The sequence below is a fragment of the Hemiscyllium ocellatum genome, chromosome 1 (assembly GCF_020745735.1).
Source record: "Hemiscyllium ocellatum isolate sHemOce1 chromosome 1, sHemOce1.pat.X.cur, whole genome shotgun sequence".
Lineage (NCBI taxonomy): Eukaryota > Metazoa > Chordata > Chondrichthyes > Orectolobiformes > Hemiscylliidae > Hemiscyllium > Hemiscyllium ocellatum.
The window spans coordinates 22,825,680-22,969,858 of NC_083401.1; the positions used below are offsets into that span (position 1 = coordinate 22,825,680).

The 144,179-nt window shown below is 43.4% G+C and overlaps 3 protein-coding genes across 3 annotated transcripts; all 3 read right to left on the reverse strand.

Annotated features, from left to right (window-relative positions):
* Window positions 1–6,399: 6,399 nt before the first annotated feature.
* ap5s1 (adaptor related protein complex 5 subunit sigma 1) lies at window positions 6,400–10,773 on the reverse strand. Its single transcript, XM_060828293.1, has 2 exons — window positions 10,558–10,773; window positions 6,400–9,111 (listed from the first exon to the last, which is right to left on the reverse strand). The coding sequence occupies exons 1-2, from the start codon at window positions 10,737–10,739 to the stop codon at window positions 8,685–8,687; spliced, it is 609 nt and encodes a 202-aa protein (XP_060684276.1). The 5' UTR covers window positions 10,740–10,773; the 3' UTR covers window positions 6,400–8,684.
* Window positions 10,774–30,376: 19,603 nt separating this feature from the next.
* cdc25b (cell division cycle 25B) lies at window positions 30,377–66,061 on the reverse strand. The gene is made up of 16 exons (XM_060840225.1): window positions 65,531–66,061; window positions 64,926–64,999; window positions 60,934–60,985; window positions 56,833–56,874; window positions 55,996–56,029; window positions 51,700–51,813; window positions 48,756–48,866; window positions 46,082–46,210; window positions 41,183–41,269; window positions 40,924–41,094; window positions 39,909–40,010; window positions 36,995–37,057; window positions 36,256–36,354; window positions 35,523–35,656; window positions 34,271–34,388; window positions 30,377–32,675 (listed from the first exon to the last, which is right to left on the reverse strand). Exons 1-16 carry the CDS (start codon window positions 65,728–65,730, stop codon window positions 32,535–32,537), a joined length of 1,671 nt encoding a protein of 556 aa, XP_060696208.1. The 5' UTR covers window positions 65,731–66,061; the 3' UTR covers window positions 30,377–32,534.
* Window positions 66,062–113,555: 47,494 nt separating this feature from the next.
* On the reverse strand, window positions 113,556–114,713 carry LOC132820901 (N-acetyllactosaminide beta-1,3-N-acetylglucosaminyltransferase 4-like). The gene has a single exon (XM_060833261.1). The coding sequence runs from the start codon at window positions 114,711–114,713 to the stop codon at window positions 113,556–113,558; it is 1,158 nt and encodes a 385-aa protein (XP_060689244.1).
* Window positions 114,714–144,179: the final 29,466 nt, after the last annotated feature.

A 144,179-nucleotide genomic window follows, 5' to 3' on the forward strand; every position in this document is an offset into this window, starting at 1 on the left:
CGCCACATGTGCCACCGGTAGTGTCGTCAGTGAACTTGTAAATGGCATTAGTCTGGTATATGGCAAGGCAGTCATGAGTATACAGTGAGTACAGTAGGGGGCTGAGTACACATCCCTGGGGAGCTCCAGTGTTGAGTGTTAGTGAGGATGAAATATTGTCCCCAATCTTCACTGATAGTGGCCTGTGGGTCAGGAGACTGAGAATCCAGTTACAGAGAAGGGGGCTTAGTCCGAGATCACTAAATGTAATAATCAGTCTCGAGGGGATAATAGTGTTTAAGGCTGAACTGTAGTCAATGCATAGGATTCTTATGTAGCTGTTTTTGGTGTCAAGATGTTCTAGGGAGGTGTGATGGGCAAGTGGTATGGCATCTGACATGGATCGTTTGGTCCGATGGGCAAATTAGAGTGGGTCAAGAGTAGTGGGGAGGCTGGAGTTGATTAATGTCATGACCAGCCTTTCAAAGCACTTCATGACCACCGAAGTTAGGGCCACTGGGCGGTAGTCATTGAGACATGCTGCATGAGCCACCGTAGGCACAGGGATGATGTTGGCCCTCCTGAAACAGGCAGGGACAGCGGCCTGCTGCAGGGAGAGGTTGAAGATGTCCGAGAAGTCCTCTGCCAGTTGATCTGTGCATGCTCTGAGTGCACAGCCTGGTACTCCATCTGGTCCCATCGCGTTCCTTGGATTCACACAGAGGAAAACTGATCTGACCTCTGATGCAGTGACTGTTGGGACAGGTTCGTCAATCACACAGTTGTTGGTAGGCATCGATAGCTGGTCATCACATCACAGACCAATCAGCTACCTGTTGGCAACTGAAACATTTTGCACACATACTATAGCCCCGGCTCATCCATAGAAATCTCCCCAACTGCTTGAACACAACAGTAGTGTAAACAGCACTTACAAGATTGGGGGTCGGTTAGCGCAATTCATTGGACCCCTGGCGTGTGATGTAGAGCAAAACCAACAACATGGCTACAATTCCCACACTAGTTGAAGTTACCATGAAAGACTTTCCTACTCAATCCCTCTCCTCACCTGAGAGGGGCGGTTTCAGATTATACTACCACCCCTTCCTAATCTCTCCCTATGAGAGCGCGGTCTTATCATCTGGTATGATTACAGAGACTTTACATTTACAGGTAACTTGCTTTTAAATGGTGCAATAATCCTTTTCACAATCCATGGTTTTTAAAACAGTCCATCTAAAATCAACAATATGAAAAACACCATTAAGGGACGGTGGCTCAGTGGTCAGCACTGCTAGCTCCTAGTACTCCTGACCTGGGTTCAATTTCACCCAAGGGTGACAGTCTGTGTGGAGTTTGCACATTCTTCCTGTGTCCACATGAGTTTCCTCCCACAATTCAAAGATGTGCAGGTTAGGTGGATTGGCCATGCTAAGTTGCCTGGTAGTATGCAGGACAGGTGGATTGGCCATGGGAAATGTGTGGAGTTATGGGGATAAAGTACAGGACTGGGTGTTTGGAGGGTCAGTGCAGACTCAATGGGTTGAATGGCCTTTTTCTGCAAGGTAAGGATTCTAATTTTTAAAATGCAGTCTTTACATGAGGAATTATCGATCACAACAGCAGGGAGAACTCCCCATTCTGCAGAATAACACCCGGACAGCATATGGGACCCAAGTTTAACATACCATCTGAAAGGTGGAGCATCTGACAGTGCAGCATATACTCAGCACAGGACTGAATTATCAACCTGGACATTATGCTCAAGTGCCTTAAAGTGGGGCTCATCAAGTACTCAATATGGAAGTACTGAACTAAGTGTTCTCACTTCACTCCTATCAGTTTTTGCCTGTTTCCTTCCTTTCAAACTCAGCCTTTCCTTTCGTAGGTCACAACAGTCTTGGAAACAGGGAATGAAATATCACAGCGCCTACTCAGTTACCGCAGTCCTGTTTGTCTACCAGCAGATGGCCACGTTTCACTGCACTATACCATCAGTCTCTCCTTTAAGTAGCAGCACCAAGTTCAACTTTACTGATTATAAACCCCCTCAAGGACATTGATTCTCTATAGTACTCCCAGTAGAATTTATTACAAGTCAAACTTTACTAATACTAATGAAACCTTATACATTTTCTGGGCTTCAGAAGATAAGAGAACAAAATACTCGCACCTGTTTCCCTGTGAAGTCACATTTTATTCTTATTTCCTTCATTTAATTAGTTTCAGCAGCCCCTTATTCTCGATTCTCCTGACATAGGAAACAGTTTCTCTGTTTCTAACTGATCAATTTTGTTTAAATATTTTAAGTACCTTGTAAAATAATCCTTCAACAGTAACCTTACTCAGTGCCTTTACGGTCATACTCTGATTGGCCAGATGAATGAATATCCCCCCTAACTATGAACAGCAAAACTCGAAGAGATATCTGACAGACTGTCCAACCTAATTACTTAATTTTATTTCTCAAATTAGACCTACAGTTCTAACTAGATATTGTTAAAACTGAAAACAAAGAACTATGGATGCTGGAAATCTGAAACAAAAACAGAAATTGTGGAGGAACTTAGCAGATCTAGCATCGTAAGATTTAAGATATAGGAGCAGAATTAGGCCATTTCGCTTCCATTCAATTATGGCTGATATGTTTCTCAACCCCATTCTTCTCCCTTCTCCCCCTGTCTTAAATACACTCAATGGCTTTGCCTCCACTGTCTTCTGCAGCAATGAGTTCCACAGATTCACCACCAACTGGCTGAAGAAATTCCTTCTCTCTCTCTCTGCTCTAAAGGATCATCCCTTCACCCTGAGACTGGTCTCTCCTACTAGTGGAAACATTGTTTCCATGTCCACTCTATCCAGGCTTCTCAATATTCTGTAAGTTTCTATGAGATTTCCCCTTATCCTTCTAAACTCTATTAAGTACAATTGAATCTTCAACTGCTCCTCATATGACAAGCCCTTCATCCACAGGATCGTTCTTGTAAAACTCCTCTGGGCTCCCTCCAAGGCTAGCATATACTCCCTTAGATTCAGGACCTGAAACTGCAGTCTGACCAGAGCCTTGTTAGCCTCAGCAGTACATCACTGCTGTTGTATTCCAGCCCTCTGGAAACGAATGGTAACATCGTATTTGGCATCTTACCTGCCAAGTGAACTAGGATGTTAACTTTAAGTGAATCCTGAACCAGGACTCCCAAGTCACTTTGTTCTTCAGATTTCCAAAGCTTTTTCCCACTTGGAAAATAGTCTACACTTCTATTCCTCCTACCAAAGTGCACAGCCTCATACTTTCCCACATTTTATTCCATCTGCCACTACTTTACCCACTTTCCCGGCCTATTAGATTACTTACAGTGTGGATTAGATTACTTACAGTGTGGAAACAGGCCCTTCGGCCCAACAAGTCTCCCGCGTCTTCAACACTGCGTGTCCCTCCACCCATTCTGTGTCATTTGCAAACTTAGCAAAAGTGCCCTCAGTTCCTTTGTCCATATCATCCATGTTTGATGTGAATAGTTGTTGTCCCAATACAGATCCCTGCGGAACTCCAATAGTCACCCACAGGCTGCAATGCTGAAAAAGACACCTTTATCCTGACTTTTTAATCATCTGCCAGTTATCCAATCCTCTATCTGTGCCAGTACTTTGCTCCTAACACCATGGATTCTTATATTCTTAGTGACACCTTGTCAAAGGCCTTCTGGAAATCCACATAGAATATGTTCTCTGGTACTCCTTAATCTAACTTGCTCATTATATCCTCAAACAGTTTTGTCAGGCATCACCTCCCCTTGATGAAGCCATGCTGACTCAGCCCTATTTTACCATGAACTGCCATAATCTCATCCTTCATAACGGTCTCTAAAATCCTACCAACAGCCGAGCTCAGGCTGACCACCTCATAGTTTCCTGTCTTCTGCCTCAGTGCTTCTTACACGGGGCTGTTTCATTAGCCATTTTCCAGTCCTCTGGGACCCTCCCAGAAACCATTGATTCATGACAGATTATCACCAATGCCTCCACAATCTCCTTGGCTATCTCCTTCAGAACCCTGGGGGTTAGTGCCTCTGGTCCAGTGATTTTCAGCTTCTCCTTGTCCCTGAGTCACTTGAAGTTCTTGCTGTTGTCTTAATTCAGCTCCTCATTACAGGGGAACCTTGATTATCTGAACGTGATGGGCGAGTACTATTTCGTTCAGATAATCAATTATTCGATTAATCAATTAAATGCCTTTCCTCTGGGGCTCGGAGTTTTTAAAGTCTGCTCCCCATTCAGGAGACTGCAGCAGCACACTGCATGCGAGGCCCTGCCCCTGACCCCGTGCAACACCTGTCCCCGCCCCCAACACCACACCCCCGCCCCCAACCCAGTGCAACACCGCCGCCGTTCCCATCACAACCAACCCAGTGCAACACAGCGCCCCCCCCTCACCTCCAATATTGCCCCCATCCTCGACACCGCCCCTTTCCCACAACCCCATACAACACTGCCCCCTCCCCCACCCGGTACACCCCAGCCCTTCTCCAGGGCATCCGGACTGTACACCAACATCAAGAATGCTGCTGCTTTTGTGGGGTAAGACTCCAAATAGCGTGCGCGCGTACACACATGCGCACGCACGCGCACAGCCACAGCCACCCACACAAATTTTTACTGCAACCTTTTGATAGGTTCCATATTTTCCCAGTTCAAGACAATGTTGGAGAGATTACTGGGGGGGGGGGGGGGGGGGGGGGGCAGGGCGGGTTAGGGTACACTCCTCTGTAGAATTCCAGGGAAAGTGTGGGGAGAGAGAGAGGGCAGGAGGTCAGTCATTTCAAGACGGTGCCTGTTTAATCACTGTAAACAAAAGATGCAATCACTGTTGGAAACATGCCTTTGATGTAATGTTTCCATTGGGACCTGGAGACCTCCTTCGGATAATCCGATTTTCGAATAATTGATATTCGGATAATCGAGGTTCCCCTGTACTATTTCAGGTGACCAATGTTTACTCTTGCATCTCTCTTATCTCTTACATATCTTTTCAAAAAAATCTTACAATTTTCTATTACCACCAACCTAAACTTCACATTTCATCAGCTCCCCCATTCCTTGCGTTCTTTTAAATTTATCCTCTGCTGGATTTTGAAGACTTCTCATTAACCTTCACCAGTGTATACCTTTTCTTTTGTTTTTATGTCCTCGCTGATTTTCCTTGTCAGCCATGGTTGCCTCGTTCTCCCCTTAGTATGTTTCTCCTTCCTTGGGATGACTTCCTGCTGTGCCTCCCAAATACCCCCAGGAACTCCTGCCATTGCTGTTCCACCATCCTCCCTGCTAGGCTCCCCTTGCAACCCACTCTGGCCAGCTCCTCCCTCACGCCTGCATAGTTCCCTTTAGTCAACTGTAATACCATTCCATCTGATTCTAGCTTCTCCCTCCCATACTGCAGGTTGGATTATTTTGTTATATGGTCACTATTCCCAAGGAGGTTCCTTTACCTTAAGCTCCCTAATTAAGTCTTCCTCATTTCACATCAAATCCAGAATTTCTTTCTTCCCTCTTCTGGGTTCTACTGCAAACTGATGCAAAAGATATGCCACAAATTCCTTTCCTTGGGATGGGAGAGTTCTTACCCTGTATAGTCACCTTCAATGTGCTTCCAAACAAATAAGGAACATAAGTAGGACACTTGGCCTTTTGAGCCTGATCTGCCATTGAATAAAATCATGGCTGATCTGATTTTAACCTCAACTGTAACCTCAAGGGTGGCAGTAGTTAGCCCTGCTGTCTCACAGCACCAGGCACTTGTGTTCGATTCCAATCTCAGGCAACCAGCTGTGTGGAGTTTGCAATGTTCGCATGGTTTCCATTGGGTGCTCTGGTTTCCTCCCATAGTCTAAAGATGCGCAGGTTAGTGGATTGGCCATGGAAATTGGGGGTGGAATTGCAGGGGCTGGGTCTGGGTCAGGATGGAATGCTCTTCAGAGAGCTGGTACAGACATGATGGGTTGAATGGCCTCTTTCTGCACTGTAGCGATTTCATGATTATTGGTTGTGAACATCTGTAACCCCCTTTAATTGTTATTTGAGAAATCCTTTGTTAGTTTTGGTTGCACTTCAGCCCCATGCTCCTGATCTTTAGACACTCGACGAGGAGGAGAGTGGGCAAGTCTGAGGGTCTTTTTGTGCGTCTGCCCCTCAACCTGGCTGGGCTGGCTATAAACAATAGGCCATGGAGGGGGTCATCTTAGCTGACTGCCTGGCCTTTTTCCATGGTTACCTTCATGCCCGGGTGACCTTGGAGAAGGAGCAGGTGGTGTCCACCAGTGCTTTTCCAGAGAAAGGTGGGCAGTGGTTTATTCTGCCTCAAACTCCATTTTGATTTAGCCCTTCTCCTTTCTTCATTACTCCCTTCCCCATCACCTTTGATAGTTTGCATTGCCCATAATGGGTTTTATTTGTAAATATTCAAATAGTTACATGGGTGTTTCACTGGAGGTGGTTGAGTAGCTTTAAAAAAAAAGGCAAGTGATTTTGGTGGAAGGTTGCTCAGTTGTGTGTGAATTCACTGCTGGGTAGAAAGATTTCAGAAAAAGCAGTAGTATAGGCACAATAGTAGCTGAAGACAGATCAGAGACATAGTGGTGTACTGGCAATAGTCATAGAGACATAGAGATGTACAGCATGGGAACAGACCCTTCGGCCCAACCCATCCACGCCGACCAGATATCCCAACCCAATCTAGTCCCACCTGCCAGCACCCAGCCCATTTCCCTCCAAACCCTTCCTATTCATATACACATCCAAATGCCTCTTAAATGTTGCAATTGTACCAGCCTCCACCACTTCCTTTGGCAGCTCATTCCATATATGTACCACCTGTGTGTGAAAAAGTTGCCCCTTAGGTCTCTTTTATATCTATCCCCTCTCACCCTAAACCTCTAGTTCTGGACTCCCCAACCCCAGGGAAAAGACTTTGCCTATTTATCCTATCCATGCTCCTCATAATTTTGTAAACCTCTATAAGGTCACCCCTCAGCCTCCGACGCTCCAGGGAAAACAGCCCCAGCCTGTTCAGCCTCTCGCTGTAGCTCAAATCCTCCAACCCTGGCAACAACTTTGAAATCTTTTCTGAACCCTTTCAAGTTTCACAACATCTTTCCGATAGAAAGGAGAACCAAAGTTAACGTTCTGTGGACATGGGTTCAAATGCCAATAAGTAGCTGATGGGATTGTAAAAATTTCTGAATTGTGAACCTCGGTTGTATATTATTGAAACTATCACTGAAGGTTATCCTATGGTCACCCCAGAGTTAGAACACCTGGGTTCAAATCCCATCTGCTCCATTCACCAGTATGTAACAATCTCGCTGAAAAGGTTGACTAAAAAAACATCTGGGAAGGAAACAAGTTGATCCTGACTTCTAAAAGGGGTGGGGGCTGGTTCTCTTGAGGTACAGTGGCAGTGTCCCTACCTCTGAGCCAGGAAGCCCAAGTTCAAGTGCTATGGAGGTGTGTCTGAGCATCTGTGATTGGCTTGATTAGAAAATATCTCATGATGGAGGGTAGACGAGTCAATAATGGCAGGCTGTTTGATAGTATGGAACTGAAGATGTGATTGTACAGAGAGTAGCACACCAGCATATGATTAGACTGGTGCTGGAAAAGCACAGCAGGTCAGGCAGCATATGAGGAGCAGGAAAATCAACGTCAAGCAAAAGCCCTTCTTCAGGAATGAGTCTCTATTATTAATTGTTGTCATTTTTACTTTTCAAGCATTTGAATTGCAATCTTTATTGGATAAAAACAACACCATACTGTGACCAGTAAATAATTCCATGTTTTTAGTTACAGTGATTAGCACTGTGTTACCTAGTTGAAGTCTGATATTTCTAACACTGTCCGCACAGAGCACACCTGCTGGCCAATTCGTTTCGAGAGCTCCCAGGTTGCTTTGCACTGACCATTAAATGGATATGAGACCACACTCTCCTTCCTGCATCACCTTCCTTTCTTGCCCTCCTGGACAGGCAGCAGGCCCTTCAACACACCCCAGCCTGAAATCAGGAATGTGCAGCTCGCGATAAACAGTGAACCGTTGTTATCCAATGCCCTAACATGTCACCGTAATACTTCTATTATAGGCACTCCTCAAAACATCCAGGGTCATACTGCACAACAATCAGAACAGCTACCTAAGTGAGCAATCGGGTAAAGGAAGAATGTTAAAGCCAGGAAAGCCGTAACTATCACTCTTAAGCCCAAAACAACCCAGTTTGAAAACTCCTGAAATTTGCCCAATAATCCTCAAACCTTCCTAATGCCTGTCCGTGTTCAGGTTATTAACTTGTTCTGCTTCTGATATCTGGAAATCCAACTAGCTTGACCTTGACCCTGAAGTCTTACATCATGCAGTATACAACGTTGTAAAGTTCATTTAATTCTTCCTTCACAGATGCTGCTTTAATTTGCCAAATATTTATAGCACTTTGTATTATTTTCAAATTTCTAGTATTTTGCTTTGATGTGTGTTAGTATCTGCTGCTGAACACAAGTGTGAACAGAAACACAGAGGCTCTTCCCCCACATCACTCCAAACTGAGCAAAGGCCCACCTGGCAAAAGCACGGAACCTTCAGCGAACTGGGAGAGCAAAGCTGAGAGAGAAAAGGAGCTGGCAGGAGAGTGAGGGGATGGCAGAAACAAAAGCAAGGGGCATTATTTGGATATTGAAGCATTCAGTTCCTTCTCTAGGCTCTGAATGAAGCAACAGTTCAGAAACATCAGCTGTCCGTGTGGCAAAAACGTGTTCAGGATTGCCTCGATTCTGTCGGTCTTCAGGACAACATCATTGCCTTGAACCAACAGGTTCAAATGCTGCATGAAGTACTTCACTATCATTTTCAGGGTATTTTCTGCCAGCATTAGGTTCTCATGGGGGTCGCAGATCAGGGCAAAGCCCAGGGAAAGGACTGCCGCCCACACCACGGTGGTCTCCTCCGCATAAATGTCACCAGCTGGGAGGCGGAACACGCCCAAATCCAAATCCTGAGAGCCAGCGAGTTCCTCGGTGATCACAGACCCAAAATCAGGAAGGGGTTTCTCTGCAACTTGGCGAGACAGGATACAAGACGACTTCACCTGCCTGGAAGAGCAAACAGTGAAGCAGGCTCACTGATTGTGTAATGTTATCCTAATCAGGTCACACATGCAGATAATCTCAGGAAACCCCACAGTGTTTTTACAGCCAATACCTTTGAAATATAGTCACTGGTCTACCAAGATACGAGGGATAACTCCTCTGCAAGTAATACCACGGGATCTTTTAACACCTCATCTGACAGGGCAAACAGATCCTCAGGTTAAAACTCATCCAAACACTGCACACTGACAGGACAGACTGAGTATTCGCTCAGTACTGTATTGGGAGTGCCAGGCTAGATTTCTTTTCGACTCCAGTGGCTCTTGGTCCCACGGTTTCCTCACTCGAGAATTGAATATTGCTACCAAGCCACAGCTGCCTAGAGAACTTTTCCACATCTCGAAGACTGGACAGGATTTTACACATTCTAACTTTATCACCCAGAAAGATTTATGCATTTTGAATACCATCATCATTGATTTCCCGCCATGCCCTTTTCATCTATCTGCCAGCTGTCAGCATCATCCCACATCCCTCGTTACACCTTCTCCCACATCTCCCTCACTCTAACCCCCTTTAGTTCTCCACCGTCAGAATCCCACACAACTCCTCTTTAACCACTTTCCATTCCAGTTAAGTATCCCTCCGTAACAGGACCATTCAGCCTGCTGTACCAATCAGTAAGATCATAGCTGATCCAACATTCCTCACGATACCCTCCCTCTGTTCTCACCTCCACACAGTTCTGCTCTTTCCCTCCATCTCATCTCCCCTCACCCCTTCTCCTGAACTCTACAAACCCTCCTAACACCCCTCACCACATCCCCTCACTTCAACCCCCCATCCCCTCCTCCCCATAGATCCTTCTCTCTTCACCTCACACTCTTTCCCATTTAACCCTCTCTTCCCTCCACCTTTAATCCTCTCTCCCCCTTTTAACCACCAATTTCCCCTTTAACCTACACTCCTTTAACCATCATTCCCCTTTCACCCCCTCTCCACTCCTCAAACACTCTTTCTCCCCCTTAACTCCATCTTTCCCCTTTAACCACTGTTCCCCTTTAACCCCCCTCTCCTCCCCTTTAATCCTCTTTACCCCCAAACCCTCTTTCTCCCCTTCACTCCATCTTTCCTCTTTATCCCACTCCCCTAACCCCCCTCCCCCCTTAACCTTGTCTCCCTTTAACCCCCTCTTTCCCCTGTAACCTTCTCTCCTCCCTATAACCCATTCCCTTTCTACTTTAAGGTGAAAGACAGGGTTGGGGTGACAGGGGGTTAAAGGGGAGAGAGAGGGTTAAGGGGGAGAGAGGGGGTTAAAGGGGAAAGGGGTTAAGGGGGAAAGAAGGGGTTAAAGGGGAGAGAGGAGAGCAAAGGGGTTAACTCTCTCCCTCCCCTTTAACTCCCTCTTTGCCCTTTAACCCCTTTCCCCCAGACCCCCTCCACTTTTACCTGGCCACGGCTGCCAGCTGCTCCTTACTCCGCAGTCTCTGCTGCTGATGGCGGAGTTCGGCCTCGGCGGGGGTCTCCCTACCTGCCGGGCCCGGCTGCCGCTCGGCCGCCCAGCTGCGGGAGTAGATGAGGCGACAGAGCTCCCCAGGCCCGAGGGACAGCAGCACCATGCCCCGCACCATGATGGCGGCCGGAGCAGGGTGCACCCTGGGAACTGTAGTGCTCTCCCGCCCAGGGCAACCAGGACTACAAATCCCAGAGTGCCGCGCCCCGTGGACCGTTGTCACCGTATACCACGTGACAACTCAGCAGCACTCCCAGTGGAAGGGTTAGGAACAGGCAGGCTGAGGATTGGGAGACTTATCAATGGAACCATCAAACTGATTAGATAACCCTAGACTAGAAGCACAATGATTAGATTAGATTAGATTACTTACAGTGTGGAAACAGGCCCTTCGGCCCAACAAGTCCACACCGACTCGCCGAAGCGCAACCCACCCATACCCCTACCCCAACATTTACCCCTTGCCTAACACTACGGGCAATTTAGAATGGCCAATTCACCTGACCCGCACATCTTTGGACTGTGGGAGGAAACCGGAGCACCTGGAGGAAACCCACGCAGACACGGGGAGAACGTGCAAACTCCACACAGTCAGTCGCCTGAGTCGGGAATTGAACCCGGGTCTCTGGAGCTGTGAGGCAGTACTGCCCCTACCTCTGAGCCAGGAAATCCAAAGCCAAGCCCCACCAACTGCAGAATAATAAGTCTGAATAGAAAATGTTTAGAAGAGAGGCAAAGAATTATAGGGTTGAAAAGAATATAAGGAAACATGAAATATTGGGAAGCATGCCCATTGGGTTAAGTTACACCTATTTCAATGCAAGAAGGCTGATATTAGGGCCAGTGAACTCAGGATGTGGATGGGCACATGGGCATGGGATATTATAGCTATTATAGAAACATGGCTAAGGGAGGGACAGGAGTGGCAACTTTATGTTACAGAATACAGATGCTTTAGGCAGGACAGAGTGGTGGAAAGAAGGGAGGGGGTCGCTGCATTTTTGATTATTGTGAGTATCACAGCAGTAACCAGAGATGAAATTACTGAAGGATCATCCAGTGAGGCTTTGTAGGTGGAGCAAAGAAATAAGAAGGGGCTGGTGATGTTACTACAGTTGTACTCCAGGCCACCAAATAGTCAACGGGAATTAGAGGAACAAATATGCAGGGAGATTGAGGAGAGCTGCAAGAGTAATAGGGTTGTCAAAGTAGGGGATTTTAAATTTTGTAACATAAACTGGGACTGCCAGAGCCTTAAGGGCTTAGATGGAATGGAATTTGTTAAGTGCATTCAGCAAAGTTTCCTCAAGCATTATACAGAGGGTCCTACTCAGGAAGGAGCAAAAATCAACCTACTCTTGGGAAATAGGGCAGGACAGGTGAGGGCTTTGGAACCAGTTACCATAGTTCTATTAATTTAAAAATAGTAAAGAACTGGAACCATATTTGTTAATTGTTTCATCACTATCCTCTCTGAATCCTTACCACTTTGGTAATAAAATTAGGAAGGCAGATGATTATTTAAATGGCTGTAAATTGAGAGAAGGGAATGTGCAGTGAGATCTGAGTGTCATTGTGCACCAGTCAATGAAGGTAAGCATGCAGGTACAGCAGGTAGTGAAGAAGGCTAATAGCATGCTGGCCTTCAAACAAGAGGGATTGAGTATAGAAGCAAAGAGGTTCTTCTGCAGCTGTACAGGGTCCTGGTGAGACCACACCTGGAGTAATGTGTGCAGTTCTGGTCTCCAAATTTGAGGAAAGATATTCTGGCTATTGAGGGAATGTAGCGTAGGTTCACGAGGTCAATTCCTGGAATGACGGGATTACCTTAGACTGAAAGACCAGAGCGACTGGGCTTGTATACCCTTGAGTTTAGAAGACTGAGAGGGGATCTGATTGAGACATATAAGATTATTAAAGGATTGGACACTCTGGAGACAGGAAATATGTTTCCGCTGATGGGTGAGTGATAAACCAGAGGATACAGCTTAATTAGTGTGGTTCTGTTCACCGAGCTGGGAATTTGTGTTGCAGACATTTCTTCCCCTGTCTAGATGTCATCCTCAGTGCTTGGAAGCCTCCTGTAAAGCGCTTCTGTGATCTTTCCTCTGGCATTTGTAGTGTTTTGAATCTGCCACTTCCAGTTGTCAGTTCCAGCTGTCCGCTGCAATGACCGGTATATTGAGTCCAGGTCGATGTGCTTATTGATTGAATCTGTGGATGAGTGCCATGCCTCGAGGAATTCCCTGGCTATTCTCTGTATGGCTTGTCCTATAATAGTAGTGTTGTCCCAGTCGAATTCATGATAAGCAACATGAATTCGACTGGGACAACACTACTATTATAGGACAAGCCAAACAGAGAACAGCCAAGGAATTCCTAAAGGCATGGCACTCATCCACAGATTCAATCAATAAGCACATCGACCTGGACCCAATATACCAGCCACTGCAGCAGACAGCTGGAACTGACAACCGGAAGCGGCAGATTCAAACCACTACAAATGCAGGAGGAAAGATCACAGAAGCGCTTTACAGGAGGCTCCCAAGCACTGAGGATGTCATCTAGACAGGGGATGAAACGTCTGCAACACAAATTCTCAGCTCGGCGAACAGAACCACAACAACAAGCACCTGAGCTACAAATCTTCTCACAAACTTTGGACACAGCTTAAAAATACAGGGTAGACCATTTAGGACAGAGATGAGGAGAAACTTCTTCACCCAGAGAGTGGTGGCTGTGTGGAATGCTCTGCCCTAGAGGGTAGTGTAGGCCCAGTCTCTGGATTCATTTAAGAAAGAGTTGGATAGAGCTCTCAAGGATTGTGGAATCAAGGGTTATGGAGATAAGGCAGGAACAGGATACTGATTAAGGATGATCAGCCATGATCATATTGAATGGTGGTGCAGGTTGAAGGGCAGAATGGCCTACTCCTGCACCTGTTGTCTATTGTCTATTGTCAGTTACATCAAGAAATTTGCAGAAGCAGCAGACAGTAACAAGGGCAAACTATGTTGGCTTTCATAGAGGATTTGAGTGTAGAAACAAAGATGTCTTACTTCAATTATACAGGGCATTGGTGAGCCCACATTTGGAATAGTATATGCAGTTTTAGTCTCCTTATCTGAGGAAGGATATTCTTGTTATAGAAGGAGGGCAGCAAAGGTTTGCCAAATTGATTACTGGTGTGGCAGGACTGACATATGAAGAGAGATTGAGTCGGTTAGAACTGCATTCACTGGAGCTTAGAAGAATGAGGAGAGTGTCTCAAAAAATGCCAAGAAAATTCATGAGAGGCATGGATAGGATAAATAGACAAAGTCTCTGGGGTGGGGGAGTCCAGAACTAGAGGGCATAGGTTTATGGTGTGAAGGGAAAGATATAAAAGGGGAAACATTTGGACACAGAGGATGGTACGTGCATGGAATGAGCAGCCAGGGGAAGTGGTGGAGGCTGGTACAACTGCAACATTTAAAAGGCATCTGGATGGGTATATGAATAGGAAGGGTTGAAGGGATATGGGCCGGGTGCTGCCATGTGGGACTATATTGGGTTGGGATATCTGGTTGGCATGGATGTGTTGGACCGAAGGGTCTGTTTCCATGGTGTACATCTCTATGACTGTATGCCTTGACAAGTTAGACGCAGGAAGGATGTTCCTGATGGTGGGAGAGTCTAGAAACAGGGGTCATAGTTTAAGGATAAAGGATGAACATTTAGGGACTGAGGTGAGAAATTTCTTCACCCAGAGAGTGAAGATAAAGATATTAGAAACTGGAGCTGTGCTCTGAGCTAACATTTAGAACAGTGATCTCCCAGAAAAGAAATAATAAAACAAGGACTAAGTAGACTGCTTCAGAGTGCAAAGACTATCAGGCAATAAAATCTAGGAACAGAATTGGCCATTCAGCCCATCAAGTCTGTTCCACCATTCAATCATGGCTGATGGTTCTCAACCCCATTCTCCTGTTTTCCCTCCCTAACTCTTGATCCCCTTACTGATCAAGAATGTATCTACCTCTGTCTTAAATACACTCAATGACTTGGCCTCCTCAGCCTTCTATGGCAATGTGTTCCACAGATTCCCCACTCTCTGGCTGAAGAAATTCCTCCTCATTTCAATTTGAAAGATTGTCCCTTCACACTGAGGTTGTACCCTAGGGTCCTAGTCTCTCCACCAGCGGAAACATCTTCGTCAGATCCACTCTATCCAAGTCTCTCAGTATTCTGTAAATTTCAATCAGATTCCCTTTATCCTTCTAAACTCCATCAAGTACAGACCTCAATCACTCCTCTTATGACAAGCCCTTCATCCCAGCAATCAATAGTGAATGTGAAAATTAATCTCCACTTAGAGAGGCAAAGTTTGATCAGGGATAGTCAGCAGGGATTTGTTAGAGAGAGCCTAACAAATCTCATGGAATTGTTCAAAGAGGTGATCAGTGTTTTTACGAGGGTAGAATGTTGTTTATGTGAATTCCAGCAAGACTTTTGACAAGATCCTACACAGGATACTAATGAAGAAGGTAAAAGCTCATGGTATCCAGGGTCATTTGGGGTAGGTTAGATCTAAAATTGGCTTAGTCATAGAGTCGTAGAGTTGTACGGCATGGAAACAGGCCCTTCGGTCCAACCCGTCCATGCCGAGCAGATATCCCAACCCAATCTAATCCCAGCTGCCAGCACCCAGCCCATATCCCTCCAAACCCTTCCTATTCATATACCCATCCAAATGCCTCTTAAATTGGAGACAGAGGGTGGTGGTAGAAGGTTGTGTGTCTGGAAACTCTGTATCTAGTGGTATACTGTAGGGATCTGTTCTGGGTCCCTTACTGCTTCTGATATTCATGAATGATGTAGATGAGAATGTGGGGAGCAGGGAAGGTGGGGGTGGGTGGGGGGGGGGGTTTGGTGGCGGTGATGATAACTATGTTTACAGATGACACAAAGATTGGCAGGATGGTTGACAGTAATTCACCTGACATTCCTGGGAAGGTGCATTTCAGCTATGAAGAGAAGTTGGATAAACTTGGATTGTTTTCTTTGGAGCAGAGGAAGCTGAGGGGGGAGCCTGATAGAGGTGTATAAGATTGAGGGGCACAGACAGGATGAATGGAAAGCAGCTGTTCCCCTTAGTCAAAGGGTCAGCAACAAGGAGGCATCATTTTAAGGTGATAAGCAGCAAGTTTAAAGGGGATTTAAGGAAAGCTTTATCAGTCATGAGGATGGTAGGTATATGGAATTCACTCCTGGGCGGGTAGTTGAGGTGGGAAACCTCACAACCTTTAAAAAGTACTTGGATGAATACTTAAAGTGTCATGACATTCAAGGCTATGGGTCTAGTGCAGGAAAGAGGGACTACTGTAGGTCGTAGTGTACCTTTGGTGGGACAGACCCAATGGGCCGAATGGCCTCTCTGTACTGTACAGTATGTTTCTATGAATCTATAAAAACCTGCTCCTATTTCTAATCATCTTAGTTTCATCAGCGAATTTAGCTGCAGTGCAGTCATCCCTTCCTGTTAGTCATTGATAGTTTTTAAGTATTCATTCAGGGATGTAGGCTTCATTGGAATGACACCTTTTTATGTCATTTTCCGGTCATTTTCCGGTTAGTGTGAGTGCCACTGCATCCAACACTGACTTTTTAAGCAAAAGAGCGATAGCAGTGAAGGAAGAGAACTATCAACGAACCTTCGCAGAGAGGGCTAGTTACATGGGAAATGACGGTGGATGGAATGCCTGTGGGAGAATCAATCCTGGGATAATGAATCCCAGCTTCCCTTGCAACTTCCCTGCGACCTGCTTCAATTTTAACCTTTTCATTTATAACATAACAATAAGAAATGTTTGGAGCGACATTAGCCAAGCACAGGCAAGGTGGGACTAGGTTAGTTTGGGATTATGGCCAACATGAACTGGTTGAACCAAAGGGTCTGTTTCTGTGCTATATGACTCTGTGGCTCTATGTGACCAACTACCCACAAAAGCACAAGAACTGTCTGCAAGGTAAACCGATTTTTGATCAGTAAAGGAATCAAAGGGTATAGGAAAAAGGCAGGAAAATGGTGTTGAGGATTATCAGGTCAGTCTAATTAATTGGTTGAGTAGACTCAACAGGTTGAATGGCCTAAATCCTCTCAATATGGTCTCAATAAATCCTCTCTCTTATGGTCTTATGTAAGTGGAATATGAACCTGAAAACATCTATTTGTAACACTTTAGTTCAAAACCTTCACTTGCATGCATGACCTTTCTCTGTCCATTGTTTTAGTAAAATCATTCGTACTTACAAATGTACAAATTAAGAGCAGGAGTAGTCCATTTAGTCACTTTAACCTGCTACTCAATAAATCAAGGCCACAACTTCACATTACAGTGTACCCACAATAACCTTTGCCTCCATTTCTAGTCAAGGATCAGTCTAGCTGAGCCTTCAAAGTATTCAATAGCCCAGTCTCCACCACTCTTTGGAGAAACAAATTCCACAGACTCATAGCCCTCTGAGTGAAAAAAAATTCTTATCCTCATCTTAAATGGAAGAGTCTTTACTTTGAAACTAAGTCAACTGGTTTGGATATAGAAGCAGAGAATGCTGGAGAAACTCAGCTGGTTTGGCAGCATCAGTGGAGAGAGAAACAGAATTAACATGTCAAATCTGAAATGACTTCTTCAGAACGGATCTCTTTCAGAAGAGGAAACTGTCTATCAGGATCCACACTGCCAATTCCCCTCAGGACCACAGATTTTGTTTCAGCTTATCATCTTGCTGTCATTAGGACAACTCATAAGAATGTCAATGTCAGGATTTAATGACAGGAAAGGGCTTTTTGGGTGGCAAGTGGACTTTGATTGGTAAAGGCATGCAGGATGAATGGACCTAAGACATTGATCCTGAAAAATGTAGTCTTCCTCAAAGTGTAGGTATCCCAAATTTTGAGTAACACCATTTCAGTGCTGCAATCCAGGCCAAAAGAGCAATGTCGCATCACACAAATGAGTAATGTGGTATATAAATTGTAGTGCTGATGTGATGTCAAGTATATAGGCTGTCCATCCCAAAGACTGGGGAATTATATCAAACAGCATATCACTTCAGCTGTTCAAGCAAAGCAAAATACTGATCATTCCCAACTTGGGAAAACTCAAAACCAGGTGCCCAATGTTTAATGTGATCTGCTATTAGACAATATTTGCTGGATAATCCTGTGTATGTGAAAAATTACACTATGGGCAGAATAACTGATATTGTCCACAATAGTGACTACCAGTAGTTTGCGTGCAGCACTTAGGGACATGAAGGTGGTAGAATTATATTGGAGGAGGAAGGACAAAACAGTCAGAAGGAACAAGAGTAGATGCTGGACATCTGAAATCAAAATGGAGAACAACTGACCTTCTTAGTATTTTCAAGTTTGTTTTCAGTCATAAGTGATGTTGTTCATGGCGAGACCACCAATTGTTGCTCATCCCTAAGTGCCTTTGAACAGGGCAGTACTGTGGCTTAGGGGTTAGCACTGTTCCCTCACAACGTCAGGGTCCTGGATTTGATTCCACCGTCAGGTGACTGTGTGGAGTTTGCACATTCACCCCGTGTCTGTATGGGTTTCCTCCCACAGTCCAAATATGTGCACGTCATGTGGATTAGCTGTGCTAAATATAGGGTTATCGGGTAGGCAGGGCTAGGTGTGGGTGGGATGTTCTTTGGAGGGCCATTGTGAACCTGATGGGCTGAATGGTCTGCTTCCACACTGTAGGGAGTCTATGATAATCTGGTGTGCTAAATAATTCTAGCAGGATAGTCAAGTGTCCACCACATTAAACGGTGTCACATGTTAGCCAGAGCTAATGAGGAAGATAGATTTTCTTCTGTAAAGGAGGTGAAAGAATCAAATGGCTTTTTACAGCAATCATTGATTGTTATCATGGTCACAATTACAGAGATTATCTTTCAATTACAGATTTTAATTCAATTCAAATTCCACCAGTTGCTGGATGGAATTTGAACCCTTGACCCTGCAGCATTAACCTGGTTCTGTGGATTATTAGCTGCTAATGTATGCCATTGACTTTGGTTAATTTGTAACCTGATAGCACTGAAAATACTCAGCAGGCCTGGTAGGATTTGTGGAGAGAGATGAAACCACAAACTTTTAAGGCAATTTGATCGGAATGAAATCTGGTGAAAGCTCACTGGGCTGGAACATGAACACTGTTTCTTCCTTCATGGATGCTGCCTGACCTGAGTAATTCCAGCATTTCCTGTTTTGCAAAGAAAAAAGAACTGTAGCTGCAACAGAAATTAAAACAAAAATTGTTGAAAAGAAACCTCAGCAGGTCTGGCACCACGTGTAGAGAGAAAGCAGAGTACACACTTTGGGTGCAAGGGACCCTTCTTCAGGAGTTTTTCCAGCAGTTTTTGTCTTTATTTCCTGTTTTGACTTCTGTCAAAGGAAATGTGGTTTGTGACTTTGATCAGGGCTGTGGTTATGTGTTTTTTTTTGTTTGTGTGTTATTTAAACATGAGACAAAGTCACATTGGAAAGGAACAGGGAAAGGGTAAGAAGGTACAATACACTTGTGTTGCTCAGAGACAGAACAAAGAATTTGAAATTGGACTGTTAGGTGATAAGGATGGGACTTCCTGGATTTTGAGCTCTTACAGAAATTAATTCACGGATGTGGGTGTCACTGGCCACTTATATCATGTTTTCTTTTAAATTCACAGGATGTGGGTGTCACTTATTGTCTATCTCGAGTTGACTTGAGCATGTGGTGGTGAGCTATCTTTTTGAACCACTGTGGCAGTAGAACCACAACATTTTTCAGGGAGAGGAATTCAAGATTTTTACTTGCAGCTGTATTCTGGAAATTAATTTTTACGTTGCTAGAGTTGTCCAGACAATCCTAAAGAACTGGCAATTCTGCTCTGCTCAGATTGGAAATAGGCTGTTCCGCTGCTAGGTTATCAACTGAAAGATTAGCCTTAACGCTCACCAATTTCTATCCCATTATCTTAAAACAGTTTTCAAAATAAATGGAAAGTTTGGAGCCTGCTACTAATTACTTAAATGAGTATAATCCCGCAGACATCAATACAAGCTGTGAGACAGCTGGTGGAGAAATGAAACATACAAATGCATTCTGAAAAATCTCAAGAAAATCTCAGCACAGCAGGGCTGCCAGGAATTCACTGCAGAAATGTGGCTCGTATCCCAGAGATCCAGCGGCTGGAGGGAGCAGCAGAACAGCTGAGAATGCACTGAGTTAATAAACGTGTTCTCAACTCATGCAAGTGGGGAGCAGCATCCTCAGCAGATAATTACGTTAATAACAATCTGGGGAGATGCAGCGTCTGGGGCACAGGGACAAGCAAGTTTTCGTCAAAGAGCCCGTGGCCTCTAACAGTTAAGGTTAATGAAGAAGTACCTTTAGACAGCACGTTTAAAGTAGTAAATTATGCCAAGATGCTTTACAGAAACATTTTTAGATGGGATGTGACTGTTGCTGGTTGTCCAGTGTGTATCGCCCATCCCTAGTTGCCCTTGAGAAGGTGGGGGTGAGCTGCCTTCTTGAACCGCTGCAGTCGCCCTGCTCTGGGTTGACCCACAATGCCATTAGGGAGGAAATTCAGGATTTTGGTCCAGCAACACTGAAGGAAAGGTGATATATTTCCAAGTCAGGATGGTGAATAGCTTGGAGGGGCGCTCGCAGGTTCCTATGTATCCACTGCCCGTGTCCTTCTAGATGGTAGTGGCTATGGCTTTGTAAAGTGCTGCTTAAGGACCCTTGGTGAATTTATGCAATGCATCTCGGAGATCATACACACTGCTGCTACTGAGCATCATGTTACATGATGCTGCTCCTTTAATAAGGTTAGGTTAGATTGTCCTTGGGTTTTTTTTCAGATGGCTCGTAAACAAATAGATTCCGATGTGTCTGGTTTGTATGGGATTTAGGGCCAATTTTATGATAGCAAACAGATCAGGGAAAAGGCTTTCACGTTTGTAAAAAAATCACTTATACAATGAAAGGAGAGTGGCCAATTCTCCCAGCTCAGCTTTACTTTGGTTTGGTTTTAGCAAGCAGTCAGTTTTTTGACACAGCTGGTCAGGTGTTTTTCTCTCTCTCTCTCTCTCTCTCTCTCTCACACCTCTCCTTAAGAACCTATATTTGACTTTACCTTTTTTGTCAAGGGGAAGTTTATGGGGATGCTGCAGGTATTTGAAACAGCATCCTTACATTGTGGTAGAGTCAATCGGGCTTTTAAATAGTTGTTATTTTATATTCTGTTCTCCTTTGTCGGTGTTTCATTCGGTAATCTTGCAGATAAATTCTGTTTTGTTTAAAACTCAGTGGTTGGGTCAGCTGCATTCCTCCTGGAATATCCACACTGCACCTGCTTAAAACAACTGGCAAAGTTAGGGTCCAAGCTACTTCCCTGAAATGTTTTGAGGGGATCTGGCCTGGACCATGACAACCAGTGGTGGTGGGAGTGGATGCTTGTCAATTTAGTGCTAATCAAAATGGTGTCAAGCTTCTTGAATGTTGTTGAAGCTGCATTCATCCAGCAACTGGGAAGTGTTCCATCACACTCCTGATTTACACCATAACACAGATATAGAGTTCGGCCCATCATGTAATTCCTGCCATTAATCTTTGATACCCTTTTTGACCAAGGATCAATCTTAGCCTTGAAATTATTTAACACTCCAACTTCCACAACCCTCGGCGATAACGAATTCTATAGATTCACCACCATCTGAGAGAAACTTCCAGGAGGGGGAAGAGTTACATGGACGCTTTGTTTCAGGAGACAGTCATACCCGTCAGATTAAGTAATTCAAATTCAGTTTGTGATCAGAGACAACAGGGTGTGACTGTAAGAGAGGTGGGTAGGGGGATTCTGAGTTCAGGAGTGGAGGAGCCTCAGTCCTTGATCCTGTCCAACAGGTATGAGATTATTGCTCCCTGTATGGTTGAGGAAAAGGGCTGTGGACAGGATGAGCCAGCTGACCACAGCACCATGGTGCAGAAGACCATTCAAGAGGGAGGACCAAAAAGACAAGTTGTTATCGGGAATTCTATAATTAGGGGGACAGATAGTATCCTTTGTGAGTCAGATCAGGAGTCCCGCATGATGTATTGCCTGTCCGGTGCCGGGGTGCAGGACATCTCCGACCGGCTTGAAAGAATATTGGAGTGGGAGTTAGAGGATCCAGTTTTGTGTTCCATGTTGGCACTAAAAACATAGACAAGGCTGGGCTCACAGACCTGTATGGGGATTATCAAGTACTAGAAGGAAATTGAAGTACAGGTCCTCGTGGGTCATAATCTCTGGATTACTGCCTGAGCCATGTGCTAATTGGCATAGGGGTAAGAAAATTACAGAAATAAACACGTGGCTAAGAGATTGGTGTGGGAAAGAGGATTTCCATTTCATGGGACATTGGCATCAGTTTTGGAACCGGGGGAAAAGTACCGATGGGGCGGTCTCACCTGAACCGAAGTGTTCTGGTGAAAAGGATAAATAGGGTGGTCAGTAGGTTTTTAAACTTGTGAGGCGGGAGGAAGGGTAAAGAAAAGCAACAGGGAGCATGGGGTCAAGTAGAAAGATAAGCAGCAGGAGAGCATGTGTGCAGGGCTTACGTTCAAGGCAGACTAGCAATGAAGCAAAAAAGGAAGAATAACTTAGGACATATCCTCGTGATTTCCATCACCTCTAGTAATAAGAAAAGTAGCATTAAGGTGCTTTGCCTGAATGTTCGCATATTCGTAACAAAGTAGATGAATTAACAGCAGAAATCATCATGAATGCTATGGTAGGCATCACAGATGTGGTTGCAGGGGTTCAGGACTGGCAGTTAAACGTCCAAGGATTGACAACTTATCGAAAAGACAGGGAGGTGGGCAGGTGGGATGGGGTTGCCTGGTTAGTTTAGAATGAAATTAAATCTATGGCACTGAATGACATAGGGGAACCACAAAGGCAAAAAAACCATAATGGGAGTTATGCACAGACCTCTCAGCGTGGTCAGGACCAGGGGCGCAAAATGTACCAGAAAATAGATAGGGTATGTCAGAAAGTCAAGGTCACACTGATCATGGGACACTTCAATATGCAGGTGGATTGGGTGAATAATGCTGCCAGTGGATCTAAAGAAAGGGAATTCATGGAATGCTTACAGGGTGGCTTTTTGTAACAGTTTGTGATGGAGCCCACAAAGGAGCAAACTATTCAGGACTTAGTGCTATGTAATGAGCCAGACTTTATGATTACTGCCTCCTAAGTGCTCCCTTTAAGTGGTAGAGCTCAGTCTGAATTTGAAAGAGAGATGGCAAAATTGGATGTAAGGGTGTTACTGTTAAACAAAAGGTAATTACAAGGGCATAAGAGAGGAACTGATAAAAATCGACTGGAAGCAAAGCCTAGCGGGGAGGACAGCAGAGGAACAATGGCAGGAGTTTCTGGGTGTAATTGAGGACACAATATAGAGGTTCATTCCAAAACAAAAAGAAAGATTACTGGGGGGGGGGGGGGGGTGCTGGAATTAGACAGCCATGGCTGACAAAGGAAGTCAGGAAATACATCACAGAGAAAGAGTCGATAAAGTGGCCAAGAGCACTGGGAAATCAAAAAATTACAAAGACTACAAAAACAAACAGAGGACGACAAAGAGAAATAAGGAAAAGATCAAATATGAAGGTAAACTGGCCAATAATATTAGAAATGATAGTAAAAGTTTCTTTCAATACATAAGAAACAAGCAAGAAGCAAGAGTAGAAATTGGGACACTCCAAATTGATGCAGGAAGGCTAATAATGATGGGAGATAAGGAAAAAACCCTGAAGAACTTAATAAATACTTTGGATCAGTCTTCACAGTGGAACATGAATAATATCCCAACAATTAAGGAGAGTCGAGGTGCAGAATTGAGTGTGATGGCCTTTACAAAAGAGAAAGTGCTAGAAAAGCTAAAAGGTCTAAAAATTGATAAATCTCCTGGCCTCGATGGACTACATCCTAAAGTTCTGAGGGAGGTGGCTGAAGAAATAGCAGAGGCATTGGTTGTAATCTTTCAAATATCACAGGAGTCAGGGAAAGTCCCAGATGATTTGAAAATCACTGTTGGAAGCCCTTTGTTCAAGAAAGGATCAAGACAAAAGATGGAAAATTATACGCTGATTAGCCTAACCTGTTCCTTGGATGCTGCCTGACCTGCTGCGCTTTAACCAGCAACACATTTTCAGCTCTGATCTCCAGTATCTGCAGACCTCACTTTTTACACTAACCTCATTTTTAGATAAAATTCTAAAATCCATCATTAAAGATGAGATTTCTGAATTCTTGGAAGTGCAGGATTGGATTAGAACAAGTCAGCATGGATTTAGTAAGGGGAGGTTGTGCCTGACAAGCCTGTTAGAATCCTCTGAAGAGGTAGTAGGTAGGTTAGACCAGGGAAACCCAGTGGATGTTACCTACATAGACTTTCAAAAGGCCTTTGATAAGGTGTCTCACATTTGGCTGCTGAGTAAGGCCCATGGTGTTCAAGGTGAGCTACTAGCATGGATTGAGGATTAGCCATCTGAAATGGCTGATGAAATTCATTGTGAGCAAATGCAAGGTTTTGCACTTTGGAAAAAAAATACAGGGATGGACTATTTTCCGAAGGGCCTATTTCCTCATTGTAAGTAATCTAATCTAATCTAAACAGTGAGAAAATTCCTAAAGCCAAAGTACAAAGAGATCTGGGAGTGCTAGCTCAGGATTCTCTAAAGGCTGGCTTGCAGGTTTAATCCATGGTTAAGAAAGCAAATATAATGTCATTTATCTCAAGAGGGTTGGAATGTGAAAGCAGTGATGTGTTACTGAGGCTTTATAAAGTTCTGGTTAGGCCCCATTTAGAATACTGTGTCCAGTTTTGGGCCTCACACCTCAGGAAGGACATACTAGCCCTGGAGCTTATCCAGCGTAGAGTTACACAGATGATCCCTGGAATGGTTGGCCTAACATACGATGAATGGCTGAGGATCCTGGGATTGTATTCATTAAAGTTTAGAAGGATGAGGGGAGGCCTAATGGGAAGTTACAGGATAGTGCATGACTTAGAAAGGGTGGAGGCTGGGAGCTTGTTTCTGTCAGGCAGGGATACCAGGAGCTGTGGGCACAGCCTTGGAATTAGAGGGGGGCAATTTAGAACAGAAATGAGACGACATTTTGGCAGCCAGAGAGTGGTGGGCCTGTGAAATTCATTGTCACAAAGCGACGGGAGGCCAGGCTGTTAAATGTCTTCAAGGCAGAGATTGATAAATTCTTAATCTTGCAAGGAATTAAGGGCTATAGAGAGAGTGCGGATAAGTGGTGTTGAGATGCTCATCAGCCATGATTGAATGGTGGAGTGGACTCAATGGGCTGAATGACCTTACTTCCACTCCTATGTTTTATGGTCTTATAAACAATTCCACCTCCTATCTGACTTAAATAGGTGACCCCTTATTCTGAGATTTATGCTCTCTGGTCCGAGACTGCCCCACAACAAAAACAATCTCTCCCCATACACCCTGTCAAAACACCCATAAGAATCTTGGATATCATTCAGGACAGTGTCCTCTCATTCTTCTAACCTTCAATGGAGTACAAGTCCAATCTACTCAACCTTTCCTCATAAGATGGTTCCTCCCTACCATTCCTGAAGGGCTCATGCCCAAAACGTCAATTCTCCTGCTCCTTGGATGGTGCCTGACCTACTGCGCTTTTCCAGCAACACATTTTCACCTCCCTACCTGGCATCAACCTTGTGAACTTGCTCTGGAATGATACCAATGCCACCATATCTTTGCTTAGAAAAGGGACCCAAACTGTTTACAGTATTTCAGCTGTGGTCTGCCTTGTATAGTTTTACAAAGACCTTCCCATACATTAATACTCCAGTCCCTTTGAAATAAAGGCCTACATTCTATTACTTTTCCTGTTATCCAGTGATCTGGTCAAAATCACACTGAAACATCTCTACATCCTCTTCATAGCTCACTTTCCCTGGCAGTGAACTAGGTGGTATTATATTTAGTTCCCTTATCTAAGCCATTGTAATGGAAAATAGCTTCAGGGAGGTGGTCACACTGCAAGTTCAGTCAGGTAGATAGGTGACTGTCAGGAAAGATATTGCAAATTTCCTATCACTATCCATCCCTCAAACAAAGACACCATTTTGGATACAGTTGGGGACAGAGCATCAAGAAAATAGCAGTGACTACCAGACCTTAGGCCAGCATTTCTGTTAAGCAGGGTTTCTCAAGGTTTAAACAAGCACTTTTATAGGAGACTGTCCAGTCAGGAGCATAGGCACAAGATTATGCAACTGGGAGCAAGACTTCAGGATGGGAGGGTCAATGACATCTCAGAGCAGATACAGCAAATTCTCAAAGGGGACAGTGAATATAGTAAGTTAGACAGGAGGTTAAAAAGCAGGAATTCAAGGGTAGTAATCACTGGATAATTCTTGGTGCTATGTGCAAGTGAGATTAATAGGCTGAAAAGATGGCGCAGAAGGTACTTATTCTTATCTACAGACCACTTCTTCTGAGGTAGAAATGACCTACACAAAAGGGTGACTTGCAACCAAACAGGACCAATATCCTGACAGGGAGGAGATTTGCTACAGCTTCTCAGGAAGGTTTAAAATTCGTTTGGTTTGTAGTCTTGATAGGATTGTTAGAGGCCTCCCAATAATCAGCAGGAAATGGAGGAGCTAATATGTAGGGAGATCAGAGATGCCCAAACTTCCCAAAAGGCTTACATTGGTGGTAGAATTTAAGTGCATGCAAGAAAAAAAATTCTTAATGTGTAGATGTATCTACCAGAGAAGGTGCAAAACCTGAGCTCTTGGGAAATAAGGCAGGGCAGGTGACAGACATGTCAATGGGGGAAAAACAATTTGGGACCAATCACCATAACTCTTAAGTTTTCATAACTATGAAAAGGATGGACCCAATCTAAAGAGTTAAAGTTCAAATTGCAGCAAGGCCAATTTTCATGGTATCTGACAGGAACTTACAAAAGTTGATTGGGAAAGGCTATTCACAGGTAAAAGAATGACTGGCAAGTGAGATAAGTAGGGGACACTGGATGACTAGAGGTACTGGGGCTGTGGTCAAAACAAAAATGAGGTACAAGTCAGCTAGGACAACTGGGACCAAGTGAATTGCTTGAATATAAAGGGAGTAGGGGTATAACTAAGAGGGAAAGCAGGAGGGCAAAAAGGAGCTATTGATAGCCTTGACAGACAAAAGGTTTAAAGGAAAATCCAAACACGTACTACCTTCTGTATGAAGTTACCCCTTCGGTCTCTTTTATATCTTTCCCCTCTCACCCTAAACCTATGCCCTCTAGTTTTGGACTTGCCCAACCCCACGGAAAACACATGGTCTATCCATGCCCCTCAAAATTTTACAAAACCTCTAAAGGTCACCCTTCAGCCTCTGACGCTCCAGAGAAAACAGCCCTAAGCCTATTCCGCCTCTCCCTATTGCTCCAATCTGCCAACCCTGGCAACATCCTTGTAAATCTTTTCTGAACCCTTTCAAGTTTCACAACATCTTTCCCATAGGAAGATCAGAATTGCACACAATATTCCAACAATGGCCTAACCAATGCCCTGCACAACCACAACTCCTTTATTCAATACTCTGACCAATAAAAGGAAAGCATACCAAACACCTTCTTCACTATCCTATCTACCTGCGACTCTACTTTCAAGGAGCTACGAACCTGCACTCCAAGGTCTCTTTGTTCAGCAACACTGCCGAGGACCTTACCATTAGGTGTATAAGTCCTGCTAAGATTTGCTTTCTCAAAATGCAGCACCTCATTTATCAGAGTTAAACTCCATTTGCCACATCTCAGCCCAGTGGCCCATCTGATCAAGATCCCATTGTAATCGGAGGGAACCTTCTTCACTGTCCAATGTACCTCCAATTTTGGTGTCATCTGCAAATTTACTAACTATACCCTATGTAAAACGATTTGGATACAAACAAGTGATGAAAGGTAGAGGACCCAGCACCGATCCTTGTGGCACTCCACTAGTCACAGGTGCCAGTCTGAAAGACAACCCTTCACCACCTTTTGTCTTCTACCTTTGAGCCAATTCTGTATCCAAATGGCTAGTTCTCCCTGCATTCCAGAGATCTAACCTTGCTCACCAGTCTCCCATGGGGAACCTTGTTGAACACCTTACTGAAGTCCATACAGATCACATCTACTGCTCTGCCCTCAATCCTCTTTGTTACTTTAAAAAAACCTCAATCAAGTTTTGATTCATGATTTCCCATGCACAAAGCCCTGTTGACTACCCCAAAATCAGTCCTTGCCTTTCCAAATACACATACATCCTGTCCCTCAGGATTCCCTCAATGACCTGCCACTACCAACATCAGGCTCACTAGTCTATAGTTCCCTGGCTTATCCTTACTACCTTTCTTAAAGAGTGGGACCACATCAGCCAACCTCTAGTCTTCCAGCACCTCATCTGTGACGATCGACAATACAAATATGCTGATGTCTTGAAACATATAAGAGTGGATAAATCCCCAAGACCTGATCAGGTGTACCTTGTAACTCAGGCTAGGGCAGTGATTGCTGGCCCTCATTTGTATCAGGTGGTTGTGAAACTTGACAGGGTTCAGAAGAGATTTACAAAGATAATCACCAGGGTTGGAAAGTTTGAGCTATAGAGAGGCTGAATAGGTTGGGGCTGTTTTTTGCTGGAGGCAGCTGAGGGGCAACCTTATAAATCTCCAAGATAATGAGGGGCACAGAGAGGGTAAATAGATAAGTGTGCGGCAGGGAGGACATGAGAATAATCCAGAACTATAGGACACTAGGTTAGGGTGGGCAGTGGGGCAAAAAAAAAAGGATTTAAAGGGACCAAAGGGTCAACCTTTTCACAGAGGGTGGTGCATGTATGGAATGAGATGCCAGAGGAAGTGGTGGAGGCTAATACAATTTTATTTAAAAGGCATCTGGAAGAGTATAATAGGGCTTGGCAGGATATGGGCCAAGAGTTGGCTAATGGGACTAGATTAGTTTAGAATATCTGATTGAGCTAGACCAAAATCAAGCCAAAGGATCAGTCTCCATGTTGTACATCTGACCATCTCAAATGAAAAATCAAGTAGTCAGCAGGTACTGCAGCATCTGTGGGGAAAAAGGAATTAAGGCGGATTCTGCTACCTTATTGTTTTCAATTGATAGGTTCCAAAGTTTAAATTTTTTTACTGCAAGTGCTATATTGAAACCATCTACAAATATATTCCATTTCACTTCCGTATGTAGGAATATCAGAACCCCAGTTTGGAGAAATTTTTATTAAAATATAAAAGTTAGGTAGCATGGCTGACAGTTGTACTCTTGGAAATAAACAAGGATGTTTGAAGAACAGGAAACTGGAGTACAGCCCTGATCTCACTGAATGATAAGGGACTGAACATCACTTGTGCTCTTACATGCAAGGTCAGAGATAAAGCTCTATGGCAGCACTGGTTTGGGTATTCAGTTCTCCCCCACTCAGGGAAAGCATTTAGGTTTGCAATTGCTAGGTAGGTGAGATTTGTGACAGCTAGCTGCTTTAGTGGAGCAGATCCTCAGAAGGATAAACTGGTCCTATTGGGGTTAGGTGTCAAGTGATAGAATACATTCTCAGCCATTTGATGGGGTCCCATAAAATGGAATGTAGTAGCTTTTATTTTCCATTTATACACTCAATAGGCCTAGACTCCTGTCAGGTAGCTGTGTATGTTAAGATAGCCTGATCTAGTAACATCAGTAAAGTTGACTACAGCAGGTCAGCACAATACAAGCCTTGGCACATGCACGGTGGCACAGTGGTTAGCACTGCTGCCTCACAGCGCCAGGGACCTGGGTTCAATTCCCACCTCAGGCGACTGACTGTGTGGAGTTTGCACGTTCTCCCCGTGTCTGCATGGGTTTCCTCCGGGTGCTCCAGTTTCCTCCCACAGTCCAAAGATGTGCAGGTCAGGTGAATTGGCCATGCTAAATTGCCCCTAGTGTTAGGTAAGGGGTAAATGTAGGGGTATGGGTGGGTTGCACTTCGGCGGGTCGGTGTGGACTTGTTGGGCCGAAGGGCCTGTTTCCACACTAAGTAATCTAATCTAACCTAACCAGGGCAGGCAATGCCACCTGTTTTGAAGTTGGGTCTTATGTTATCAGAGCAAAAACCTGTGGAGAAGCAACCAAACCTCATTCCCTTAACTTCTCATTCAGCCTAGGGAATGTCTAATATTGTTTGGTTGTAGGACATGTCCAAATTAAAAAAAGTTATCTTTTGGGATCAGCCCAGCTTTGGACAACCTGATTTTATCCCCTGGCTTTCAAACTTTGCTCAAGTGGCAGATGCTGCTCACATGCCAGTGGGACCAAACCACATTTCCTCAAAAGCTATTCTGGGGTTATGAGCAATCCAATTTCCACAATGTGTTGATAAGTCACACCAACAGGCAGACTTGTACATTTGGGCTTTTTGGCTTTGCTGGCAGCTGCAGTGCAGGCTGAAAATGGGAAGCAAGCGAGAGCAGAAAGGCAAACATGCCAACTATTTGCAGAAAATAGAACTTGTTAGGGACATGAATTAGGTGTATGCAGGTCAACCATTTAAAGTTTGATGGAAGGGTGTTGGCCCCTAAAATTAGAAAATGCCGATGACAATGAGACAAAGTTTGCAAATTTGTTGAAGATCAATTTGATTTTCCATCTATAGCCATTTATTTCCCTGCAGTCAAGCAGTTGGCTAAAGTACATTTCCACAGCAAAACAATTAAACCATACTTTCATTATTACAGCCACATGGCAACAAGCATTAAGACATACCAACTCCATACTTATTACCAGTCATTTCACTGTTCAATTAATCAATCTCCATGGCAGTAATGAACAATATACAAGCTTATGCAGCATTGAACATCGTGTTGATCATTTCAGGCAGTATAGAGATTGATACAGGATTTTAAATGTAATTTCCCCCACAGTTTATGTTCAAAATGGCACACTTGAGTAATTGGCCAAGTATCAAACTTATGCACATTATGGGTAAAGTAATAATTAAGTTGGTCCAAACATACTGTGTGTACTGAAATTTACAAATGATAGAACGTTCTGTCGGTTCAAATGTAGAGTATTGCAACCAGAACTTTAAAACATTAACAAGTTAGACCATGCGGCTCAACTTAAGACTGCATATACATGACTTCATTCTTGCTTAACCTTAGAATTACTCAAACTGACTTCAAAAGTGAGTGGCTAAAATGAGACCTCTTCCCATGAGCAGCAGTAGCTTCAGATGCTTGCCCGCACCCCTGTAGAGGTTATACACTGCTTATTTAAATTAAGGCAGTGAAGAAACAGCAAGGATTGCTTCGCTCACAGTACTTCACTTGTGGGAAAAAGCTCGATATTTTAGTAAGTTGCATGAACAAGGATGTTAAATACAGGAGTGTCCAGGAGCCAATCTGGAGATGGTCCACCGCAGGAATGCCATGAATAAGCCCCAAACAGCAACACACTGAATAGCCCTAATTTTAAGGCTTTCCTTCCACTCAGTCACTAGTCTCACATTACCATCCATCTTTTCATAATATGAAAAGAATGTAAACTTAAAATTCAAGATATGAAAGTGATGGAAATTTGTAAATTATGATTGAATTGTTCAGGAACAGATTAAAATCTTATAAAATAAATTCATGGTTGACCATGACATTGTTTTCACTTGCTACTCCATGTGCCATTTGAAACTTGCCAAGTGTGCACATCTATTGTTTAGCAAAACTTGCACTAAATTAGGAACTTATATGCAAAACTCCAACACATCAACTTATTCACCTGATTGAGCTAATACATCTTTGAAAAAGGAATGGCAAACAAAATGTGGATAACACAAATAGAAAAATGTTGGCAATGTTTTTAGTTCTTTATGCAAATTTTTCAAAATGCAGAATGTATAAATATGACACCATATTCATTGCAAAATGTCACAGGAGCTGAGCTCCCAAATGTTAAGTGCAGCATGAACAGAATTTTCACAGGATTAGTGGTTTCAAAATAGTTTGGCAGATCAGAAATTTAACCATGTGCTATACTCAAATTTAACTAGTCTGGAAAAAAGGGACTAGGTTTTAATATAGTAAAAAAAGGAACAGACCAGACTACTCAAACTAGTGTAGCCTCAAATGTAGTTAGACTGATTACTTCAACTTTTTCATAAGTTGACTCAAAGTTCAACTTCCAATTGTTCCACATGTAAATTGGAAGTTAGCAATGATCTTAAATCATGAGTTTAAGTCCAAGGCCAAATATTTGTTAGCACTGGCCTCACTGGGTGGATTTACATATTGGAAGATCAAGTGGATGTTAAGGAAACACATTCACTTTTTTCCTTCCTCAAATCATTATTCATATAACTGGCCTGTCTGTTGAGACAGCTCTATGAGCATCCAACATTAGAAACCCTTATTGGTACCAGAATTAACACTAACTGCATTTACAACTGTGTACACAATCAGAACAGCCAGCCATCTAGAATCCCAATAGGTTAAAATCAACCTTATATCTTCATACAGCAGTTCCATCCACTGGCTTTATACTCCAATGGATATTGAGTAAGTCATCTACTCCAAACTAGGCACAAGTTTAAAAAGTTGGATCTGTGGTCCCTGCCCACATCTTACTAGCTCAACATTGTTGAGAACAGGTAATGAAACACCAAGTGTTGAAAACTAGTTCTTGCATCCTAATTAACTGCAGTACCCGCTGACAACCAAATCTGAGGCATTATTATACAAGATGGAACCAGCCCAGGAGTTCAAAGAACTGCCCTTCCATCCATCATAAAAGGCTCACATCTTCACAACTTCTTCAGCCGGCTGTACATATCCCTCTTGCTTCGTTCACCTGCCCATGTCCTGCTCTTAAAGCGGAATTTCCTAAGATCCTCTTTGAAATCTTCATGATTCATTGGGCGGTAACTCTGCGGCTCACAGTAAAGCTAAAAAAAAGTGGAAATGCATCATGTTTGGTTAGGTTTACAAGAAACAGCACAAAGTAGTAAGACGACTAAGTGACAATAAATTGTCTGGTAACAAGTTATAGTTATTTACATATTTTCACGGAAAGGCTCAAGAGGAAAAAAGGTGTAAACCATTTTTAATATAGGCAGACAGCAACCACCTCAAGATACAAGATCATACAGATAACATTTTGTATGAACAAAATCCATAGAATCCAAGATAGATAAAATCATAAGTCATCTCTTTAAAGCTGAAGCTCTCTTACAGTCTAAATTTAAAAATCACAACACCAGGTTACATTCCAATAGGTTTAACTGGAAGCACTAGCTTTCAGAGCACTGCTCCTTCATCAGGTGGTTGTGGAGGGCAATTGTAAGATAATTTATAGCAAAAGTTTAGCGATGTAACCGAAATTATACATTGAAAAATACCTTGATTGTTTGAGTCTTTCATCTGTTCAAATACCCATTATAGCTTCACTTTGTCATTCAATTTTTTAAAAAAAGTTGCATTCAGGTTAACAATTGGTGTTAACCTGGTATGCTGTGCCATAATGTTTAGACAGATTCTAATCTTAAAAAGGGAGATAAGAGTTTTACATGAATTTGTACAGTTTTTGAGCAAAATACAATGCAACTCTGCAAGTACAAATTTACCCCACAAAACATATGTATTGCACACCTGTGTGTGCACACATCAGTCTGGGATGGAACACTTCAGCAGCCCAGGACATTCAACCTCAGACCTTCGGATGACCATCCTTCAAGGCGGATTTCGGGACAGAGAGCAGCAAAAAGTGGCCATGCAGAGGCTAATAGCTAAGTTACATCACCACAGGGAGGGCCTCAGCCTGGACCTTGGGTTCATGTCACACTACAGGTGATCACCATTGCATTATGTACACATCCTCAGTCTTAAGACACACACACAGACTCAACCTCCCCCCACCCCAGACACTCCTACGTGCAACCCCTCACAGACTTAGACACTACACTGCCATATACACTCACTCAACCCCCTGCCCCAGACATATACGTTTGTAGGGTGAATTTGTACTTGCAGAGTTACATTGCACTTTGCTCAAAAGCTGCATGAATTCATGTAAGACTTTTTTTTAAGATTAGGATCAATCTAAACATTATGGCACTGATAGAACACAGGGGACTAACACCTTCAACATATTGTCTGGCTAACACCAAGTGTTACAGCTAACATGAGAATGTAACTTTAAAAAAAGTTTTGCGATTTACATAGGAAAGTGAAACTATCATGGTACTCGAACAGATGAAAGACTCAAAACAATTGAGGCATTTTTCAATGCATAATTTCAGTTACATCACTAAAAAACTTTTGCCATAAATTCAATGTCTTACAATTGTCCTCCACAACCACCTGAAAGAGGAATGGCACTCCAAAAGCTAGTGCTTCCAATTAAATCTGTTGGACCATAACCTGGTGTTGAGATTTTTAAGCTTTGTACACCCCAGTCCAACACCAGCATCTCCAAATCATGACAGTATAAAGACAATTGTGGTCATTTGTATAGTCTGTTAAAAATAGGAAAAATCCCTACTTTAAATTTGGGGAAAAATTCCTTGTAGCCACCCTTCAGGATGTATAGCTCTGGGTAATGCAGTTTTGGGTAGTCTGTGCCATTCACCTCACGATCCTTTTCACGCAGAAAACGGCACCTGAAAAAGGGTTAGAAAATCACAGAACTTAACCAGTGCCTTCAATAAATAGTGCTAAGAACAGTTTACACAGATAGCAATTTCCCCATTTATAACCAGATGCCTAATGTAGTTTTATTAGATATCCAGTTCTACATTAAGTCATAGTAACTTCCCTGATCCAAGCACCCAACATGACCTAGCCAGTATAGTTATTTTAGGTGGTGAAGACCAATCCAATTACCTCTATTCAGAATGGGCAGACTTTCACAACATTGCCTTCTTGAGAATATAAATGCTCATCTAGAATCAATTTTACCCCTCAAATCAACTCCAGATACAACAAAATGCAATGACTAAATCACAAGGCTACTCAAGTTTCATCTTTACAAGCACATTTCTCATCTGCTAATCCCCCATGGCTAGCTCCCCTTAAGGTGCATGGTGAGCTGCTTTCTTGAAACGCTGCCATCTACATGCTTAGATAGAGCCATAATGCCCATTGAGGGAATACCTGGACTTTTGATGTGACACTGAAAAAGCCTCATAGGAAGTTAATTGTATTAAGTCAAATGATTCAAATGACTGACTCAAATGTTACTTCATAAAATAAGCTAAATTCCATCTGCCTCTTAAGTACACATTTAGTTCATTGAAATAGATTGGCTGGTATTTAGTATGTCAGGAAATTTGAATAGGTACTAATAACTTTACGAGGGCTAATTCTTACAAATTAGAACCAAGCCATTTTAGAAATTGTCAAAGCATTTGCTCCAAGGATAGTGGGAATCTAGAACAGTTCTGAGGGTAAAAATGCAGGTATACATTTTGAGACATTGAGGCAAGTAATCTGGAAACATTACAATCAACCATAAGCCAAATAGTAGCAGAAAAGCCATCTTAAATGTCAAGGTTTCAATATTTTGTTGAAAATTAAATGATTCCATTAGTTCCCATATATTCAAGCTATCAGTACACACCCCAATAAAGTAGAAAAACTATGCCACAGTCTGTAAATAGTGGCTACATTCAGACACCCATTTGTCTTTTCATTACATTTGAACATCCTGACTTCTCCCTTTAGACCCTTATCAGCAACAATGGGAAGTCATATTCAAATCACTAGATTTACTAATTGCACAGACTGCAACTTACATTCTTGGGGCTCGCTCAGACGAGAACTCGCAATGGAAAATTATAATCACTCGCTTAGCTTCATCAACTGGAACAATGGGTTTCTTTAGCAGAAAACTCTCCACCTCTTCCTCCATGTGCAAATTAAGAGAACCCTTAAGGCAAATTGACAATCAATGCTTGGATTCCTGAAGCATGCTAGATATATAGATTATATTAAGACAATGACCTTGTTCCTTCCCCTTTACTACTAAATAGTTAAGAACTCAGCCCTGAACAAGTGAGCAAAAGTGATAGTTTAAGTGGCAGTGTGGAGATTATAGTACAAAATCAAGAAACTTATTTTAAAACTAATACCTCAGATTCCAATAGATTAGCATGCAAAGACAAATGCACTTTAACAAAATGTAGATGAATATTGCTTCAATTCCCAAGTCAGCAGGAACACAAATAGAAGTCATATTTAGTTATTTGTTTAGACAGAGCACAGTAAGCAGAAATGTTTGTTGCATATGTACTGTTAAAGGCAGTGAGGATTGCAATGTGTCAGATGGGATCTAGCCTGAAGGCCATTAACAAGAATAGTGGATGCTTACGGCTCCCCACAAAACTAGGCTGAAAGTTGCAATTTACAGCACAAGTCCTTCAGTTTGAGTCAGTGGTTAAACTAAGCAAAAGCAAAGATTGTTACTGTCAATGACCGAGAGCAGGATGTGAAAGTAGTTAGCATGCAATATCCTGGCAATTCACTTACTTTAATGTGCCCGCCTTCATACTCATATGGATATCGACAGTCAAAAAGCAGGAATTGCTCGACAAATTCATCAAATTCCCCATTCACCAACTGAATTACCTGCAAGACATTAGGGAAAGCAAGCATCACTGACTAGTCATAAAATATAAGAGTACTGCAATCCAGGTATCATTCAACCCACCTTTCGCACAGTTGGACCTTTAACCTGGTCTTCTAGTCCAAAAGGAAAGGAAACAGCCACTGTGCTATGCACTATTAATGAAAACCAAATCCATTTCAGCCTTCAGTTTGGGCACTTTGGGCCCAAAGCATAAATTGAGATGAGGGAGCTAACTAGGGCCAGATGCATGGCTGAGTAGGTAAATTGATCCAGTGACAGTCTGCAAAGAAACTCTAAAAACAAAACACCATCTTCAAAAGGAATGAGAGCTTAAGTCTGAAGCTTAGAGGCTGAATAGAAATTTTGCTTTCATTAGAATCTCACTCAAGTAAGATGTCTGCACATCTCACGTCTACTTTAACAAGTATCTACAATGTTATCTATATTAAAAACAGGATTACATTTAGAGAGCAGAGCTCTCCACTGTTATACACTGGTAGAAAACAGATGCATCATTGTAGAAAGGCTAGGAGTGATTTTTTAAAACATCAATCAATGCACATAAAACAATTTGATTACATTAGTCAATCCACACTTTGGACAGCTTTTGTCACAATACTGGCATATGTAATTACTTACCATCTCTGCAGTTATATATTGTAACTCTTGGTGTCTTCCCTCCACAGTGGGCAATATATAGGGCTATAGAGAGAGTGCAAAAGATTTGCCAGTTACATAGTTCTAAATACCTAAAAAAAAATCAAACAGTCTCCAGTAATAGAAATTTCTTCGCTAACTCCTTCCAATCCTTAAAATTCCAAACAAAGGACAACTGAACTAGGAACCTGGGGTTATACATATTTGGAGCCTAAAACAAAAAAAAACTGGAAAATGCTATCATGTAAAAACAGGAGAATGAGCAACCTTGCACCAGTGCCAATTGTATCCTCAAAGAACACCAAGGCAATGTTATAACTAAGGATTTGTGTAATTCAGATACAGCTTCCTTTTGCTGCCAGAAAGACTTACCTGCAAAGTGCAATACTTAATCCAAGTAATCAAGAGGGTTAGCAGACCTTAACCATCGGTGGCCATGTGGTTTTGGAAGCTCAAAACAGATGTCAGCTTCTACAAGGCAGTGGCAAAGTCCAAACCTCACCATTGACAAACCTATTGCCAGTCATTTGTGACAGACTTGGCCTTTCCAGAATAACCTTGTTCAAATCGAAAAGAAAAGTCATCTCATTGGAGGTTGCTGTCATCACCTTAGTGATAACTGAATTATAGTATCAGAATCCCTACGTGTGGGAACAGGCCCAACAAGTCCACACAAACCCTTTGAAGAGTAACCCAAACAGACCCATTCTCCCTACCCTATGTTTACCCCTGACTAAGCTACTAACCTACACATCCCTGAACACTATGGGCAATTTAGCATGACCAATTCACCTAACCTGCACATCTATGGGCTGTGGAAGGAAGCTGAAGCACGCAGGGAAAACCCAGTCGCCAGAGGCTAGAATTGATCCCAGGTCCCTGGTGCTTGAGGTGGTAGTGCTAACCAATGAACCAACATGCCCCTAACTAGTCCCTAATTAGCTGCAGTTACAACCAACTGAGGTGGTTGTGTGAAGAGAGAAGTATTCATTCATGCTACTTGATCATCCAAGTTTAAGAAAATACTGGAGAAAGGCATGGTGGTTCCTGCAGCTAAATGCTGCAGTGACATTATTGATCCACATGAACCGATTACCTGCAGGACTGCATCCCTGTGAGGGAGCCAAAGTCAGAAGGAGCTGTGAGCAGCTAATTATTGATAGCTTAAACTCAATTGTGGCTATATGCAAGTTCCAAGAATGCACTTGTGCTATGCCACAATCTCGGTGCAGGGATCAGATGACAGCAAGCTCAAAGCCAGAAATCGGTTTTTTGAATTGGGTTATTGAAAGGCAGAGGGGTCTGCATGGTAATTTTCTAATCTTGTTCACACCACAATGCCATAAATGTCAAGTACCTTTACTGCAACCAGTGACATTTAACATGATTAAATGTCAGTCCAAATTAGCATACAAATTTTAAAAAAATTGAGAACAGGAAATTGCTTGTGGTTAACCTGGATTCTAACTTCAAAAAGGTCACTAGACATTTATAGTGATGACTTATAAAAACAATTCCATAAGGAAAGATTGCTTCATGATTTTGAAAATTAGTTTGAAGTGTTGTTGAAAAGGTTTAAGGTCAACAGTAACCCAAATTTCTAAATACCTCTGCAACGCACTCAACGATATTGATGTCTGAAAGATCTCTAGTAAATAATACAACAGGAATCTTTCAGATATCAATTGAGTGCATTGCAGAGATATTATTAGAGTCTTTGCAGACGTATTTAGAAATTTAGGTTACTGTTAACCTTAAGCCTTTTCAACAACACTTCAAACTAATTTTCAAAAATCAATGAAGCAATGTTTCCTTATGATGGAATTGTTTGCATAAGTTGTATCACTAAATATGGCTACAGGCCAGAGGTATTTGAATGTATGCCTTTTTCAGGACTCCATCAGTACTTAGATTCAGTCTCAAATTCTAGTTATCACCATCCTAGTCAATGACCCAAACAGCTAGAATGACAAACTGAAAACCGGACATTAGACTATGCCTTAGTTCCAAAATTTAAGTTATACCAAAAGCTGAAAAAGGTTCAAATTAGGAATCAGATCTTCCTTAGAAAAGGAAAGGTATGATAATATTTAAGCACTTAAAAGATTACATTTAGTGACTTCAAAGCATTTAAAATGGTGCAGAGAGATGACAGCATATTAAAACACCTGGACTAGTAATTTCACAGGTTCTGGTTAATGTAATGAACTATGGAAGCAGATTTAAATTAAATTAAACCAAACCTATAGTGAAAGCTGGTCTCAATGACACTGAATGAAACTACCACCAATTACCAAAAAAAATTTGATTCACAAAATTCCTTAAGGCCTACATCAACATCAGATCCACAATAGTGTGGTTGACTTAATTACCCTCTGAAATACAGAATTGTCTTAATTCAAGGCCAAGTCATTGGGGATGAACAACATTTAGAACATCGACATTTCATAAGAAAAAAAGATTAAATGTCTGAAGTGAATAAAAGTGCACGCCAGTGTGAAGAATAAATGCAACTGACTAAATAACCTGTTTCTACATGATTCCATAAGAAATCAGATTCCTAGAGTTTCTCCTTATGGTTCCAAGTCACTGATACAGGATAAAGGCAGATTGGATTCTACTTGTTAAATGGTGCCCAATACATGGCTCTGAACATCTGTAGTCCAGAAGGCATACATTCAGGCTATCCCCAGCCCTTCAAGCAATCACTTTTGTAGTACAAGTGTTTGCTAAATTACAGATAAGTGCACTAAGATCTGGAGAAGTTGATCCAATTTATATTTTGCCATTTTAATATACAATGCTGCCATCAATACTCAATAGGCTTTCCAAGACAGAAACTAAGATCCATGAAGGTAGTTTTATATATTTAGGAGGGTGCATAGAAATGCCATACCTTTGTAAAATCTCCAATCATGCGTCTGCAATCATCAATTTGGAGTACTTTCTCAATTTCAGCATCACAGAAAGATTTTGACCGCAATAGAGAATGCTGCTTCTAAATAGGAAGAGAAGAAAGGCAGCTGAGTATAGGTATTGTATCTGTAAGTCTGTCCAGCTTTAACAGTGATTTGCTCAAGCAATTATTAAATCTGACTGTTCAATTACTCAAACTAGTCTCAGATCCAAAACAGATTCAAGTGAGGACTGCAGATGCTGGAGATCAGAGCTGAAAATGTGTTGCTGGGAAAGTGCAGGTCAGGCAGCATCCAAGGAGCAGGAGAATAGACATTTCGGGCATGAGCTCTTCTTCATGAAAGGCTCATACCCGAAACGTCGATTCTCCTGCTCCTTGGATGCTCCCTGACCTGCTGCACTTTTCCAGCAACACATTTTCAGCTCTGATCCAAACAGAACTGGTCAGTCTGCCAGACTCATCCAGCCAACTACATCCACTTCACTGAACAAAACCCAATGACTAAGCAAGGCACCAAGTCAAATGAGCAACAAGCTGCAGCAGTTAAAGGGGTAAGAAAAAGGTTGAAAGGCCAGAACAGAGACATGACCTGATTGGCGAAGAGAAATAAGACTAAGTTCACACTCTGAACAGTATATTGAAGTTAAGCTCAAACCACAAGGACTTCTGAATTGAGTTCCATTAGAAACTAATTATATGGAGCCCAGCTTAAAGACCCTGTTCAGAGAAAATATTGACTGCTTAGAGGTCACCTTTTTATACTAAATGGCTCTACAACACTTGGAACTGCAATACAGCTATGTTCAAATTGTTGCTTCAATCCTCCTTTACCACTCACCCTTTATTGCACTAGCATGTTCCAGACAGTTCATTGCCAAGGAGATGTATGCCTTGTTAGTTCAGTTGTAACCAGAGTCTCAGGTAACATTTTCAAATCAAAAAAGATAAATCAAACTACTTGATATTCCTACTAGAAACAAGACCACAAACTTACCACTTTCTCAGCACTTGTTTCTTCCGTTATGCCAGCAAGACTTCTCCTCCGTTTATTCTTCACTGGGGTCTCTTCATCTTTGGGCCGATCCACCCGCTTGAGAATGGACCGCATTTCAGGGACCAGATTTGGAGATTTATCATCAGCATAGGACCATTTATGAGGAGCTTCCTAGAAGTAAAGAATTTTACCGTCAAAATTGCAACTATAATTCTCCTTTATTCTAAACCTCACTATAACCAAACAGCCATAAACTCACATCCAAAGTTTCTGGAGAGATCTCTTTTCTAGCCACGAGTGGAGCAGTCAGCAGGCTGGCCATGCCAGAAGGTACATCAGCATCATTCTGTCAAAAATGAAAGTTGCACAAAAGATGTTTCAAACAAAAATCATGACTAGGAATGAACAGGCATTATGGCCTTGATGTTGCTACCATCAAAGCAACCTAGACCTGAATTTTGAAATTTGTTCATGAATCTGGGAAGCCCTGACCGGGCCCACATTTATTGCCCGGCTCCAATTATCCTGGGGAACATTGTGGCTTAAAAAGGCAGATCACAATAGTCCTTAGAATAGTGCTGTTTGGTGTTTTCAGGCTTTTGACCTAGAGAAGTTATAACTAGAACAGTCACTGGGTTGGAGGAGAACTTTGTCGAATCAAGTGCCTCAAAAAAAAGGAGGCAAAAACAAACAGGCCTTCCACAGTCACTTGAACCCTCTCCACCATTCCAGAAAAATTTTCCAAAAAAAAAAGTTATAAAAAGATAGAAAAGTATATAGGGGATCTTTACAGTAGCATGGTAAAAATGCAAAGTTGCCCATTTTGGCAAGAGGAACCAGAAAGCATATTACTCAAGGCGAGAGATGTTGCAGAACTGCAGTGCAGATCCAGGTAATTGGGCAGAAAAGTTTGGTATGTATAGCAAGTAATTAGAAAAGCTAATAGAATGCCAATTTATCACAAGGGAAGCTGAATACCAGAACTGGAGCTAACTTCAATTATACAGGCACTGGTGATACCACACCGAGAGTACTGTGCACATTTAAGGTGCAAGTGTTGGACATAGTTCAGAGAAGGTCTACTAGAATATCTGGACCTGACCGGTTATGCGAGAAAGGAGGCTGGACAGACTTTGCTTCATTCAGAGTTGACCAGAAGCAACTGAATTGAAATGAACTGATGTCGTGACTGTGTAGATGGAGGGGACACTTCCATTTACAGGAAGAGAGAGAATTAGACGGTCACTAATTTAAAAAGAAAAATCAGACATTGCCCTGAGGAATGTAGATTTGGAACTCAGAACAAGCAGCAGCATCTATGGATATTTGAAGGCATGGTTATAAATTTAAGTGAGCTGAAGAGTTCAGGATTATGGGAATAAATTGAGGTTACAGTCAAAAGTTATGAACTTACAAATCAAGTTCTGCAATTCAATTTAACTACTTCTATCAGCCAAAAATAAATTGAAATGTAATGGCAGTTTCAGTGCTGATGGAAACAGGAATTCATTACTGTTGTCACAAGGACAAGTGAACAAAGTCTATAGATTTAAGTCTAAAACTTTATATTAAACGGATTGTTATTCAAGGCTGCACTAAGAGCTCAGAAGAGCCAGGAGGGAATATGAGAAGTTGTTGGCAGATAGGATCAGGGTTAACCCCAAGGCTTTCCATAGGTAGGTCAGGGATAAAAGAATGATGTGTTAAATTAGGGTCAATCAAGGAAAATAGTGAGAAGTTGTGTGGAGTCAGAAGAGACAGGGGAAGCACTAAATATTTTTCGACAGTGCTCACTATAGAAAATGAAAATGCTGGCAAGGAAGATAGAGGTGCTTGCATCTAGACTAGAAGAGATTGAGGTTCGGAAGAGGTATTAGAAATACTGCAGAGTGTGAAAATAGACAAGCCCCCTGGGCCAGATGGAATCTATCCTAGGATCCTCTGGGAAGCAAGGGAAGAGATTGCCAAGCCTTTGGCATTGATCTTCAAATCATCATTGTCTACAGGAATAGTGCCTGAGGACTGCAGGATAGCAAATGTGGTTCTCCTGTTCAAAAAGGGGAGTAGAGACAACTCTGGTAATTACAGACCAGTGAGTCTCACTTCAGTTGTTGGTAGTGTTGGAAAAGGTTATAAGAGATAGGATTTATCATCATCTAGAAAAGATGAATCTGATCAGGGATCGTCAGCACGGTTTTGTGAAGGGTAGGTCATGCCTAACGAATCTTTTGACTTTTTGACAAAGTGACCAAACGGGTAGAGGAGAGTAAACCGGTTGATGTGGTGGATATGGATTTCAGCAAGGCGTTCGACAAGGTTCCCCACAGTAGGCTATTACACAAAAATGCAGAGGAATGGGATTGTGGGAGACATAGCAGCTTGGATCTGTAATTGGTTTGCTGAAAGAAAACAGGGTTGTAGTTGATGGAACAGGTTCATCTTTGTGTCTGGTTACAAGCAGCGTACCGCAAGGGTCAGTGTTGGGTCCACTGCTGTTGTCATTTTTATAAGATGACCTGGATGACTGCTTAGAAGGGTGGGTTAGTAAATTTGTGGACAACATTAAGGTCAGAGGAGTTGTGGATAGTGACGAAGGATGTAGTGGGTTGCAGAGACTAGATAGAAAGCGAAGGTGGCAAATGGAGTTTAACGTGGACAAGTGTGAGGTGATACTTTGGACATAGGAATCGGAATGCAAAATACTAAGTAAGATTCTTGGGAGTGCAGATGAGCAGAGAGATCTCAGCGTCCATGTACACAGATCCCTGAAAGTTGCCACCCAGGTGGACAGGGTTGTTAAGGCAGAGTGCTTTGGCCTTTTAATAGGGGATTGAGTTCCGGAACCAGGTGGTTATGCTGCAGCTGTACAAAGCTCTGGTACAGCCACACTTGGAGTATTGTGTGCAGTTCTGGTCACTGCATTATAAGGAGGTTGTGGAAGCTTTGGAAAGGATGCAGAGGAGATTTACTAGGATGTTGCCTGGTATGGAAGGAATGTCTTATGAGGAAAGGCTGAGGGCCTTGAGGCTGTTCGCATTAGAGAAGGTGGCTGAGAGGTGACTTAATAGAGACATACAAGATAATCAGAGGGTTAGATAGGGTGGACAGGGAGAGCCTTTTTCCAAGTATGGGGACAGCAAACACGAGGGGACAACTTTAAAGTGAGGGGAAATAGGTGTAAGATAGATGTCAGAGGTAGTTTCTTTACTCAGTAGTAAGGGTATAGAATGCTTTGCCTGCATCAGTAATAGATTCACCAAGTTTACATGCATTTAAGTAGTCATTAGACACGCAAATAGACATACATGGAATAGTGTAGGTGGGATAGGCTTCAGATTAGTATAGGTAAAAACTGACTGCAGATGCTGGAAACCAGATTTTGGATTAGTGGTGCTGGAAGAGCACAGCAGTTCAGGCAGCATCTGGAGGAGCAGCAAAAGACATTGTTGTGGTTCTGTTCGCCGAGCTGGAAGTTTTTGCTGCAAACGTTTCGTTCCCTAGCCAGGGAACGAAACGTTTGCAGCAAAAACTTCCAGCTCGGCAAACAGAACCACAACAACGGACACCCAAGCTACAAATCTTCAACCAGACTTTAAAAAAACATTTCGGGCAAAAGCCCTTCATTAGGAATAAAGGCAAAGCCTGAAGCATGGAGAGGTAAGCTAGAGATTGGGGAGAAAGTAGTATGGAGTACAATAGGCGAATGGGGGAGGGGACGAAGGTGATAGGTCAAGGAGGGGGGTGGAGTGGATAGGTGGAAATGATAGGCAGGTAGAACAAGCCATGGGGGCAGTGCTGAGCTGGAAGTTTTGAACTGTGTGGGGGGGTGGGGGGGGAATTGAGGAAACTGTTGAAGTCCACATTGATGCCCTGGGGTTGAAGTGTTCCGGAGGTGGAAGATGAGGCGTTCTTCCTCCAGGCATCTGATGGTGAGGGAGCAGCGGTGAAGGAGGCCCAGGACCACCATGTCCTCAGCAGAGTGGGAGGGGGAGTTGAAATGTTGGGCCACGGGGCAGTATGGTTGATTGGTGCAGGTGTCCCGGAGATATTCCCTCAAGCACTCTGCTCGGAAGCGTCCAGTCTCCCCAATGTACAGGAGACCGCATCGGGAGCAACAGATGCAATAATGATATTAGTGGATGTGCAAGTAAAACTTTGATGGATGTGGAAGGGTCCTTGAGGGCCTTGGATAGAGGTGAGGGAGGTGGTGTGGGTGCAGGTTTTGCAGTTCCTGCGGTGGCAGGGGAAGGTGCCAGGATGGGAGGGGGGACCTGACCAGGTAGTCAGAGGGAATAGTCTTTGCGGAAGGCGGAAAGGGGTGGGGAGGGAAATATATCCCTGGTAGTGGGGTCTTTCTGGAGGTGGGAGAAATGTCGGCAGATGATTTGCGAAGGTTGGTAGGGTGGAAGGTGAGCACCAGGGGAGTTCTGTCCTTGTTACGGTTGGAGGGGTGGGGTCTGAGGGCAGAAGTGCGGGATGCGGACAAGATTCATTGGAGGGCATCTTTAACCACGTGGGAAGGGAAATCGTGGTCTCTAAAGGAGCGTTCTGTGGGGGAACTGGTCCTCCTGGAAGCAGATACGGCAGAGGCATTGGGAATACAGGCTGGCAGTTTTGCAAGAGGTAGGGTGGGAAGAGGTGTAATCCAGGTAGCTGTGGGAGTCGGTAGGTTTGTAAAAAATGTCAGTGTCAAGTCAGTTGTCATTAATGGAGATGGAGACATCCAGGAAGGGGAGGGAGGTGTCAGAGATGGTCCAGTAAATTTAAGGTCACAGGGCGACAACATTGAGGGCTGAAGGGCCTGTACTGTGCTGTAATGTTCTAATGTTCTATAATGGAACAAAGGGCAGTTTAATTCAAGTAGTACAGCATTTTGTAAAATATTACTAGATCATAACATTTCATCCAATTTTTCACACAATCAATGGATGGGGATACAGCTTCTGCAGCTGAAAGTGTTAGCTGTAACAATTACAGTTCCAACACTAAGCAGTTTCTAAAGTACAATTTATCTATAACAGGGTTTCACAAGAATGCAACCATCACATTATCGAAGAACTGACTAACAAAAGTCAATGTTTCGCTACCTGCAAAATTTAGTAGCTGCTAGTGAAGTGACTGCAATTCTATTTAGCACAATTTAGCTAAATTGCTTTACCTCAATATCTTCATCAAGCAACTCCAAAAACCCATCATCTTCATCATCAACTGATGAGGTTAGTGATGATCTGCGTAGAAGGATTGGACTACTTACATCAGTGGACACATCACCTATACTAGGCGAAAACTAAAATTTAAAAAAGTTATGGTTAAGCTAAAAATAAGATTTGCTCAAAATTAAGCAATTACTGGGCTTGATTACTAGCAGTAATATTCAAAACCAGCAAGTTTAATTTCATCTGCTAGAAAAACCAAAATTCTAACAGCAACACAATCAAAAACTACAGGCAAATGTCATGAAAACTGGTACAATTTATATTCTGCAGAATATAAGTGCAATTCTGTTTATGCAATTGTGGGACATGCTGCTGGCTGGCTAGCCAGCCAACATTACCCATTCCTAGTTGCCCTCAAGGTGTGGTGACTGTCTTTTTGAACTTCAGTCCACATTCAGTAGTTTGACTCACTTTAGGGAGGGAATTCTAGGATTTTGAACCAAAGTGGTGATATATTTCCAAGTCAGGAGGAGGAGTGGACTCTGAAGGGAACTTGCAAGTGGCAGCGTTCCCATACATCTTCTGGATAGTAGTGATGGGTTTGGAGTTGAGGATTTGGTGAATTTATGCAGTGCACCTTGTAAATGGTATACTGCTACTGAGCACCAACAGGTGAGAGAGTGGATGCAGTGCCCATCAAGCAATCCAAATTGTTTTGGCATCAAGCCAGCAGCACCTACCTTCCACAAATGAATTAAGATCTTGAAGCTGTACCCATCTATATCAGTTGAGAGCAATCATTTCGACTTATACCTTGTGGATGATGGACAGGCTTTAGGGAGTCAGGCAAGTAATTTACCACAGAACTCTAGTGGAGTTTCTGGTCAATACGTGACTTACTGATAGTAATAATTGAATGTCAAAGGATGGTAGATTTCATTGGAGATGGTCATTACCCAGATGTGGCATAATTGTTACTCCTCGCCATCAAACATGAACTGCTTCAGGAGCTGAGGAGTCACAGTGGGTGGGGGTAATGACTGAGTGGGATGGAGGAGAAGTTAGGTGGTGACAGATTGTGCTGGCCTGAAAATCTGTTCCTGCTAATAGCCCAGTCCTGAGTTTTAAATGAGTTTGAAGTGTCTCATTTATAAAGTAGCAGCACCTATTAAAAGAGGTTATTATTTCAAAACAAGGTGGAATATTGACTCCACTGATACGGTCACTGACAATTGCCAAGTGGTCCATCCAGTTTCATTTGAGTGTTTACAGCAATACCTAGAGTAGCTGCTAGGCTATTTGAGGGAATTAGTGTCAAACACATTGTTGTGTCTAGAGTCATATGTAGATTACATTGGCAATTTCCTTCCTGAAGCCAACTGGTGTTTTCCCCCAACAATTAACAGTGGAGTTACTGTTATCAATAGACTCAATTCCACATTTTTATTTAATTCAATTCAGTGTGGGCTTTGAACACAGGTTCAAGAACATTAGTTGAATAAGCCCCTAAATTTCAGTATACTATTGTATTAGGAGAAAAACTACACATTATATTCCACTTGTCATGTGCTAACCCATTCACAGCAATCTCAAACCTGAAGCCTCCTTGGAACCACCTTGCACCCCAATGCAGTTTGGGGTCATCAAAATTGGAAATAACTGGCCCTCACATCAAGATTGTGGGCTTAGCACCAGATTTACAGTACCTACTGGTAATCTGCCATCCTGAGATGGATCATTTTTGTCTGCTGTACTAACCAGCCAACCCATAGCAGTACATTCCCATGCAAGATGGATATGTTCCAAACTTACTAGCCTGTGGGACCTTAGTAAAGCCTTCTGAAAATCAAATATGCTACATCCACAGGTAAGATTAACAAGAGACTGCCAAGAGGATATCTTTCTGTAAAATGCTTTTTCCCCTTTCCATTTCTAAATGCTCAATTATCACATTCTCGTCAGACCTCTACCCTAGACAGTAGGACTGCATTTTGCCACTGCCTCTTTTTTCCTATTGGAAAATAGGAAATGTAAATCCAGTCAGCAGGAACACATGTTCAAGTTCATTGATCAACCCTCAATCCAACCAAATTTTAAGCACACTGTTTTTAGCTTTTCAGTGACAATCCCTGTCATTTATTTGACAAATTCCTTGCATATCTTCAGAAAATTGCTATTAGATTCAACCATCTCCCCCACTCGCCACTTTAAAACATTTTACATTTTCCTACTTAATTTTTAGCAGCTTTTAGAGCAATTTTAAAGCGATATGTGAAGCTAATCAACTAGCTGAATGCAAGAATGCTAATTAAGACAATTTAAATACCATTAAAAATTGCTGTTGAGTGTGATTGTCTGAGGTATTGCCATAGAGAAAGCAACAGGCTTCCCATTCGTTAAGGTAATTAAACAGCTTAAAACATTGTCTGCAACCACACTAATTTCAATTCTTGGACCTGTGTACTGTTATTCATATGCAGGGATTGGTGACTGCAAATAAATGTGCAATTGGTATAAAGTACATAGGGAACCTCATTGAGTAGCAATGCCATAGTCAACCAACTTATTTGTAGTACAAAGTTGTCATTTGGTGTTGCCTGGTGCCCTTCTGAACACAGGATCAGGTTTGGCAACTGATCTTTTTTTCAGTAGCTATAATTAAAAATTGTTACTTGCCATTAATGCAGGTGCAGAGCTTGGTCTCTGATCTGGTCGGCTCCTACTAGAGAAGGTACAGAGACGGTTTCGAGAGACTGGATGAACTGGCTTTTTGAACTCAAATCCTTCCTGCAAAGAGGCAGAAAGTGAATTCATTTGCAAACAAACAAGTAGCACAAAAATCCATCGATACAAATTCTCTCCCTCAACTATCTGGGGGTTGGCGCAAAATTATTGCGCCATCTGGTCAGTTACAGAAATAGAAAATAGCACTAAGCAGTATTTAACCCATTGTCACAAGGTATGATGTTACCCTAAATGGCACTCAAGCCAAAGTCTGAAATTAAAAAATGACTAAAGAAACCAAGTTTAACATCACACAATTATGCAGAATTCCCCTATTTTCATGTCTTTTATACCCAGGTTGACAAAGCAGAGACCAGACTTACTCAAGAATGACTATTCATTACAAAATAAAACAGTTTAGCTTCAGGTAAACAATCAGCACGTTACCTTTGGGTAAAGCTAACCCACCCTTAGACTAAGGCTGTCCTGGATGAAGGACAGGACTGGAAAGCAGTCAGCAGTCCCTAATCAGTTTTCTCAAATGATTCTTGAGCTGATCAGACCACTTTATTTTTCTTCTCCAGATTCTTTCACAGGTTTGTGGGAGACAGGCTGACTGTTTCACACTTAACTCAGCCAGTGACTTTCATAAATCACAGCTTACAGTAACTGAAGGGAGGGAGCAGATTCTCTTTTGGCTTTAGCTTTTCAAACAAGCCTTGGTGAATTTTTAGTGCACCTTGAAGGTGATACACTTGCTGCTGAGCAGTGGTGGATGGATTGAATGATGTGCCAATCAAGCAGGTTGTATGATACTATCCAGGACAAAGCTTTAGTACTGTTCGAGCTGTACTCCTATGGGAGAGGAGTTCTATCACAACAGTGACTTGGAGGGGATCTTCCAGGTGGTGATGCCTTTGTATCTGTTGTCCTTTTACATTGAAGTGGTGGTGGTGGTTTGGAAGGTGCTGTCTGAAAATCTTTGAATTTCTGCAGTGCATCATATATAGCACACTAGTGTTGGAAGAAGTGGATGTGATGCCAAATGGACAGGTGTCTTGGAGGCTGTCAAGTTGGTTTGTTGGGGCTGAACTCATCCAGGCAAGTGGGGAGTATTCAGTACACTCCTGACTGGAGCCCTGTAGAAGGGACAGGTGGAGAGTTAAACACTGCTGTATCACTCATCTGTTCCTCTTGTAGAGTGTGTTGGAGGCTAGTCCAGTTGATATTTAGACATAAATCACTAGGAGGCTGATAGTGAGGGGTTCAATGATGGTGACGCCATTAAAAGTCAAGGAGTGGTGGTTAGATTGCATCTTTTTAATGATCTAGCCAGCATTAGTGGGGTACAAGTGTTACTTACCACTGTCAGCCCAAGCTGAATATTGTCCAGATCATATTTGAAAATGGACTGTTTCAATATCGGAGTTACAAATAGTACTGAATATTGTGCAATTAGCAAACCACCCCACTTAAGGCCTTTTGGTGAACTAGCTGAAGATGGTTGGGCCTAGGACACTTCCCTGAGGAACTCAGAACATAGAAAAGTACAGGCCCTGTGGCCCACAATGTTGTGCTGAGGATTAATCCTAATGTAAAATAACGTAACCTACACCCCCCTCAATTCACATGCTGTGAATGTTCAGCAGTCACTTAAATGTCCCTAATGACTGCTTCCACCACTAACACTGGCAACGCATTCCATGCAATCACAACTCTAAAGAACTTACCTCCGACATCCCCTCTATACCTTTCTCATAATATATCTTAATTAGGACCCTTGTGCTAGTCAATCCTGCCCTGGGGAAAGGATCTGGCTAATGACCATTTCATGCCTCACTACCTTGTATACCTCAATCAGGTCACTTCTTCCTTCTCTCCAGAGAGAAAAGTCCAAGCTTAGTCAACCCCTCTTTATAAGGCAAGCCCTCCAGTCCAGGCAGCACCTTGGTAAATCATCTTTACACATCTCTCCAAAGCCTCAATCTTTCCTGTAGTAGGGAGACCAGAACAGGACAATATTCCAAGTGTGGTCTCACCAGAGACTTGTAGAGCTGTAGCAAAACCCCTCAGCTCTTTGAGGGTAACTTGCGCATGATTCCAGCCACCCAAAAGCTTATCCCCAGTACCCATAGGCTCGTTTTGCTAGAGCTCCTTTACTCAGTAGTAGAATGCTTTGCCTGCAATAGTAGTAGATTTGCCAAGTACATTTAAGTCGTCAGTAGACAAGTATATGGACGTACATGGAATAGTGTAGGCTTCAGATTGGTATGACATGTTAGCACAACATCAAGAGCCAACAGGCCTGTACTGCACTGTAATCTTCTACGTTCTAGGTCCTTGATGCCACACCGTCAAGTACAGCCTTTATGTCAAGGGCTATCACTCACCTCGAATTCAGCTCATTTGCCCATGTTCTAACCAAGGCTGTAATGAGGTCAGAAGCGGAGTGGCCCTGGTGGAACCCAAACTGGGTGTCACTGAGCAGGTACTGCTTGATAGCACTGCTGATGATATCTTCAATCACTTTACTGATGATCGACAGTAGACTGATGGGGCAGCAATTGTCTGGGTTGGATTTTGTCCTCTAGGTACAGGATATATCTGGGCAATTTTACATTTACATCTACCAGGCAGTGTTTTAACTATACTGAAACGGCTTGGCTGGGGAAACAACAAATTTAGTCTTTAGTAGTATTGCTGGAATGTTATCACAGCCCATAGCTGCTGCAGTATCCAGTGTTTCCAACTGTTTAACATCACTGCACATGATATCACTTGCTTACTCTACCTTCAGTATTTCCAGAAGCAGCACTGTCACTCCAGCTTCAGTTAAGTAAACACAGACTCAACATTTTACACAATTTGAACAAATTGTTTTGCTCAAGAACCTTACGTTTTCTTTGTTTTCTTCAGTAGAGGGGATACCACTTCCTTCATGAAATACTTCTGAATCCAGAGAATTGGACTGGCTTGACTTCAATGCAGGACTTGATCCTAGAAGCCTCATCTAGAAATCAGAAAGCAAATGGCTTAGCACATTATAGCATTTCAGCATATTGTGTATATATGACAATCATTTCTACAGTAGATGCAGATCACAATCTCATGTCAGAGCACCTAGAATGATGGCAGTCAATTACAATGCATAAAGATATCATTGCTGTCTATAGCATTTAGGTTATTTAAGAATTATGGATGTGGTCAGCGCAGCTAAGATAAGCCATTCATTGAAAAATGCTCAGAATAGGCAGGGAAAGCAGTGAAAGAGAAGGTTGCCAAAGTTTAGGGTACTCTGCTTAAATACACTTGCTTTGCAAAAAGATAAAAGTGATCTGAAAGGCAGAAGATACAATTAGAAAACAGGTTATCCACTTTGGTAGGAAGATCAAATGCACAGTATTTCCTAAATAGAAAGATGTACAAGTGGACAAAGGTCTCCTTGTCAATAAATCCATGAAGGCTAACATGGAAGTTTCACAAACCACTCAGAAGGCTAATGGAATGTAACATTTCTTACAAGAGGATTTGAACCAAGGAGCGCTGCATCTTAAACCTTAGTTGAACTGGATGGAGCTCGGTAAGGCTATACCTGAACTGCTCTATGCAGTTTTGATCTCTTATCTCAGGAAAGATATTGCCAGAGGGAGTGCAAAGCTTTACTAGACTACGATCATGAAGGGAGAGACTGGGCAAACTAGGCCTGCATTCTCACTAAGACATGTGACTGCACTGAAATTTACAAAACACTAAAAAGGGAAAGAGGGTAGTAATGCACTTCCCTTGGTTGGAATGTAGAACAAAAGGGACAAAATAGAACTGGAATTCCTACAGTATGGAAACAGGCCCTTCAACCCAGCAAGTCCACACTGACCCTCTGAACAGGGACACACCCAGACCCATTCCCCTTTAGGGCAAGTGAGAACTGCAGATTAGAGTGGTGCTGGAAAAGCACAGGTAGGCAACATCCAAGGAGCAGGGAAAAAAAAGGACATTTCGGGCAAAAGCCTTCATCGGGTATGGGCTGATGGAAGGCTTTTGCCCAAAATGTTGATTTTCCTGCTCCTCGGATGTCCCCATTTCACTACATTTCCCCCAACTAATGCATCTAACCTGGAGGAGAAAGTGAGGTCTGCAGATGTTGGAGATCAGAGCTGAAAATGTGTTGCTGGAAAAGCGCAGCAGGTCAGGCAGCATCAGGAAGGGCTTATGCCCGAAACGTCGAATTTCCTGTTCCTTGGATGCTGCCTGACCTGCTGCGCTTTTCCAGCAACACTTTCAGCAATGCATCTAACCTACACATCCGAACACTGGACAATTTAGCATAGCCAATTCACCTAACCTGCACACCTTTGGATTGTGGAGGAAACCCATGCAGACATGGGGAGAATGTGCAAACTCCAGGGTTTGGAGAGGTGGGAATTGAACCAGAGTTCCTGGCACTGAGGCAGCAGTGCTAATCACTGAGCCATCATGCCACAAAGGGGGATGCCACTTAGAGATGCAGAATAGTGTTTAAATTTAGGCTGCAAACTTAATTCTTTACAACAAAGGGGTGTGGAGGCTCCGTCTGAGTAGGTTTAAAGATCGAGTCCGTACAGATAATCAGGAATGAGGATGGGTTTACAAAAGAGCATTCAAGATGTTTGATCAGCCAGGGTTGAATTGTGGGGTACACTAGCTGAATGACCTACTCCTGTTCCCATGCTTATGCCCACTTGTAATTGACCTCCGTTTAAGCTGGTTCAGATGGTAGTGAGTGTGCAAAGACAAGGCAATATTTTTCACTGAAAAAAGACACAAGTGTTTTTAAAGTCGCACAATTTTTGTTCCTCGGAATCAAATTTCAATTCAATTGTTACAGAATTCAAGCTAGTCTCCACATACTTAGCTAGATCTGTGGATTATCAGTCCCACTAACATTTGTGTTGCTGCTGTTGTTCATACTTTGTGGTGCTAGTATTTCTATGTAGGAACAAACCAAATGAATTAGGTAAAAACAAGGACTGCAGATGCTGGAAACCAGAATCTAAATTAGAGTGGTGCTGGACCTGCTGTGCTTTTCCAGCACCACTCTAATCCACAAACTAAATGAATTCATGGCTGGTGAAATGGTGCAGGTGATGAGGGGAAAGGGTTAACATTGAGGCATCAGGATCAAATTAGGGGAACAGAATTTGTACAGCTAGATTGTTTACACAGCAGGTCCAGGACTAATGCCTAAGGTTTTCTAGTACCTCTAGAAGGCCTTAACCTAGAATCAGTTGATAAATGAGACAAATCCACTAGTGGGAATAAATTTAAAGTTGTCCACATCAGCATGAACAGGACATTTTAAAATGATAGATTGGAAAAATGTTGATGTACAAAGGAAATCTGGATGCCTTTCAGACTAGTCACAGAAAGCAAGCATGCAGACTGAGTTTTCACTGGACTACCAAACTAGAAACAAGTGTTCTGGGGGATTGGGTTCAAATGGCAGACGGTGAAATTTAAATTAAAAAAAAACTTGGAATAAAACTAGATATCGTCAAACATGCAACTCAATTCTAATAAAAACCTCAGCTCAATGTCCTTTAGAGAAGGAAATCAGCTATTCCTAGCAGCTCCATTTTTGTGCAATCTAGATCTACAGCAATGTGGCCTGCCTTCACTGTCCTCAACACCAGCCATAATGACCATGTTGCATGAATAAAAACAATTAGAGGCAAATGGTACGTTAGTCTTCACAAGACATTTGAGTACAGGAACAAAGTAGTCTTACTGCAATTGCATAGGGCTTCAAGACTACATCTGGACTACACAGTGCATAGTTTGATCCCCTTACCCAATGACAGGCATTGTCAGAGTGTACTGCAAAAGGTTCACAAGACTGATTTGAGGGGCAAGGAGAGATCAGATCAACTGGACTTTCATTAACTGGAGATTGAGAATGATAGATTTTATTTAATGAGATTTCCTGAGTGCTGCTCAAGTAGATAGAGGAGTGACATCCCCCAGCTAAGAAGCCAGAGCATGAGTTATGGCGTCACAATACGTAAACCATTTCAGTCAGATTAGAAGAAATGTCTTCAAAAAGGTGATAAACTGGTGTTTTTTTCTATGAACATATTCAGCAATAGATTTCTAGAGATATGCTGAATTGAATGGACTTGATTGACAAACAGCATACTCTGGCACCCAACGGTTTCTAAGCCAATTAAAATTGATAAAGACACCACACAAAGTTGCATTGATTTCAAGTCTGGTCAGATTATTTGTCTAGAATGAATTTCAAGGAAGTGTACATAGGCATCTGGTGATTACATCAACTGTGACAATTCTGATTAGCAGCTGCACATTGATGCACCAAGATAAATCACATTTCCAGAGACTATGCTCTTTCAGTGTTCATCTGCGCACTGTACATACAGACAAACTGGAAGTCTTTTATAAAGCCACCAGGAAATTCTTCTGATCCACATCGATGAATCACAGGATTTCTCACCTGTCAAATGGAGCATCCTTCACGAAATAGGAAAATTCAGATCAACAGAATACCACCGGAACAGACTCTGGCTTACCATGACTGTGCTAATGGAAATTGAAGAAACCTGAACACCAGTTACTACAAGTTCAGATTAGTTTAGAATGGCAGCATGCTTGGTACTGATTTCTGTCACTAGTGTGTGACATCTTGCCCCTACTCCAACTGTACACTAGTTGGGGAGATGCCACAGTGGACCCCTGCCACTTCTAGCGGTCATGCATCTGAACAGGTTTCTAAAACCTCCTGCTTATTCCAATTGCCACTACATCCCATCCATGTGATCGGATAGGAGCTGCAATTGGACATTTCCTTTAGATACAGGAAGACGTTCAAACTTATTGCGCACATTTCACGAGAAGCATAATATTCTGCTGCCATTTTTACCCTCTAGCAACTAGTTAATCCCTTGTGTTACATTTTAAGGAATAATAAATATACTATTCTGTAAACAAAGGTGCCACTATCGCTAGCTTATATTCCACTACTAAAACCTAATGCATATGAAAAGGCTAATGTTTTGACTGGTAACCTTCATTGGTTGCCACCACAGCTTATGTAGCAGGTTTTAAAAATATCAACTTGCAACAGGAATGGTTCCTAAAATTGAGTTTAAAATGTCAAGTTCCATGGTGTATAATACCAGTATCCAGTGAAAGAACTCACCGGAAGGGAGTTTATTCTTCTTATGGGGATTTTTCTGAAAAAAAAAGCATAGAAAGATTGTTAACACCCTAAAAAGGACTTCAGTATTTAACCCCTTTGCAAGAACTCCAGTCTAAAACATATACAATGGTCAACCCCAACCACATCAGGTCTCAACTTTCCACAAACAAGGTAGTTTAAAAAAAATCATGCTTGGTTACGATGCTGAATAGTAACAAAATATCAACTTGAGTTCATCTTTAATCAAATGATGGATGTACTGGCCTGATGAGTAGAGTGCACCAAGAAGCAGAGCTACAATAGAGCTATTTTCCTGGACCCTTTAAAGCCAACACTATTAACAGGTTCGTTCCAGTCAGTCAAGATCACAGCAATGAGGGAAGAGGTGAAAACTACAAATTTATTAAAGAATGGTGACTCACTGCCACCATTACCATAAGAATGCATCCCAGTTATTTATCAATTCTAATGGAATGTGCAGAGATAGATATGTAATCACTGTCACCCCTGAAATGGAGAATAAAGTACTTAAAACACAAAACAGTCCTGCAGATTTGTTAACAGTCAGTTTAGCTTGGTGGGTGGCGGTGGGGTGATGGGAAGGAAAAGAGGAATAAGGAGGAGTTGCTGTGTGCAAGAGTAAACCATGTCAGGAAAAACTAGGAAACAGAATTCAAGACTGTCAAATAATCCCGCTTCACCACTAAAAGAACAGCTGCAAATTTTTTTTTAAAATCATGTCAGCAACCTCACCAGATGACCTCAATGCCATTTCACAATGTATATTAACTATGCGGAGTGCTAAAAAAGGATACTTCAGGCCGCAGGGTTACTTACTTAGTGTTCACTTTTCCAGATTCTAATATTGCCTTTTCAAACCTATAAGAAAGTAATAAATGTATCAACTCTAGTATAAACTACCAAATCAGAAAGCAGCTTTTAAAGAGGCATGACAAAACTAGAGGTTAATGAATTAGCCAGAACTTGGGTTTAAGTTTGTACCAAGAATAAACAAAATGAGGTGAGGTTCTGTTATCTCAAAACCACAGTTTTTCATGTAACATAGGTTAAAAAACATTATTGGAAAACTGAAAGCACATTCACCATTTCAAAACCTTGTTTCAATATTGGTAGATAGCACTATATTCACCATGGTTAAACTCATGACATCTTTAATACTTAGTGGCTTCACATCTGTCCATTAGTAGCAGTGAACTTAAGTGTGATGAATATAGGCATTCTACAACGTGTACGAAGACTCCAAGCACCCTCAGCTCAGTTGAATGGGGCAAGATTTGCATTAGCATATTCACAGGATGGCCTTTTGGACTCACTGCTTGCCACCTGTATGCAAATGAATCCCTTTTGTCTCAGACCGAGATTAGCCTCAGTCGCCATATGCCATCCAAAGGAGTTCTAAAGGGCTGACCCCACAGCTGACCGCATTTAATCAGTGCCACAGTCAGGAAGACACAAGTGTGGCGTAACAAAGACAGCACAACAGAATTAGTCAAGCAGAAGAGACAGGCTATTTCCTTTCAGCATGTGCTACTAACCATGTACAGCTGTCTAAGACAGCAACAGATGGGACTATGCATGCACCAACCCTACAATTAAATGAAAGTCTTTTGGAAGAGTTTATTGCAGTAGCATGCAGATAGCAATGAGAGAATGATTTTGACCTCTTTTTAAAAGTTAATAAATAGCTCACTAAAATGGAAATTCTAATGCTGCTTTTATAAGTTTGCCTGTACTCAGTGCAAAGTGTTAAACACAATTAGATAATAACCTATAGCCATTGAACTGTAAAGTCGGCAAGTCAGCTTTCAAAAATTGTTGCTGCAACTGAAGGAAATGGTTAGTGAGCCAATATCCTTAAATAGCAAACAGGATCTTAAAGATGAGCAGCAACAGCAAGCTTAAAATGAAACAAATGCAATCAATGGCCAAAACATCTGTATAAAAATAAGTACTGAACTGAGGAGACTGAGCACAGAATAAGACATAAGCTTGCAGGTATTGAAGCAGCATCGGAGGCAGATGAGAAACAAAAGCTAGTATTGCCTGGCTCGAGTCTAATTGATTTGTGGGGAGATTTGCCAGTGAGTCAAACAGTCTGGCCTTGTTAATTAAAAGATGCAAATAAAACTGCTGCTGGAAGTCAAACCCAGATGACTAGCAAGTGCACCAATGAATAGTTACAACTTCACCAGCATGCAACTGACCTTTTTATACAGTGAAAAAGCAACAGGCTCCACAGCAAACAGCTCCATTGAAAACAATGTTAGGAAAGGTCATCACTAATAAACAGTTGGAGATTGATTCCATACAAAGTCAAACTACTTCTGTAGTACTGTACAACCCTGACAGAGGCAATAGAACCCTGGGGTGAGAGGTACAAAAGCAAGTGACAACAACATGGCTACTATTGCATGAGCAATAAAGAGCAATGATTTTTAAAGAGTTGATCACTTTCATTTCATGAAATGAAGGTTGTTTAAATCTCCAGGCTGATAGTAATTTCTACGAGAATCAAAAACTTCAAGACGCAATGTTAAGTGTTTATTCTCATTGGCTGGTACTAACAAATATTACAATATTGGAGATGATTTTCAGATATTTCAGTTGAGGGGAAACAAGACTTCAGTTTAGAAATTAAAAATATGATAAGTGTGCTTACAATTGAGCAAGGATGGGACAGGATAAGTAGAAAATTGAGAACCAAAGGGATTTTAATGAAACATTTTAGCACAGCAAGACTGTAGAATTCACTGAGTTGGATATAGGTTGCAGTTAAATGTTCAGTAAAGAGCAGATGAAGTGGGGAATCCAATCTGATCGTTTATTGAGCCTACTTATTCACATGGTGAGTTAGCATTAACAAGCACTGGTTGAGTAGGGCAGTTAAAAAAAAACTTATTCTCCATAACTGGCTGAATTTCTCAATAATATTACTGCAACCATACAGTTTTAAGCCTTTTAAAATTTAAAAGACATTGCATGCAATAAGGACTGAAGATTGTCAATGCTCTTTGGCTTCTTCCCATTAGTTTTTTTTAAAACATCTGACATGTTTAACCTGACAAATCAGATTATTAACAGGAGGTAACATCTATTTGGTGATAATGGATTTGAAATAAACACAAACCAGACAGTAAAGAAATAAGAGCACAAGGCCCAGGCTACATTCTGAAAAATTTCATTTCTGCCCTCAGTTGACCTGAATGCTTATACTTAATTCTTCAAATTTTATGCAGAGGAAATGTTGCTGCTCCACATGTTTTAGAAATGGGGACACCTTGCCTCCGCATCTTTAGTCAGTTATCCATGCTCACAGAACAGGGGGTGCCAATTTAAGAGAGAAGGAATTTCCTGAGGGTTGAGTCCCTTTGGAATTCTTTGCCAGAGCTTTGGGGCAGAACACTTGTGTATTCTCAAGGTCAAGATGAATAGATTGGTGGAGATACAAGGGCCACTGGGAAGAGAGGCCTGTGAACGTGAGGAATGTTAGCAGAGGCATAATCCACTCAAGTTGAAGGCTACTCCTATTTCTTCGTTTATTTGATATGCAAACTATTAAAAAGCTAGAATCCTTGACCTTGATGACATTACAGATCCTAGGGATAATTGATTTTCAGTAGAGTTCAGTCACTCTTGAGCAAGGATATAGGGCTGAACTGCTTGGAACAAAGATACTACCACTAAATCCAGAGCACAGAAACTTCACACTGAAGTTCATTCACATATCCAGAGCCAACTAGTTATCCAAGGCCAATGTACACTCAGTACAAGCAGAAGTCATAGGCACTGTACAATTGCCTTTAAGAATTATTCAGAACCTAAACAGCAGGAACGACATTCGAAGTTAAAAAACACCAAAACACAATTAACATTTAAGCTAATTAAAACTTCCATCCTGATTGAAGGTATACACAATGGGGCTGATTAGAAACCAAAAACAGGAAGACAGAACATGGCCAAAATGGACGCTGTTAGGTAGTACAAGGTGCACAACTGGACGTAGCTAGAAAAGAATACCTTCACTTTAGACCCATTCATTGCACAACAACCCTCTACTGCAAACATTTGTTCATGAGGCAAGAATATGGTGCTCAACTGGATGTACTGCAACAGAAATATACAACTTTTCATGAAAAATTCTATCCACATGCACTAGCAAGGCACCTCGAAACAACATTTGGAACTGGAGGATAAAATAAGTGAAACAAGAGTCACCATTTTGAAACTGAAACAATGCTTACTTAGAGCAATATCAGCCATTTCCCATCATACAAACCACAACTTGATTTAGAGATGCCAGTGTTGCACTGGGGTGTACAAAGTTGAGGTGATTTTTAACAACTTGGAAGGAAGACTGGAGATAAAATTTAAAATAGTGGAAATATTGCTAATGCAGCAAAGATGAAGATTGAATCACAAATGTCAAAACTCATGAAAGTTTTGCTGGTGAGGGGTGCAGGTAACTAAGGATAATATGGGACAAAAACAGCAAATTAAAAGAACTTCTCAGAAGGTACAAGCACAGGCATCCCAGACAGTTTCATGTATTGTGAAGTGCTACTTGCAGAAACTGTTCTGTTAGGAGTAGAAGAGCACGTAATTAGTATTAGCAAGCCCGGGAATCTGGAAATAGGTGTCAGCAAGTCTGATGAATGGGGAAAGCCACACAAATAGCTGAAGAATCAGTAAATTTAAGTAGAAATTGAATTTTACATGTAGCCAGAGTGAAAGCAACAAAAATGTTCTGGTCACCTCAATTTGCAAAATGCAAGCCATTGGTATACACATACCTTTTTAAACACAGAAACAGGTTCAGTAGCAACTAGTACAAAATTTTCATTGGTTGCCAAGCATTTTTAGTTAATACTTTGCCTAATAATCATCATCCAAGCTTAACCAAGGGGAGTGGAAACTTACGTTTCATTGATTGCCTTTTCATCCATTGGACTTGGGGAATCCATACAAAGCCCTAGTAAAACAATTAGGACAATTTAATCAGTTACTTGTCTCTTAATACAAAGTAAAAATAGGACTAGGCTATCAGGCTCTCAAGCCTACTCCACCATTCAATTCCAGTTTTGGCTGAACTTCACTTGCCTTGCTAATGGCTTGAATTCAACATAAAGACAGGTCTGAATACTCAATGACATGGCACCAGCATAGTTCTGGGGCTAGAAAATTCTAAACATTCTCAATCCTGAGTAAAACAAATCCTCATGAAAATCTTAGTGAGGAACCACAAACTGTAAAAGATGGATGCCCGGCTTCAAGAACTCTAGCCAAGAGATCATTCTGTACAGTGGCCTTCAGCCCAATTTTAGATGTTTCAACACATCAGCTTCTGTATTAAAAGATTAGAGATTTTACAGCACATCTACTGGTCAAGCAATCCCTCATTCCAGAAATCACTTTTTTGCACTACCTGTAAACCAAGTATCTCTTTGCATAAAGGCAGCTGACATCTAAAAAGTGCAAAGTAAATCCCAACTGAATATTGACTATACAAATGGAATAAAAATCAAGTTACTGTACAGTAATTGCAGTTCCTCTATTCATAGGAAGACAAGTTATGATCACCTCAAGCTCCTTGTACATCCAAAGACTACCTCTGAAGTGCTGGAGAGTTGAGGGCTGCTAGCAAGATGTCAGTGGAAGGACTCCAAGTAGTATCAAAACAGGCACAGTGACAGAGAAGTGAATCAAAGTGAATTTGAAAGCTGTGGTACACTTTGTTTGGTCCCAGGATAGCTTTTAATTTTACAGTTACTTGATAGATTGAAAGAAACCTTAAAATTGGAAAAACTGGTAGAACACAATAGCACAATGCAAGTAGTACTTGTTTGATCATTCTTGTAAAGATCATTCAGAAAAAAAAATGAACTAGTAACACAAGTCAAATTTAAATAAAACAATGTTTACCTTTATACTTTCCTTAAATGCATCTGCACTATTCAACTCAACTTCCTTTAACATGGAAGTTGGTATCAAATTAAATTAATTTGATAAAATATAGATGAAGACAATAAGTGCAGGAGTAGGCCATTCTGCCCTTCGAGCCTGCACCACCATTCAATATGATCGTGGCTGATTAAGGATGATCAGTATAGTGTTCCTGCCTTATCTCCACAACCCTTGAGCACTCTATCCAACTCTTTCTTAAATGAATCCAGAGACTGGGCCTCCACTGTCCTCTGGGGAAGAGCATTCCACACAGCCACCACTCTGGGTGAAGAAATTTCTCATCTGTCCTAAATGGTCTACCCTGTATTTTTAAGCTGTGTCCTCTGGTTCGGTACACTTCTTTCTTGATGTAAACCATTTTATACTGCAGCAGTCAAGCAGCAATTAGTGCACACAAAACATGTGAAAAAGGCAAAGGCATTTATACGTAAATCATGTTGACTTTTCCAGTTGCATGTGTGGAACATGGGGTACAATCCGATAGCATCAGCAACAAGCAGCCAGGAATCGACTTTTGCATTTCCAAGCCTAAACTTGCGCTTTTACTAACAATGGAAATATCACCCCAAAGTAGTGCAGAATGGTTTGTCCATGTAAAATGGAAGATTGTTTGTCCAGAGATCAATACACTTTTCAGGCCACTCAGGATTCTGCCTTGATCTGGAGTTAAGGTGGTAAACTGGAGCAGTCTGTGCCACTCAGGCAGGCTAACAGTTATTAACAACTCTACCTTGGGTGTGGCAAAAGATAGCATTCAGTGAACAAGCAGGAAACCACAAGTTGGCAGCCAACCATTGAAATCTACAAATACTTGTAAAACAACAAGGACAAACTTGCATATTACAAAACTAGTTTCAAACAAAATGCTGAGACCAGTAGATCAGTCAGCCACACCAAGAAATTGCTTTTAACTTGAAAAAAGTGAATGTTTCACTTGTTAACCGCAAAATTTGAAATAGTAACCTTTGTTCTCAGTCCCACTCAGCCCTGAGTCAGATGACTTTGAACTTGATGGGCATTTCAACACCAGTTACCAGTACACTTCCCCCATCCCTTAATTCCTTGCAAGTTTATGAATTTATCAATCTCTGCCTTGAAGACATTTAACGTCCCGGCTTCCACTGTGCTCATTGGCAATGAATTCCACAGGCCCAACACACTCTGGCTAAAGACAGGTCTCATTTCCATTCTAAATTGACCCCCTCTAACTTGAAGACTGTGCCCACAACTTCTAGCATCCCCACCTGACAAAATTTCCCAGCATCCACCCTTTCTAAGCCATGCACTACCTTGTAAGTTTTGATTAGACCTCCCTGCAACTTGCTAAACTCTAATGAATACAATCCTCGGATCTCAGCCATTCATCGTATGTTAGGCTTACCATTCCAGGGATCATCCGTGAGATTCACCGCTTGAAACGCTCAAGTGCCAGTATGTCCTTCCTGTGGAGTGGGGCACAAAACTGGGCACATTATAGATTGACCCTAACCAGAACTTTATAAAGTTTCAGTAGCACATCGCTGCTTTCACTTCCAACCCACTAGATAAATGACAAAGTTACATTTGCTTTCTTAACCACGGACTCAACCTGCAAGTCAACCTTTAGAGAATCTGGACTAGCACTCCCAGATCCCTTTGTACTTTGGCTTTAGGAATTTTCTCACTGTTTAGAAAATAGTTCATGCCAGTATTCATTTTTCCAAAGTTCAAGACCTCACTTGCTCACATTGGTCCGAGAAATGCCTGGAATGCATTCTCCTAAACGGTCTAAAGCTCCCACCACCTCAGAACAATCTGCCTGTCGACCTAACTTCATATCAGCAAACTTCACCAGAATGCCCCACTCTCTTCGCCCGGATCATTTATAACAACTGCGACCCCAACACTGAACCCTGCAGAACACCACTTGTCACCAGCTATCATTCCAAAAAAGAACCTTTTATCCCAACTCTCTGCCTTCTGACAGGCAGCCAATCCTCATACCATGCCAGTAGCTCACCTCAAACACCATGGGCTTCACCTTACTAAGCATATTCCTGTGAGGCACCTTATCAAAAGGCCTTTTGGAAGTCTAGGTAGAGTCTAAGTCAAAGTTTGAGAAAAGCCTAGTAACTAAGATAAGTAAACATTCCTAGCAGTCTGCAGAAGCTGGGTAGATTAATTGTATTTGCTTTTGTGCTAAAGTTACATCGTCAATGAACTCCTGTTTGAATTATAAACTTGGTGCCTGATAGCTGTTACTCAATCTGGTTAGGAACAATTGAACATCACTGAATATTTTAATTTCAATATTGCCATATCCAGTGTTATGGAATGTGATGAGATTTGTGCCAGTTTAGGCAATGGCAAACATTCAAGGACTGTTAAGACTTTTTCCCTGAAAACAGTCAAGCAGAGTAGACAAACTTGGATGGTTTTCATTGCAGCCATTGGAGACTGAGGACCAACCTGATACAAGTTTACAAAATTAGGAGGAGCATGGATAGATCAGTTTCTCCTCCCCAGGGTGAAAACGTCAAATACTCAAGGGATAAGGTACAGAAATTAAGAGGTGTGAGGCACAAGGTTTTCTTGAAAAAGAATGGTAAGATGCCTAGAACGTGCTGCCAAGGAAGATGGCAGAAGCAAATGATAGCAACATTTAGAGGATTTAGTCAGAATATGAACAGGTGAGGGAAGAGATGCATACAAACCACATAGAAGCAGATAAGATTAGTTTAAAATGACCTCAGTTGATACAGACAGTGGACCAAGAGCCTATTCCGGTGCTGTATTGCTCTAAGTACTACTTTAGGCACACTGCCAGCTAAGTGGAGTGTATTTCTCCCTAACTTGTGCACACAATACTAGAATTGGAACGGGGGGGGAAAGAGAAAGAGAGAGAAGGAAGAAAGAGGGGATTGCCATGGAGAAAACAGAAACATTCTCAGCTCCTATTGAGTACCAACCTGCATCAGAATCGGATGAGAGTGTCTTGAGTAAGACGGCCCCACTCGGCCTGCGTTTCGGTGTATCACAATTACTGAAAAAAAAGAGGGACAAAGAAAGAGTCTTGAAATTTCCATGCACAAGCCATGTGGGGGTTGGAAACACTCCAAATAAGGTGGTGGGGTGGGGAGGTGCAAACAAAAGGGACCAGCCACACAAATTACCACCCCACTTAAAACATTGCACAAATAATACAAAACGTTGTGCATTCTGACTTTTTTGCATAAACAGTGGTTAACCTCCAACCTCCTGCTTCTGCACAGAATGCAATGCTTCCCAACATAGTAGCATCAACCAGGCTGGAGCCAGGCACAGACTGGGGGGGGGGGAAAGAAACAGACACACAGAGAGGGGGGGGGGGGGTGAGAGCGAGACAGACAGACAGAGGGGGGAGTGAGGGGAGAGACAGAGACAGAGACAGACGGGGGGGGGGGGGGGGGTGAGAGGACAGACACAGAGACGGGGGGGGGGGGGGAAGGACAAACAGACAGACATACCGAGGTGGGGGTGAGAGGAGAGACAGACACAGAGGGAGAGACACAGAGTCCGCCACCCCTCGGTTTACCTGCCCAGGCCACTCAGGTTGACCATGTTGAGGGCCAGGTTGGTGACCGGCGACAGCACCGGGGGCTCGGACGAGAACAGGGCTTTACACGAGCGGCTTTTCTCCAGAGGGAGGGGGGCCAGCGGCTGCTGCCGGCCCGGGCTGCGGCCAGAGCCCGAGCTCCTACACGGCTGCCTGGGGGGACTGCTGACCCCACTCATGGCGACAGGGAGCGGAATAGACACTTTTAAAAAAAAAGGTGGCGGCGAGAGGGGCGTTTGAGGGGAAAGGAACGGGCCGGGGATTAAAAGCGGAGGGTGAGCGTTTAAAGCGGGAGCAGCAGGGACCGTTTCCTTCTCGTTGGCCCGCTCCCCGGCCCCAAGGCCTTCTCTTCAGTGTCTCATTGGCGGCGCCTGGCCCTCTCCTATCACTCCCCTCCCGCCCGGTCTATCCTGTTTAGCGGTTGCTGCCCTGTCCCATGGCGCCCCTGAAGGCCTCAGGCTCCAGCCGCCGCTCGCGCCACCGCCTTTATTTTCGAAAAATAACAACGCCCATAGGCCCCGCCTCCGGGCGGGCACGCACGCGGCGCCACGTGACAGCGAAGGCCAATCGTTCGCCCGCTCCGACTCAACGGGCGGGGTCTCAGCTCCAGCGGCGCCTCCCCCCCCCCCCACCGCGCGCTCGCCTTCCCCTGTCAATGAGAGAGATCAACCTCCCGCCACGCCTCCCCCCCGTGCGGGTCACGTGGCACCTGGGGACCGAACGCAGCGTTCTCCCTCCATCACAATGGGCGGGGACTAATCTCCAGCCACGCCCCACGTTCGTCGTCAGCCGCCGGGGAATGACCACGCCCCTTCCCGACAGGATCATGTGACTGAGAAGATCCACCACCTTGGGCAGGACTAGGTCAAAAAAAACTAACCAACACCAGGTTTATTTGAAATTGCAAGCTCTACGGAGCTCCGCTCGTTCCTCAGGCATGTTATGATGGGGAGGTACAAAACAGAATTTATAAGCAAAAAGTGAACTTTAAAACAGCTGGCCTTGTTCAACCCTTTAATCAATTAAGAGATAGAATGCTGAATAAAGTGCAAAATCCAGTTTCCTTTCAAGTCTCTATCCCTAGATAATTCAAGGTAAAGGAGATCATATCTCAGGTTAGACAATGCACTTTATGTCAAGATTAACATGATGCTGGAAAAGCACTGCAAGTCAGGCAGCATCAGAGGAGCAGGGAAATGGGTGTTTTGGACTGGAGCCCTTCCTCAGGAATGAGGCTGGGAGCCTCCGGGGTGAAGAGATAAATGGGAGGTGGGGTTGGGGAGAAGGTAGCTGAGAGTGTGATAGGTGGATGGTGGTGGGGTAAAGGTGATAGGTCAGAGAGGGAGGTGGAGTGGATAGGTGGGAAGGAAGATCATGAGGGCGGTGCTAAGCTGGAAGGTTGTAACTGGGGTAAGGTGGAAGGAGAGGAAATGAAGAAACTGGTGAAGTCCACATCGATGCCATGGGGTTGAAGGGTCCCGAGGCAGAAGATAAGGCGTTCCTCCTCCAGGTGTCGGGTGGTAAGAGAGTGATGATGGAGGAGGCCCAGGACCTGCATGTCCTTGGCAGAGTGGGAGGAGGAGTTGAAATGTTCGGCCACGGGGCGGTGGGGTTGGTTGGTGCTGATATCCTCTGAAGCGCTCTGCGAGTCGGCGTCCAGTCTCTCCTACCTCCATCTGCCTATTGCACTCTCGACTATCTTCCCCCAGCCCCACTCTCCTCCCATTTATGTCTCCACCCCCAAGGGTCCCAGCCTCATTCCAGATGAAGTGCTTTTGCCCGAAACATCAATTTTCCTGCTCCTCGGATGCTGTCTGACCTGCTGTGCTTTTCCAGCACCACGCTAACCTTGACTCTGATCTCCAGCATCTGCAGAAGTCACTTTTGCCTAATGTACATTTTGTGTGAGGTCCTACTTCGAATCTATGTTTCAAACTGAAGGGGTAGGGGTCCAATCTCCAACGCATCCCTCCCCCCCCACCCCCAATCCCCCTTGAAGTCATCCTCTCCGGGGTTACCTTTAACAGACGGACAAACCTCCAGCCATGCCCCTTCCTGATGGGGACAATGTGACTGGGAGGTGACTACTGCTCCTCCTCCACCCTGCCAGACAGGGATGTTCCCTCCCACTGGGGTAACACTTCAGTAGTCAAGGACATTCGGCCCCCTCGGATCTTCAGGTGACCGTCTTCCAAGGCACACATTGCAGAGTCACCGAGCAGAGGCTGATAACCAAGGTTGGTAATGGTGAAGACGGCCTCAACCATGATCTTTGGTTCATGTCACAGTACAGGTGACCCCACTATACTATACGCTCTTTCATGCGCATTCATAAACATGGCCAGATATATATATATAATATACACACACACAATCACACTCATACAGACTGTCTCTCACACGTGCTTTCTCTCTCTCTCTCTCTCTCTCACTCACACACCCTCTCACATACTAAGGCATATATTCCATCGCGCACATACACACGGCTAAGGGGTGAATTTGCATTTGTAGATTTGCATTTGCAGATGCATTCTCTTTTGTTCAAAAAGCACACAATCTGTAGGCAGTCAGTCCATGTGACATTATATAAATTCCAATTTGGAAACAGAACCAGTCTGACTCAAGGTAGAGGGTGGAGTGGATAGGTGGAAAGGAAGATGGATAGGTAGGACAATTCAAGAGGGCGGTACTGACGTGGAGGAGGGGAGATGAGAAAACTGGTGAAATTGACATTGATCCTGTGTTGTTAATGTGTCCTACATGTCTATATTCCTTCCCGCCTTTCAACCTTTCACTCATATCTATCACCATCACCTCCCACATTCATCTACCTATCACATTCCTAGCTACTTTACCCCTGCCCCACCCCCTCTCCATTTATCTCTCAGCCCCCTGTCCCTTCCCTGATGAAGAGCTTATGCTGAAATGTTGATTCTCCTGCTCCTTGGATGCTGCCAGCCTAATTGGCTGTGTTTTTCCAGTGCCACACTTTTAACAGCAATCTAGGTTTGTTCAATACACTGCATCAGTTGTATGACACTTTGATCTTTTCATATGATCCTGACCCACTAGCTACCTGAGGAAGGAGCGGGGCTCCAAAAGCTTGCAATTTCAAGTAAACCTAGTTAAAAATCACACAACACCAGGTTATAGTCCAACAAGTTTAGTTGGAAGCACACTAGCTTTCGGAGCATCGCTCCTTCATCAGGTAGCTGTGACTATCACCTGATGAAGGAGTGACGCTCCGAAAGCCAGTGTGCTTCCAATTAAACTTGTTGGATTGTAACCTGGTGTTGTGTGATTTTTAACTTTGTACACCCCAGTCCAACACCAGCATCTCCAAATCAAGAAAACCTGTTGGACTGTAACCTTGTGTTTGGTTAGATTAGATTAGGTCAGTTACAGTGTGGAAACAGGCCCTTCGGCTCAACAAGTCCACACCGAACCTCTGAAGATGAAGAGCAACCACCCAGACTCCTACCTTTACCCCTTCACCTAACACTATGGGCAAATCACCTAACTTGCACATTTTTGGAATGTGGGAGGAAACCCACGCAACCACAGGGAGAATGTGCAAACTCCACACAGACAGTTGTCTAATATTTTAACTCTGTCCACCCCAGTCCAACACTGGCACCTTCACATTATGACTCTTTATCATTAGCCACATTCTCTCCACACCCTGACCCCGCCCACAGAGGCCTGGCGATGGGGCGGGGCCAAGTCCCCACCTTCTCCCAGTCCCACCCATGGGGGCAAGTCACATGGGGGCTGGAGGGAATCTGACCAATCAGACACAGCCACTCTCACCGCTCCGCATCTCACCAATAGCCGTCGCCGTCACATCACGCGACGCGGAAATTAGGCTTGGACCATGCCATTAGACTAGAAAAAGGGAGGCATTTGGACCTCGCTGAAAAATAAATTGAAGTCAAACTTTATTTTCCAAAGCCCTACACAATTAATTCGGTTCTATTTGAGTTATATTTCTTCTTGTTGTTTTACCTCCAGTGAAAGGAATTATTGTTTGACATTTATGTATTTGATAATGAAGGGACAATCCTCTTTCCCAAGTGGATCCTTCGGATTTTTGTATCCAGTTTCTGGCGAGAGACAGCTGTAGCGGGCTTTTAAATGAGTTCAGGGGCAGTTCCTGATGTGTCATTTGGGAGTGGTAACCCAGGGTGGTTTCTTTTACTTGGGGCAGTTATGCATTTTAAACTGAAATGGTTATTTGAGCTCTATTTGATTGTGGCGGGGGACGACAGGTGTGGAGTAGAGCGAGGTGGAAATAACAAGAGGAGGTCACGTTTGATTTTTCATTCATTCATTCAGCGGCAGCGTTGATGCGAGCTGGACACAACAGAGTGTGACAGGCAGTGACAGCCTTGAATTCCAAACCACCCACTGACAAGAGTATTCCCTCCCCCCAACTGCTTAGTATTCTTCACAGCTTTTCAGAAGTGCTCAGTGCAAACAAATACCTAATTCTTTGAAAGCAGTTGCAGTTTTAAACTCAATAATAGAACTGCGGTGTTGCCTTACGTTTTGAAATGAGTTACCATATAACCATTAGCCATTGCTGTAATAGCTATTGTTACTTCTTTACTAGATCTAATAAATAAAAGTTGTTTTGCTTTGTTTTAAACTGCACCTTTCATGTAAATAAATGTGGGGAAAAAACTATAGATACTGCAAATCTGAAACAAAAACAGAAATAGCTGGAGAATCTCAGCATCTGTGGATTCAATATTTCAGGTCTAGTGACCATTTTATAAACAAATATCCCTTGGTGCTTGTAAGAGTGTTATAAAATGAAATGACGCATTGAGATCAGAATTTTTGTTACTGCAAGTGTTGTGAATCTTTGAAATTCTTTACTCAATGGGTTGTGGAAGTTCATCTTTGAGTATATTTAAAGTAGAGATTGCTAAATATTTGAATGGCATATAAGCTTTTGGGGTTAATTTGAGTAAAAGGTATTAAAGTCTTTGTTCAGCCATGATCATATTAAATGGTGGAAGAGGCTTGATTGACTGGTCTAATCCCATTCTTGTGTGAAATAACTGAACAGAGACCGACATCTCATTACCAAGTCACCCTTTATTTACATGTGGAGAGTCTTTAACACTGCTGCAGCTCTGAGTTGGAGAATGTCTGACAAGCCTGTTTTAAGCTGCCAGCCAGGGCTCCTTGATTGGGGCTGTTAATCTGATCCAATCAGGCAACTCGTATTCTATGAGAACCACCTGGATGACCCGGTTACAACCATTACCACTCTACCCCATGAGTCAGAGGACATAGGCCAGATCCTTTTTTTTGTAGTTCCTCCTGGAGTGTTTTAGCACTGGGTCAGGTTCCTCCTGGAGTGTTTTAGCACTGGGTCAGGTTCCTCCTGGATTGTTTTAGCACTGGGTCAGGTTCCTCCTGGATTGTTTTAGCACTGGTTCAGGTTCCTCCAGTCTGATCCAAGGTGTGGAGAGGGGGTGTTGGTTAATGCTCCTCTTGTGCCCAGAGCATCTCAGAAGAAATTCATTCTCTTCTTGAGGCTTTATCTGCTGTGTCCATTTCAGGATCTGAGACACTTTCAGTTCTTGAAGGAAACTGAGAATCCACAGGTTCTGCCAAACTTTCCAATTGTTCCCAGGAGCCAGGCATATTTTGCTCCCATCCCATTTGTGAGTTTGCAGTTTCATTTGGTTTGCATGCTAGGTCAGGACCATCACACCTACCTAAACATTATATGTCACTGGATTTGACCTTGCATCAACTATGCCTCTGATCCACGCAGTGGAAACCTATGGTTTCTGCACAAAACTTCATTCCCTAAGTCTCTCTCACTTAGCGTAGTCTTGTTTCCAGCATTGGCATTCCTGGTGTCATTTCACCCTCCCTCCGGGTTTAGGAAAACCAGATTTAACCTGGTGCAGAGTTTTCTCCCCATTAGCAAATCTGCCGGAGCTATCTCTGTAGTTCCCTGAGGGGTGGTCCTATAAATAAATATGAAGTGGGACAGTTTGGTTTCTAATGAAGCTGTAGGCTATTTCTTTAATTCTGCCTTCAAACTTTGGACTGCTCTTTCTGCCAGACTATTGGATGATGGATGGTATGCAGCTGTCCTTATATGTGAAATACCATTTGACTTTAGGAAATGCTCAAATTCCCTGCTGGTAAATGATGACTTCTTATCTGTGACCAACAGATAATGAGGGTTCACAGTGGTTAGCACTGCTGCCTCACAACTCCAGGAACCTGGGTTTGATTTCATGCTTGAACTAGTGTGTGTAGTTCGCACATTCTCCCCATGTCCACGATGGGTTTCCAGTTTCCTCCTACAGTCCAAAAAAGTGCAGGTTAGGTGGATTGGTCATGCTAAATTACCCATAGTGTCTGGAGATTCGTAGGTTAGCCATGGGAAATGCAGGGTTACAGGGATCGGTTGAGTCTGGGTGGGATGCTCTTCAGAGTCAATGTGGATCTATTTCCACACTGTCGGGATTATGTGGGAATTTTATGGAAATATTCCAGGAGCCCACATACTGCAAAAGATGCGTGCAGTTTTTCCAGTGTCGTCCTCCTGTATGGCGAATGAACTCTATGAACATCTAGCCACGTTGACTAAAAGCCACTACGAACATTCACAATGACCAAATTCATTCAGCCCATGAAAGGACCTGCATAGTCAACATGTAACTGAGTCCACGATTCACCCAATGATTCCCACAAATGGGTGGGGGCTGAAGTAATTTCTGACCTTGTTGGCCCTCTGGGCACTGCCCTACCAATATGGCTATGCCTGCATCCAATCCTGGCTGCTGGATATAACTTCTCACCAACATCATCTTTTTGGAAACCCCCCAGATGATCCTGATATAGCTCAGCCAGTATCTGGCAGTGACCGTTGCTCAGGACAATCGCTCTTGCCCTCAATAATAATATACGGTCCTCTGCTGTGATCTGATCACTCCGGGTCCAAAAAAGGTTTTAATTCTGATGTTGACTGCCCTTTGGTTTCCCCCATCATCACCAGCTGTTTTAGTTTTGTCAAGTCTGAATCTTTCCACTCCAATATCTGATGTTGTCTGCTGTGACTGAATGTGTGGACAAGAAAATTGGGGTGGCATGGTGTCTCAGTGGTTAGCACTGCTGCTTCACAGTGCCAGGGACCTGGATTCAATTCCCACATTGGGCAACTGTCTGTGTTGAGTTGTACATTCTCCCCGTGTCTGTGTGGGTTTCCTCCAAGTGTTCCGGTTTCCTCCCACAGTCCAAAGATGTGCAGATCAGGTGAATTGGCTAAATTGCCCATAGTGTTAGGTGCATTAGTCAGGGGTAAATGTAGGGGAATGGGTCTAGGTGGGTTGCTCATGGGAGGGTTGTTGTGGTCTAGTCGGGCTGAAGGACCTGTTTCCACACTGTAGGGAATCTAATCTAATCTAAAATTTAGTGACAGGCCCACCACTGGCGTATTTACTATTGGGGCGGCATGGTGGCTCAGTCGTTAGCACTGCTGCCTGCCAGGGACATGGATTCGATTCCAGCCTCAGGCAAACGTCTATGTGGTGTTCACACATTCTCCCCATTTCTGCATGTGTTTCCTCTGGTTCAAGCCAACGATGTGCAGGTTAGGTGAATTGGCCATGCTAAATTGACCATTGTGTTCAGGGTTGTGTAGATTAGGTGCATTAGTCTTGGGTAAGTATAGGATAACGGAGTGGGGGAATGCATCCACATTTGCTACTCCCAAATGGTGTTCCGACATGTAATTATATGTATCTCATTTTACAGTCTACTGCTGAATTTAGCCTGAAGCTATGGGAGGAGAAAGTGAGGACTGCAGATGCTGGAGATCAGAGCTGAAAATGTGTTGCTGGAAAAGCGCAGCAGGTCAGGCAGCATCCAAAGAGCAGGAGAATCGACGTTTCGGGCATGAGCCCTTCTTCATTTCTGAAGAAGGGCTCATGCCTGAAAATCGATTCTCCTGCTCCTTGGATGCTGCCTGACCTGCTGCGCTTTTCCAGCAACACATTTTCAGATCTGAAGCAATGGGAGGCTATGTCTTGTCCTCTAGACCTAGTAGGGGTCTGTAACCTGATATTATTACAAATTCACGCCCATAAAGATATTGGTGGAATTTCCTGACCCCACCTATGATCGCCAAGGCTTCCTTCTCTATCTGGGTATATTTACGCTCCACATTAGCCAAAGTCTGTGATGCATACGCTATTGGACCTACCTTTCCATTGGGCCACCTATGAGCTAATACTATCCTGATGCTGTATGGGGATGCATTGCATGTCAATACCAGATCTTGCTTGGGATCATGGTGTGCCAACACCTTAGAGGATGATAGCTGTTTCTTCACTACCCTGAAAGCGATGGCTTCGCCATACGATCAGTTCAAAGGCTGTCATTTCTGTAAGAGTTGATGAAAGGTACCAGGACAGAGGCTAGGTTATGTATGGACTTTCCCTAAAAATTTACCAGCTCAAGGAAAGATCTAAGCTCTGGCACAGACATAGGAGCCAGGGCACATTTAATCACCCTCACTTTATCTTCCAACAGGTGTAACCTGGCCTTCTCGACTCTGAAGCCCAAGTAGGTCACTTGGGGTGCTTGAAACTCACATTTTTCCCTTCTAAGACATATGACCACTGGGAGAAACATCTAACAACTATGTCCAAGTCCTCTAAGTGCTCCTTATTGGTCTTGCCTGTTACTAGCACATCATCTAGCTAAATGGTGTCCTGGGGTAGACCTTATAAAATGTTCTCCATCATGTTCTGAAAAATTACACAGGCTGACAATACCCCAAATATCAGTCATATACATTGGGACAAACCTTATGGGTATTAATTATGGCCTACTTCTGGGGATCTTCATCTAACCACAATTGCAAGTACACTGGCTTATGTCCAGCTTTGTGAAGGACAGTCCCCATGTAGCTTGGCATATAAATCCTCTATGCAAGGGATTGGGTATTCATCCAGCTGCAAAAAACTGTTTACATTTCTTTAGAATCCCCACAATGATGAACGGACCCATAATTGATATGACGCATGCTGCCCATTCCCCAAACTGTTCGTTTGTGAGTCCTCCAATTTCTTGCCTTATGATTTCTGCCTCTACTTTTGCCGTAAGACAAATATTATTGGGCGGTCCTTGCAGAATCATGGAATTATTTCCTGGTCAACACGCAAGGTGCCGTTGGCTTCTTTGATAGTCCCTAGACCTTCCTGAGAAACTTCCAAACATTTAATTAGGACATCACTCAGGTAGCCATTTTCTAATTGAAAAATGTTGAGCCAAGCAAAGTGAATCTTTCTCAACCAATTTTGCCTCATCAAGCTTGGGGCCGAGTCTTTATCTACAATCAGTCGTAACTGAGCCAGCTACTTCTCATAAGAGAACCAAAATCGAACCTTTAATCTGCAAAGGTTCCCCGGTGTATGTTCACACTAGCTGAGGACTAGCTGAGTGTTGGAGTCCAGAGCAAATTTTGTTAAAGACTAGTTTTGCAATTATTGAAACAATCGTGCTGGTTTCGGTCTCCTTCAGAACCGGGTGACCATTTAACCAGACATTTATTTTGATTGGTTCTAATTTGGATTTTGCTAAGCAATGTAACTGTTAGAAACCAGATGTTGGTGGACTTTCCAAGGTGTGCGCTGTCCTGGATACTGGCCCATGAGTTTTCTTACTCCATTTAGCTCTTGCAGAACTCCTTTGTGTCTTGAGTCCGCATGCTGCATTGGCTTGCCAGCCCGAATCCTGAAGAAAATTTTAACTGTTTGGCTGAAGCTTTGCTTTGTTTTGGGATTTTGCTGTGGGCTGACGTTGAGCCCCTCTGTTCAGGATGTGTCCTGAGTGAGGCTATGAAATTGCCTTCACTCAAGTGGTGTTCCCCAACTCAATCAACTGGCGAGGGTGTTGACTTCTGTTGGAATACCCAGTAGCACGTGCTCCACTTGCTGCATTTTCCAATGGTAAACCAGTTGTAGTGCCTGTTTGAAGTCCAGTTGGTCTTCAGCAATTAGCGTTTCTGGATGGTGACATTTAATCACACACACCATACAGTCCCTCAGCATCTTATTAAGAGTTAAACCAAAGTCACATGCTTCTGCCAATCATCGTTACCTTGTCAAAAATCCATGGATTCTCCTGCTTCTTGAATTGCCAAGTAAAAACGATAGAATCTTAGAATTAGAGGAGGCTTGGCAGAATATGCCTTAACTAAATCCATCAACTCTGGAAAGGTTTTAGTATCTGGTGCCTCAGGGAATGTTAGGTTCCTAATAACTGAAAAAGTTGCAGGTCTCCAAGCTGACAGGGTGGTATGGTGGCTCAGTGGTCAGTACTGCTGCCTCACACGCCAGGGACCCGGGTTCAATTCCTGCCTCAGGCGACTATCTGTGTGGAGTTTGCCCATTCTCCCCATGTCTGCGTGGGTTTCCTCCGAGTGCTCTGGTTTCCTCACACAGTCCAAAGATGTGCAGGTTAGGTGAATTGGCCATGCTTAATTGCCTGTAGTGTTAGGTGCATTAGTCAGGGGTAAATGTAGGGGAATGGGTCTGGGTTGGTTGCTCTTCAGAGAGTCACTGTAGACTTGTTGGGCCGAAGGGCCTGTTTCCACACTGTAGGGAATCTAATCTAATTACTCGTTGCTTTTCATCTGCCCGGAAAAATAACACATCCGTTTCACACACTGGGCTGGTCTTTGATGACAAGATCAAACAAGTCAGGGTTCCCAAATAACAGCAATGCTTACTCAAACTCAAAGACAGTTGTGAGTGAGTTTCTGCAGAATGTGCTTTACTCTCATCGACACTGAAATTACTCCACAGAGGCCAGTATGTCGTCACCAAGTCACCCTTTATTATATGTGAAGAGTCCTTGACACTGATCCAGCTCCCTCGGAGACAGCTCTGAAAATGAACAGTATGTCTGACGCTCCTGTTTTTATCTGTCAGCCAGGGCTCCCTGATTGAACGAGCTTAACAGCCCCAATCAGGGAGCTCATGATGTCTACCTGGCTACCATCACTACACTACATTTCAATGATGCCTTGCCCATGTTTGACCTGATGCCTTGAAGCTGATAGGGCTGTTTTGTCCATTGACATTGTCAGCGGCGAGGTCAATGTTGGGTTTGTCTGTCCAGTTTAATTACTCATACTGAGTTAATTAGTTATACTGAACCTTCTTAATCCTTTGCAGACATCTGTCCTGTCTCCAAAATTACAAAAAATATTTGCAAGGCATGTATCAGTCAATGAACTGAAGAGGTGACCTTCATATGAAACATTAATTTGTTTTCAGTAAGAGTGAGGAGGGAGTATTTTTTTGAGGCGGTTGATAGAGTCAGCAGTATTGTGTCTTTTGACAAGATAAGCAGAAGAAAGTACAAGAATTGCAGGGAAAAAGTTATCCTAATATTCAATTGCTAAAGGAAGTAACTGGCAATAACCAATGGGCAGCATCACCTGCTATCATATAATTTTGATTTTATGATCCGTTGCTATTTTTGCTGAAATTTCGCTGTTTTAACTTGCCACAAATGTGAGAAGTTATAAATACCGAAATATCACACAAACACCTAAGGGGCAATTTTTTCATGCAAAGAGTGGTGTGTGGAATGAGCTGCCAGAGGAAGTGGAGGAGGCTGGTACAATCACAGCATTTAAAAGGCATCTAGATAGGTGTATGAATAAGGAGGGTTTAGAGGGGTACGGGCCAAGTGCTGGCAAATGTGACTAGATTAATAAGGATATCTGGTGGGCATGGATGTGTTGGACTGAAGGGTCTGTTTCCATGCTGTATACCTCTATGACTCTCCAGGGAAAATAGCCCCACACCGACCCTTTGGAGAATATCCCACCCAGACTAATGCACCTAGTCTACATATGGGCAATTTAACATGGCAATTTCAGCTAACCTGCACAACTTTGGATTGTGGGAGGAAACCAGAGCACCCTGAGGAAACCCACACAGATACAGGGATGATGTACAAACTCCACACAGACAGTTGCTTGAGGCTGGAATTGAGTCTGGGCCCCTGGTGCTGTGAAGCCACAGTGCTAACCACTGAGCCACTGTGTCGCCTTTCCTTTATTGGTCAGAGTATTGAGTACAGATGTTGAGAGGTCATGTTACAGCTGTACAGGACATTGGTTAGGTCACTGTTGGAATATTGTGTGTAGTATTAGTCTCCCTCCTATAGGAAGGATGTAGTGAAACTTGAAAGAGTTCAGAAAAGATTTACAAGGATGTTGCCAGGGTTGGAGTGATTGAGCTACTTGGGAGCGGCTGAATGGACTGGGGCTGTTTTCCCTGGAGCGTCAGATGGTGAGGGGATATAGACCTTATCGAGGTTTATAAAATCACGAGAGGCATGGATAGGATAAATAGGCAAAGTCTTTTCCCTGGAGTGAGGGAGTCCAGAACTAGAGGGCATAGGTTTAGGGTGAGGGAGAAAGATTTATAAGTGACCTAAGGGGCAACCTTTTCACCCAAAGGGTGGTGCATGTATGGAATGAGCTACAAGAGAAGGTGGTGGGAGGCTGATACAATTATAACATTTAAAAGGCACTTGAATGCATATTTAATAGAAAGTGTTTAAAGGGATATAGACCAAATGCTGGCAAATGGGTCTAGATTAATTTAGAACATCTGCTCGGCATAGATGGGTTGGACTGAAAGGTCCATTTCTGTGCTGTACAGCTCTATGACTCTGTGTCCCTCAGTATATAAACATGTACTTAATCATCAGGGAAATGGTTCGTGCAAGAGCTGAGGGTAGCCACTATGGTATAATGGAATGTACTAATCCAAATCCCTCAAAGGTTAACTGATTTGTCATTGATCAAAGTGACATAGACCTGTCATCTGAGAGTTTTAAACAGTTTCTGAAACACCAGGTTATATTCCAACAGGTTTATTTGGAAGCACTAGCATTTGAAGCGCCGCTTCTTCATCAGGCAGTTATGAAGCAGGACCATAGCACACAGAATTTATAACAACATATGACAATGTCATGCAGCTGAAATGGTATATTGAACAAACCTAGGTTGTTAAGTCTGTCATCTTTTAGAATGAGTTTGTTGGTTTCGGTTCTTTAATATGTAAATCCCAGAACTTATTTTAAGTCACATTCTCAAGATAACTTGTTTTATAACAAAAGATGACATCTCTGCTCACCTGAGTCTGAGCTGAGTCTGAGTTGAGCTGAGCTCAGTCTAAGCTGAGATGTCACCTTTTGTTATAAAACCTCAAGTTATCTTCAGATGTGTCTTAAAAGAAGTTCTGAGATTTGCATATCAAAGAATTCATATTAAAAGATGTCACCTTTCATGCCAAAATTCAATTATTTGACAATTGCAAGAACATCTGAATCTATAAAATGTAGGAGCAGAAACAAGCCATCTGGCCTAAGACTGCTCCGCTATTAAATAATAGTAGGGGTGTGGAACGCTTTGCCTGCAACAGTAGGAGACTCGCCAACATTAAGGGCATTTAAATGGTCATTGGATAGACATATGAATGAAAATGGAAGAATGCAGGATAGATGAGCTTCAGATTGGTTCCACAGGTTGGCGCAACATCGAGGGCCGAAGGGCCTGTACTGTGCTGTAATGTTCTATATTTTATGTTCTATGAAATCCTAGCTGACCCAATGATCCTAAAATCACTTTCCTGCCTTTTCTTTTCCCCATAATCCTTGATCCCCTGACTGATTAAAACTCTGAGTAAAAAATGAGGTCTGCAGATGCTGGAGATCACAGCTGAAAATGTGTTGCTGGTCAAAGCACAGCAGGCCAGGCAGCATCTCAGGAATAGGGAATTCGACGTTTCGAGCATAAGCCCTTCATCAGAAGGGCTTATGCTCGAAACGTCGAATTCCCTATTCCTGAGATGCAGCCTGGCCTGCTGTGCTTTGACCAGCAACACATTTTCAGCTGATTAAAACTCTGTCTAACTTGAATATACTAGTTTCCACAACCCTCTGCAGTAAAGAATTCCATAGATTCACTATCTTCTGAGAGAAGATATTTGTTCTGATCTCTGTATTAAGTATGCCTCCATTTTGCCAGAGCAGCGAGGAGAGAAGGAGGAGTGAAGTGAGGGCTACCGGTAAGGTAAGGGCTTAAGTTATATTTGGGCAGTGGCTAAACCTGAGATACTACATGTGTAGTATCTACGTCACACCCTCCCTCCCCTCCTAACCGGAAGAAAAAAACCCTGTAATGTAAGGCTTTTATTTCTCATCTTGTTTTTTCATTTATTTAAGTGCATTGTTTGGTTTTAGTTAGTTCATATAAAGCTAAGCTTACAATGGCAGGGGACCTCAGACCTGTGGCATGTGACTCTTGCTTGATGTGGGAGCTTAGGAACGTGTCTGACATTCCTGACTCTTACACTTGCAAGATGTGTGTCCAGCTGCAGCTGTTGTTTGACCGCATGATGGCTCTGGAGCTACGGATGGACTCACTGTGGAGCATCCGCGATGCTGAGGAAGCCGTGGATAGCATGTTCAGTGAACTGGTTACAGCGCAGGTTAGGATTTCTGAGGGAGACAGTGAATGGATGACCAAAAAACAGAAAAAGAGTAGGAAAGCAGTGCAGGTGAACCCTGTGTTCATCTCCCTTCATTACAGGTATACCGTTTTGGATACTGTTAGGGGAGATGGCTCACCAGGGGAGGGCAGCAGTTGTCAAGATCATGGCACTATGCTGTTCAGAAGGAAGGGAAAAAAGACTAGTAGGGTCATAGTCATAGGGGATTCTATTGTGAGGGGAGTAGATAGGCGGCTCTGTGGCCGAAAACAGGACTCCCGGATGGTATGTTGCCTCCCAGGTGCTCGGGTCAGGGATGTCACCGATCGGCTGCAGAGAATTCTAAAAGGGGAGAGTGAACAGCCGGTTGTCTTGGTGCATATAGGCACCAACGGTATAAGTAGAAAATGAGATGAGGTCCTGAAAGAAGAATTCAGGGGGCTAGGAGAGAAGCTAAAGGTGAGGACCTCAAAGGTAGTGATCTCGAGATTACTACCAGTGCCACGTGCCAGCCAGCATAGAAATGAAAAAATAGGCAGGATGAACACGTGGCTTGAGAGATGGTGTAGGAGGGAGGGGTTCAGATTTGTTGGACATTGGGACCGGTTCTGGGGAAGATGGGACTATTACAAAATGGACGGTCTACATCTGAACCAGACTGGAACCAATGTCCTTGGAGGAGTTTTTGCTACTGCTATTGGGGAGGTTTTAAACTAATGTGGCAGGGGGCTGGGAACCAGAAGAGAAAACAATAGGCAGCGAGGTGGAGACTGGAGACTGAAAGAATTATGAAGATAGCATTAATAAAGGGAAGAGTAGGCAGAGAGCAGGTGAACGCAAAAGAACTGGTGGCCTGAAATGCATCTACTTTAATGCAAGGAGTATAATGTGTAAGGCAGATGAATTTAGGGCTTGGATTGGTGCCTAGGAGTATGACATTATTGCCATTACAGAGACTTGGTTGAAGGAAGGGCATGATGATTGGCAACTAAATGTTCCAGGATATAGACGCTTCAGACAGGACAGTGAGGGAAGTAAAAGAGGGGGTGGAGTTGCATTGCTGGTCAGGGATGATATCACGGCTGTGCTAAAGGAGGACACTATGGCTGTCTTAGGTAGTGAGGCATTATGGGTAGAGATGAGAAATAAGAAGGGTGCAGTTACATTATTGGGGCTGTATTACAGACCTTGCAACAGTGAGCGTGAGGTAGAAGAACAAATAGGTAAACAGATTATGAATAGATGTAGAGGCAATAGGGTAGTAGTGATGGGAGATTTTAATTTTCCCAACATTGACTGGGATACACTGAGCGTCAGAGGTCTGGATGGAGTAGAATTTGTACGAAGCGTCCAGGAGAGTTTTCTAGAGCAGTATGTCAATAGTCCGATGAAGGAAGGGGCCATATTGGATCTGGTACTGGGGAACAAGCCAGGACAAGTGTTAGAAGTTGCGGTGGGGGATTTCTTTGGGAACAGTGACCACAATTCTGTAAGTTTTAGAATACTCGTTGATAAAGAAGAGAGCGGTCCTAAGGGAACAGTACTAAACTGGGCCAAGGCCAATTATATGAAAATTAGGGAGGAGCTCGGAAATGTGGATTGGACACAGCTATTCGAAGGGAAGTCCACATTTGAGATGTGGGAGGCTTTCAACAATAGGTTAATGGTAGTGCAGGATAGACATGTCCCGTTGAAGGCAAAGAGTAGGAGGGGCAAGATTCATGAACCATCGATGACAGGAGAAATTGTACGACTAGCCAAGAGGAAAATGGAGCAGAACATAAGATCGAGGCAGCTGAGAACAGAACGGGACCTGGAGAAATATCAGAAGAGTAGGACAAGTTTTAAACGCGGAATCAAGTGGGCTAAAAGGAATCAAGAAATAGCTTGAGCGAGCAGAATTAAGGAAAATCCGTAAGCATTTTATTCTTTTATAAGTAGCAAGTGGGTAACTAGAGGAAGGATTGGTCCACTAAATGATAACGAAGGAAGGCTGAGTGCCAAACCTCAGAGCATGGGTGAGATTCTGAATGATTACTTTGCATCGGTGTTCACTGAGGAGAGGAACATGATGAATTTTGAGGTTAGAGATAGAAGTTTGATTAGTCTGGATCACACTGGCATAAGTAGGGAAGATGTGTTGGGTATGCTAGAGGTTATTAAGGTGGACAAATCCCCAGGACCGGATGGGATCTATCCCAGGTTGCTGAGTGAGGCGAGAGAGGAAATAGCTGGGGCCCTGACAGATATCTTTGTGGCATCCTTAAATACAAGTGAGGTGCCAGAGGACTGGAAGGTTGCACATGTTGTCCCCCTGTACAAGAAGGGTAGTAGGGATATTCCGGGTAACTACAGATCAGTGAGCCTGAAGTCGGTGGTGGGAAGTTGCTGGAGAAGGTACTGAGAGATAGGACCTATTTATATTTAGAAAAGAATGGGCTTATCAGTGATAGGCAACATGGTTTTGTGCAGGGGAGATAGTGCCTTACCAACTTATTAGAGTTCTTTGAGGAAGTGACCAAGTTGACAGATGAAGGCAGGGCTATACATGTCATATACGTGGACTTTAGTAAGACATTTGATAAGGTTCCCCATTGTAGACTAATGGAGAAATTGAAGTCACATGGTGTGAAGGGTGTTCTAGCTGGGTGAGTAAAGAACTGGTTGGGCAACAGGAGACAGAGATTAGTGTTGGGGCCACTGTTGTTTGTAATATACATAAATGATCTGGAAGAGAGCACTTTTGGAATGATCAGCAAGTTTGCAGATGGCACAAAGATTGGTGGAGTAGCAGAAAGCATAAGGGACTGTCAGAGAATACAGGAGGATATAGATAGACTGGAGAGTTGGGCAGAGAAGTGGCAGATGGCTTTCAATCCAGACAAATGTGAGGTGATGCATTTAGGCAAGACTAATTCTAGAGCGAATTATACAATGAACGGAAGAGCCTTGGGAAAAGTTGATGGACAGAGAGATCTGGGAGTGCAGGTCCATTGTACCCTGAAGGTTGCTTCACAAGTGGATAGAGTGGTCAAGAAGGTATATAGTATGCTTGCCTTCATTGGACGGGGTATTGAGTATAAGAGCTGGCAAGTCATGTTAAAATTGTACAAGACATTGGTTCAGCCGTGTTTAGAATACTGTGTACAGTTCTGTTGCCACATTACCAAAAGGATGTGGACGCTTTGGAGAGGGTGCAGAGAAGGTTTATGAGGATGTTGCCTGGTATGGAAGGTGCTAGCTATGAAGAGAGGTTGAGTAGGTTAGGTTTATTTTCATTAGAAAAAAGCAGATTGAGGGGGGACCTGATTGAGGTTTATGAAATCATGAAGGGTATAGACAGGGTGGATAGAGACAAGCTTCTTCCCAGGGTGAAGGATTCAATAACGAGAGATCACGCTTTCAAGGTGAGTATTGGAAAGTTTAAGAGGGATACACGCGGCAAGTATTTCACACAGAGGTTGGTGGGCGTTTGGAATGTGTTGTCAGCAGAGGTGGTAGAGGCAGGCACGGTAGATTCATTTAAGATGTATCTGGACAGATGCATGAGTAGGTGGGGAGCAGAGGGATACAGATGCTTAGGAATTGACCGACAGGTTTAGACAGTGGATTTGGATCGGCTCAGGCTTGAAGGGCCGAAGGGCCTGTTCCTGGGCTGTAAATTCTCTTTGTTCTTTTTTGTTCTTTATTACTGTCTGGTCCCAGACTGATCCAAGAAGAACATAGAACATAGAACATAGAAAAATACAGCGTAGTACAGGCCCATCGGCCCTCGATGTTGCACTGACCGAAGCCTACCTAACCTACACTAGCCCAATAACCTCCATATGCTTATCCAATGCCCGCTTAAAAGACCATAAAGAGGGAGAGTCCACCACTGTTACTGGCAGGGCATTCTATGAACTCACAACCCGCTGAGTAAAGAATCTACCCCCTAACATCTGTCCAAACCAACCTTCCCTTAATTTAAAGCTGTGTCCCCTAGTAACAGCTGACTCCATACGCGGAAAAAGGTTCTCACTGTCAACCCTATCTAAACCCCTAATCATCTTGTACACCTCTATCAAATCTCCCCTAAACCTTCTTTTTTCCAATGAGAACAGCCCTAAGTGCCTCAGACTTTCCTCATACGATCTTCCTACCATGCCAGGCAACATCCTGGTAAACCTCCTCTGCACCCGTTCCAGTGCCTCCACATCCTTCCTATAGTATGGCGACCAAAACTGCACACAATACTCCAGATGAGGCCGCACCAGAGTCTTATACAACTGCAACATGACCTCAGGACTCCGGAACTCAATTCCTCTACCAATAAAGCCCAGTACGCCATATACCTTCTTCACAGCACTATTTACCTGGGTGGCAACTTTCAGTGATCTATGTACATGGACACCAAGATCCCTCTGCTCATCCACACTACCAAGTAGCCTACCATTAGCCCAGTAATCTATCTTCTTGTTACTCCTACCAAAGTGAATGACTTCACACTTACCTACATTGAACTCCATTTGCCACCTTTCTGCCCAGCTCTGCAACTTATCTATATCCCGCTGTAACCTGCCACATCCTTCTTCGCTGTCCACAACTCCACCGACTTTCGTATCATCCGCAAACTTGCTCACCCAGCCTTCAAGCCCGTCCTCCAGGTCATTTATAAAAATGACAAACAGCAATGGTCCCAAAACAGATCCTTGCAGAACACCGCTAGTAACTGCACTCCAAGATGAACCTTTACCATCAACTATTACCCTCTATCTCCTTCCAGCCAGCCAATTCCTAATCCAAACCTCTAATGCACCCCCAATGCCATACCTTCCTAATTTTTGCAGTAGCCTACCATGGGATACCTTATCGAACGCCTTGCTAAAATCCATATACACATCTACTGCTTTACCCTCGTCCACTTCCATGGTCACCTTCTCAAAGAACTCAATAAGGTTTGTGAGGCACGACCTGCCCTTCACAAAACTATGCTGACTATCCTTGATCACATTATTCCTATCCAGATGTTCATAAATCCTATCCCTTACAATTCTCTCTAAGACTTTGCCCACAACAGAAGTGAGACTCACTGGCCTGTAGTTACTAGGGCTATCCCTACTCCCCTTCTTGAACAAGGGGACCACATTCGCTATCCTCCAGTCTTCTGGCACTATTCCTGTAGACAACGACGACATAAAAATCAAGGCCAATGGCTCCGCTATCTCCTCCCTAGCTTCCCAGAGGATCCTAGGATAAATGCCTTCAGGCCCAGGGGACTTAACTATTTTCACCCTTTCCAGTATTCCCCAGACCTCTTCCCTACATACCTCAAGGTCATCCATTCTAATCACTTGTGACTCAATATTCACATCAGCAACAATGTCCTGTTCCTGAGTGAATACTGATAAAAAGTATTGATTTAGTGTCTCTCCAATCTCTTCCGCCCCCATGCACAACTTCCCACTACTATCCTTGACTGGAACGATACCTACCCTAGTCATCCTTTTATCCCTGACATACCAATAGAAAGCCTTTGGGTTTTCCCTAATCCTACCAACTAAGGACTTTTCATGTCCCCTTCTCGCTGCTCTTCGCGCTCTCTTTAGATCCTTCCTGGCTACCTTATAACTCTCAATCGCCCCAACTGAACCTTCACGCCTCATCCTTACATAGGCCACCTTCTTCCCTTTCACAAGGGATTCCAATTCCTTATTAAACCACGGCTCCCTCACAAGACCCTTTCCTCTCTGCCTGACTGGTACATACTTATCAAGGACACCCAATAGCTGCTCCTTGAACAAGCTCCACATAACATTTGTGTCCTTCCCTTGAAGCTTATTTTTCCAATCCACGCATCCTAAGTCATGCCTCACCGCATCATAATTTCCCTGCCCCCAGCTATAACTCCTGCCCTGCAGTGCACACTTATCCCTCTCCATACTCGAGTAAAAATAACTGAGTTGTGGTCACTGTCCCCGAAGTGCACACCTACCTCCAAGTCTAACACCTGGCCTGGTTCATTACCTAGAACCAAATCCAGTATGGCCTCACCTCTTGTTGGCCTGTCTACATATTGTGTCAGGAAACCCTCCTGCACACATTGGACAAACACCGACCCATCTAACGAACTTGAGCTATAGCTTTCCCAGTCAATATCTGGGAAGTTAAAGTCTCCCATAACAACCACCCTGCTACTTTCACTCTTCTCCTGAATCATCCTCGCAATGAACATAGAACATAGAAAAATACAGCACAGTACAGGCCCTTTGGCCCTCGATGTTGCGCCGATTCAAGCCCACCTAACCTACACTATTCAACTATCCTCCATATGCCTATCCAATGCCTGTTTAAATGCCCATAAAAAGGGAGCGTCCACCACTGCTACTGGCAGGGCATTCCATGAACTCACGACTCGCTGAGTAAAGAATCTACCCCTAACTTCTGGCCTATACCTACCACCCCTTAATTTAAAACTATGCACCCTGGTAATAACTGACTCCATACGTGGAAAAAGGTTCTCATGGTCAACCCTATCAAAACCCCTAATCATCTTGTAGACCTCTATCAAGTCACCCCTAACCCTTCTTTTCTCCAATGAAAACAGCCCCAAGTGCCTCAGACTTTCCTCATACGATCTTCCTAGCATACCAGGCAACATCCTGGTAAACCTCCTCTGCACCCGTTCTAGTGCCTCCACATCCTTCCTATAGTATGGTGACCAAAACTGCACACAATACTCCAGATACGGCCGCACCAGAGTCTTATGCAACTGCAACATGACATCAGGACTCTGGAACTCAATTCCTCTACCAATAAAAGCCAGTACGCCATATGCCTTCTTCACAGCACTATTTACCTGGGTGGCAACTTTCAGAGATCTGTGTACATGGACACCAAGATCCCTCTGTTCATCCACACTACCAAGTATCCGACCATTAGCCCAGTAATCCATCTTCTTGTTACTCTTACCAAAGTGAATCACTTCACACTTAGCTACATTGAACTCCATTTGCCACCTTTCTGCCCAGCTCTGCAGCTTATCTGTATCCCACTGTAACCTGCCACATCCTTCCTCACTGTCAACAACTCCACCGACTTTCATATCATCCGCAAACTTGCTCACCCAACCTTCTAGCCCTCCTCAAGGTAATTTATAAAAATGACAAACAGCAATGGTCCCAAAACAGATCCTTGCGGAACACCGCTAGTAACTGCACTCCAAGATGAACCTTTACCATCAACTACTACCCTCTGTCTTCTTCCAGCCAGCCAATTCCTAATCCAAACCTCCAACGCACCCTCAATGCCATACCTCTGTATTTTTTGCAGTAGCCTACCATGGGGAACCTTATCCAATGCCTTACTAAGATCCATATACACACATCTACCGCTTTACCCTCGTCCACCTCCTTAGTCACCTTCTCAAAGAATTCAATAAGGTCTGTGAGGCACGATCTGCCCTTCATAAAACCATGCTGACTATCCTTGATCACATTATTCCTATCCAGATGTTCATAAATCCTATCCCTTACAATTCTCTCTAAGACTTTGCCCACAACAGAAGTGAGACTCACCTGCCTATAGTTACTAGGGTTATCCCTACTCCCCTTCTTGAACAAAGGAACCAGATTTGCTATCCTCCAGTCTTCTGGCACTATTCCCGTAGACAACAAGGACATAAAAATCAAGTCCAATGGCTCTGCAATCTCCTCCCTTGCTTTCCAGAGAATCCTAGGATAAATGCCATCAGGCCCAGGGGACTTATCTATTTTCACCCTTTCCAGAATAACAGAATAATAAGAGAAACAACCTTTCCACATTTACCCTCTTACGTCCCCTAACAGTCTATATGTTTCAACTGAATACTGACTTCAACTAACTGACTCAACCTCACATCAGAAGACAGTCCTTCCATTCATTCTCTGGACTGCACCCAGTACCAGTATGTCTTTCCTTAGATAAAGGGACCAAAGCTGTTCACATTATTCTAGCTGTGGTTTGACTAGTTCTTTGTATAGTTTTACCAGCTTCAGCAAGAGAGAATCTTTTGATAGACCACTGACATTCAATGGCATCAGCACCACTGAATTGTCCCACTACCAACATCCAGGGAGTCACCCTTAACTCAATACTAAAGTTTCTCAGACATATAAATGGCTACAAGAGCAAGTCAAAGGTTAGGAATTCCTGCAATGAGTAACTTATACTTTGCTTGCCCACAGACTGTCCACCATCCACATGGAAGAAATCAGGAGTGTGATGGAATATTCTCTATTTGGCTGGATAAGTGCAGCTCCAACAGCATCCAAAGAACCTCACACCAGCCAAGACAAAGCAACCTACCTGACTGGCTGAACATCAAGAAACATCCACTCCCTTCACCACCGATACTTAGTAGCAGCAGTGCATACTATGTACAAGATGCATTGCAGTCGCTCACCAAGTACCTTCCAAACCCACAACCACCACCTTCTAAAAGGACAAGAGCATCAAATACATGGAAACACTACCAGTTGTATGATGGAATATAAAAAGGATAATTATCTGACTGGTGATATTACTCCAACTAAAGAAAGCAGAGCAGAACAGGACAGAGCAGAAGCCGAACTGTGGAGTCTGCAAGACGGAGTTGTATTCAATCTCCTGTAACCTGTAATAAGTGTAAATAGAGTGATACAGTACTAGACAGAGTAAGAGAGGCTTACTCCAGGGTAAGGACAAACTGGCAGTGCTAGAGATCAATAAGAACAGCAATCGTGTCAAAAGAGACCAGTCTCTAACAGTGTCTAGAGATAATACATATGAATCCCTGGCAGCAATATTAAAAAAACACATCAATGCCCTCAGGCTCTGAAGTGTCCTGGCTGAGGTCCCACTGTGAGTGAGTTGGCTTTCTTTATGTTTCCTGTGGGTGTAGAGGGGAATGAGTGTGGGATTGGTCCCTCTCATTAAATATATATTATTACACTGAAGCTGCACTGACAGGCCCAGTTACATCACCGTAGGGAAGCCCACGGGATAGAGCAGTGGGCGTGGAGACCAAACCGTGACTCCAGTGATCCACAGTCTCACAAACAGGGTTAAGTCGAGCCGACAGTGTCTCTGGCTATGACTGCACCTCTTGGCAAAGCTTTGTTTAGGCTGAGATGTTAGGATACAGAGTCACTGGGTTAATAGTTTAAGTACTTGCAGAGCTCAAACCACTTCTTTGAACACTGACTGAGCTGCTCTATTTTCCAAAGCACTGTTTCTGCTGCTGTGGAAATGTTGTGCACTTTCTTGTTGTTGCGATTAACAGAGAGAAAAAAAAATCTCCATGTGACTCTGAATCATATCTAGGACAATAACAGCACAAGTATTACACCTGTGACAGCATCGTGACACAAACAGATAGAAGAATCTGCATTACAGTCAACTGCTCCTGCTCTGTGATCACCAGACAAACAGATATATGAATATGTGAACAAAGGATAGGCCATTCAGCCCTTCGCCCCTGCTAACCATTCAATAAGATCATGGCCGGTTTGGTTACAAACCCAAATCTGCATTCCCACCTCATCCCCAATAATCGTTCTCCCCTCACTGAGCAGGAAAGGACAGGGTAGATCAAGATAACCTATTTCCACTGGTTGGAGATCTAGAACTAGGGGGCATTGTCTAAAGATTTGAGCCAGGCAGTTCAAGAGAGATGTGAAGAACCACTTCTACCCACAGAATATGCTAGAAGTTTGGAACTCTCTTCTGCAAGTGACAGTGTATACACAGAAGTTGTTAGTTTTAAATTTGAGATTTTTTTTGTTAAGCAAAGATATTAAACGATATGGACCAAAGGCGGTATATGGAGCTAGGAAAAAGTTCATCATTAAATGGCAGAACAGGCTCAAGGGGCTGAATGACCTACTTCTTTTCCTATGTTTCCTGTGGAATCTATCTAACAATGAATTAAGGATCTGCTTCTGTCTGCTTTTCAGGAAGAGCATTCCAAAGGCTGACGGCCAGGGCGGCATGGTGGCTCTGGCTGAGTGGTTAGCACTTATGCTTCACAGTGCTAGGGACCTGCGTTCAATTCCCGCCTCAGGCACTGTCTGTGTGGAGTTTGTACGTTCTCCCTGTGTTTCCTCCGGGTGCTCTGGTTTCCCCCGACAGTCCAAGGATGTGCAGGTTAGGTGATTGGGTTAAATTGCCCGTAGTGTTAGGTGTAGGGGAATAGGTCTGGGTGGGTTGCTTTTCAGAGAGTTGGTGTGGACTTGTTGGGTTGAAGGGCCTGTTCCCACACTGTAGGGAATCTAATCTAATCAAACCTTCAGTGAAGAAAAAAGGCCTTATTTCTGTTTTAATTTGGTGAACTCAAATTTTTAAAAAAGACTCCAAGTCCCAGATTCTTACCACATCTACCCTGATAAGACTCCTCAAGATATTGAACATAGGAAAACACAGAAATTGCTGGAGAAACCCAGCAGGTCTGGCAGAATCTATGAAGAGAGAAACAGAGTTAATGTTCTGAGTTCAGTGACCTTCCTTCAGAACTGATAGCAGTTGGGGAAAGGTTGAATTTATGCTGATGATGATGGGGGGAGGGGAAGAATGATTGACTGGTTGGAGATAGGTCTTAGAGAAACAGAGGGAGAGTGTGAGAGGTAGAAAGGTAGACAGACAAAGGGATTATTGATCGGAAGCCCAGGAAGAAGAGAAGCTCAATAACTGGGCGGCACGGTGGCACAGTGGTTAGCACTGCTGCCTCACAGCGCCTGAGACCCGGGTTCAATTCCCAACTCAGGCGACTGACTGTGTGGAGTTTGCACGTTCTCCCCGTGTCTGCGTGGGTTTCCTCCGGGTGCTCCGGTTTCCTCCCACAGTCCAAAGATGTGCGGGTTAGGTGAATTGGCCATGCTAAATTGCCCGTAGTGTTAGGAAAGGGGTAACATAGGGGTATGGGTGGGTTGCGCTTCGGTGGGTCGGTGTGGACTTGTTGGGCCGAAGGGCCTGTTTCCACTACTGTAAGTAATCTAAACTGACAATGAGGACTATCATTGCTGAAAAAAACCCATTTCCTGACAGGACCTGCGTGTGGCAGTTAGTAATGGACATAAAAGAAGGTGTTCGTACTCTAAAATTGTTGAGTTCTAATGATTGCCATGTTCCCATGTGGAAGGTGAGGTGTTATTTGCCCAGCTTGTGTTGAGCTTCGCTGGAGCACTGCAGCAAGCCTGAGACAGAGGTATTGGCCAGGCAACAGGGTGGTGTGTTGAAGCGGCAGACAACTGGAAGCTCAGGGTTATTTTTGTGGACAGAACATAGGTGTAATGCAAAGCCAGTTTGCACTTTATCTCCCCAGCATAGAGAAGACCACATTGTGAGCAGTGAATATAGTAGACTAGATTGAGTGAAGTGCACTGCTCCACCTGGAAAATGTGTAGAGGACCTTGGATAGTGAGGAGGCAGGAGGTAAATGGATAGGTTATACTGTACTCCTTCTGCTATTGCAGAGGTAGGTGTATTGGGGGTGTAATGGGAGGATTGGACCAGAGTATCCCAGAGAAAATGGTTCCTGCGGAAGGCTGACAAGGGAGGAGAAGGGTGGTGGCATCTCGCTGGAGGTGGCAGGAATGGTAACTAATGATCCTTTGGATGTGGATTTGGGGGGGGGGGGGGGGAGTGGATAGTAAGTGAGGACCAGGGAGACCCTATTGCTTTTGTGGTAGGGAAGAGATATGGGCGAGATGAAGAGCAGACTGAGTGATGGCTTTGTGGAACACCTATGTCTGTCTGCAAAATGACCTGCAAGGTGAAGAACAGGTGTCTTTTCCCTAAGGTGTGAAATTGAGGGGCAACATTTTTACACAGAGAGCAGTTTGTGTGTCGACTGAATTGTCAACGGAATTAGTGGATGCAGGTACAATTGCAACCTTTAAAAGAAAAATTTGACTAAGTACATGAACAAGACATGTTTGGAGGGATATGGGCCAAATGCAGGCAAGTGGACTACTTTAGTTTTGGATGAAGGTCGACGCAGACTGGTGGGACCAAAAGATCTGTTTCCATGCTGTATGACTGTGGCTCTAATAACATCAGATCATACACAGGAATTGGTTTGACATGCACTGTTTCCATCAGAGCTGTGAACACTGAGCAGCAACTAAACACAATTCTTTTGTCGAATAATTATGTAAAAGGTTGAGAAAATGATGGAAAAGGATTGGGAGTTGAGGGATCATTGGGAGGGACATCAACCCCTGGCCAAAAAAAAGAGAAAAAATTGTTGCTCCAAACAGGAGAAGAAGGGTAAATGTATTTTTGCCAATGTATTTTTGGTCATGTTTCCTGGTGACTGTGTTGGTCAAGGATCTTACAGTAAGATGGACATTTGATTTTTGATCTAATTAAGTGGAGGAGCAGCTTGAATGGTGTAATACTGCTCTGATATAGGCAATGTTCAAAGCAAAGGTGTCGTTTTGAAAATGTGGAGTAACCGATGATACAGATTAGGTTCCCCACTGGCCCTTCGGCCCAACAAGTCCACACTGACTCTCCAAAGAGTAATCTACCGAGACTCATTTTCCTACACTTGCCACTGACTAATGCACCTAACATTATGGGCAATTTACATTGGCCAATTCACCTGACCTGCACATAGAGTCGTAGAGACATACAGCATGGAAACAGACACTTCAGTTCAATTCTTCCATGCCGACCAGATATCCCAACCCAATCTAGTCCCACCTGCCAGCACCCGGCCCATATCCCTCCAAACCCTTCGTATTCATATACCCATCCAAATGCATCTTAAATGTTGCAATTGTACCAGCCTCCACCACATCCTCTGGCAGCTCATTCCATACAACTACCACCCTCTGCCTGAAAAAGTTGCCTCTTAGGTCTCTTTTATATCTTTCCCCTCTCACCCTAAACCTATGCCCTCTAGTTCTGGACTCCCCCACCCCTCAGCCTCCGACGTTCCATCTTTTAGATTGTGGGAGGAAACTAGAGCATACCCACGCAGACACAGGGAGAATGTACAAAATCCACACAAATTGTCGCCCAAAGAAGGAATCAGACCCAGGTCCCTGGCGCTGTGAGGCAGCAGTGCTAACCACTGAGCCACCATGCCACCCTTAAAGCTTTGAGGTTTCCTATCTGTTAGCCCATGTAATCTAAGCCGCAAAGCGTTAGGCTGTTTTTGAGACAGACATCCTTTGTTCATTCATGGGATAAGGGCATTGCTGGCTTGATAGAATACTTTAAAATAAAAAATAGATGGAGGATGAGCTGCAACATAGACTTAACTCATATTTAGCTCGCAATCTAACTTTGGTAAAGATGAAACACACGCTGGGAATGGCCAGCTGAAGAATCATTATGGGAATCAATGACTATTTATTTAACCGACTGAATTGAATTGATTGTCACGTGTACCGAGGCACAGTGAAAAGCTTTGTCTTGAGAGCAATACAGGCAAATCACATAGTTAAGTAGCACAGATCAGTAAATAATAGGTAAACCGTGACAAAAACCAAAACAGAGGTACAGGCGCATGTGAAGAGTTTTTGAGTCAGTATTCTAACAACAATAGGGTAGAAACTGTTTCAAAACCAGCTGGCGCGTATGTTCAAGCTTCTGTACCTTCTCCCCGATGGTAGAGGTTGTAGAAAAACATTGCCAGGGTGGGATGGATATTTGAGAATGTTGGCGGCCTTTCCTTGACAGCGGGCCTGGAAAATGGGAAGTTGGCCTTTGTGATTGTCCAGGCCAAGTTCACCACTCTGTGTAACCGCCTCTGATCTTGAATGGTACACTTGCCATACCAGGTAATGATACATCCAGACAGAATGCTCTCAATGGCACACCTATAAAAGTTGGCAAAGCGTATTTGTTGTCATGCCAAATGACCTCAGCTGCCTGAGGAAGAAGAGATGTTGTTGGACCTTTGTAACCAGTACGTCCACATGAATAGTCCAAGAAAGCTTGTTGTGACGATCAATCCCAGGAGCTTGACACTCTCCACTCATTCCACCTCTGTGCTGTTAATGTGTAGGGGGGCATGAGTAACATCCTGCCGGAAGTCAATAATGAGTTCCTTGGTTTTGCCAGCATTGAGAGCTAGGTTGTTCTCAGTGGACCATTTTTCCTGGTCTTCCACCTCCCGTCTGTAGTCTGTTTCGTCGCCATCTGAGATTCGACTGACTATGGTGGTGTCGTCAGCGAACTTGAAAATAGCATTAGTCTGGTATTTGGTACCAACAAATTAGATCTTCCACATCCAGTCATGAATGGTGGTGGATAATTAAACAACTCTTTGGAGGAGGAAGCTCCACAAATATCCCATCCTCAATGATGGAGGAGCCCAGCAAATCATGTAAAAATAAGGAAGTAGCATTTGCAATAATCTTCAACTAGAAATGCCTAGTGGATGATTCATCTTGGCCTCCTCCAGTAGTTCTTTTTTCAAGATTAAATCCGGCATCCAAAGTTTTCCGGCATCATCTTTAATTCGCGACTCTATATCTGTCGTCTACCCATTCTTCCTAACAAACTTGACTAACTCTTCTGCTATCCTATTATGCCTTTTAATTCTCATGTTTTTAACATAAGGGCACCACCCAGAAATATGCGCAAACCTTTCCGAAATATCATTACACCTTCTGCAGTTCTTGATATCAAATGGCCTTCCGCACAACAATGACGCCCATGTTGGAAATAAATTTGTTCTCAGCAAAATCGAATTAATAGCTTTGGACGTCTTCATAAATTATAGTTTTGTCAACCAGTTGTTGGATATATTATCATTCTTATAGTAATGAATACCTGCCCCTTGACAGGGGAGGGCCATCCACCTCTGTACCTCTATGGATCTCCAATTGGCATAGTTGGTACTATTAAACACTTCTATCTTATCTTCACTATCTTCCATGATAATATCCTCTTCATCCAATTGCCGATTAATATTTGGGTTCCAGATCTTATCCAATACTTTTAGTTTACTCAATTTATACATTTTCACCGCCACACTATCACCCTCGAACCAAAACGATGCATGCAAAATTTCATCCTTGGATTTATGTAGTGTCCCATACTTCCTCATAATCGAAATTGGAATGAAGGTTGACAGTCTGTTTAAAGCAAGGCCACCATCACGGGATTTGGCACATAGCACTTCATCCGTGATGGATTGTGGGAGGTGTAAAATTTCTTTAACTGCGCTTTTAATAATATTGTCTAGTTTATTAAGATAATTAATAGAAACTTCTGATAAAATTAGATAATAATACAGCCTAGGAATAAAATACGTTTTTAAAAGTTCTAATTTCTGTACTGGTCTTAAGGAGGATCTTTTTAAATTTCCTATCCATATATCTAATTGGCTTTCCCAGTCTGATTGGCTTACTCCAATCCACGGATCTATCTTGGCACCTAAGTATTTATCCATGTTTCCTGGTTCTATAAATTGTTTGATCCCATCATTTAACTTCCAGTTAGTTTTATCATTATATATAACTGTCTTACTTCTATACGTAAAGTAAAATCCTTTCGTTTTCTTTATATTAACCCCCATTCCCGTGTTGTTACAAAATTTTTCCACAAGTTTTAGATTGTAGACCATACCATCGTACGATTGACTAATTAATGCTATATCATCTGCGAATGCTAATGTCGCGCAGTGAAAGCTATTCCTATCTAACCCTAAAAATATTCCTTTCTTCTTCTCTCCGATGGTACTTATCAAAGGGTCCATTACAATAGTAAAAAGAATCGGTGACAATGCATCACCTTGCTTGACCCCTCTTAAAATTTTAATTTTTCCAGTTTTACAATTAAAACCTTCCACTTGAGTAAAATTATTATCATGTAAATTTGTAATCAATTTAATAAATATTAAAGGGAGCTGGAGTCTTTTAAGAGCTGTTATAATTAGTTTATGGCCTACTTTATCAAAAGCTTTTGCTAGATCCACAAAAACTACCACTAAATCTCTCTTGTTCTTTTTAGCCCCATTAATAATATTTTCCAGGATTTTAATGTTTTCCTCACATCCTCCAAAACCGGCCATAAAACCTTTCTGTCTTTTATTTAGATTTATCACTTTACTTAATCTATTCGCTACAATTTTTGTAAATATTCTGAGCATAATTGGCTCTATAGTTATTGGCCTCCAATTATTAATATCCCTTAACCCTTCTTTTTCGCTCACTTTGGGAATCGATACAGTTCTGATTATTTGCATTTGATCTGGTATTTTGCCGGTTTTTATCCAAATAGTATATCATCTAGGAAGTAATGTATTATCTTTATTAAATATCTTAACTATCTCCTTCAGCGTTACCCTATCCGGCCCTGCAGCGGTCTTTACATCCATCGCCATTACAGCTAGATTCACGCCCTCCATCGTCACAGGACCAGTCAGAATCCCACCTACCGATCCCTCCTCTTGACTTTTGTATTTTGCAAAACCTCTTAAGTTATTCTTATCATTAGGGTTAGTTAATCTCTCTTCATAGTAATCTTCCAACTCTTCCTTACTAAGGGGACATTCGCACCTAACTGGGGCCCCCATTATGGTTCTTGCTAGGTACTGTCTCTTAGTTTTATATAAAACCTGCATTTCTTTAAATTTACCCTTCTTTTTACTATACCTTCTCTTAGCTTTATTTTCCTTTCTATTCCTTCTTTGTCCACTATCCCTTTGCTTAAAACCTACTCGTTTAACATGAGTTACCTTCTGGGGCTACTGGAATGAAGGGCTTTTGCCCGAAACATTGATTTTCCTGCTCCTCGGATGCTGCCTGACCTGCTGTGCTTCTCCAGCCCCACTCTAATCTTGACCCTTCTAAATCTTTACCATCTCATCTTAAATCTATGCCCTCTAGTTCTGGACTCCCCCACCCTGTTGAAAAGACCTTGTCTATTTGCCCAATCCATGCCCCTCATGATTTTATAAACCTCTTCAAGGTCACCCCTCAGCCTCCAATGCACAAGGGAAAATAGCCTCAATGTATTTAACCTCTTCCTATAGCTTAAACCCTTCAAATCTGTCAATATCCTTGCCAATGTTTTCTGACCCTTTCAAGTTTCACAACATCATTCCTATAGCAGGGAGACCAGAATTGCATGCAGTATTCCAAAAGTGGCCAATGTAAATAGGAATCAAGGGGAAATCTCTAAGATATTCACCAATGATTGCATTAATCCTCAACTATGGAAGCAGTCCATATTCAAACTGAGAAAGACCTGGACAACAACCTGGTTTAGACTGATGACAATTAATATTCATGCCGTGCAAATGCTAGGAAATTACCATCTCTCATAATCTAACAATCAGACTTTGACATTCAATGGCATTCCATTGCTTAATTCCCTACTACCAACATCCTGGGGGTTATCATTTACCAGAAACTGAAGTGGACTAATTATCAAAATTGCAAATGTGTTGCTGGTCAAAGCACAGCAGGCCAGGCAGCATCTCAGGAATAGAGAATTCGACGTTTCGAGCATATTATCAAAATTGTGTGGCTACAAGAGGAGGACAGAGTCTGAGAGACTGCAATGCATCTCCTAACTCCCAAATGTCTGTCCACCTTCTACAAGCTGCAAGTCAAGAATGTGATGGAGTACTCCCCAATTGACTTGCTGAGTGTAGCTCCAACAATACTCAAGAAGTTGTAGACCATGATATAGCAACACCATTGATCCCATCTGCCACCTTAACGAAGGAAGGCTGTGTGACGAATCTGAGAGAATGGGTGAGATTCTGAATGATTACTTTGCATCAGTGCTCACTGAGGAGAGGAACAAGATGAATGTTGAGATTAGAGATAGAAGTTTGATGAGTCTGGATCATATTGACATAAGTAGGGAAGATATGTTGGGTAGGCTAAAGGTTATTAAGGTGGACAAATCCCCAAGACCGGATGGGATCTATCCCAGGTTGCTGAGTGAGGTGAGAGAGGAAATAGCTGGGGCCCTGACAGATATCATTGTGGCATCCTTAAATATATGTGAGGTGCCGGAGGACTGGAGGGTTGCTCATGTTGTCCCCCTGTACAAGAAGGTTAGCAGTGATATTCTGGGTAACTACAGACCAGTGAGCCTGACGTCAGTGGTGGGAAAGTTGCTGGAGAAGGTACTGAGGGATAGGATCTATTTATATTTAGAAAAGAATGGGCTTATCAGTGATAGGCAACATGGTTTTGTGCGGGGGAGATCTTGCCTTACCAACTTATCAGAGTTCTTCGAGGAAGTGACCAAGTTGACAGATGAAGGAAGGGCTGTTGATATCATATACATAGACTTTAGTACGGTGTTTGATAAGGTTCCCCATGGTAGACTAATGGAGAAAGTGGAGTCACATGGTGTGCAGGGTGTTCTAGCTGGGTGGGTAAAGAGCTAGTTGAGCAACAGGAGACAGAGAGTAATAGTTGAAGGGAGTTTCTCGAAATGGAGAAAGGTGATCAGTGGTGTTCCACAGGGGTCAGTGTTGGGGCCACTGTTGTTTGTAATATACATAAATGACCTGGAAGAGAGCACTGTTGGTATGAACAGCAAGTTTACAGATGACACGAAGATTGATGGAGTAGCAGGAAAGTTTGTGCGAAGATTTGTAGCTCGGGTGCTTGTTGTAGTGGTTCTGTTCGCCGAGCTGGAAGTTTTTGTTGCAAACGTTTCGTCCCCTGGCTAGGAGACATCATCAGTGCTCTGGAGCCTCCTGCGAAGCGCTTCTTTGATGTTTCTTCCGGCATTTATAGTGGTCTGTCCTTGCCGCTTCCTGGTGTCAGTTTCAGCTGTCCGCTGTAGTGATTGGTATATTGGGTCCAGGTCGATGTGTCTGTTGATGGAGTTTGTGGATGAATGCCATGCCTCTAGAACCAACCAACCTCGGGACTCATAGCAGAGGCAGTTATGCAAAGGTTAGAACAAACAGCCCTACCACAAATTCAACCCAAACTCTGGGTCAGATATGTCGATGACACTTTCGTAATCATCAAAAACGCGGAAATAGAAAAAACACACCGGATCATCAACGCCACACTCACAGGCATCCGATTCACGAGAGAAGTAGAAAAGGATAGCCAACTCCCATTCCTAGACGTGATAGTACAGAGAACACCGAACGGAGAATTCACCACAAGGGTACACAGGAAAACAACACACACAGACCAAGTCCCAAAATATGAAAGTAACCACCCCAACACACACAAACGAAGCTGCATCAGGACACTATTCAAAAGAGCTACAACACACTGCAGTACACCAGAACTGCGAAAAGAGGAAGAGGAACACCCATACAAGGTATTCGCCAAAAACGGATTCCCGCGCAACTTTATCAACGGATGCCTAAGAGATAGACCACGGAATGAGGACATGCCACAACCAAAAGGACTAGCCACACTACCATACATCAGGAGCGTTTCAGAACTGACAGCCAGACTACTGCGACCCCTAGGACTCATAACGGCACACAAACCAACAGCCACGCTCAGACAACAACTTACTAGAACAAAAGAGCCAATACCCAACATGAGCAAAACTAATGTAGTTTATAAAATACCATGCAAGGACTGCACAAAACACTATATAGGACAAACGGGAAGACAGCTAACAATCCGCATACATGAACACCAACTAGCCACGAAACGACACGACCAGCTATCCCTAGTAGCCATGCACTCAGACAACAAGCAACATGAATTCGACTGGGAAAACACTACTATCATAGGGCAAGCCAGACAGAGAACAGCCAGGGAATTCCTAGAGGCATGGCATTCATCCACAAACTCCATCAACAGACACATCGACCTGGACCCAATATACCAATCACTACAGCGGACAGCTGAAACTGACACCCGGAAGCGGCAAGGACAGACCACTATAAATGCCGGAAGAAACATCAAAGAAGCGCTTCGCAGGAGGCTCCAGAGCACTGATGATCTCTCCTAGCCAGGGGACGAAACGTTTGCAACAAAAACTTCCAGCTCGGCGTAGCAGGAAAATACAGGGGACTGCCAAAGAATACAGTAGAATATAGATAGACTGGAGTCTAGGGTGGAAACATGGCAGATGGCTTTCAATCCAGACAAATGTGAGGTGATGCATTTAGGCAAGACTAATTCTAGAGTGAATTATACAATGAACGGAAGAGCCTTGGGAAAAGTTGATGGGCAGAGAGATCTGGGAGTGCAGGTCCATTGTACCCTGAAGGTTGCTGCACAGGTGGATAGAATGGTCAAGAAGGCATATAGTATGCTTGCCTTCAACGGATGGGGTATTGAGTATAAGAGCTGGCAAGTCATGTTAACATTGTACAAGACATTGGTTCAGCTGCATTTAGAATACTGTGTACAGTTCTGGTCGCCACGTTACCGAAAGGATGTGGACGCTTGGGAGAGGGTGCAGAGAAGGTTTACGAGGATGTTGCCTGGTATGGAAGGTGCTAACTATGAAGAGAGGTTGAGTAGGTTAGGTTTATTTTCATTAGAAAAAAGGAGATTGAGGGGATACCTGATTGAGGTTTATAAAATCATGAAGGGTATAGACAGGATAGAGACAAGCTTTTTCCCAGGGTGAAGGATTCAATAATGAGAGGTCACGCTTTCAAGGTGAGTATTGGAAAGTTTAAGAGGGATACACATGGCAAGTACTTCACACAGAGGATGGTGGGCGTTTGGAACGCGTTGTCAGCAGAGGTGGTAGAAGCAAGCACGGTAGATTCATTTAAGATGCGTTTGGATAAATGCATGAGTAGGTGAGGAGCAGAGGGATACAGATGCTCAGGAATTGGGCGACAGGTTTAGACAGTGGATTTGGATCGGCTCAGGCTTGGAGGGCCAAAGGGCCTGTTCCTGGGCTGTAAATTTTCTTTGTTCTTTGTTCTATCACTGACTGGGGACAAGCAGGAGACTGGAAGAACACAGCAAGCCAGGCAGCACTGCATAACATCCAAAGGGTGCATATTCACAATTTGTGAGGCATCTTCAGACAGCACCTTCCAAACCAACAACTACTTCCATCTAGAAGGAGAAGGGCAACAGATACATGGGAACACCACCAACTGAAAGTTCCCCTCCAAACCGCTGACCTTCCTAATTTGGAACTATATTGTTGTTCCTCATTGTCTCTGTGCCAAAGTCCAGGACATCTCTCCCACATAGCACTGTGTGCGCGCCCATATCCCAAGGAGTGTTGGAGTTTGAGAAGGCAGCTCTCAGGATTACCTTCAACAAGTTGCCCACCACCGATGTCAGGTTCACTGGTCTATATTTCCTTGCCTTGTCCTTACCACCCTTCTCAAGGACAATTCTCATCCACTTATTTATTACGTTGATTATTTTGATGAAAGGTTGTAAGGAGATGGTAAGTAGCTGCTGTGCTAGTAAGAATTTGTCTGTATGAAAGTTTGGATTTAACACCAATTATCAGGTTGGTTTATGATTATCAGATTTTGAACATGCAGGAACTGAAACCAAGAAATGCAATCTTGTGTGTGGCACAAGATCAGATTGGAGGGCAGAAATTTGATATCAAATAGTGTTGTCCACTAGCTACAAGGCACAACTCAGGAATATGATGGATACTCCCTACTTGCCTGGCTGGCGCTGAACCAACAATGTTCAAGAAGCTTGACATCATCCAGGACAAAGCAGCCCACTTCATTGGCATTATCATCCAGTACTTTAAGCTGTTAATTCCTGTGCCACCAAAGAATGCTTGCAGTAGTGTGTACTACAAAATATACTGCAACAAGTCATCAAGGGTCTGATGACATGATAGAACCATGGAAACATCACCCCTGTGAGTTGCCCTTTCAGCTACATGCTGGCCCAGTCAGCAATGCCCCCATCCCATGAAAGAATACTTCTTAAAAATTTAATGGACATCCCGTGATATTTGTATCATCGATAGTCACAGTTGAGGTGCTGGAAGACTGGAGGTTGGCAAACGTGATGCCACTGTTTAAGAAGGGTGGTAAGGACAACCAGGGAACTATAGGCCAGTAAGCCTGATGTCGGTGGTGGGCAAGTTGTTGAAGGGATGTACATGTATTTGGAAAGACAACGACTGATTAGGGATAGTCAACATGGCTTCGTGTGTGGGAAATCATGTCTCACAAACTTGATTGAGTTTTTTGAGGAAGTAACAAAGAGGATTAATGAAGGAAATTGATAGATGTTACTTCTTCAAAAAACTAAATCAAGTTTGAGACATGTTGACTATCTGGACTTCAGTAAAGCATTCAACAAGGTTCCCCATGGGAGACTGATTAGCAAGGTTAGATCTCAGGGAATACGGGAGAACTAGCCATTTGGATACAGAACTGGCTCAAAGGTAGAAGACAGAGGGTGGTGGTGGTGGGTTGTTTTTCAGACTGGAGGCCTGTGACCAGTGGAGTGCCAGAAGGATCAGTGCTGGGTCCACTACTTTCTGTCATTTATATAAATGATTTCGATGTGAGCAAAAGAGGTATAGTTAGTAAGTTTGCAGACGACACCAAAATTGGAGGTGTAGTAGACAGTGAAGAAGGTTACCTCAGATTACAACAGGATCTGGACCAGATGGGCCAATGGGCTGAGAAGTGGCAAATGGAGTTTAATTTAGATAAATGCGAGGTGCTGCATTTTATGAAAGCAAATCTTAGCAGGACTTATACACTTAAATGTGAGGTCCTGGGGAGTGTTGCTGAACAAAGAGATGTTGGAGTCCAGATACATAGCTCCTTGAAGTGGAGTTGCAGGTAGATAGGATAGTGAAGAAGGTAGTTGGTATGCTTTCCTTTATTGGTCAGAGTATTGAGTACAGGGGTTAGGAGATCATGTTGCAGCTGTACAGGACATTGGTTAGGCCACTGTTGGAATATTTCGTGCAATTCTGGTCTCCCTCCTATTGGAACGATATTGTGTAACTTGAAAGGGTTCAGAAAATATTTATAAGGATATTGCCAGGGTTGGAGGATTTGAGCTATAGGGAGAGGTTGAATTGGCTGGGGTTGTTTTCCCTGGAGTGTTGGAGGGTGAGGGGTGACCTTATAGAGGTTAAAATCATGAGGGGCATGGATAGGGTAAATAGACAAAGAATTTTCTTTGGGGTGGTGGAGTCCAGAACTAGAGGGCATAGGTTTAGGGAAAGATATAAAAGAGACCCGAAGGGCAATTTTTTCTCACAGAGGGTGGTACGTGTATAGAATGAGCTGCCAGAATATGCGGTGGACCATAGTACGATTGCAACATTTAAAAGGTATTTGGAAGGGTATATGAATAGGAAGGGTTTATAGTGATATAGGGCGGGTGCTGGCAGGTGGGACTAGATTGGTTTGGGATATCTGGTCGGCATGGATGGGTTGGACCGAAGGGTCTGTTTCCGTGCTGTATGTCTCTATGACTCATACCTAGAAAGTACTGAAACAGCAATTTATTTACAGATCTGCGAACACCCACACTAGTGGGGTCCACATTTGCTTCCTTGTGCAGATTTGCACATCTCTGCTCACTCAGAGTCTTTGTTGCTCTGCCATTGGGTCCATTTGAGAATCTCTCAACTCAGCAAATCTGCAAAGGGTTGCAGTCCCATGTAAAAGTTAAACTGGTAACCAAAATTCTCAACAGAAAAGAAGTTCAGGGCAAATTGCACTCACCTTATTTTCCTTTGAAAAAATAACAAATTACAAAACGCTCCAGGTAAATTAAAATAAAATCTTTAATCTGATAATTATCTGCATATTACATAGCCCAGAGGAAGGCAAAATTCACATTGAGACACAATGTCCAGAATTCATATTAATTCATAAATTCACTCGTACAATTATGAATAAAGCAAGAAGTACACTTCATTTTCTCACTGATTCTATTTTAAAACTAAACTGATCAATTAACATTCATTTTATCCTGCCTGTCAAGACTAAAAGGTGGGGTCATCTATTCTGAAGGATTTCTGAGGTTCAACTCTGCATTAAGGGTCATTGTAAGTGTGAGCTGTGACATAGACAGGTATACCTTCACCTTGGAGTCCGAAGGTCAGCTTTGTCTTCCCTCCAGTGTCTGAAGTATTTAATCCTAGTTGACATTGCTGACTTAATTTTAACAAGTAACTGGGTTTGCATCAGTGAACATCAAGCCCTTTCGGTGCTGCAAAGAGGAGTGTGGAGGAGAGATGAGTGTAAGTTCAGAAAAGCTCCTTTGGCTGGAGACGTGATGCAGCCTTTCAACTGATACCGCAGGTAACAGATGTGCATTACCATGTCGATGGGCAGGTTCACTTCTATTTAGAAAGAGATGGATGTTTCACTGTCCTTAGGGCCAGAGTTTGGAGACTACTGCAATGTAATGATCTTGAGGAGTCCTTCCAATATTGCACACAATTTTGTTACATTGGTGAGCATGTCACCATCGCCCATTAAAACAAATCTTGTGGCACAGCAACCACAGAATTTCTTGGAATTGCAGCACACTTTTCAAACTGTTCTGTTTGTTCTTTGAATGAGTTCTCCATTTTAGTCTAACACCCTGCCTTTTACCCATAGAACACAGTAAGTTCATTCTTTTCAAGTATGTGCTCAATTGCCTTTTAAAAACTACTTCTGGAATCTCACTTCATCACTCTTTCTAGATCTCAAAAAAAAATTTATAAGGTCTCTCCTTCTTTTCCTCACAAGTATTTTTACCAATTATTTTCAATCTGTGGTCTTTGCTGCTGACCCTCTTGATTGAAGTAAACTTCTCACCACCTACTCTATCAAATCCCTTCGAAATTCTGCATACCTTAAAATCTCTCTGTTCTAAGGCATACAATCCCTGTTTCTTTGATCTTTTTGATTTGATTTATTATCATATGTGCCGACCTACAGTGAAAAGTATTGTTTTGTTGCTATCCAAATTTTAGCTTACTTAAGTACAACAGGGTAATAGAACAGAATGTGGAATATCGTGTTATAACTACAGAGAAGGTGCAGAAAAAGATCAACTCTAATATATGAGAAGTCCATTCATAAGTCTGATGACAGCAAGGAAGAAGTTGCTTTTGAATCTGTTAATATGTGCTTTCCAGCATTTGTACCTTGTATTTTGTACTTTGTCAAAATCTGAATGCCTTTATCCTTTGAAAACCTCCTTTGCACTCTCGTAACATTATACCTTAAAGCGCAGTGCCTAGAAACATACAAAATGCTCCAGCAGAGATTATTAAAATCTTAGCATTACTTCCTTGAACTTATGCTCAATGCATCTATTGACACTGTGGTGTGTCCCATATGATTTCTTCCTAAATATCTTACCAATTTGTGTTTCCACAAAGGATTTGTGAATATTCATGTCCCATCTCTTCTTTTATAGTCCCCCTCAAAATAATGTGGGATTATATTACCTCTCCTTGGTGTGCCTCCTTAATGTGCATTATTTCATACTTGAAAATGTGTTGCTGGTTAAAGCAGAGCAGGTTAGGCAGCATCTCAGGAATAGGGAATTCGACATTTCGAGCATAAGCCCTTCATCAGGATTACTTCCCCACATTAAATTGCAACACCTAGGATGATGCTGCTCCCTTAACAAGGTTATGTTGTCCTTGTTTATTTCAGGAGGTGGTAAAGACACAGACTCTGGGAGATCTAGGTTTGAAGGGTTTTAGGGCCAGTTTGATTATAGAAAACAGATACTGCCACAGGCAAAAAGGCTTTCCAGTTAAAAAAAAATGCTTGTACAACAAAAGGGGAATGGCCAGTTCTCCCAGCTCAGCTTTTCTCTCGTTTGGTTTGGTTTTACCTGTATTTTGAGGCTGCTGGTTCAAAAACAGCTACATGGAAGAAGGTGTTTCATCCTGAATCTCCCTGCTATCTCCCTCTCTCTCTCTCTCTCTCTCTCTCTCTCTCTCTTTCCTGTAAGACTCTGTGTTTGATTTTAACTTTTGTGTCAAGGGATGTTTACAGAGATTGTTACAAGTATTTAGAACAGCTTCATTAAGTTGAGATAATCTATTGGGTTTTCAGATTGGTTAAATTATTTTATATTCTGTTCTCTTTTGTTGTGTTTCATTCCGTAATCTTGCAAATAAATTCTGTTTTGTTTAAAACTCCGTGGTTGGGTCAGCTGCATCCCTCCTGGAATATCCACACTGCACCTGCTTAAAACAACTGGCAAAGTTAGGGTCCAGGCTACTTCCTTGAAATGTTTTGAGGGGATCTGGCCTGGTCTATAACACACCATATGACTGCCTGTTTGCACGGGCAGTCTAAATCGTCTTGATCTACTACTATCCTGATCACCATCTGCCACGTTGTCAAGATTCATATCAGTTGCAATCTTCAAAGCATTGAAATCTATGAGTTGGAGGTGCCGATGTTGAACTGGGGTGTACAGACTTAAAAATCACACTACACCATGTTATAGTCCAAGAGGTTTATTTGGAAGAGCTAGCTTTCGGTGCACTGCTCCTTTATCAGGTGATTCCATCTGACGAAGGAGCGCCACTCCAAAAGCTAGTGCTTCCAAATAAACCTGCTGGACCATAACCTGGTGTTGTGTGATTTTTAACACTGAAATCTAATTCGTTTAGTCATAGAGTCATAGAGTCCTACAGCACAGAGGTTGAAACCTCCACTCAAACTGCTCCACGCAACCAAAATGTTCATCCACACTAACCCCGTTTCCCTGCACTTGGCTCATATCCTTCTAATCCTTTCCTTTCCATGTATTTATCCAAATGCTTTTAAAGTTGTTATTGTACCCACCTCAACCACTTCCTCTGGCAGCTATTCTATATTCGTATCACCTTCTGTGTAACAAAGTTGCCCCTCAGGTTCCCATTTATTCTTCCCCCTCTTATGATAAACCGATGCCCTCTCATCCTCGATTCCCCAACCTTTGGAAAAAGACTGAGTGCATTGACCCTATCCATACCTCTCATGATCTTATACACTTCTATAAGATCCCCTCTCAATCTTTGATGCTCAAATAAAAAAGGTCCTAGCTTGTATAACTTCTCCCTAGAACTCAGTTCTTTGAGTCCTGCAATATCCTTGTAAACTCCTTCTGCACTCTTTCCAGTTTAATAACATCCTTCCTGTAACATGGTCACCAAAACTGAACATAATACTCCAAGTGCTGCCTCACCAACATTCTGTACAACTCAACATAACTTCCCAACTTCTATAGTCAATGCCCTGACTGATAAAGGCCAGTGTGCCAAAAAGCTTTCTTCCCTGCCCTGTCTACCTGTGACTCCACTTTCAGAGAACAGTGCACCTGAATTCCAAGGTCCGTCTGTTTCGCTACATTCCTCAAGACCCTACATTTGCTATGACACTCCTATCTTGATTTGACCTTCCAAAAGGCAAGACCTCACTCTTATCCATGTTAAATTTCCTTTGCCATTTCTTGGCCCAGGAAAAGCAGTTGATGTTTAACCTAAACCGGAGGGGCTCTAATAATCTTGCAAGTAGGGTTATTAGTGTCACTTGGGAGGGTTTAAAGTAGTGTTGGTCGGAGTGAGGCAGGGGAGTGTGGTGGAGACCAGAGCGGTAGCAGAAGAGATTGAGGAGAAAGTAGAGATCAAGTCATGTATGTCCAGTAGGATGAACGGGCAGGACCACGTTAATGAACATGGTGGGGCTGGTGGTTTAAAGTGTATTAACTTTAATGCGAGGAAGGTAAGGTAGATGAGCCTAGAGCACGGATTAATACATTGAATTATGCTGTTGGAGCCATTTCAGAAACTTGAGAGGATGGCAGGTTTGGCAGCTTAATGCCCCAGGGTTTAGATGTTTCAGGCGAGGTAGAAAGGGACATAAAAATAGTGGAAGAGTTGCATTACTGATTAAGGAGATGTCACAGCTGCACTAAGAGAGGACATCTTGGAGGGTTCATCCAGTGACACCATATCGGTCAGACTCAGGAGTAGGAAAGGTGCAGTCGTTAAGACAGGGTTATACTATAGGCCTCCCAATAACCAGTTGGAGATTGAGGAATAGATGTGTAAGCAGGTCACGGAAAGATGTAAAAACAACAGAGTTGTTAAATCGGGTGATTTTAACTTACCTCGTATTGACTGGGCCTCTCTTTGTGCCAGGAGCTTAGAGGGGGCAGAATTTTTCAGGAGCCCCCAGGAAACAGTACATAGATAGTCCAACTGGGAAAGGGGCCATACTAGACCTTATATTGGGAAATGAGCCAAGGTTTGGGAACCTTGGATGACAAGAGATATTGGAAGTTTGGTCAAAAAGAAAATGAAAGCATATGTAAACATTAGGAAACTGAAATCAGGCAAGACCCTTGGGGATATAAAGGAAGCAGAAAAGAACTTAAACAAGACATTTGGAAAGCTAGGGAAGGCCATAAAATGTTCTTAGCAAGTTGGATTAAGGAGAAACCTAAGGCATTTTATGTGTAAATTAGGAGCAAGATGGGAGTGAGGGAAAGGATAGGTCCACTCAAGGACAAAGGAGGCAATTTATGCAAGGAGCCAGAGGAAGTAGGACCTTAGTGAGTACTTTGCATTAGTATTCACGAAGGAGAAAGATCTAGATGGTTGTAAGATTAGGGAGGGATAGGTTGGTATCTGAGGGGGTGTGTTGATATTAAGAAGGAGGAGATTTAAAGAGTTTTGAAAAATGTTAAGTTAGATAAGTCTCCAGAGCCTGAGGGGATCTATTCCCAGGATATTGAGGGAGGAAAGGGAGGAGATTGCTGGTGCCTTGACAGAGAACTTTGTATCCCCTTTAGCCATGGGCAAGGTCCCAGAACACTGGAGAATGGCCAATATTAGAGCAAATTACTGCAGATGCTGGAATCTGTACTGAAAACAACAAACATTCGCGATCACAGCGGGTCCGATCACTTAATCTGAACTATCAACATCTTTTCTCCTCCAGCACTCAACATCCCACCACATCCTCCTCCTGCTAACTATAGCATAAATGCTGCCCCTTCCACTCTTCACTTCAGCTCTGATGAAGAGTTATCTAGTCTTGAAACGTTAGCTTGCTCTCTCTCTGACTACTGTGATCTCTAGCATTTGTTGTTTTCAATAACCAATGTTATTCATTTGTTTAAAAAGGTCATCAGGGATAATCCAGGAAATTTCAGGTCAGTGAGCCTTATGTCAATAGTAGCTAAATTATTGGAGAAGATTCTTAGAACAGGATTTACTTACATTTGGAAAAGAATGAACTTATTATGTGTAGTCACCACGGCTTTGAGCCGGGGAGGTCTTGGCTCACAAATTTGATTGAACTTTTTTTGAGGAAGTGATGAAGATGATTGATGAGGGTAGATCGATATTGTCTACATGGACTTTACCAAAACATTTGGCAAGGTCCCTCATGGTAGACACGTCCAGAAGATTATGTCATATGGGATCCACCATGAGTTGGTAAGTTGGATGCAAAATGAGCTCGGTTATAGAAGACAGAGGGTAGATGTGGAGGGATGTTTCTCTGACTGGAAATCTGTGACCTGTAGTATTCCACAAAAATCATTACTAGGACTGCTGTCATTTGTAATATTGATTTGAATGTAAATTTCTGTGATCTAGCAGGTTATAGATCAGTTGGAAAGTTACACAGAGAAAAGGCAGATGGAGTTTAATCTGGATAAGTGTGAGGCGATGTGTTTCGGAGGTCAAATGCAAGAGAAAGGTATACAGTAAATAGCAGGACCCTTAGGAGCATTGATATCCAGACGGATGCTGGGGTACAAGTCTATAGCTCCCTGAAAGTGGCAACACAAGTGGATAAGGAAAGCATACAGCTTGCTGGCTTTCATTAGCTGGGACATTGTGTATAAACTTTGGCAAGTCATGTTGCAGCTGTACAAAACTTCACTTTGGCCACATTTGGACTATTGTGTTCAGTTCTGGTTGCCACACTATAGTAAGGATATGAAGGCTTTGGAGAGAGTGCAGAAGAGGTTTGCCAAAGTTGGAGTGTATTAGCTATAAGGAAAGGTTGGACAAACTTGGGTTATTTTTGCTCAATCATCGGAGGCTGAGGGACATCCTGATAGAAGTTTATAAAACCATAAGAGTTATGGATAGTATGAATGGTCAGAACTTTTCTTCCAGAAGATAATGTCAAATACTCGAGGGCACAGATGTAAGGTGGTGTGGCAGTTTAAGGAGATGTGCAAGTAAAGTTTCTTTACACAAAGGGATGTGGATAGTTGGAAAATACTGCCAGGGGAGGTGGGAGAAGCAGATACAATAGTAATAAGTCAGAGGCATTTAAATAGATACAGGCCAGTGAGTCTGACTTCAGTGGTGGGCAAAGTCTTAGAGAGAATGGTAAGGGATAAGATTTATGAACATCTGGGTAGGAATAACGTGATCAAGGATAGCCAGCATGGTTTTGTGAAGGGCAGGTCGTGCCTCACAAACCTTATTGAGTTCTTTGAGAAGGTGACCAAGGAAGTGGATGAGGGTAAAGCAGTAGATGTTGTGTATATGGATTTTAGTAAGGCGTTCGATAAGGTTCCCCATGGTAGGCTAATGCTAAAACTTCGGAGGTATGGCATTGAGGATACATTAGAGGTTTGGATTAGGAATTGGCTGGCTGGAAGGAGACAGAGGGTAGTAGTTGATGGATTATGTTCATCTTGGAGCGCAGTTACTAGCGGTGTACCACAAGGATCTGTTTTGGGACCATTGCTTTTTGTTATCTTTATAAATGATCTAGAGGAAGGACTTGAAAGCTGGGTAAGCAAGTTTGCGGATGACACAAAAGTCGGTGGAGTTGTGGATAGTGAGGAAGGAAGTGGTAGGTTACAGCGGGATATAGATAAGTTGCAGAGCTGGGCGGAAATGTGGCAAATGGAATTCAATGTAGCTAAGTGCGAAGTCGTTCACTTTGGTAGGAATAACAAGATGATGGATTACTGGGCTAATGGTAGGCTACTTGGTAGTGTGGATGAGCAGAGGGATCTTGGTGTCCATGTACACAGATCTCTGAAAGTTGCCACCCAGGTAAATAGTGCTGTGAGGAAGGCATATGGTGTACTGGGCTTTATTGGCAGAGGAATTGAGTTCCGGAGTCCTGAGGTCATGTTGCAGTTGTATAAGACTCTGGTGCGGCCTCATCTGGAGTATTGTGTGCAGTTTTGGTCGCCATACTATAGGAAGGATGTGGAAGCTTTAGAACGAGTGCAGAGGAGGTTTACCAGGATGTTGCCTGGAATGGTAGGAAAATCTTATGAGGAAAGGCTGAGGCACTTGGGGCTGTTCTCAATGGAGAAGAGAAGGTTTAGGGGAGATCTGATAGAAGTGTATAAGATGATTAGGGGTTTAGATAGGGTAGATACTAAGAACCTTTTACCGCTAATGGAGTCAGGTGTTACTAGGGGACATAGCTTTAAATTAAGGGGTGGTAGGTATAGGACAGATGTTAGGGGTAGATTCTTCACTCAGCGGGTTGTGAGTTCATGGAATGCCCTGCCCGTATCAGTGGTGAACTCTCCTTCTTTATGGTCATTTAAGCGGGCATTGGATAGGCATTTGGAAGTTATTGGGCTAGTATAGGTTAGGTAGGATTCGGTCGGCGCAACATCGAGGGCCGAAGGGCCTGTACTGCGCTGTATCCTTCTATGTTCTATGTTCTATAAACAGGCAAAGAAGAGAAGGATAAGGACCACATGCGGGCAGATGGCATTTGGTTAGAAAGGCATCATGGTCGGTGCAGACACAGTGGGCTGAAGGGCCTACTCATGTGCTGCACTGTTCTGTCATAGAGTCAGAGATGTACAGCATGGAAACAGACCCTTCGGTCCAACCCAATGCCAACCAGATATCCCAACCCAATCTAGCTCCACCTGCCAGCACACAGCCCATATCCCTCCAAACCCTTCCTATTCATATACCCATCCAAATGCCTCTTAAATGTTGCAATTGTACCAGCCTCCACCACATCCTCTGGCAGCTCATTCCATACACGTACCACCCTCTGCGTGAAAAAGTTGCCTCTTAGGTCTCTTTTATATCTTTCCCCTGTCACCCTGAACCTATGCCCTGGAATCCCACTGTCTACACCTCACCATGACTGTTACCGAACACTTCGCTTACTACTGTATATTCCCCGATTAGCGACATCCCTTTAATCTCATGTGTTTCTACTTTGAGAGAAAATCTGTTGTGCAATGTTTTATCAGATACCGTTTGAAAGCTCACATATACAATGCCTGTAAACCACTTACAGAAAATCATCTCCTTCAGTGTGATGTGAAAGGGATGTGCAAAACCCTTATTGAAATGTGTCAGCGAGTCACGGAGTCTAGAAACAGGCTTTTCGGCCTACCCTGTCTATGCCGATCAATAAACACCAAACTGCACTAACAAAAACAGAAACTTCTGGCAAAACTCAGTAGTCATGGATTCAACAGTTCTGACATAGAGTCTCCGGAATCGAGACATTAACTCTGTTTTCTTCCCACGGATGCTGCCGGACCTGCTGAGTTTCGCCAACAATTTCTGTTTTTGTTTCAGATCTCCATTGTCTGCAGTTCTTCATTCTACTTCCAAACCATACCAATCCCATTTACCTGCACTTGGGCCACAGCTCCTATGCCCTTGCATTTTAAGTTCTCATCCAGATGCTTCTTAAATGTTGCAAGAGTACCTGCCTCCACTATCCTCTCAGGTAGCACTTTCCATATATCTACCAGCCTCCTGGTGTTGCAACATCCTTCTGGAATAAAATGCTGTCTCGGCAAAGGTAGTTATTGACAACTCCTGTCAATTTTTGTTCGAATGCACTTGGTTCCCTTTGGAGGAGGAAATCTGCTATACTTTCTCAGCCTGGTCTGAACGTGTCTCCAAACCCACACCAATGTGGTTGAATCTTAACTGCCTTCTGCAAAGGCCGAGGAAGCCATTCAAGGGGAACTACTGGACATGTCAGTGATGCTCAGATCCCATGGGAAATAGTGGAGGAGAACACCCCTCAAAATTTCTGAGGTAATACAACGTGATTATTTTTAAAAATAAACCTCAGGATCTCAACAAGTATAACTGCGCCGATGTTTAGTTTTAGAAGTTAATTAGAAAGAACATGAGGACACCCTTTCACAATCTCTGAGTGCCCGCACACAGCCACAGGAGTATTTCTGAAGTGTATTGCCTCCTGTAATCTTGAGAACTTGCTCACAGCAAGGAGATGTGCAAAGCAGTGGCCAAATAACCTGTTGAAACCCTGTTGAGTGATGGATTAGCATCGGCCAAGATACCAGGAGGGATCCTTTGCTCTTTGACAAACAGGGTGGCTGGAGCTGACAGGTGTGCATCTTGCCCCAAAAGACAAACGCCAAGTGTCAGGTCTTGGGCCACACATTCCCAGAGTTGCTGATTGGTGTCCAATTAGCTATCCTCAGCAAGATCAACATTCAGAACATTTCAGTGGTGTGTGGGAAGGATTCAGAGAACAGCAGAACTTTGAATTGTCTTTAGTATCTTCCGCTTGAATCCAAAGGATTGGGTACTGCTTTCAGATAGTTAATGGCACAGATAGAGCCATTTCTTCATGGTTTAACTGAAACTCTTGTAAACTGACTGCACGGCTTCCTGTTAATCTTTAGCAAGCTCCAGATCAACCATAATTCATTGGGCGTCACTCGGTGAACAACCATTAATCCTCGGTAAATGCATGGGTCGTATGGAATATTCCCATAAGTACGGAAGCCTCTGTGAGCAATCACTTCAATTTTGGCCCTCTGTGCACATATTCCCACAAAAGCATCATCAATGGGAAAGAGCTCCTCATCCTCAGCGGCCTTGTGTAGTTTGAAGATTGACGTTCCAGACAACAGGTAACCACCCCCGCCAGCATAGGGAGGGTAAGGTTTTTTGCCGTATAGAAAAAGTGGGATGAAGTACTTGCTATGCTCTGCTCTCGTTGGGTACCAGTTTTGGAAGACATCCCCGACGTAAAGATCATGGGAAGGATTGTATTCCTTTAAATATTCCACAACATTGTCCACGTTAACAAACACATCGTCGTCACCCTTGAAGACAAACTTCACAGATCGGCAGTCCTGGGAGAACCACTTCCAGAAAAGGGTCTCCTTCAGCGTGACGTTGAAGAAGGACTCGCGAAAGCCCCATTGGATGATGTCATTGTATTGCTTGCTCTCATGGTCAACCAAGGCCTGCACAGCCTGAGAGCGGATCTGACTCTCTGTGAGGCCCAGGAGGAAGACGCGGCGCACCACTGCCCCTCCAACAATCCGCTCCTGCCCCCATGTGCTGCGGATAGATGCCCGCCGGTCTGCATGCTCTGCCAGCGACTTAATTGCCAATAGCAGGAAGGTGTGTTCCCCATCACAGCTGGCAGCCCTGCACAGGAGGGGGAACTCCCTGCAGTGTCGGTACATCATGAAGTCCTTGTAGATTGGCTTGAGCTTGGAGGTCAGACTGTTGTAAGCCAGGTTGGGATGGCAGGGGCCTGGAGTTGGCTCTGCTCTGGGCTGATCAATGTGCGCCTCAGCCTGAGTCACATTACTGGAATTCATTGCAGCTGGCGGAACCTTGGAACGCCACATGAACTTGTCGAGGTACGACAGGATCTCTACTTTCTTCTTCGTGATGATCACCGGGTTGTATAAAGTGAAACCAACTATGACCACAACTGAAAATACCAGGATGCCTTTCATTCCACGTGTCAACACAGCGACGGTCATAACTGTAGCTTGAGAGGGAAGAAAAGATACAACTTGAAAATTTATTCATAAGAAGACATTATGGTTGGGAATTATGAAAAGCAATAGGTATTGATTTCTGATTTAGAGTTCTTCCAAAACTGCAGAAGGCATATTGGACTGAAAATGCTTAGGGGAGGCAATTGCATGGGAGTGTTATCACTAGACTCAGGTAAACTACTGAGGGCCTGAGTTCAAATCCTACCATGGCAGGAGGTGGAGTTTAAATGCAATAATTAAAAACAAATCTGGAATGAAAAGTCTACTGATGACCATGGTAATCATTGATTGGTGGAAAAACCCATCTGGTTTGCTAATGTCCTTCAGGAAAGGAAATCTGCCATCCTTGCCAGTCTGGCCTACATGTGGATCTAGACCCATAGCAATGTGGTTGACTCTCAACTACCCCTCAGTTAGGGATGGACAATGGATACTAACCTGGTAAGTTTCACCCTCATCTTGGGAATGAAAAAAAAATTGTTTTTCTCTCCACAGCTGGTCAAGCCTGGTGAGTTTCTTCAGCAATTTCCATTTGATTTCAATAGAACCTTCAATAGTAAAGGCCATTCAGCCCATCAAAGATCACTGTACAGAATCAAATGCAAACTATTGTGTTTGAATATAATCCACCTCAAAACAAATGCAATTAATTCACTATTTTGATCTCTAATATGTGGAACATCATGGGAAATGAAGTTTTCTTCATAACCTCCAATTCTACTTTGTAGTCAACTGATTTCTATAATCTATTTCTTCAAATACTTTAATTCATTCAAATGTCATGATTCACTATGTTCCAGGGCCCCAATGGGATAGATACTCCCTGTTCTGCTTCAGACATGAACCTCAGGTTTGGTCTCATTACAGTTCACCACTAGATATTGGAAGCTTTCATCTTTTTATCCATTTATGGGATATAAGCATCATTGACTGGGCCAGCATTTATTACCTGTCTGTAGTTGCTCCTGAATAGGTGGTAGTGAGCTTCATTCTTAAACTGTTGCATCCACCTACTGTGGGTTGACCCACAACTAAGGAAGGAATTCCAGGATTTTGACCCAGTGACAGTGAAGGAATATATTTCCAAGGCAGGGTGGTGAGTGGCTTGGAGGGCAACTTGAAGGTGGTGGTATTTTCCCACATATCTGCTGCCCTTGTCCTTCCAGATGGAAGTGTTCATGGGGTTGGAAGGTGCTGTCTGAGGATCTTTGCTAATTTCTGCAGTGCATCTTGTAGATAATACACACTGCTGCCACTGAGTATCGGTGGTGAGGGGAGTGGATGTAATGCCAATCAAGCGAGAGCTTTGTCCTGGATGGTGTCAAGCTTCTTGAGTGCTGTTGGAGCTGCACCCATCTGGGCAAGTGGGGAGTATTCCATCACACTCCTGATTTCTCCCTCGATGGTTGGCAGACTTTTGGGAGTCAGGAGGTGAGTTATTCACTGCAGATAGCCTAGCCTCTGATCTGCTCTTGTAGCCACTGTGTTTATGTGTATATTCTCTGTTTACAACGGTTTAGTTTTCTATATCAGTGGCTGTAAGAAAAGAAAAATGTCAGAATGTTTAACAAACAGTTCGATGGTGAAGAAGGAAGACTTGACAATCACTTTGGATGCATAAATAAAATGGAGTGATTAACTTTATTCATGTGTAAAAATGGGTGGCACAGTGGTTAGCACTGCTACCTCATAGCACCAGGGACCGGGTTTGATTCCAGCCTCGGGTGACTGTCTGTGTGGAGTTTGCACATTCTCCCTGTGTCTGCATGGGTTTCCTCCGGGTGCTCTGCTTTCCTCCCAGAATCCAAAGATGTGTAGGTTAGGTGAATTGGCCATGCTAAATTACCCATAGTGTCCAGGGATGTGTAGGTTAGGTAGCTGGGGTAAATGTGGGGTAGGGGACTGGGTCTGGGTGGGTTGTGCTTCAGAGGGTCAGTGTGGACTTGTTGGGCAGAAGGGGCTGTTTCCACACTGTAGGGATTGTATGACTAATCTTCATAAAATATATTTAAAATTGATTCTCTGATGGTATGCTGACAAGACCAGTATTAACTGACTATCACAAATTTTAATTGCTAAATTGCCTGTAGTGTTAGGTGAAGGGGTAAATGTAGGAGTATGGGTAGGTTGCACTTCGGTGGGTCGGTGTGGGGCCGAAGGGCCTGTTTCCACACTGTAGGCAGCACGGTGGCACAGTGGTTAGCACCGCTGCCTCACAGCGCCTGAGACCGGGTTCAATTCCCGACTTAGGCGACTGACTGTGTGGAGTATGCACGTTCTCCCCGTGTCTGCGTGGGTTTCCTCCGGGTGCTCCGGTTTCCTCCCACAGTCCAAAGCTGTGCGGGTCAGGTGAATTGGCCATGCTACTATTGCCCGTAGTATTAGGTTAGGGGTATGGGTGGGTTGCGCTTCGGCGGGTCGGTGTGGACTTGTTGGGCCAAAGGGCCTGTTTCCACACTGTAAGTCTAGTCTAGTCTAGTCTATTCATTCACGGGACGTGGGTGTCATTAACCCTGGCCATTTATTGTGCATTCCTAAATGCCCTGGAGCAAGTGGCAGTGAGCTGCCTTCATGAAACATTGTATGCCATGCAGTGTAGGTACACCTTCTTCGGAACTAATGGTAGCTAAGAAAAGATTGGTATATGTATTGAAGATGTGGGCGGCACGGTGGCACAGTGGTTAGCACTGCTGGCTCATAGCGCGAGAGACCCGGGTTCAATTCCCGACTCAGGCAACTGGAATGTGTGGAATTTGCACACTCTCCCCGTGTCTGCGTGGATTTCCTCCGGGTGCTCCGGTTTCCTCCCACAGATCCAAAGGTGTGCAGGTGAATTGGCCATGCTAAATTGCCTGTAGTGTTAGGTGAAAGGGTAAATGTAGGAGTATGGGTAGGTTGCACTTCGGTGGGTCGGTGTGGGGCCGAAGGGCCTGTTTCCACACTGTAGGTAATCTAATCTTTAAAAAAATGTGATGGGAGGGGTGAGGAGTAAACAGTAGGTGGAGCTTGGGAGAATCAATAGCTGCTATTAGGGACCATTCTGAGGAAGGATTACCAGAACTGAAATGCTGACTCTGCTTTCTCTCTACAGATACTGCCTGACCAACTAGTTTTTTCCAGCAATTTCTGCTTTTGTTTCTGATTTCCAGCATCTGCAGTACTTTAGTTTTTATTTGTGGATGGAGCGAATATTGGAGACAGGAGGAGTGCTAATCAAATGGCCTTGATCATCTGCCCGAGATGGTGTATTTCCTGAGTGCTGTTGGAGTAGCACTCATTCAGGCAAGTGGGGGATAGTCCATCACACTCCTGCCTTGTGCTTTGAGAGGCTTTATGGAGTCTGGAGTTGAGTTACTTGCTGCAGGAGCTGACCCGCTCCTGTAGCCACTATATTTATAAGGCTAACAAAATCAGAAAAGGTTAGCAAGTCTGGCAGCATTTATGGACAGAAATCAAAGTGAACATTTCAGGTCGAGTGACCTTTCTCAGAACTTTGTACGGCTAGTCCAGTTCAGTTTCTGGTCAATGGTAATCCCCAGGATATTGATAGTCAGGGATTCAGTGATGGTAATGCCATTAAATGTCAAGTGGCATTTAAGTGCACTGAATATAGGAGTTGTGCTGTACAGGACACTGGTTAGACCACTTTTGGAATGCTATGTGCAATTCTGGTCTTCCCTCGTATAGGAAGGATGTTGTGAAACTTGAAAGGGCTCAGCAAAGATTTAAAAAGATGTTGCCAGGGTTGGAGGGTTTGTGCTATAGGGAAAGGCTAAATATGCTGGGGCTGTTTTCCCTGGAGTGTCGGAGGCTGAGGGGTGACCTGATAGAGGTTAATAAAATCATGAGGGGTATTGATAAGGTAAACAGGCAAGGTCTTTTCCCCAGGGTAAGGGTGTGCAAAATTAGAGGGCATAGGTTTAAGGTGAGAGGGAAAAGGCTTAAATGGGATCTATTTCACACAGGGGAAAGTGCGTTTATAGAATGAGGAATGATGGAGGCTGGTACAATAACAACATTTAAAAGGCATCTGGTTGGGTATATGAATAGGAAGGGTTTAAAGGGATATAGGCCAAATGCTGGCAAATGGGACTAGATTAATATAGGATATTTGGTCAGCATAGACAGGTTGGACTGAAGGGTCTGTTTCCATGCTCTCTATGACTCTAAACATTACAGCAATGAGAGAGAGAGAGAGAGAGAGAAAGAGAGAGAGAAAGAGAGACTTAGATTTGATTTTGATTTGATTTATTATTGTCACATGCAATGAGATATAGTGAAAAGTAGTGTTTGTGTGCTATTCAGACATAATTACATCAGAACAGATTGCAGAATTTAGTCTCACAGCTACAGAAAAGATTCAGAGAATGATCAATTGTAATATATAAGAGGTCCATTCATACGTGGTCGGACTTACACAATTAATGGCAGGGTCTTGGAAAGTGTTGTAGAGTAGATGGACCTAGGGGTTCAGATACGTAATTGTTTGAAGTTGGCATCATATATAGAAGGGTGGTTAAGCAGGCATTTAGCATGCTTGCCTTCATTGCTCAGTCCTTTGTATGTAGGAGTTGGGACGTCATGTTAATGTTGTACTGCACATTGGTGAGGCCTGTTTTGGAATACTGTGTCCAGTCCTGGTTGCCCAATTATAGGGAAGGATATTAATAAGCTGCACTTTAGAAGAAATTCACCAGGATGTGGGACTTTTTTCACTGGAGTGTAGGAGGTTGGGAGGTGACCTTATAGAAGTTTATAAAATCATGAGGAGTTTAGATAGGGTTGCTGGTGGTTGTCTTTTCCCTAGGATGGGGGCGTTCAAGACTAGGGAGCACATTTTTAAAGTGAGGGGAGAGAGATTTTAAAAAAGAAACGAGGGGCAGCTTTTGTACACAGGGTGTGGTTTGTATCTGAAATGAACTTCCTGAGGAAGTGATGGATATGGATACAATTACAATGCTTAAAAGACATTTGGCTAAGTACATGAATAGGAAATGTTTGAAGGGATATGGGCCAGGAGCAGGCAGCTGGGACTACTTTAGTTTGGGATTATAGTCAAGATTAGAGTGGTGCTGGAAAAGCACAGCATTTCAGGCAGCATCTGAGGAGCAGGATAATCGATGTTTCCGACAAAAAGCCCTTCATCAGGAAGGGCTTTCCTGATGAAGGGATTTTGCCCGAAATGTTGATTTTCCTGCTCTTCGGATGCTGCCTGACCTGCTGTGCTTTTCCAGCACCACTCTAATCTTGACTCTAATCTCCAGCGTCTGCAGTACCCACTTTTGCCTAGTTTGGGCTTATGTCCGGCATGGACTGACGAGTCTGTTTCTGTGCTTATAACTCTATAACACCAGTGAAGAAGTTCTTAAATCTGTTGGTGCGTGCTTTCAAACTTTTGTATCTTCTGCCCAACAAAAGGGCATGGAAGAGAGTATAACCAGATGATGTTGGCTGCTTTCCCGAGGCAGTGGAAATATAGATGGAGTCAGTGGATGGGAGGCTGGTTTGTGGGATCGACTGGGCTGTGTTCACAACTCTCTGTAGTTTCTTGCGGTCTTGGGAAGAGCGGTTGCCACAACAAGCTCTGATGCATCTGGATAGGATGCATTCTATGGTGCATGTATAGAAATTGGTAAGTGACATTGTGGACATGCTAAATATCCTAGGCCTCCTGACAAAGTAGAGGCGTCTGTGTGCTTTCTTGATTGTAATGTCAACGTGGATGGACCAGGACAGCCAACCATCCCTATGTCAACACCATTGATTCAGACAGGGGCGTGTCCTCCACTCCAACTTCCTGACGTTGATGATTAGTTCCTTTGTTTTGCTGACATTGAGGGAGAGATTGTAGCTTTCACACTGTGCCACCAAACTGTCTATCTCTTGTCTGGTTGTTTGAGATTCAACCCACTACGGTGGTGTCAGCAGCAAAATCATAAACGGAGTTAGAGCAGAATTCGGTCACACAGTGTATAAGGAATATAGCGAGGGGCTGAGCACACAGCCTTGCGGGGCACCACAAGGTTAGGCCACAGCTGGAATAACATGTGCCATTCTGGGCACAGCACACTGGAGAGGATGCAGAGGTGATTCACCAGGATGTGATTTAATAACTTATTTATTTTTTGTTACTTGCATTTCCCTGTGAATAATAGCATAAAATGCAATGAAAAGTCTCAACAATCACCACAGTCAGGCTGGGTGAGCTTGGGTCGCTTTCTTTAGAACAAAGGCGGCTGAGAGGAGACATGTAAAAAATGAGGTCTGCAGATGCTGGAGATCACAGCTGAAAATGTGTTGCTGGTTAAAGCACAGCAGGTTACACAGCATCTCAGGAATAGTGAATTCGACGTTTCGAGCATAAGCCCTTCATCAGGAATGAGCGAGAGTAGCCAAGCAGGCTAAGATAAAAGGTAGGGAGGAGGGACTTGGGGGAGGGGCGATTCAGGTGGGATAGGTGGAAGGAGGTCAAGGTGAGGGTGATAGGCCGGAGTGGGGTGGGGGCGGAGAGGTCAGTAAGGAGATTGCAGGTTAGGAGGGCGGTGCTGAGTTGAGGGAACCGACTGAGACAAGGTGGGGGGAGGGGAAATGAGGAAACTGGAGAAATCTGAATTCATACCTTGTGGTTGGAGGGTTCCCAGGCGAAAGATGAGGCGCTCCTCCTCCAGCCGTCGTGTTGTTATGTTCTGCTGGTGGAGGAGTCCAAGGACCTGCATGTCCTTGGTGGAGTGGGAGGGAGAGCTAAAGGGTTGAGCCACGGGGTGGTTGGGTTGGTTGGTCCGGGCGTCCCAGAGATGTTCTCTGAAGCGTTCCGCAAGTAAGCGGCCTGTCTCCCCAATATAGAGGAGATTTAGGGGGGTGGCACGGTGGCTCAGTGGTTAGCACTGCTGCCTCACTGTGCCAGGGACCCGGGTTCGATTCTGGACTTGGATGACTGACTGTGTGGAGTTTGCACATCCTCTCCGTGTCTGCGTGAGTTTCCTCCCACAATCCAAAGATGTGCAGGCTGGGTGATTTGGCCGTGCTAAATTGCCCATAGTGCTAGGTGCATTAGTTTCTTTTTCCGCCACCAAGACAGAACCCCACTGGTTCTCACCTACCACCCCACCAACCTCCGCATACAATGTATCATCCGCCGTCATTTCCGCCACCTCCAAACGGACCCCACCACCAAGGATATATTTCCCTCCCCTATCAGCGTTCTGCAAGGACCACTCCCTTCGTGACTCCCTCGTCAGATCCACACCCCCCACCAACCCAACCTCCACCCCCGGCACCTTCCCCTGCAACCGCAGGAAATGTAAAACTTGCGCCCACACCTCCACACTCACTTCCCTCCAAGGCCCCAAGGGATCCTTCCATATCCGCCACAAGTTCACCTGTACCTCCACACACATCATCTATTGCATCCACTGCACCCGATGTGGCCTCCTCTATATTGGGGAGACAGGCCGCTTACTTGCGGAATGCTTCAGAGAACACCTCTGGGCCGCCCGGACCAACCAACCCAACCACCCCGTGGCTCAACACTTTAACTCTCCCTCCCACTCCACCGAGGACATGCAGGTCCTTGGACTCCTCCACCAGCAGAACATAACAACACGACGGCTGGAGGAGGAGCGCCTCATCTTCCGCCTGGGAACCCTCCAACCACAAGGTATGAATTCAGATTTCTCCAGTTTCCTCATTTCCCCTCCCCCCACCTTGTCTCAGTCGGTTCCCTCAACTCAGCACCGCCCTCCTAACCTGCAATCTCCTTACTGACCTCTCCGCCCCCACCCCACTCCGGCCTATCACCCTCACCTTGACCTCCTTCCACCTATCCCACCTGAATCGCCCCTCCCCCAAGTCCCTCCTCCCTACCTTTTATCTTAGCCTGCTTGGCTACTCTCTCTCATTCCTGATGAAGGACTTAGGCTCGAAACGTCGAATTCCCTATTCCTGAGATGCTGCCTAACCTGCTGTGCTTTAACCAGCAACACATTTTCAGCTGAGAGGAGACATGGTTGATGCGTATAAAATTATGAGGGGGCATGGACTGGGTGGAAAGAAAGCAGATGTTCCCTTTGGTTGAAGGGTCAATAACAAAGTGTCGTAATTTTTAGACGAAAGGCAGGAAATTTAGACGGGATTTGAGGAAAAACGTTTTCTCCCAGAGGATGTTGGGGTGTGGAATGCACTATCTGGGAGGGAAGATGAGGTGGGAAACCTCACTACCTGTAAAAGAGCTGGATAAGTACTTGAAGTTTCATAATATTCAGGGATAAGAGCCATGAACTGGAAAGTGTGACAAATGTATAACTAGAATAGTTTTGCGAGTGCAGACATGATGGGCGAAATGGCCTTTACTGTACTCTATGATTCAATGAAGGCAGAGCCACAAGAGTGGAGAGAATAAAATTATGGATGCGTAATAGGAACACTGAACTTACTGGCTCAGTGTGGTTACAAAGAGGCCACGTCACAGAATGTGAAACTAAAGATAAGAATTATTATTTCCTTGGCCAGGAGTCAAGGTACATCACACGCACAGGGGTGATAGGGGGATCCGTATTTTCAGACAGTTAAGATATGTATTAGCAGGGTTTGAATGCCCTCAAGTTTAACAAGGATAGATCATGAGAGTGCAGTATTATTTAGAATAGTTGTATCTTGAGATAACAAAGGAATGGAGGAGGGTTACAGCTTCAGATGGGTTCAGGCAGGGGTGAGGGTGAATGATGTTACTGAGGTGAAAAGTGCAGTCTTAGTGCTGATATGAATATCAGGTTAGCGGTGATGGTTAATATTGTTTTAAAAATAAAGTTATTCTGGCTAGGTGTAGTCAAGTTACACTCTGAGTAAGAGGAGAAGCAAGATCTCTTTAAGCTCCAGAGCTACGCAAAGGTCAGCTCCTTTAAATTTTATTGTGCAGCAATTTAAAGGCCCCTCACAATTAATCAAATCATCTGTGCTTGCAAAAATAAATTTTCAAGATACATTGCTTAGAAATGACATGCATTTCACTTTACAAAAGGAGGACTTGCACTTACGTACAATTTTTTTTAAGTTTCTCCTTATGGGACAGTCTAAACCCAGAGGGCATAGTCTCAGAATAAAGTGGTGCCAATTGAAGACTGAGTCGGAATTTTTTTCTCTCAGAGAGTTGAGAGTCTTTGGAACTCCTTGCCACAGAGAGCCGTGGAGGCAGAGTCCTTGTGTATATTTCAGGCTGAGATAAATAGATTCTCAATCACTCTGGGGAAGCAGGGGTTATGGGGAAATAGCATAAAAGTGGAAATGAGGAACGTCAGATCAGTCATGATCCTATTAAATGATGGAGCCGGCTTCAGGGGCCAAATGGCTTATTCACGTTCCAATTTCTCATAGTCACAATTGCATGACCTCAGGACGTCCTTTATCGTTAAAATGTCATCAACCTTTGCACAATAAAATTCTACAAAGACATGCATTTGTTGCCCTTGTTCGTTTATCCAACTGAGACCACTGTTTTGGCAGATGATGCTGACAGAGCCTTGGCAAATTGCAAGGAGGCATCTTGCAGGGTCACTGAAATTGCTTTTCTTTTAATGTGCCATGTGAGCACCTCTGTGTCCATCACATCCTCATGGCGGGACGTAACCTGGATCTAGATTCAATACCACTGCACCACAAGACCCTGCCCTTTCGGTAGAAGCATTGTGAAGATTTGGACACGGGGTCTGTTGTGCATTACGCAGTATTTTAAAACACTAAGAGAGTCTTTTTGGAAGCAACAGAAATTATTTTTAATCAACCTTTTCAGGCACATTATAGAATACCTCCAGGACAAGTTTTAATCAACTCATGAAGCTGAAAGGTTTTAACAAAACTCTCTTTACAGATAGAAAACATTTACATTGCAATTGCTGAGCTTATTGAATGTAGATGCAGGAATGCTCCAGTATTAGATTAGATTCCCTACGGCATGGAAACAGGCCCTTTGGCCCAACAAGTCCACACTGACCCTCCGAAAAGTAACCCACCAGTACCCATTCCCCTACATTTACCCCTTCACCTAACACTACAGGCAATTTAGCATGGCCAATTCACCTAAACTCCACATTTTTGGACTGTGGGAGGAAACTGGAGCACCTAGAGGAAACCCACGCAGACACGGGGAGAATGTACAAACTCCATACAGACTGTTGCCTGAGGTAGGAATTGAACCCTGGTCTCTAGCGCTGTGAGGCAGCAGTGCTAACCACTGCGCCACCGTGCCGCCCAAAAGAGGAGATGATGTTAACTGTAGCACATATCTAAGATGTGGTTCCCTGTGAGAGCTTTTGCAGCACAGTGGTTGTGTCCCTACCTCTGGTCTAAAAGGGCTGGACATTAATGGTGATGACAGTGAATGCTTAAAGTGATGGATAGGTTGCCAATCACATGGTTTTCTTTGACTTGGATGGTGTTGAGCTTCTTGAGTGTTGTTAAAACTTCATTAATGCAGGCATGTTGGGAGCATTCCATTATACTCCTGACTTGTGCTTTGTAGAAAATGGAGTCAGAAGGTGAGTTGCTCCCTGCAGTATTCCCAATCTCCGACATGCTCTAGTATCCATTGTGTTTATGTGGCTAATCCAAATCAGTTTCTGATCTACTCTTTTTAATAAACCAATAAGTGATTAAAACAGCTCTCAGTGGACTATTTGCAAATGATCCAAACACTTATTAAAACTTATTCAACGATGTAAGAAACTTATTAGACTTAGCATATTTTTCCTGGGGGAAAGGAGGAAAGTGGTAATAATTACACCTGCTGAATATTGGATCCATTGCAGGCTGAGTTATCTGAGCATTCACTGTATAGCATTAGACTTCATTTAAAAGCTATTCCAGCAGGAATTAACTTTCTAAAATCCTCGCATATGAAAACAAAGCGAGGAATTACACAAAACACAGAAGTCAAAATGGGTAAAAAATGAGGTCTGCAGATGCTGGAGATCACAGCTGAAAATGTGTTGCTGGTTAAAGCACAGCAGGTTAGGCAGCATCCAAGGAACAGGAAATTCGACGTTTCGGGCACAAGCCCTTCCCATTGAACTAATGTCAACAATTATCAGTGTACAAAAAACCAAAAGATCTGTGGATGCTGGATATCAGAGACAAAAACAGAACTTGCTGGAAAAACTCAGCAGGTCTGACAGCAATTGTGGAGAGAAATCAGAGTTAACATTTTGGGTCGATTGATCCTTCCTCAGAATTGAGTTGTGTGCTTCGTTTATCTGATTATCAAATGGAGCATGTCTAAACTGCTGCTTCTTAACAAACTCAATAACCTATCAGAAAGTGCCTTACAGATAATGTCCCATCACCACCAGCACTATCCCTGGGTCTGTCTGGTCCGATCGGCAGGACAGATCGAGCAGAGGTGACGACACAGTGGTATACAGTCAGGAGGCAGCTGCTCTGGGAATCCTTAACATTGACTCTGGACCTCCATGAAGTCTCATGGCTTCATGTTAAACATGGGAAAAGACATTTGGATAGATAGGTGAATAGAAAAGGCTGGGGGGATATGGGCCAGGAGCAGGCAGTGGTTTATGTCTGGCATGGACTGAATTGAATTGAATTGAATTTATTGTCATGTGTACTGAGACGCAGTGAAAAGCTTTGTCTTGCGAGCAATTACTGACAGACCACAGAGTTAAGTAGCATCGATAAGTAAATAATAGGTAAACAGCGGCAAAAACAAAAACACAGGTAAAGGTGAATGTTAAGAGTTTGTGAGTCCATTCTGTATTGTAACAACAGTAGGGTAGAAACTGTTTCAAAACTGGCTGGTGCATACGTTCAGGCTTCTGTACCTTCTCCCCGATAGTAGAGGTTGTAGAAAAGCAGTGCCAGGGTGGGATGGATCTATGAGAATGCTGGTGGCCTTTCCTTGACAGTGGGCCTGGTAGATGGATTCTATAGATGGGAGGTTGGCCTTTGTGATTGTCCGGGCTGAGTTCACCACCCTCTGTAACTGTCTCTGATCTTGAATGGTACAGTTGCCATACCAGGTAGTGATACATCCAGACAAAATGCTCTCGATGGCGCACCTATAAATGTTGGCAAAGGTATTTGCCGTCATGACAAATTTCCTCAGCTGCCTGAGGAAGAAGAGACGTTGTTGGGACTTTGTAACCAGTGCATCCGCATGAAGAGTCCAAGAAAGTTTGTTGTGGATGACCACTCCCAGGAGTTTGACACTGTCCGCTCGTTCCACCTCTGTGCTGTTAATGTGTAGGGGGGCATGAGTAACATCCTGACAGAGGTCAATAATGAGTTCCCTGGTTTTGCCAGCATTGAGAGCTAGGTTGTTCTCAGTGCTCCATTTTTCCAGGTCTTCCACCTCCCGTCTGTTGTCTGTTTCATCGCCATCTAAGATTCAACTGACTATGGTGATGTCATCAGCGAACTGGTTGGATCGAAGGGTCTGTTTTCACACTATATTACTCTCTGACTCTGTGGGCAAGGAAACCTCCTGCTGTTTACCACTGACCATTCACCCTCAGCTGATGAATCAGTACTCCTCCATGTTGAACATCTAGAGGAAGCACTGAAAGTGGCAAGGGAGCAAGATGTACTTTGGGTGGGGAATATCAACGTCCACCACCAAGACTGGCTTAGCAGTTTCACCACTTATCAAGCTAATCTGGTGCTAAGGGACATACATGCTCGACTGGGTCTGTGGCAAGTGGTGAGAGAGCCAACAAGAGGGAAAAACCTCCTTGACCTCATCCTTTCCAGTCTGCCAGCTGTAAATGTAACTGTCCATGTTAGTATCAGTAAGAGTGACCACTGCACAGTTCCTGTGGAGATGAAGTCCCACCTTTATTTGAGAATAACCTCCATCCTGTTGTGGGGCACTATCACTATGCTAAATGGGACAGACTTCGAAACAATCTAGCAACTCAAGTCTGGGCATCCATGAGGCACTGTGGGCCATCAACAGCAGCAGAACTGTACTCCAGCATAATCTGTAACCTCATGGCCCAGCATATTCCCCCATTCAAACATTACCATCAAGCCAGGGGATCAACCCAGATTCAATGGAGAGTGCAGGGGCACATGCCAGGAGCAGTACCAGTAGCAAGTGATAGATAGATCTTAATGGTCCCACAACCAATAGATCTGACATAAGCTTTGCAGTCCTGCCACATCTAGTCGTGAATTGTGGTGGGCAGTGAAATAACACACTGGAGGAAGAGACTCTACAAATATCCCCATCCTGAAAGATGGAAGAGTGCAGCACATCAGTGCAAAAGATAAAGCTGAAGCATTTGCAACGATCTGTGTGCTGAGTGGATTGTCCATCTCTGGATCCTCCAGTGGTCCCCAGCATTACAAATACCAGTCTTCAGGCATTTGAAGACTGGCTTGAAAAGGGTGAATGCTAGGAAATTGTTTCCATTAGGCGAGGAGACTGGGACCTGTGGACACAGCCTTAGAATTAGAGGGGGTAAATTCAGAACAGAAATGCGGAGACATTTCTTCAGCCAGAGAGTGGTGGGCCTGTGGAATTCATTGCCGCAGAGTGCAGTGGAGGCTGGGACACTAAATGTCTTCAAGGCAGAGATCGATAAATCCTTGATGTCACAAGGAATTAAGGGCTACGGGGAGAATGCGGGTGAGTGGAGTTGAAATGCCCATCAGTCATGATTGAATGGCAGAGTGGACTTGATGGGCCGAATGGCCTTACTTCCACTCCTATATTTTATGGTCTTATTTACTTCACTCTACATGGTATCAAGAAACCGTTGGAGACGCAAGATATTGTTAAGGCTATGGGCCCTGACAACATTCTGGCGATAGTCCTGAAGTCTTGTGCTCCAGAACTTGTTGCTCCCCTAGCCAAACTCAGCCAGTACAGTTACAACACCAGCATCTACCCGACAATGTGAAAAATTGTATAGGTACGTCCTGTATTCAAAAAACAGGACAAAGCTAACCCATCCAATTATCGCCATATCAGTTTACTCTCAATCATTGGTAAAGTGATGGAAGGTATCATTAACAGTGCTATCAAGCAGCAACTGCTCAGCAATAACCTGTTCAGTGATGCCCAGTTTGAGTTCCAACAGGGCCACTGAGTTCCTGACCTCACTACAGCCTTGATTCAAACATGGACAAAAGGGTTGAATTCCACAACGGAGGTGAGAGTGACAGCCCTTGACATCAAGGTTGTATTTGACCAAGTGTGGCATCAAGGAGCCTAGCAAAACTGGAATCAATGGGTATTGGGGGCAAACTCTCCAGTGGTTGGAGTCATTCCTGACACTTAGGAAAATGGTCTTGGTTGTTGGAGATCAATCATCTCAGCTCCAGGGCATCTCTGCAGGAGTTCCTCAGGGTAGTGTTTTAGCCCCAACCATCTTTAGCTGCTTCATCAATGGCCTTCCCTTCATCATGACATCAGAAGTGGGGATGCTCGCTGATGGTTGCACATCATTCAGCACCATTCACGACTCCTCAGATACTGAAGCAATCCAAGTTCAATGCACTAAGACCTGGACAATATCCAAGCTGTCCCAGTACAGTTACAACACTGGCATCTGCCTGACAGTGTGGGAAATTGCGGTACACAAAAAGCAGGATAAATCCCTCAGCCCATCCAATTACTGAGGTAAAAACAATGACTGCAGATGCTGGAAACCAGATTCTGGATTAGAGTGGTGCTGGAAAACCACAGCAGTTCAGGCAGCATCCGAGGAGCAGGAAAATTGACGTTTCGGGCAAAAATCGTTCCTAATGAAGGGCTTTTGCCCAAAACCTCCATCCAATTACAGCCCTATCAGTTTACTGTAAAGTGATGGAAGGTGTTAAAAATGCCAAATAACTTGCTGCAGAAAATGCCAGTCAATGACCATCTGCGTTAAGGAACAATCTAACTACTACTCCTTGAAATTTAATTGGGTTCCATCACTGACTCCCCACTATCAACATCCTGAGGGTTACACTGACCAGAAAGTCGACTGGACTCATTACATATATGCAATAATTATGCAATGACAGGAATACAGTGGTGAGTAACTCAGCTCACCTCCAAGCCTATCCACTATCTACAAGGCATGGGTTGGGAGTGTGATGGGATACTCTCATCTTGCCTGGATGGGTGCAGTTCTAATAACATTTTAAGAAGCTTGATACCACGCAGGACAAAACAGCCCAATTGATTGACACCACATCTACAAACATCCACACTCTCTACAGTTGAAGCTCAGTAGCAGCAATGTGTAGTACCTACAAGATACACTACAGAAATTCACCAAATATCCCCTCAGACAGCACCTTCCAAATCCATGACCACCTCCATCTAAAAGGACAAGGGCAGCAGATACGTGGGAACACCACCTTCTGCATGTTCCCCTCCAAACCACTTTCCCTCCTGACATGGAAGCATATTGCCATTCCCTCACTGTCTTGAGCCAAAATCTTGGAATTCCCTCTCTATTGGTGTTGTGGGTCAACCCACAGCATATGGACTGTAGCAGCTGAAGAAAGCAGCTCACCACCACCTTCTCAAGGGCAACTACGGATAGGCTCTGTTGGAGCTCAAACAAACTGGTTTGTTGCCCATGCCACGTGCTAGCGAGGCTAGGAATAGGTGGTTACAAGGATGGTGCGGGAGGGAAGGTTTCGAATACCTGGATAATTGGGGCTCATTCTGGGGTAGGTGGGACCTCTACAAACAAGATGGTCGACATCTGAACCGGGGGGAAATTTGCTAATGCTCTTCAGGAGGTGGGGGTTTGGGAGTGGCGGGGTTGGGGTGGGGGGGAATGGTGGGAACCTAATTCAGCCGGGAGATGGAAACCTAAATTGTAGTTGCAGTGTCCAGGAAGTTGAGAATAGTGAGGTTAGAAACAAGGTTTCAAGGTTGCAAGAGTGCACTGGTAGGCAGGAAGGTGGTTTGAAGTTTATCTACTTCAACACAGGAGCAGCCGGAATAAGGTGAGTGAACTTGCAGCACGGGTTGGTACCTTGGACTTTGATGTTGTGGCCATTTCGGAGACATGGATTGAGCAGAGTCAGGAATGGTTTTTGCAGGTTCCAGGATTTGGATGCTTCAGTAAGAACAGAGAAGATGGTAAAAGAGGGGGAGGTGTGGCATTGTGAGTCATGGACAGTATTACGGTAGCAGAAAGGAGGTAGTACAAGGTAGGCTGAAGTTGGAAACAGGAAAGGAGAGGTCACCCTGTTGGCAGTTTTCTATAGGCCTCCAAATAGTTGTAGAGATGTAGAGAAAAGAAAAGCAAAGTTGATTCTGGATAGGAGCGAGTGTAACAGGGAGTTGGTATGGGGGACTTCAATTTTCCAAATATTGACTGGAAATACTATAATTTGAGTACTTTAGATGGGTCAGTTTTGTCCAATGTGTGCAGGAGGGTTTCCTGACAGTATGTAGACAAGTCGACAAGGGGCGAGGCCACATTAGATTTTGTACTGGGTAATGAATCCAGCCAGGTGTTAGATTTGGAGGTAGGTGAGCACTTTGGTGATAGTGACCACAATTCGGTTATGTTTACTTTAGCGATGGAAAGGGACAGGTATATATCACTGGTCAAGAGTTATAGCTAGGGGAAAGGCAATTATGACACGATTAAGCAAGATTTAGGATGCATAGGATGGGGAAGGAAACTGCAGGGGATGGGCACAATTGAAATGTTGGGCTTATTCATGGAACAGCTATTGCGTGCCCTTGAAAAGTATGTACCTGTCAGGCAGGGAGGAAGTGGTCGAGCGAGGGAGCCATAGTTTACTGAAGAAATTGAAACGCTTGTCAATAGGAAGAAGAAGGCTTATGTTAGGATGAGACGTGAAGGCTCAGTTAGGACACTTGAGAGTTGCAAACTAGCCAGGGACGATCTAAAGGGCGAACTAAGAAGAGCCAGAAGTCATTGGCAGATAGGATCAAGGAAAACCCTAAAGCTTTCTATAGAAATATCAGGAATAAAAGAATGACTAAAGTAAGATTAAGGTCAATCAAGGGCAGTAATGGGAAGTGGTGTGTGGAGTCCGAGGAGATGGGAGAAGCGCTAAATGAATATTTTCATTGGTATTCATACTGGAAAAAGACAATGTTGTTGAGAATACTGAGATACAGGCTACTAAACTAGACAGGTTTGAGGTTCACAAGGAGGAGGTGTTAGCAACTCTGGAAAGTGTGAAAATAGATAAATCCCCTGGGCTGGATGGGATTTATCCTTGGATTCTTTGGGAAGCCAGGGAGGAGATTGCCGAGCCTTTGGCTTTGATCTTTATGTCATCATTGTCTACAGGAGAAGTGGCAAATGTTGTCCCCTTGTTCAGGGAGGGGAGTAGAGACAACCCTGGTAATTATAGACCAGTGAGCATTACTTTAGTTGTGGGTAAAGTGTTGGAAAAGGTTATAAGAGATAGGGTTTATAAACATCTAAAAGGGATAGGTTGATTAGAGATGGTCAACACTGTTTTGTGAAGGGAAGGTTGTACTTTGAGTGCTTTGAGAAGATGGCCAAACAGGTGAATGAGGTTAAAGCAGTTTATGGATTTCAGTGAGGTGTTTGATCATGCTTGCCCATGGTAGGCTATTGCACAAAATAAGGAGGCATGGGATTGAGGGTGATTTAGTGGTTTGGATCAGAAATTGTGTATCTGAAAGAAAACAGAGGGTGGTGACTAATGGGAGATGTTCATCCCGGAGTTCAGTTACTTGTGGTGTACCACAAGGATCTGTTTTGGGGCCACTGCTGTTTGTCATTTTTATAAGCGATCTGGATGAGGGTGTAGAAGGATGGGTAAGTAAATTTGCACATGACACTAAAGTCGATCGAGTTGTGGATAGTGCCGAAGAATGTTGCAGGTTACAGAGGGACGTAGATAAGATGCAGAGCTGGCCTGAGGGCTGGCAAATGCAGTTTAATGTGTAAAAGTGTGAGGTGATTGACTTTGGAAGGAACAACAGGAATACAGAGTACTGGGCAAATGGTAAGATTCTTGGTAGTATAGATGAGCAGAGAGATCTTGGTGTCTGTGTGCATAGATCTCTGACAGTTGCCGCCCAGGGTGATAAGGTTTTTAAGAAGACACAAGGTGTATTGGCTTTTCTTGGTAGAGGGACTGAGTTTTGGAGCCATGAGGTCATGTGCAGCTGTACAAAACTCTGGTGCAGCCGCACTTGGAGTATTGTGTATAGTTCTGGTCACCACATTATAGGAAGGATGTGGAAGCTTTGGAAAGGGTTCAAAGGAGATTTACTAGGATGTTGTCTGGTATGGAGGGATGATTTTATGAGGAAAGGCTGAGGGACATGAGGTTGTTTTCGTTAGAGAGAAGAAGGTTGAGAGGTGATTTAATTGAGACGTATAAGATAATCAGAGGGTTAGATAGGGTGGACAGGGAGAGCCTTTTTCCATGGATGGTGATAGCTAGCACGAGGGGACATAGCTTTAAATTGAGAGATGATAGATATAGGACAGATGCAGAGATAGGTTCTTTACTCAGAGAGTAGTAGATGCGTGGAATGCACTGCCTGCAACAGTAGTAGACTCGCCAACCTTTAGGGCATTTAAATGGTCTTTGGATAAACATATGGATGAAAAATGGAATAGTTTAGGTTGGATGGGCTTCAGATTAATTTCACAGCTTGGTGCAACATCGAGGGTGGAAGGGTCTGTTATGCATTGTAATGTTCTATGTTTTATCTTCATGTTCTAATAAGCTGTGAAGCTGGGCTGAGAGGTGGCAAATACAGTTTAATGTGGAAAAATGTGAGGTGCTTCACTTTGGAAGGAGCAACAGGAATGTGGAGTACTGGGCTAATGGTAAGATTCTTGGTCATGTAGATGAGCAGAGAGATCTCGGTGTCCAGGTACAAAGGTCCCTGAAAGTTGCCACCCAGATTGACAGGGTTGTGAAGAAGGCATCCGGTGTGGTAGCTTTTATTAGTTGAGGGATTGGGCTTTGGAGCCACAAGGTCATGTTGCAGCTGTACAAAACTCTGGTGCAGCTGCACTTGGAGTATTACATACAGTTCTGGTCACTGCATTATGGGAAGGATGTGGAAGCTTTGGAAAGGGTTCAGAGGTGATTTACCAGGAAAATGCCTGTTATCGAGGGAAGGTCTAATGAGGGAATTCTGAGGGACTTAAGGCTGTCTTCACTAGGGAGAAGGTTGAGAGATGACTTAATAGAGACATATAAGATAATCAGAGGGTTAGATAGGGTGGACAGTGAAAGCCTTTTTCCTCAGATGGTGATGGCTAGCATGAGGGGGCATAGCTTTAAATTGAGGGGTGATAGATATAGGACAGATGTTAGAGATAGTTTCTTTACTCAGAGAGTAGTAGGGGCGTGGAACACCCTGCCTGCAACACCCTGCCTGCACCCTATACATGGACACCAAGATCTCTCTGCTCATCCAGACTACCAAGAGTAGACTCGCCAACTTGAAGGACATTTAAATCATCATTGGATAAAAATATGGATGAGAATGGAATAGTGTAGGATAGGTGGGCTTCAGATTGGTTGCACAGGTTGACGCAACATTGAGGGCCGGAGGGCCTGTACTGCACTGTAACATTCAATGTTCTATGTTCCAAACGTTGGCCCAGTCAGCAATTCCAAGATTCCAGGGGTGAGTGAATGAAATTAAATGGAGATGGTTAATTCCTCTCTTGGAGATGATAATTGATTGCAACTTGTGTTGCACAAATATGACTTTTCAATTCATAGGTAAAAACAAGGACTGCAGATGCTGGTAACCAGAGTCTAGATTAGAGTGGTGCTGGAAAAGCACAGCAGGTCAGGCAGCATCCGAGGAGCAGGAAAATTGTCGTTTCGGGCATTCCTGGTGAAAGGCTTTTGCTCGGATGCTGCCTGACCTGCTGTGCTTTTCCAGCACCACTCTAACCTAGACCCTACTTTTCAATTCATGCCCAGATGTGATCCAAGTCTTTCTGCATAAAGGGTTCAAACTGTTTCATTTTCAGAGGCGTTAAGATTGAGACTGAATATTCTTCAATCAGTTCTACTTCAGAATTTGTGATGGAGGGAAGATTATTGAAGTATCTGAAGATGGCTGAACCTTGCACACGATCCTGAAGCACACATACTTTCTCTTTCATTGCAAGAATCTTTGCTTTTGTGGAGTTTTCCCTGATATGCATGGATTTCAATTTAACTGAGAATCTGAATGTTCACTCAGTGAAACCCTGAACCAGTACCAAAAGAAGGAAAGTTCGAGACCAGAGCATTATGTGTGTAAGTCCTGTTCTGATTTGCTTTTCCAAAATGCATCATCTCGCATTTATCTAAATTAAACTCCATCTATCACTCCTCAGTCTATTGGCCCATCTGGTGAAGATCCCATTGTACTCTGGGTAACCTTCTTCGCTGTCTACTGCACCTCCAATTGAGCACCAAAATTGCAGTTGCATAAGTGGACAGACCTAATAGAGGAATTTTCAAGTTTGTGAACTGACTGTATGACAATAAAATTTAAAATGTAACATTCTTGTTTGGTTAGTCATTAAATTGCATGAATTTTAAAAAACAAACAAGCCTAATTATGAGCATATCCTGTATTAAGTACAGGAGTTGCGGCTCCACAGGTCACTTTTTGTGTCAACTCTGGTCTCCTTCCTATCGGTAGGGTGTTATGAAACTTGAAAGGGTTCAGAAAAGATTTACAAGGATGTTGCCAGGGTTGGAGGATTTGAGCTATAGGGAGAGGTTGAATAGGCTGGGGCTGTTTACCCTGGAGCGTCAGAGGCTAACGGGGTGGCCTTATAGAGATTTATAAAATCATGAGGGGCATGGATTGAGGATATAGACAAGATTTTTTTCCCTGGAGTGGGGGCTGGAGAACAACTTGGAGAGGGAGCGGAGGGATTGAGTTGCCCTCATCCACATTGGCACCAGTGACTTTGATAAGATTGGGATGGAGGTTCTGCTGAAAAGGTGTTGGAGTGAAACTAACAAGCAGAGCCCAGCCAAGGTAATAATCTGAAGATGACTCCCTGAGCCACGGGCAATATGGCTCAAAGCTTGGTTAAAGTGGAATGGGTTTTGGTTAATGAAGCACTAACATCAGAGACCTATTCCAACGGGATGGGTGCCATTTGAACCTTGCTGGGATTAGTGTCCTGGCAAATAGAATAAGTGGAGTTGTTGAAAAACTTGAAACTAATTAGGGAGTGGGGTGAAGGGGAATGGTTCAGGGGGAGGAGTATGTAGGTTTACAAACAAAGAGATTTGGCAGCAATGCAGTGTTTACTTTGATAATCATATCCAAATTTCATCAGGAAGGCTGCAGACATAAGAAAACAGCAGCAAATAGCGTCAAAGCAGGGGAAAGCAGTAAAAGGTTAAGATTTATGTCAAGAGTGTGGTGCTACAAAACCATAGCAGATCAGGCAACATCAGAGGAGATTTTCCTGCTCCTCGGATGCTGCCTGACCTGCTGTGCTTTTCCAGCACCACACTCTCGACTCTAATCTCCAGCATCTGCAGTTCTCACTTCCTCCTGGTTAAGATTTATGGTTCTTTACTTAAACACTTGCAGTATTCAGCCAAAATAAACGAATTACCCACATCATTTGGAGAGTAAATGTACATTGAAGGCAAGTGGGGTTGGGTTTCAGCATAAGTCTTATTGCATGCCTGCACATTGACATATTTGTACAATTAGTAAGGCTTAAGTTACTGAATACTACCCAAAATGTTTAGTGATTAAAAACCCTGACTTGTGTACTAATGTGATATTCTTAAGAAAGATTTAATTTAGCATTTTTTTGTGTCAAATATGCTCCTTCAGTGTTTGAGGGGTAAAACAGAACACAGGAGTAAATTCTAAGATTGTAGTTGGATACATTTTGCATTTGAGCTCCTTTGTGTCTGACAATATCAATAATCAGAAGCCAAAACTGGGATACCTATTATCTAGAGTCAAAGAGTCAGAGAGTCATAGGGATGTACAGAATGAAAACAGACCCTTCGGTCCAACTCGTCCATGCTGACCAGATATCCTAACCTAATCTAGTCCCACCTGCCAGCACCTGGCCCATATCCTTCCTATCCTTATACCCATACAAATGCCTTTTAAATGTTGCAATTGTATCAGCCTCCTCTACTTCTTCTGGCAGCATATTCCAAACACACACCACCCTCTGCGTGAAAAAGTTGCCCCTTAGGTTCTTAGGTTTCTTTTATATCTTTCCTCTCTTACCCTAAACCTATGCCCTCTACTTCTGGACTCTCCCATCTCAGGGAAAAGACCTTACCTATATCCCCTTCATGATTTTATAAACTTGTATAAGGTTACCCCTCAGCCTCTGATGCTCCAGGGTAAACAGCCCCAGCCTGTTCAGCCTCTCCCTGTAGCTCAAATCCTCTAATCCTGGCAACATCCTTTTAAATCTTTTCTGAACCCTTTCAAGTTTCACAACATTCTTCCGATAGGCAGGACACCAGACTTGCACACAATATTCCAAAAATGGCCTAACCAATGTCCTGTACAGCCACAACATGACCTCCCAAAGTCTATACTCAATACTCTGACCAATAAAGTAAGGCATCCCAAACTCTTTCAATATTCTAGCTACCTGCGACTCCACTTTGAAGGAGCTATGAACCTACACTCCAAGGTCTCTTTGTTCAGCAACACTCTCTAGGACCTTATCATTAAGTGTATAAGCCCTGCTAAGATTTACTTCCCAAAATGCACCACTTTGCATTTATCTGAATTAAACTCCATCTGCCACTCCTCAGCCCATTGGTCCCTCTGATTGAGATCCTGTTCTAATCCGAGATAACTTTCTTCGCTGTTCACTATACCTCCAATATTGGTGTCATCTGCAAACTTACTAACTGTACCTCTTATACTTGCATCCAAATCATTTATGTAAATGACAAAAGTGGATCCAGCACCGATCCTTCTGGCACTCCACTGGTCACAGGCCTCCAGTCTGAAAAACAACCCTCCACCACCACCCTCTGTCTTCTACCTTCGAGCCAGTTCTGTATCCAAATGGCTAGTTCTCCCTGTATTCCGTGAGGTCTAACCTTGTTACCCAGGGTCCCATGGGGAACCTTGTCGCACACCTAACTGAAGCCCACATAGATAACATCCACGCTCTACCCTCATCAATCCTCTTTGTTACTTCTTCAAAAAACTCAATCAAGTTCGTAAGACATGATTTCCCATGTACAAAACCATGTTGACTATCCCTGTTCAGTCCTTGCCTTTCCAGATACATGTAAATCCTATCCCTCAGGATTCCCTCTAACAACTTGCCCACCACTGACGTCAAGCTGGCTTGTCCTTACCACCTTTCTTAAATAGTGGTGGCATGTTAGCCAATCTCCAGTCTTCTGGCACCCCACCTATGACTATTGATGAAACAAATATCTCAGTAAAGGGCCCAGCAATCACTTCCCTAGCTTTCCACAAAGAGACATGATGGATGTTGAGGTTAGGGAAAGGTGTATAACTACTCTTGGGCAGATCAACACAATGAAGGAGGAAGTGTTGGATGTCTTGAAATGTATTAAGGTAGACAAGTTCTCAGGTCCAGGTGGAATATATCAAGGATACAGTGGGAGGCAAGGGAGGACATAGATGGTGCCTTAACAGATATCTTTGCATTTGCCTTGATCTCAGGTGAGGTTCAAGACGTTTGGAGAATGGCCAAAAATGTTGCTTGTTTAAGAAGGGAAACAGAGGTAATCCAAGTAATTACAGGCCAGTGAGCCTGATATCAGTGGTGGGAAGCTCTTAGAGGAGATACTGAGAGAGAGGACTTATTCACATTTGGAAATAACTGAACTTATTAGTGATAGGCCCACAAATTTGTGAGAGGAGGTTCATGTCTCACCAACTTGATTGGGTTTTCAGAGGCGGTGACAAGAATGACTGATGCGGCAAGGGCAGTGGATATTGCCGACATGGACTTTAGTAAGGCATTTGATAAGGTACCTCATGGCAGGCTATTACAGAAGGTAGAGTCTCATGGGATCTAGGGTGTGCTGGCTAGGTGGGTACAAAACTGGCTAGGTCACGGAAGACAGGGAGTAGTGGTGGAATGGTATTTTTTAGGATAGAAGTCATAACTAATGGTGTTCTGCAGCAATCAATGTGGGAAACATGTTTATAATATGTATAAATGATCTGGAAGAAAATCTAAGTGTTCTGATTAGTAAGTTTGTGAATGACGCCAAAATTGACAGAGTTGCAAATAGTGAGGAGGACTCTCAAAGGATACAGCAAGGTATAGATAGGTTGCAGGTTTTGGGAGAGAACTAGCAGACAGAGTTTAATCTGGATAAATGTGAGATGATGCATTTTGGAAGATCAAATTCAGGTGCAAATTACACAGTGAATGGTAGACCCCTGGGATCTTTGACATACAGAGGGATCTGGTGTACAGGTCCACAGATCCCTGAAAGTAGCAATATAGGTGGTTAAGGAGGTCAAGAAGACACGCAGCACATTTGCCTTCCTTGGCCAGGGCATTGTATTATGTTATAGTTGTATCAAACTCTAATTAGGCCACATTTGGAATATTGCGTGCAGTTCTGGTCATCACACTAGCAAAAAGATGTGGATACTTTGGAGTGGGTATAGAGAAGGTGTACCAGGATATTGTCTGATCCTGAGGATTTTAATTATGAAGAGTGGTTTGACAAACCCAGATTGTTTTCACTGGAAAGACAGAGGCTGAGGACTGACATGACAAAGGTCTACAAAATTATATGGGCTAAGAGTAGATAGTCAGACGCTCTTTTCCCATGATGGAAAGGTCAACTACAAGAGCTCACAGGTTGAAGGTGAGAGGCAGAAAGATTAGGGGCTTAGTGCAGGGAAAGGTTTTCACACAAAGAGTGGTAGGTGCCCTGATCACACTGCCAGGGGAGGTGGTGGAAGCAGGCACATTGTCAACATTTAAGCCACATCTTGATAAGACATGTGAACGGGAAGTGAATAGAGGGATTGCACATGGGCAATAAGTAGTGGGTATAAATAAGGAATAGGAATTGACTCAGACTTGTGGGCCAAATGGTCTGTTCCTGTGCTGTATTGATCTTTGTTCTCTTTGTCCTTTGAATGTTAGCTTTTTTTGAAAAAGCAATGGAGAAAAACGAATAGGGAGGACCCTTCCTTCCTTGACTACACCGGGGATAGACTGATCACCAATATCCATTCAAAACTCATCAACTCCTATATTTACCTCACCTCACATCCTGGTACCTGCAAGGATTCCATTCCCTTCTCAGAGTTGCTCTAACTCCATGACATCTGTTTTGATGATGTCACCTTTTACTGGGCTGCCTCCACATGACATCCTTTTTCCTCAGTTAAGGATGTCCCTCTCCACATTGTGATGGACCAGGTCCTCAGCTGTGTCCAACCTATCATGCTTTTGACCTCACCACTTCTGTCCTTTCCCAGAACAACTATAAGGTTTCCCTTCTCCATACTTTCCATCCCACTAGACTCCGCATTCAAAGGATCACCCTCTGCCATTTCTGCCACCTCTAGCTGGTTGTCACGATCAATCACATCATTCTCTCCCCTCTACTGTCAGCATTCTGCAAGGATCATTTCCTCCGATATCCTGGTCCATTCCTCCATCACTCCCAACACTCATGCAGAAAGTGTAACACAGTCACCTCCTCCATCCTCATTGTCCCAGGCTCCAAACCCACCTTCCAGGTGAAAAAGCATTTTACTTTCAATTCTAGTCTACTCCTTTGCTACTGATAACATGGTCTCCTTTTTGGCAACATTCATTATTTTGACCTCAACTGCTTAGGGCAGAATATTCTAAAGGCTCACTATTTTCCAAGTGAAGACATTTCTCCTTACCTCAGTCTTAAATGGCCTATCCTAATTTCTTAGACTGGGTCCTCTGGTTCTAGATTCTGGACTTCCCAGTTGTCAGGAAATTCCTTCTTACATTTACTCTGTCTCATGATAGAATCAGAATTTTACAGTAGTGAAGGAGGCCATTCAGCCCATCATGTTTGTATCAACTCCTGAAAGATCTATTCAGCTAGCCCCACTCCTCCAGCCCTATATCCATAACCCTCTAAATTCATCCTTAATCAAATATATATCCAGCTCCCTTTTGAAATCCCATAAGGAATCCACCTCCACCACTCTCCCAAGCAGTGCATTCTAAATCCTAACAACTCTCTGAGTAAAGAAGTTTCTCCTCATCACCCTCATAGCTCTCTTGCTGGCAATCTTGAAATTGTGACCCCAAGTTACTCACAAACCAACTAGTGGAAACAGAATATCCTTCTTTATTCTCTCAAAAATTGTTCATAATTTTGAGTACCTCAGTACGATCATGTCTTAATCTTCTCTGCTCCATGGACAATAAGCCCAATCTCTCTAATCTTTCCTTGTATCTAAAATCCCTCATTTCTGGCATCAGTCTAGAAAATTTCCTTTGAACTCTCTCCAGAGTTTTAACGTCCTTTCTTAAATAAGGTGCCCAGAACTGAACACAATACTCCAAATATGGTCTAACTAATGAATTGTAGAGGTGTAGCATAACTTCTTTGTTTTTATAATCTATGCCTCTATTTATAAACTCAAGGATCCTATAAGCTTTTTAGCAACTGATACAACTTGCTTGGCCATCTTCAGAGAACCATGCACAGGAGTACCGAGGTTCCTCTACTCCTGCACTCTCCTCAAAGTTGTACCATTGAGGCCTGTACTGTCTCGCTGTATTTCTTCTACCACATTTCTCTGTATTGAAGTTAATCTGGCAGGTGTCTATCCATTCGGCCAACTTTTCAATGTCCCTCTGAAGTCATTCAGCATCATCCTTATAATTCACTATTCTCCCCATAGAATCATAGAGTCACAAAGATGTACAGCATGGAAAAGGACCCTTCAGTCCAACTTGTCTATGCCGATGAGATGACCAAACCTAATCTAGTTCGATTCTCCAACACTTGGCCCATACTCTTCTAAACCCTTCCTATTCACATACCCATTCAGATGCTTTTTAAATGTTGTAATTGTACCAGCCTCCACCACTTGCTCTGACAGCTCATTCTATAAACGCACCGCCCTCTGTGTTAAAAAGTTGCCCTTAAGTCCAGTTTGAATTTTTCCCCCTCACCCTAAACCCACCAGCAAATTTAGAGATTATGCCTTCAACACCCATTTCCAAATTGTTCATACACATCATTCAGAAAAAGCAAGGATCCCAATACCAGTGCCTTGGGAACATCGCTTTCAATTTGTCTTTATCTAATCTTACCCTCTGTTTTCTATTTTTTTAGCAACTTCTAATCCATGCCGCCAAGGACCTATCAATTTCAAATGTTACTAATATGCAACCAACTTGTCATGTGGTACAGTATCAAATGATTTCTGAAAGTCCAAACATGCAACATCCAAAGCACTACCCTCATCCACCGCCTGGGTCATCTCTTCAAAGCACACAATTAACTTGGTCAAACATGGCCTGCCCTTGACAAAGCCATGTTAACTGTCTAATGTTAGCTTATTTTTCTCTCCATGTATATTTATCTTACCTTCTATTATGGTCTCCATCAGTTTCTGCACTATTGATGTCAAGTTGACAGGTCTGTAGTTTCCTTGGTTATCTTTTGCCTATTTCTTAAGCACCAGTGTCACATTTGCAATCATTCATTCCCCCTGGACTAATCTTACATTCAGAGACACTTGGAAAATTTCTATCAATGAGTCTGAAATTTGCTCCCTTGCCTCTCTCAGCAATTGAGGATGTATGCCATCTAGGCCTGGCAAAACCTCCACCTGGAATGTTGCCAGCCTTGTTAGCACCTCTTCTTTATTTATCACTATACTGCTCAGTTGCTCAACACCCACATTTTCAACTGGGCCATTATCACCATTTTCTAATTTAGCAAAGACAGAAGCAAAGTATTCATTTCATACCCTGTTCTCCAGCGAGCAGCTTACCCTGCCTGTTCCTTATAGGCCTCACTCTATCCCTCATTAATCTTTTACTATTAATATATATTTTAATTATATGTTTAAAGAATACTTTGCCACTTTACTATCAGGCCTGTTAGAATGTAACAGGTTTCTACAGATATTCCTCTTATTCTTCTAAACTTCAATGAACATAGTCCTAACTGCTGAGAGAGTCCTAATTGCTGAGAGACCATGGTCTCTCTTCATCCAGAAATCCTGCCATCCCAGGAATTAATCTGGTAAAGCCTTGTTGTACTGCTTCCACAGCCAGACCATCTTTCCTCAGTTAAGGAGACCAAAACGGCACACAACATTCCAGAAGTGGTCTCAGCCAAGGCACTGCTCCCGTTCTTGAATCCACTCACTATAAATGCCAACAGACCATTCATTGCCTACTGCCCCTGTGAAACTACTTTTACTGCATGGTTTACAAGAACACCCAGGTCTCCTTATTAGAAAAAGGATACAGTTGCATTCAAAGCAGAATGGGAATATGTACTTGACTATGTTCAGGAACAACAGGGAAAATTGGACAGGGTAGGCCTGTGACTGATGGAGTCAAGATTAGAGTGGTGCTGGAAAAGCACAGCAGGTCAGGCAGCATCTGTGGAGCAGAGAAATTGACGTTTCAGGTAGGAGCCCTTCCTCAGGCCATTCATGATGAAGGGGTCCTGCCCGAAACATCGATTTTCCTGCTCCTCGGATGCTGCCCAACCTGTTGTGTTTTTCCAGCACCACTCTAATCTTGACTCTGATCTCCAGCATCCGCAGTCCTCACTTTTGCCCTGTGACTGACGGAGTTTAGAAAAATGAACCATGATTTTGTGGAAACATAAGAATCTGTAGGAACTTGGTAGAGTAAAAACTGGAAGATATTCCCTTTTTTTGGGGATTCAGACCTCAGGAACAGTGTTTAAGATTAACGTATCCCTTTTAAGATGGAAAATTAGGTGTAATTTTGTCTGACTGAGGAATCATCTTTCTAAGAAAACAGCGGAGGGTGTGTAATTGAATTTTTCAAGGTAATATACAATTGAGTTTTGATTTGAAGGAGTTAGGGGCTATTGGGGTTTGGGCTGGGGTGGAGCAAGATAGGATGTGTTGGGCTGAGACCATAACCGGATCAGCCATGACCTTATTGAATGCTAGAGCATACTTGAAGGGCTGAATGTCTTACTGCTGCTTATAAATTCTAACTCAAGGAGTCTGCGTATAAGATAATGGGTTTGTCATAACATATCCAAGTATAGGTATTGGATCAGTGTTGGAAATCACCAGTGGGCTTAGGGGAAACGCAACTAAAGTGAGAAATTTTGTGGAAACTCCTTTCAGAAGGGATCATACAGTCATCGAGTCATACATCACAGAAATGGGCCATTCAACCAGCCCATGCTGACTACGTTTCCCAAACACAGTCCCATTTGCCTGTGTTTTGTCCATATCCCTCTAAACCTTTCCTGTTCATGTACTTGTCCAAATGT

Bases quoted from the DNA above. Each gene is read 5' to 3' on its own strand.
- ap5s1 (XM_060828293.1), bottom strand. From the start codon at position 10,739: ATGGTGCGGGGCATGGTGCTGCTGTCCCTCGGGCCTGGGGAGCTCTGT. The intron at 9,112-10,557 runs GTAAAAGTGGAG...TTGCTCTTCCAG, and splicing joins CAGCTGGCAGCCGTGGCCAG to GCAGGTGAAGTCGTCTTGTA.
- LOC132820901 (XM_060833261.1), bottom strand. From the start codon at position 114,713: ATGACCGTCGCTGTGTTGACACGTGGAATGAAAGGCATCCTGGTATTT.
- cdc25b (XM_060840225.1), bottom strand. From the start codon at position 65,730: ATGAGTGGGGTCAGCAGTCCCCCCAGGCAGCCGTGTAGGAGCTCGGGC. The intron at 51,814-55,995 runs GTGAGTTCTTTC...TCTGATTTCTAG, and splicing joins GAAGAATAAACTCCCTTCCG to ATGAGGCTTCTAGGATCAAG. The intron at 34,389-35,522 runs GTAAGTTGCAGT...ACCCTTTTTCAG, and splicing joins TCTGAGCGAGCCCCAAGAAT to GTGCCGTTTTCTGCGTGAAA.